Source organism: Ranitomeya variabilis, chromosome 6 (assembly GCF_051348905.1).
Source record: "Ranitomeya variabilis isolate aRanVar5 chromosome 6, aRanVar5.hap1, whole genome shotgun sequence".
Lineage (NCBI taxonomy): Eukaryota > Metazoa > Chordata > Amphibia > Anura > Dendrobatidae > Ranitomeya > Ranitomeya variabilis.
This window is the reverse complement of record NC_135237.1, coordinates 172,349,068-172,493,246: the sequence shown is the minus strand read 5'-3', so window position 1 is coordinate 172,493,246 and position 144,179 is coordinate 172,349,068. Positions and strand designations below refer to the sequence as shown.

General features: G+C 43.7%; 1 protein-coding gene across 1 annotated transcript; it reads left to right on the top strand.

Annotated features, from left to right (window-relative positions):
• Nucleotides 1-72,911: 72,911 nt before the first annotated feature.
• Nucleotides 72,912-141,569, top strand: TARP (TCR gamma alternate reading frame protein). The gene is made up of 5 exons (XM_077271660.1): nt 72,912-72,981; nt 119,464-119,796; nt 127,917-127,961; nt 131,805-132,119; nt 141,451-141,569. Exons 1-5 carry the CDS (start codon nt 72,912-72,914, stop codon nt 141,567-141,569), a joined length of 882 nt encoding a protein of 293 aa, XP_077127775.1.
• The last annotated feature ends 2,610 nt before the right edge of the window (nt 141,570-144,179 follow it).

The window sequence follows — 144,179 nt, the reverse complement described above, 5'->3', positions numbered from 1 at the left end:
CATCTAAGGCCCTGAACGCGCTCATTCTTAGGAAGGAAGGCTGCCGGAAAGAAGCTGAGGGTGAGTATATTCCTATTAGGTATATACTCACCCTCGGAAGCGCCCTGCTTCTTTCCGGCAGCCTTCCTTCTTAAGAATGAGCGCGTTCAGGGCCTTAGATGATGTCATGGCTTGTGATTGGTCGCGGCCGCCCATGTGACCGCTCACGCGACCAATCACAAGCCGTGACGTAATTCTCAGGTCCTAAATTCCTAGAATGAGGAATTTAGGACCTGAGAATTACGTCACGGCTTGTGATTGGTCGCGTGGCGGTCACATGAGCGGCACGCGACCAATCAGAAGCCGTGACGTCATGGAAGGCCGTAAACGCGCTCATTTTAAGCAAAGAAGGCTGCCGGTTACCAGCGGCGATGTCCAGGGGCCTCCGGAGAGGTGAGTATATCAATATTTTTTATTTTAATTCTTTATTTTACACTTAAATGTGGATTCCGATACCGATTTCCGATATCGCAAACATATCGGAACTCGGTATCGGAATTCCGATACCAGATTCAGAAGATCGCCGACCTCATGGCCGACCCCACACAGGGGTCGGGTTTCATGAAACCCGACTTTGCCAAAAGTCGGTGACTTCTGAAAATGGCCGACCCGTTTCGCTCAACCCTATACAAGAGTAAATTTAGCGAGATGTTTCCCCTCCTGGAAAGGGACGTGCACATGCTGGAGTATGAAAACACGCTTGCAAACAATCTTAAGAGTGGTTTTCCCCAAGACAAGCATGCAGTGTGCATCACAGTTCTAGACTTTCAACCATGGGAACTGCAAGGTGTCATTGCAAAAACATAAGCAGCAGAAGTAGTATGTCATAAGCAATTTCTGTGAGTCATTTCACACATTTTTTAGACCAGCCTGTGCACATGCAAAACAGAGTACAAGTCCGACACGTTATGAACGACTGGCGAGGATGGTGCAGGAGTATCTTGAGCTCAGTATAAATGCCGTTAGTGGGAATTTGGACCCTTTTACATTTTGGTCTGCAAAAATGGAAGAGTGGCCTCAGCTCGCCTGTCACACATTAGAGATTCTGTCATGCTCAGCTACCAGCATTTTCTCAGAACATATCTTCAGCGCTGCTGGTGGTTTTCTGATGGATAAGCACATCCGGCTGTCCCTTGAAAGTGTACATCGCCTAACTTTCATCAAGATGAACAAATCATGGATCTCTATCTGTGGGTTGACTGAGATGCCAAAGCAGCCCAAAAAAACAACCAAAAGTGTCTGCATTTTGAAAACTACACCCCTCAACAAAAATGTTGTTGTAGCTCAAAATTTCTAATTTCTACAAGGGTAACAGTAAAAAATGGACCTCAAAATTTGTTCTGTGATTTCAGCTGAGTATGCTGATACCCTGTATGTGGTTGGAACTTACCATATGGGCATAGGACATGGCTCAGAAGGGAAAAAGTTGTCGGGTATGTGCACACGTATTTTGGAGCTCTGCAGATTTTTCCGCAGCAGATTTGTGAAATCCACAGGTAAAAGGCACTGCGTTTTACCTGCGGATTTCCTGCGGAATAACTGCAGATTTATTGTGGAATTAGTGCGGATTCCACTGCAGTTTTACACCTGCGGAATCCTATTGAGGAGCAGGTGTAAACCACAGCAGAATCCGCACAAAGAATTGACATGCTGCGGAATATAAACCGCTGCATTTCCACACGTTTTTTCCGCAGCATGGGCACTGCGGATTGCGTTTCCCATAGGTTTACATTGTACTGTAAACGCATGGGAAACTGCTGCGGACCTGCAGCTGTGGAACAGCTGCGGATCCGCAGCAAAATCCGCAGCATGTGCACATAGCCTTAGAGTGCAGAATTTGGCTGCAATAGACTGCAGATGCCAACTATTGCAAACCTCCTAAATTAGACCCCATTTTGGAAACTGCAGGCCCTTAAGGAATTAATTTAAGGGTTAGATGAGCCTTTTAAACCCACAGATGCTTCACAGACTTTTATAACTTTTGGGCTAAGAAAGGAAATTATTACATTTTTTTCCATGAAAATTTGCTATTGCCTCAGATTTTTCATTTTCATAAGGAGAAAATAAATCAAACAATTTGTTGTGCAATTTCTTTTGAGTATGCCTATGTGCCTTATGTTGTCAGAAACTACTGTTTGGGCACATGGAGCGAGGGCACTTTTAACTAGCATAGATTGTGGATTCCATGTCATACAGTCATGGCCAAAAGTGTTAATACCCTTGAAATTGTTCCAGAAAGTGAAGTATTTATCACAGAAAATGACTGCAATCACACATGTGTTGTTACGTACATGTTTATTTACTTGTTGTGTTTTGGAACAACACAAAAAAGGGCAAATTGGACATACCGTATATACTCGAGTATAAGCCGAGATTTTCAGCCCATTTTTTGGGGCTGAAAGTCCCCCTCTTGGCTTATACTCGAGTCATTCCCAGGGGTCGGCAGGTGAGGGGGAGCGGGGGCTGTCTAATTACTATTCCTCCTGGTATCTATTTTGAACTGTGATTTCTGTTATGCTGTAATGTCTATTGTCTGTACAAGTCCCCTCTATAAGTTGTAAAGCGCTGCGGAATATGTTGGCGCTATATAAATAAAAAATTATTATTATTATTATAATTATACTCACTTGCTCCTGGCACGGTCCCTGCAGGTCCCTGCTTCCCCGGCACCGCAGCTTCTTCCTGTACTGAGCGGTCACATGGTACCGCTCATTACAGTAATGAATATGCGGCTCCACCTCCCATACGGGTGGAGCCACATATTCATTACTGTAATGAGCGGTAACGGTGACCACTCAGTACAGGAAGAAGCTGCGGCGCCGGGGAAGCAGGTGAGTATAACAGGGAGGGGAGTGCTGCGCTGCACGATATTCACCTGCTCCTCGTTCTGGCGCCGCTCCATCTTCAGCGTCTTCAGCAGTGACGCTCAGGTCAGAGGGCACGATGACGTGGTTAGTGCGTGCCCTCTGCCTGAACGTCAGTGCAGAAGATGCTGAAAACGGAGCGGCGCCGGGACGAAGTCAGGTGAATATTGAAAGTGTCGGGGGCCTGAGCGACGAGAGGTGATTTTATTTTTTTATCGCAGCAACAGCAAATGGGGCAAGTGTCTGTATGGAGCATCTTATGGTGCCATAACGTTTGTACAGCATTATATGGGGCAAGTGTCTGTATGGAGCATCTTATGGGGCCATAACGTTTGTACAGCACTATATGGTGCAAATATCTATATGGAGCATCTTATGGGGCCATAATCAAGATTTGTGTAGCATTATATGGGGCAAATGTGTCTATGGAGCATCTTATGGGGCCATTATTAACCTTTATGCAGGATTATATGGGGCATATTTTAATATGGAGCATCTTATGGGGCCATCATAAACTTTATGGAGCATTATATGGGGCTCCTGATTCAATATGGATATTCAAAAACACTTAACCTACTGATGTCTCAATTAATTTTACTTTTATTGGTATCTATTTTTACTTTTGACATTTACCGGTAGATGCTGCATTTCCCACCCTAGGCTTATACTTGAGTCATTAAGTTTTTCCATTTTTTTGTGGCAAAATTAGGGGGTCGGCTTATACTCAGGTCGGCTTATACTCGAGTATATACGGTAATTTCCATCAAAACCCTAAAAAAGGGTCTGACAAAATTGTTGGCATCTTTCCAAAATTGTGGATAAGCAACTTTCTTTCAAGCATGTGATGCTCTTTCAAACTCACCTGTGGCAAGTAACAGGTGCGGGTAATATGAAAATCACACCTGAAACCAGATGAAAAAAGGGAGAAGTTGAGTCAATCTTTGCACTGTGTGTCTCTGTCTGCCACACCAAGCATGGGGGACAGGAAAAAGAGAATCAAACTGTCTGAAGACCCGAGAATCAAACTTATTGAAAAACATCAGCAATATCAAGATTACAAGTGTCTGAGAACTTTCTCAACGTTACAAGTCCATCTCCAGAGATTTTGAGCTTCCTTTTTCTATGGTGTGCAATATAATCAAGAACATTACAACCCATGGCACTATAGTTAATCTCCCTGGACTTGGATGGCAGAAAAAAAATTATGAAACGTTGCATTGCAAGATATGGTGTATAAGCAGCTTCAATCAAGTTCCAGAGAAATTCAATCTGTCCTGCAGGTTTAGAGTGCATCAGTGTCAGAGTGAACTATCCATCAACATTTGAATGAAATTAAACTCTATGTCAGGAGGCACAGGAAGACCCGACTGCTGAAAGAAAATAATAAAAAAGCTAGCCTGCAGTTTGCCAAAATATACATGAATAAGTCAAAAGCCTTCTTGTTAATTGTCTTGTGGACAGATGAGACCAAGATAGAGCTTTTTGTTTAAGCACATCAGTCTATTGTTTACCAAAAATGGAATGAGGCCTATAAAGAAAAGAACACAGTATCTGCGGTCAAATATTGTGGAGGTCAAAAATGTTTTGCTGCCTCTGGCAGTGGGTGCTAAACTGTGTGAAAAGCAACATGAAAACTGAAGATTACCAATTACCAAGGATTTTGGGTTTAAAATTAGTGCCCAGTTACAGGAAGCTGGGTTTGCATCCTAGGTCATGGGTTTTCCAGCAGTAAAATGACCCTGAACATGTTTCAAGAAGCACCCAGAAATGAATGTAAACAAAGCACTGGAGATTTCTGGAGTGGCTAGCAATGGGTCCAAATCTAAAGGTACCATTACACTAAACAACTTACCAACGATCACGACCAGCGATACGACCTGGCCGTGATCGTTGGTAAGTCGTTGTGTGGTCGCTGGGGAGCTGTCACACAGACAGCTCTCTCCAGCGACCAACGATCAGGGGAGCGACTTCGGCATCGTTGAAACTGTCTTCAACTATGCCGAAGTCCCCCTGCAGCACCCGGGTAACCAGGGTAAACATCGGGTTACTAAGTGCAGGGCCGCACTTAGTAACCCGATATTTACCCTGGTTACCATTGTAAAAGTAAAAAAAAAAAACAGTACATACTCACATTCTGATGTCTGTCACGTCCCCCGGCGTCCACAGGGTTACGCGCTGCTGCTCAGAGCTTCCTGCACTGAATGTGTCAGCGCCGGCAGTAAAGCAGAGCACAGCGGTGACGTCACCGCTGTGCTCTGCTTTACGGCCGGCGCTGGCACAGTCAGTGCAGGAAGCTCTGAGCAGCAGCGCGTAACCCTGTGGACGCCGGGGGACGTGACAGACATCAGAATGTGAGTATGTACTGTTTTTTTTTTTACTTTTACAATGGTAACCAGGGTAAATATCGGGTTACTAAGTGCGGCCCTGCGCTTAGTAACCCGATATTTATCCTGGTTACAAGTGAACACATCGCTGGATCGGCGTCAGACACGCCGATCCAGCGATGACAGCGGGTGATCAGCGACAAAATAAAGTACTGGACTTCTAGCTCCGACCAGCGATATCACAGCGGGATCCAGATCGCTGCTGCGTGTCAAACACAACGAGATCGCTATCCAGGACGCTGCAATGTCACGGATCGTCATCGTTCTCGCTGCAAAGTCGCTTAGTGTGAAGGTACCTTAAATCCCATTGAACACCTGTGGGGAAATCCTAAAATTCTGCGCTTAAAATATGAGAGACCTGGAGCAGTTTGCAAAAGAGGAGTTGTCCAAAATTCCACTTGAGAAGTGTAAGAAGCTGGTTAATGGTTATAGGAAGTGAATGATTTCAGTTATTTATTCCAAAGGGTGTGTAAATAAATATTAACCACTTACCGACATCTGGCGTAATATTACGCCGATGTTGGACTCCCCCTGCTTGCTATGGGCTCCAGTGCTGAGCCTTCTTCTTTCTTGGCACATGAAAGCTGATATATACAGCTTACATGTGCCCGCAACAGCCGTGGATGAAGTCACGATCCACCCGTTATTGTTAACTAGTTAAATGCCGCTGTCAATTTCTAACAGCGGCATTTAACTCACGCTTCCAGCAAGTGTGCCGGAAATCTCGCCCTTCGGTGACCCCGTCACGTGATCACGGGTCACTGATGGGTTGGCATGACAACCAGAGATCTCCAGCAGACCTCTATGGATGTCACTGCCAGATTGCTATGAGTGCTGCCCGGTGGTCGGTGTTGATAGCAAGCGAGGAATTGTGCTACATATCAGCGATTTGGTCATCGCCTGTATGCAGCAGAGCCGATCAGGTTATGGCAGCTTCTAGTCTCCCATGGAGACTATTAAAGCGAGCCAAAAAGTTAAAAAAAAAAATGTTTTAAAAAATATTAAATTTTTTTTCAAAAATATAACAGTTCAAATCACCCCCTTTTGCCCCATTCAAAATAAAGCAAAAAAATCAAACATGCATATATTTGGTGTCACCGCATTCACAATCACCCGATCCATCAATATTAAAAAAAATGAACCTGATCGCTAAACGCCATAAGAAGAAAAAAGTCAAAGCACCAGAGTTAAGTTTTTTGGTCGCCACAACATTGCATTAAAGTGCAATAACATGTGATCAAAAGATTGTATCTGCACCAAAATCATATTATTAAAAATGTCAGCTCAGCACGCAAAAAATAAGCCCCCACCAAACCTGAGATCACAAAAAATGCAGATGCTGCGGGTATCAGAAAACGGTGCATTTTTTTAAACAAAATTTGGACCTTTTAATAACCACTTCAATAAAAAAGAACCTAGACATGTTTGGTGTCTATAAACTCGCAATGAACTGGAGAACCATAATGGCAGGCCAGTTTTAGCGTGTAGTGAACATGGTAAAAAAAAAAATAAGTATCTGTGGGATTGCCCTTTTTTTGCAATTTCACCACACTTGGATTTTTTTCCCATTTTCCAGTACACGATATGTTAAAACATATGATGTCATTCAAAAGCACAACTGGTTCTGCAAAAAATAAGCCCTCACTTGTTCACTTTGACCAAAAAATAAAAAGTTATGGCCCTGGAAAGAAGGGGAGCAAATAATTGAAATGCAATACCAAAATACCTCTGTCGTTAAGGGGTTAAATGCTACTTTATTTTGTTGTCCTGTGGCTAAGGCAACATGAAGCTCAAAACTGTGGATGGCTATTGAACCGTGTCTGTCAGCTGTGGCTAACAACTATTAACCCCTTTCTACCATTGGACGTACTATTCTGTCCATGTGGTATGGGTCCTACTTCCGATGGACGGTATAGTACATCCAGCGCGATCAGCCGTGCTCACGGGGGAAGCGCGGCCGATCACGGCTGGGTGTCAGCTGTCTATCGCAGCTGACATCCGGCACTATGTGCCAGGAGTGGTCAAGGACCGCTCCTGGCACACTAACCCCTGGAATGCTGCGATCAAAGATGATCGCAGCATTCTGGCGCCATAGGGAAGCATCGCGCAGGGAGGGGGCTCCCTGCACGCTTCCCTGAGACCCTCGGAGCAACGCGATGTGATCGTGTTGCTCCGAGGGTCTCCTACCTCCTTCTCCCTGCATGCCCCAGATCCAAAATGGCCGCTGGGCTGCTTCCAGGTCCTGCATGGAGGTGGCTTTCCAGCGCCTGCTAAGAGCAAGCGCTGGTAAGCCTGCAGCCCTGCCTGTCAGATCGCTGATCTGACACAGTGCTGTGAAAAGTGTCAGATCAGTGATCTGTCACTATAGTGTGATGCCCCCCCCTGGGGCAATGTTAAAAAGTAAAAAAAAAAAATATTTACATGTGTAAAAAAAATTTAAAATAACTCCTAAATATTAAAAATATATATATTGTTCCAATAAATACATTTCTTTATCTAAATAAAAAAACAATAAAAGTACACATATTTAGTATTGCCGCGTCCGTAATGAGCCGACCTATAAAACTGTCCCACTAGTTAACCCCTTCAGTGAACACGTCACAAAAAAAACAAAACGGGGCAAAAAACAACGCTTTATTATCATACCGCTGAACAAAAAGTGGAATAACACGCGATAAAAAAAAGGATATAAATATCCTTGGTACCACTGAAAACGACATCTTCTCCTGCAAAAAACGAGCCACCATACAGCGTCATCAGCGAAAAAATAAAAAAGTTATAGTCCTCAGAATAAAGCGATGCAAAAATAATTATTTTTTATATAAAATAGTTTTTATCGTATAAAAGCACCAAAACCTAATAAAGATATAAATGAGGTATCGCTGTAATCGTACTGACCCGAAGAATAAAACTGCTTTATCAATTTTACCAAACGCGGAACGGTATAATCACCCCCCCAAAAGAAATTCAGGAATAGCTGGTTTTTGGTCATTCTGCCTCACAAAAATCGGAATAAAAAGCGATCAAAAAAGTCACATGCCTGAAAATGGTTCCAATAAAAACGTCAACTCGTCCCGCAAAAAACAAGACCTCACATGACTCTGTGGACCAAAATATGGAAAAATTATAGCTCTCAAAATGTGGAGGCGCAAAAACTACTTTTTGCAATAAAAAGCGTCTTTTAGTGTGTGACAGCTGTCAATCATAAAAATCTGCTAAAAAACCCGCTATAAAAGTAAATCAAACCCCCCTTCATCACCCCCTTAGTTAGGGAAAAATAATACAATTTATTTATTATAAATAAAATGCATTTATTTCCATTTTCCCATTAGGGTTAGGGTTAGGGCTAGGGTTAGGGCAAGGGTTAGGGTTAGAGCTAAAGTTAGGGTTGGGGCTAGGGTTAGGGTTGAGGCAAGGGTTAGGGTTAGGGCAAGGGTTAGGGTTAGAGCTAAAGTTAGGGTTGGGGCTAGGGTTAGGGTTGGGGCAAGGGTTAGGGTTGGGGCTAGGGTTAGGGTTGGGGCTAGGGTTAGGGTTAGGATTGGGGCTAGTGTTAGGGTTGGGGCTAGGGTTAGGGCTCGGGTAAGTGTTAGGGCTACAATTAGGGTTGGGGCTAAAGTTAGGGTTGGGGCTAAAGTTAGGGTTAGGGTTGGGGCTAAAGTTAGGGTTAGGGTTGGGGCTAAAGTTAGGGTTAGGGTTTGGATTACATTTATGGTTGGGATTAGGGTTGGGATTAGGGTTAGGGGTGTGTCAGGGTTAGGGGTGTGGTTAGGGTTACCATTGGGATTAGGGTTAGGGGTGTGTTTGGATTAGGGTTTCAGTTAGAATTGGGGGTTTCCACTGTTTAGGCACATCAGGGGCTCTCCAAACGCGACATGGCGTCCGGTCTCAATTCCAGCCAATTCTGCGTTGAAAAAGTAAAACAGTGCTCCTTCCCTTCTGAGCTCTCCTGTGTGCCCAAACAGGGGTTTACCACAACATATGGGGTATCAGCGTACTCAGGACACATTGGACAACAACTTTTGGGGTCCAATTTCTCCTGTTACCCTTGGGAAAATACAAAACTGGGGGCTAAAATATAATTTTTGTGGAAAAAAAGGTTTTTTATTTTCACGGCTCTGCATTATTAATTGCAGTGAAACATTTGGGGGTTCAAAGTTCTCACAACACATCTAGATAAGTTCCTTGGGAGGTCTAGTTTCCAATATGGGGTCACTTATTGGGGGTTTCTACTGTTTAGGTATATCAGAGGCTCTGCAAATGCAACGTGACGCCTGCAGACCAATCCATCAAAGTCTGCATTCCAAACAGCGCTCCTTCCCTTCTGAGCCCTGCCATGCGCCCAAACGGTGGTTCCCCCCACATATGGGGTATCAGCATACTCAGGACAAATTGGACAACTTTTGGGGTCCAATTTCTCCTGTTACCCTGGGGAAAATAGAAAACTGGGGGCTAAAAAATAATTTTTGTGAAAAAAAACAGAATTTTTATTTTCATGGCTCTGCGTTATAAACTTCTGTGAAGCACTTGGTGGGTCAAAGTGCTTACCAAACATCTAGATAAGTTCCTTTGGGGGTCTACTTTCCAAAATGGTGTCACTTGTGGGGGGTTTCAATGTTTAGGCACATCAAGAGCTCTCCAAACGCTACATGGCATCCTATCTCAATTCCAGTCAATTTTGCATTGAAAAGTGAAATGGCATTCATTCCCTTCCGAGCTCTGCTGTGCACCCAAACAGTGGTTTACCCCCACATATGGGGTATCAGCATACTCAGAACAAATGGATAACAACTTTTGGGGTCCAATTTCACCTGTTACCCTTGGTAAAATAAAACAAATTGGAGCTGAAGTAAATTTTTTGTGAAAAAAAAGTAAATGTTCATTTTTATAAACATTCCAAAAATTCCTGTGAAACACCTGAAGGATTAATAAACTTCTTGAATGTGGTTTTGAGCACCTTGAGGTGTGCAGTTTTTAGAATGGTGTCACACTTGGGTATTTTCTATCATATAGACCCCTCTATGTGACTTCAAATGTGATGTGGTCCCTAAAAAATAATGGTGTTGTAAAATGAGAAATTACTGGTCAACTTTTAACCCTTATAACTCCCTAACAAAAAAAATGATAGTTCCAAAATTGTGCTGATGTAAAGTAGACATGTGGGAAATGTTTATTCAACACCTGTCTATAACAGTACCAGGGCACTTCACAATACTATACATAACTAATCCCACATCATTACATGTGAGAAGAAGAAGAGGTCCCATTCGAGTTAAAACCAATATTTATTATTATTTTTTAAAATAACATAATAAAAAAGCAAAATTAACCGTAGGGGACACCACAATACAAGGCTGTTACTCAATAATCAATACTAAATAGTAGCTAGACAACACGAAATAGATTCCCACGCTGATACAGCGGATTAATACAATAATAACATACATCAACAATTGGTAATACTACAGTATAAGCCAGTGGAATGACCCACCAATAAAACTCTCATAATGTATACACTGCCTATAAAAGGATTAAAATACACAGCACAGTGGCCTCATACAAGGCAGCAATATCAATGAGAATACCTGTGACCAGAACCACCCATCCGTAGTAAACCAGCGTGAATACCCATGTCATGCCAAGCAAAAGATGTATATTACCTTGCATTAATGGCATCCCCTCACCCCGACGCGCGTTTCGCCTCCTGCTTCTTCCGGGGGCGTGCCGAGGTGACTCCTCAGGAGAGGTGCTAGTAGAATCCATCGGCAGGGACGGCACATTGCGTGCGACTCCTCCCCCATAATGACACGCTTCCTGCCGACGCTCAATGGCATGAGGGCAGGATCACAACGCATGCGCACTTGCCTGATGGAGAGGCGGTGAGAGAATATAGCGAAGAAGAAACGGAAAAGAAATGGGGATAATGAGGGGACAAAGAAAAAGGAAAGGAAACAAAGAAAAACCACGGAACCATAATAGATAAGAACCAAAAACAAATTTGCCTTATGTGTCTATTAATTACAAGTGGCCAGTGATTGAAAGTATAACAATAAAGACGAAAGTGTATATATCTTGAGTGTTTGTTGGATTAGTGATCCGTGAATAAAGAAGTGCACAGAGGGTATGCACAATATCACCATTTTAATACGATTGTGAGAAAGCTCAAAATAAACATAGATGTTTAGCCATGAAGTATACCTTATTCAATAAACATATTGTGCCATAATAATATTACTACAAACTGAATAAAAAATGCATTAAAAATGCATAAAGAATGCTGCTATACATTTACCAAAGCTGATGAACAATAAGCATAAATGCCCATCATATGTACAAAACACCTTTTAGTTACCAATGCCCACTAAGAAGGCATAATAACACTACATATGTGTACAAGAAATAAATACAGAAGCAATACATAATTAAGTTCCTTATACCTCAGTGCTAATAAGTAGGGTTGAGCGAAACGGGTCGTTCATTTTCAAAAGTCGCCGACTTTTGGCAAAGTCGGGTTTCATGAAACCCGATCCGACCCCTGTGCGGGGTCGGCCATGCGGTACGCGACTTTCGCGCCAAAGTCGCGTTTCAATGACGCGAAAAGCGCCATTTCTCAGCCAATGAAGGTGAACGCAGAGTGTGGGCAGCGTGATGACATAGGTCCTGGTCCCCACCATCTTAGAGAAGGGCATTGCAGTGATTGGCTTGCTGTCTGCGGCGTCATAGGGGCTATAAAGGGGCGTTCCCACCGACCGCCATCTCACTGCTGCTGATCTGAGCTTAGGGAGAGGTTGCTGCCGCTTCGTCAGAAGCAGGGATAGCGTTAGGCAGGGTCCATTAACCACCAAACCGCTTGTGCTGTAGCGATTTCCACTGTCCAACACCACCTTCGGTGTGCAGGGACAGTGGAAGCTACATTTTTTTTTTTTCCTCAGCGCTGTAGCTCATTGGGCTGCCCTAGAAGGCTCCCTGATAGCTGCATTGCTGTGTGTACGCCACTGTGCAAACCAACTGCTTTTTTCAAAGCACAAATCCTCTTGTTCCTTCCTTTCTGCACAGCTATCTTTTTTGTTTGTCCACACTTTTTATTTAATTTGTGCATCAGTCCACTCCTTATTGCTGCCTGCCATACCTGGCTGAGATTACTGCAGGGAGATAGTAATTGTAGGACTGTCCCTGTTTTTTTTTTTTTGTGGGAGATTAAGATTGGCATTTCTGCTAGAGTGCCATCCCTGTGTGTGCCATCTCTCACTCAGTGGGCCATAGAAAGCCTATTAATTTTTTTGCTTGATTTGGGTTCTAAAATCTACCTGAAAAAAAATCACTACATCAATCAGTGGGAGAAAAATATTGGCCTCAGGGCTTGTGTGCCACTCCTGACTCCTGTGTGTGCCATCTCTCACTCAGTGGGCCATAGAAAGCCTTTTTTTTATTATTATTTGGTTTCTAAATTGTCCCTGAAAAAAATCTTTTTATCTTATTTGGTTTCTAAAGTCTCCCTGAAAAAAATAAATAAATTAAAACAGTGGGAGATTAATATTGCCCTTTCTGCTTGTGTGCCAGTCTTGACTCCTGGGTGTGCCCTCTCTCTCTCTCAAATTGTGGGCCATAGAAAGCCTATTAATTTTTTTGCTTGATTTGGGTTCTAAAATCTACCTGAAAAAAAATCACTACATCAATCAGTGGGAGAAAAATATTGGCCTCAGGGCTTGTGTGCCACTCCTGACTCCTGTGTGTGCCATCTCTCACTCAGTGGGCCATAGAAAGCTTTTTTTTAATTATTATTTGGTTTCTAAATTGTCCCTGAAAAAAATCTTTTTACCTTATTTGATTTCTAAAGTCTCCCTGAAAAAAAAAAAAATTCAAACAGTGGGAGATTAATATTGCCCTTTCTGCTTGTGTGCCAGTCTTCACTCCTGGGTGTGCCCTCTCTCTCTCTCAAATTGTGGGCCATAGAAAGCCTATTAATTTTTTTGCTTGATTTGGGTTCTAAAATCTACCTGAAAAAAAATCACTACATCAATCAGTGGGAGAAAAATATTGGCCTCAGGGCTTGTGTGCCACTCCTGACTCCTGTGTGTGCCATCTCTCACTCAGTGGGCCATAGAAAGCCTATTTATTTTTTTGCTTGATTTGGGTTCTAAAATCTACCTGAAAAAAAATCACTACATCAATCAGTGGGAGAAAAATATTGGCCTCAGGGCTTGTGTGCCACTCCTGACTCCTGTGTGTGCCATCTCTCACTCAGTGGGCCATAGAAAGCCTATTTATTTTTTTGCTTGATTTGGGTTCTAAAATCTACCTGAAAAAAAATCACTACATCAATCAGTGGGAGAAAAATATTGACCTCAGGGCTTGTGTGCCACTCCTGACTCCTGTGTGTGCCATCTCTCACTCAGTGGGCCATAGAAAGCCTTTTTTTTATTATTTGGTTTCTAAAGTCTCCCTGAAAAAGAAAAAAAAAAGAAAACAGTGAGAGATTAATATTGCCCTTTCTGCTTGTGTGCCAGTCTTGACTCCTGGGTGTGCCATCTCTCTCTCTCAAATTGTGGGCCATAGAAAGCCTATTTATTTTGTTGCTTGATTTGGGTTCTAAAATCTACCTGAAAAAAAATCACTACATCAATCAGTGGGAGAAAAATATTGGCCTCAGGGCTTGTGTGCCACTCCTGACTCCTGTGTGTGCCATCTCTCACTCAGTGGGCCATAGAAAGCCTATTTATTTTTTTGCTTGATTTGGGTTCTAAAATCTACCTGAAAAAAAATCACTACATCAATCAGTGGGAGAAAAATATTGGCCTCAGGGCTTGTGTGCCACTTCTGACTCCTGTGTGTGCCATCTCTCACTCAGTGGGCCATAGAAAGCCTATTTATTTTTTTGCTTGATTTGGGTTCTAAAATCTACCTGAAAAAAAATCACTACATCAATCAGTGGGAGAAAAATATTGGCCTCAGGGCTTGTGTGCCACTCCTGACTCCTGTGTGTGCCATCTCTCACTCAGTGGGCCATAGAAAGCCTATTTATTTTTTTGCTTGATTTGGGTTCTAAAATCTACCTGAAAAAAAATCACTACATCAATCAGTGGGAGAAAAATATTGGCCTCAGGGCTTGTGTGCCACTCCTGACTCCTGTGTGTGCCATCTCTCACTCAGTGGGCCATAGAAAGCCTATTTATTTTTTTGCTTGATTTGGGTTCTAAAATCTACCTGAAAAAAAATCACTACATCAATCAGTGGGAGAAAAATATTGGCCTCAGGGCTTGTGTGCCACTCCTGACTCCTGTGTGTGCCATCTCTCACTCAGTGGGCCATAGAAAGCCTATTTATTTTTTGGCTTGATTTGGGTTCTAAAATCTACCTGAAAAAAAATCACTACATCAATCAGTGGGAGAAAAATATTGACCTCAGGGCTTGTGTGCCACTCCTGACTCCTGTGTGTGCCATCTCTCACTCAGTGGGCCATAGAAAGCCTTTTTTTTATTATTTGGTTTCTAAAGTCTCCCTGAAAAAGAAAAAAAAAAGAAAACAGTGAGAGATTAATATTGCCCTTTCTGCTTGTGTGCCAGTCTTGACTCCTGGGTGTGCCATCTCTCTCTCTCAAATTGTGGGCCATAGAAAGCCTATTTATTTTGTTGCTTGATTTGGGTTCTAAAATCTACCTGAAAAAAAATCACTACATCAATCAGTGGGAGAAAAATATTGGCCTCAGGGCTTGTGTGCCACTCCTGACTCCTGTGTGTGCCATCTCTCATTCAGTGGGCCATAGAAAGCCTATTTATTTTTTTGCTTGATTTGGGTTCTAAAATCTACCTGAAAAAAAATCACTACATCAATCAGTGGGAGAAAAATATTGGCCTCAGGGCTTGTGTGCCACTCCTGACTCCTGTGTGTGCCATCTCTCACTCAGTGGGCCATAGAAAGCCTATTTATTTTTTTGCTTGATTTGGGTTCTAAAATCTACCTGAAAAAAAATCACTACATCAATCAGTGGGAGAAAAATATTGACCTCAGGGCTTGTGTGCCACTCCTGACTCCTGTGTGTGCCATCTCTCACTCAGTGGGCCATAGAAAGCCTTTTTTTTATTATTTGGTTTCTAAAGTCTCCCTGAAAAAGAAAAAAAAATAAAACAGTGAGAGATTAATATTGCCCTTTCTGCTTGTGTGCCAGTCTTGACTCCTGGGTGTGCCATCTCTCTCTCTCAAATTGTGGGCCATAGAAAGCCTATTTATTTTGTTGCTTGATTTGGGTTCTAAAATCTACCTGAAAAAAAATCACTACATCAATCAGTGGGAGAAAAATATTGGCCTCAGGGCTTGTGTGCCACTCCTGACTCCTGTGTGTGCCATCTCTCACTCAGTGGGCCATAGAAAGCCTATTTATTTTTTTGCTTGATTTGGGTTCTAAAATCTACCTGAAAAAAAATCACTACATCAATCAGTGGGAGAAAAATATTGGCCTCAGGGCTTGTGTGCCACTTCTGACTCCTGTGTGTGCCATCTCTCACTCAGTGGGCCATAGAAAGCCTATTTATTTTTTTGCTTGATTTGGGTTCTAAAATCTACCTAAAAAAAAATCACTACATCAATCAGTGGGAGAAAAATATTGGCCTCAGGGCTTGTGTGCCACTCCTGACTCCTGTGTGTGCCATCTCTCACTCAGTGGACCATAGAAAGCCTATTTATTTTTTTGCTTGATTTGGGTTCTAAAATCTACCTGAAAAAAAATCACTACATCAATCAGTGGGAGAAAAATATTGGCCTCAGGGCTTGTGTGCCACTCCTGACTCCTGTGTGTGCCATCTCTCACTCAGTGGGCCATAGAAAGCCTATTTATTTTTTTGCTTGATTTGGGTTCTAAAATCTACCTGAAAAAAAATCACTACATCAATCAGTGGGAGAAAAATATTGGCCTCAGGGCTTGTGTGCCACTCCTGACTCCTGTGTGTGCCATCTCTCACTCAGTGGGCCATAGAAAGCCTATTTATTTTTTTGCTTGATTTGGGTTCTAAAATCTACCTGAAAAAAAATCACTACATCAATCAGTGGGAGAAAAATATTGGCCTCAGGGCTTGTGTGCCACTCCTGACTCCTGTGTGTGCCATCTCTCACTCAGTGGGCCATAGAAAGCCTATTTATTTTTTTGCTTGATTTGGGTTCTAAAATCTACCTGAAAAAAATCACTACATCAATCAGTGGGAGAAAAATATTGGCCTCAGGGCTTGTGTGCCACTCCTGACTCCTGTGTGTGCCATCTCTCACTCAGTGGGCCATAGAAAGCCTTTTTAAATCATTTTATCTTATTCGGTTTCTAAAGTCTCCCTGAGAGAAAAAAAAAAAAAAAATAGGTGGGAGATTAATATTGACATTTGTGCTTGAGTGACAGTCCTGCGTGTGTGGCATCTCTGTGATTTGGTGCCACAGAAAACAGAGTGTGTAACATTGTGCCTGATTTTCCTTGTGGTCTCACCAACCTGTTAAGGGATATTGAAATCATACTGAAGTTATAGCTCACCGTGTAAGTTGTTTGACAGCAACAAATAAAGTTACTTTGGTTACGTTTTTAAAACAATGAGGAAGTCTGGTGCAAGAGGTCGTGGCCGTGGGCGTTCATTGTCAGCTGGTAATGATGGTAGTGGTAGTGGAGCATCAGGTGGTCGTGGGGATAAAAATATTCCACCTAAGTCTGGAGCTGTGGAGCCAGTTTCGTCGTCTGGCTACACAAGGCCTCGAACGCTCTCTTTTCTGGGAGTAGGAAAACCGCTTTTAAAGCCGGAGCAGCAACAGCAAGTTTTGGCTTACATTGCAGACTCAGCCTCTAGCTCTTTTGCCTCCTCTTCTGAAACTGGTAAATGTAAAAGCAGCGCGTCGCTTGTGGATGTTCACGGTCAGGGACAAGTCGCTTCCTTGTCGTCTTCAGCAAAAACTACAACAAGAGAGAAGGATGCAGCAGGCGACACAACGGGTTACTCCATGGAGCTCTTTACACATACTGTCCCTGGCTTAGAAAGTGAAACACTTAACAGGCCATGCCCATTACAAGTAGATTCTGACATGGAGTGCACTGATGCACAGCCACAGCCAGAGTACTATGCTGCTCCTTTGACTCAGACCACAACATTGCCCTCTCAGGGTACTGATCCACAATCAGACCCTGATGAGACTATGTTGCCCCGCCACGAACTTTATACCACCGACCGACACGGTGACACAGACGAAGTGGCACACGAGCTCGAAGAGGAGGTAATAGATGACCCAGTTGTTGACCCCAATTGGCAGCCATTGGGGGAACAGGGTGCAGGCGGCAGTAGTTCAGAAGCGGAGGTGGAGGAGGGGCCGCAGCAGTCATCAACATCGCAACAGGTTCCATCTGCCGGGCCCGTATCTGGCCCAAAATGCGTGTCAAAGCCAAAACCTGTTGGAGGACAGCGTGGCCATCCGGTTAAAGCTCAGTCTGCAATCCCTGAAAAGGGATCCGATGCTAGGAAGAGTGCAGTCTGGCATTTTTTTAAACAACATCCAATTGATCAGCGCAAAGTCATCTGCCAAAAATGTTCAACTAGCTTAAGCAGAGGTCAGAATCTGAAAAGTCTCAATACTAGTTGCATGCATAGACACTTAACCACCATGCATTTTCAAGCCTGGACTAACTACCAAAGGTCCCTTAAGGTTGTAGCACCCTCGGCCAATGAAGCTAGTCAGCAACGCAACATCCCTTCCGTCACTGTAAGGCCACCATTTTCCGCACCACCGGCAGTATCTGTGCAGGTTTCTTTGCCAGCCAAAAGCAGTCAGGGTCAGGGAATCACCAGTTTTGTAGGAGGAAATATTGCATCTAGGGCACTGGCGGAAACAATACCGTCTCCAACCGTCTCTCAGTCTGCCATGTCCACAGGCACACCCGAAAGTTCCACGATCTCCAGCTCTCCAGTCCAGCTCACACTACATGAGACTCTGGTTAGAAAAAGGAAGTACTTAGGGTACTGTCACACAGTGCAATTTTGATCGCTACGACGGTACGATTCGTGACGTTCTAGCGATATCGTTACGATATCGCAGTGTCTGACACGCAGCAGCGATCAGGGATCCTGCTGAGAATCGTACGTCGTAGCAGATCGTTTGGAACTTTCTTTCGTCGCTTGATCACCCGCTGACATCGCTGGATCGTTGTGTGTGACAGCGATCCAGCGATGTGTTCGCTTGTAACCAGGGTAAACATCGGGTAACTAAGCGCAGGGCCGCGCTTAGTAACCCGATGTTTACCCTGGTTACCAGCGTAAACATAAAAAAAACAAACAGTACATACTTACATTCCGGTGTCTGTCCTCCGGCGTCTCAGCTTCTCTGCACTGTGAGCGCCGGCCAGCCGGAAAGCGAGCACAGCGGTGACGTCTGACGTCACCGCTGTGCTTTCCGGCTATGGTGCTTACACAGTGGAGAGAAGCAGAACGCCGGGGGACAGACACCGGAATGTAAGTATGTACTGTTTGTTTTTTTTACGTTTACGCTGGTAACCAGGGTAAACATCGGGTTACTAAGCGCGGCCCTGCGCTTAGTAACCCGATGTTTACCCTGGTTACCCGGGGACTTCGGCATCGCTCCAGCGCCGTGATTGCAACGTGTGACCGCAGTCTACGATGCTGGAGCGATAATCATACGATCGCTGCGACGTCACGGATCGTGCTGTCGTAGCGATCAAAATTGCACTGTGTGACAGTACCCTTATCCTCGCATCCGTGTACACAGGGTTTTAACGCCCACATAGCTAGACTAATCTCGTTAGAGATGATGCCCTACCGGTTAGTTGAAAGCGAAGCTTTCAAAGCCCTGATGGAGTACGCTGAACCACGATACGAGCTACCCAGTCGACACTTTTTTTCCAGAAAAGCCATCCCAGCCCTGCACCAGCATGTTAAACAGCGCATCGTCCATGCACTCAGGCAATCTGTGAGTACAAAGGTGCACCTGACTACAGATGCATGGACCAGTAGGCATGGCCAGGGACGTTATGTATCCATCACGGCACACTGGGTGAATGTGGTGGATGCAGGGTCCACAGGGGACATCAATTTCGGGACAGTTGTGCCTAGCCCACGGTCTAGGAAACAGTTGGCTGTAGGCGTTCGCACCCCCTCCTCCTCCTCCTCGTCCTCCTGCAGAAGCTACAGCTCTTCCACAGACCGCAGTCAGCCAACCACTCCATCGGCAGATGACACTGTTGCACACCAGTTGTCCCAATTATGGGCCAGCTACTGGCAAGCGTCAGCAGGCTGTATTGGCTATGAAGTGTTTGGGCGACAACAGACACACCGCGGAAGTTCTGTCCAAGTTCTTGCAACAAGAAATGAAGTCGTGGCTGGGCACAGTAGATCTTGAGGCAGTCAAGGTAGTGAGTGATAACGGAAGGAATTTCATGGCTGCCATCTCCCTTTCCCAACTGAAACACATTCCTTGCCTGGCTCACACCTTAAACCTGGTGGTGCAGTGCTTATTGAAAACTTATCCTGGGTTCTCCGACCTGCTCCTCAAAGTGCGTGGACTTTGCTCACATATCCGACGTTCGCCTGTACACTCCAGCCGTATGCAGACCTATCAGCGGTCTTTGAACCTTCCCCAGCATCGCCTAATCATAGACGTTGCAACAAGGTGGAACTCAACACTGCACATGCTTCAGAGACTGTGCCAACAGAGGCGGGCTGTTATGTTTTTGTGGGAGGATACACATACACGGGCAGGCAGTAGGATGGCAGACTTGGAGTTGTCAGGTGTGCAGTGGTCGAAGATACAAGACATGTGTCAAGTCCTTCAGTGTTTTGAGGAATGCACACGGTTGGGTAGTGCAGACAACGCCATAATAAGCATGAGCATCCCCCTAATGTGTCTGCTGATGCAAAGTTTGACGCACATAAAGGATCAGGCGTCTGCACCAGAGGAAGAGGAAAGCCTTGATGACAGTCAGCCATTGTCTGGTCAGGGCAGTGTACAGGACGAGGTAGCAGGTGAAGAGGAGGTGGAGGACGAGGAGGATGATGGGGATGAGTATATTTTGAATGCGGAAGCTTTCCCGGGGGCACTGGAAATTGGTTGCGTGGCAAGGCCGGGTTCTGGTTTTTTGAGGGACACAAGTGACGTAGATTTGCCTGAAACTGCCCCTCAACCAATCACAACCGGAGATTTGACAACTGGAACTTTGGCCCACATGGCGGATTATGCCTTACGTATCCTAAAAAGGGACACACACATTATGAAAATGATGAACGATGATGATTACTGGTTGGCCTGCCTCCTTGATCCACGCTATAAAGGCAAATTGCAAAATATTATGCCACATGAGAACTTGGAACTAATATTAGCAACCAAACAATCAACTCTTGTTGACCGTTTGCTTCAGGCATTCCCAGCACACAGCGCACGTGATCGTTCTCACACGAGCTCCAGGGGGCAGCAGACTAGGAGTGTTAGGGGTGCACACATCAGAAGTGGCGTTGGACAGAGGGGTTTTCTGACCAGGTTGTGGAGTGATTTTGCTATGACCGCAGACAGGACAGGTACTGCTGCATCAATTGAAAGTGAAAGGAGACAACATTTGTCCAGTATGGTTACTAACTATTTTTCATCCCTTATCGATGTTCTCCCTCAACCGTCATTCCCATTTGATTACTGGGCATCAAAATTAGACACCTGGCCAGAATTGGCAGAATATGCATTGCAGGAGCTTGCTTGCCCAGCAGCAAGTGTCCTATCAGAAAGAGTATTCAGTGCTGCAGGTTCAATATTAACCGAAAAAAGGACTCGTCTGGCTACCCAAAATGTTGATGATCTAACATTCATTAAAATGAACCACAACTGGATTTCGAAATCTTTTGCCCCACCTTGCCCGGCCGACACCTAGCTTTCCTATGAAAAGCTCTTGCCTGTGGACTACTGTGAATTACTTTTCTAATGTCTAATTTGCTGCAGCTGATTGTCCAGCATACGACATGTTTACACCTCCCTAAATGGCCAAACTCCCCACACGGGGCCGTGGTATCGCGACTTGGCGCAAGCACCCGTGAGACTGCTGTTTGTCTGAAGAGGTGGGTGTGCTCGCTTTTGGTCGACGGCATTGCTACTGGGTCCCTCAAAGTACAATAAAGTGTCTCTGGCGGTGGTGGTGCGCACCCAACGTCAGATACACTGTTGTAACATGAGGGGCCCTGGGCCTGTACCGCCGGCCACAAGAGAGTTCACCCACCCCCAGGTCAAACATTGCTCTACCACTTCCACAGTTATCTCTCACACTTCCACCAATGTTTAGTCTATGCGCTGACATCCTTCCATACCTGCCACTGACAATACCATTGTGTTGACATGTATGATGGTACTTAACATAGTCAGGGGCAGTGTCCTCTATTTACCACAGTAAATACTTTGCGCTAAATTAGTAGGTCTGAAACAACGCAGAGGATCCCACCCCTGAACCTAATGATTGCACCCTTTAGTGTTTTTGTTTTGTTTTAATGCGAGACATTCACATTTATTTGTTGTTTTTGACTACTAACTGGCAGACACTCATTACAATCGGCCTCCGTTGACCAGACCAATGCTGCCCGTGTACCCCTGGAACCTATTTTACAGTGCCTACAGCCAGCCCATTTTATCATGTTAGGCCTTCGAAGCCTGTCTGCGGTCCCTCCTTCCACTAGGCCTCCACTGACCAGACCACTTCTGCCCGTGTACCCCTGGAACCTACTTTACAGTGCCTACAGCCAGCCCATTTTATTATGTTAGGCCTTCGAAGCCTGTCTGCGGTCCCTCCTTCCACTAGGCCTCCAATGACCAGACCACTGCTGCCCGTGTACCCCTGGAACCAATTATAAAGTGCCTACAGCCAGCCCATTTTATGTTAGGCCTTGGAAGCCTGTCTGCGGTCCCTCCTTCCACTAGGCCTCCACTGACCTGACCACTGCTGCCTGTGTACCCCTGGAACCAATTATAAAGTGCCTACAGCCAGCCCATTTTATTATGTTAGGCCTTCGAAGCCTGTCTGCGGTCCCTCCTTCCACAAGGCCTCCAATGACCAGACCACTGCTGCCCGTGTACCCCTGGAACCAATTATAAAGTGCCTACAGCCAGCCCATTTTATTATGTTAGGCCTTCGAAGCCTGTCTGCGGTCCCTCCTTCCACTAGGCCTCCAATGACCAGACCACTGCTGCCCGTGTACCCCTGGAACCTATTTTACAGTGCCTACAGCCAGCCCATTTTATTATGTTAGGCCTTCGAAGCCTGTCTGCGGTCCCTCCTTCCACTAGGCCTCCACTGACCAGACCACTGCTGCCCGTGTACCCCTGGAACCTATTTTACAGTGCCTACAGCCAGCCCATTTTATTATGTTAGGCCTTCGAAGCCTGTCTGCGGTCCCTCCTTCCACTAGGCCTCCAATGACCAGACCACTGCTGCCCGTGTCCCCCTGGAACCAATTATAAAGTGCCTACAGCCAGCCCATTTTATTATGTTAGGCCTTGGAAGCCTGTCTGCGGTCCCTCCTTCCACTAGGCCTCCACTGACCTGACCACTGCTGCCCGTGTACCCCTGGAACCAATTATAAAGTGCCTACAGCCAGCCCATTTTAATATGTTAGGCCTTCGAAGCCTGTCTGCGGTCCCTCCTTCCACTAGGCCTCCAATGACCAGACCACTGCTGCCAGTGTACCCCTGGAACCAATTATAAAGAGCCTACAGCCAGCCCATTTTATTATGTTAGGCCTTCGAAGCCTGTCTGCGGTCCCTCCTTCCACTAGGCCTCCACTGACCAGACCACTGCTGCCCGTGTACCCCTGGAACCTATTTTACAGTGCCTACAGCCAGCCCATTTTATTATGTTAGGCCTTCGAAGCCTGTCTGCGGTCCCTCCTTCCACTAGGCCTCCAATGACCAGACCACTGCTGCCCGTGTACCCCTGGAACCAATTATAAAGTGCCTACAGCCAGCCCATTTTATTATGTTAGGCCTTGGAAGCCTGTCTGCGGTCCCTCCTTCCACTAGGCCTCCACTGACCTGACCACTGCTGCCCTTGTACCCCTGGAACCAATTATAAAGTGCCTACAGCCAGCCCATTTTATTATGTTAGGCCTTCGAAGCCTGTCTGCGGTCCCTCCTTCCACTAGGCCTCCAATGACCAGACCATTGCTGCCCGTGTCCCCCTGGAACCAATTATAAAGTGCCTACAGCCAGCCCATTTTATTATGTTAGGCCTTGGAAGCCTGTCTGCGGTCCCTCCTTCCACTAGGACTCCACTGACCTGACCACTGCTGCCCGTGTACCCCTGGAACCAATTTTACAGTGCATAGAGCCTATTTTTTTATTTTATTTAATATTAATAAAGCCATGATGGACTACGCTGTACCACGCTATGAGCTACCCAGTTGACAATTCTTTTGCGAGAAAAGCCATCCCACCCCTCCACCAGCATGTTAAAGACCACATTGTCCTTTCATTCTGTCAATCTGTGAGTCCAAAGGTACACCTGACAACAGACACATGGAGGGGTAGGCATGGCCACGGAAGGTTACGTGTCCTTTGTGGCGCAATGGGTTAATGTATTGGATGCATGGTCGACACAGGGGACAGCCTGCTAAGTCTGTCTGCAGTCCCTAATTCAAGTTGTCCTCAAATGAATAAATCTGAGCTTCCACCTTCTGGCTCTCATTAAGTGCTGTTTTTTAAAAGATTGGTGGTTCCGGCCTACTAACGGTGTCTGCCCCTTCCTGGTGTTGTCCTCAACTGAATAAAGCTGAGCTTCTACCTTCTGGCTCTCATTAAGTGCTGTTTTTTAAAAGATTGGTGGTTCGGCCTACTAACGGTGTCTGCCCCTGCCTGGTGTTGTCCTCAACTGAATAAAGCTGAGCTTCTACCTTCTGGCTCTCATTAAGTGCTGTTTTTTAAAAAATTGGTGGTTCCGGCCTACTAACGGTGTCTGCCGCTCCCTGGTGTTGTCCTCAATTGAACAAAGCTGAGCTTTCACCTTCTGGCTCTCTTTAAGTGCTGTGTTTTTAAAAATAGGTGGTTATGGGGCTACTAACGGTGTCTGCCCCTTCCTGGTGTTTGTCCTCAACTGAATAAAGTTGAGCTTCTACCTTCTGGCTCTCATTAAGTGCTGTTTTTTAAAAGATTGGTGGTTCCGGCCTACTAACGGTGTCTGCCCCTGCCTGGTGTTGTCCTCAACTGAATAAAGCTGAGCTTCTACCTTCTGGCTCTCTTTAAGTGCTGTGTTTTTAAAAATAGGTGGTTATGGGCCTACTAACGGTGTCTGCCCCTGCCTGGTGTTGTCCTCAACTGAATAAAGCTGAGCTTCTACCTTCTGGCTCTGATTAATTTTTTTTTTTTTTTTTTTAATTGCTGGATGGGGCCTAATACCTCTGTTTGCTGCTCCCTGGTGTTTGTCCTCAACTGAATAAAGCTGAGCTTCTACCTTCTGGCTCTCATTAAGTGCTGTTTTTTAAAAGATTGGTGGTTCCGGCCTACTAACGATGTCTGCCCCTGCCTGGTGTTGTCCTCAACTGAATAAAGCTGAGCTTCTACCTTCTGGCTCTCATTAAGTGCTGTTTTTTAAAAGATTGGTGGTTCCGGCCTACTAACGGTGTCTGCCCCTGCCTGGTGTTGTCCTCAACTGAATAAAGCTGAGCTTCTACCTTCTGGCTCTCATTAAGTGCTGTTTTTTAAAAGATTGGTGGTTCCGGCCTACTAACGGTGTCTGCCCCTGCCTGGTGTTGTCCTCAACTGAATAAAGCTGAGCTTCTACCTTCTGGCTCTCATTAAGTGCTGTTTTTTTTAAAAAATTGGTGGTTCCGGCCTACTAACGGTGTCTGCCCCTCCCTGGTGTTGTCCTCAACTGAACAAAGCTGAGCTTCCACCTTCTGGCTCTCTTTAAGTGCTGTGTTTTTAAAAATAGGTGGTTATGGGCCTACTAACGGTGTCTGCCCCTGCCTGGTGTTGTCCTCAACTGAATAAAGCTGAGCTTCTACCTTCTGGCTCTCATTAAGTGCTGTTTTTTAAAAGATTGGTGGTTCCGGCCTACTAACGGTGTCTGCCCCTGCCTGGTGTTGTCCTCAACTGAATAAAGCTGAGCTTCTACCTTCTGGCTCTCATTAAGTGCTGTTTTTTAAAAGATTGGTGGTTCCGGCCTACTAACGGTGTCTGCCCCTGCCTGGTGTTGTCCTCAACTGAATAAAGCTGAGCTTCTACCTTCTGGCTCTCATTAAGTGCTGTTTTTTTAAAAAATTGGTGGTTCCGGCCTACTAACGGTGTCTGCCCCTCCCTGGTGTTGTCCTCAACTGATCAAAGCTGAGCTTCCACCTTCTGGCTCTCTTTAAGTGCTGTGTTTTTAAAAATAGGTGGTTATGGGCCTACTAACGGTGTCTGCCCCTGCCTGGTGTTGTCCTCAACTGAATAAAGCTGAGCTTCTACCTTCTGGCTCTGATTATTATTTATTTATTTTTTTTAATTGCTGGATGGGGCCTAATACGTCTGTTTGCTGCTCCCTGGTGTTTGTCCTCAACTGAATAAAGCTGAGCTTCTACCTTCTGGCTCTCATTAAGTGCTGTTTTTTAAAAGATTGGTGGTTCCGGCCTACTAACGGTGTCTGCCCCTGCCTGGTGTTGTCCTCAACTGAATAAAGCTGAGCTTCTACCTTCTGGCTCTCATTAAGTGCTGTTTTTTAAAAAATTGGTGGTTCCGGCCTACTAACGGTGTCTGCCCCTCCCTGGTGTTGTCCTCAACTGAACAAAGCTGAGCTTCCACCTTCTGGCTCTCTTTAAGTGCTGTGTTTTAAAAAATAGGTGGTTATGGGCCTACTAACGGTGTCTGCCCCTGCCTGGTGTTGTCCTCAACTGAATAAAGCTGAGCTTCTACCTTCTGGCTCTGATTATTATTTATTTATTTTTTTTAATTGCTGGATGGGGCCTAATACGTCTGTTTGCTGCTCCCTGGTGTTTGTCCTCAACTGAATAAAGCTGAGCTTCTACCTTCTGGCTCTCATTAAGTGCTGTTTTTTAAAAGATTGGTGGTTCCGGCCTACTAACGGTGTCTGCCCCTGCCTGGTGTTGTCCTCAACTGAATAAAGCTGAGCTTCTACCTTCTGGCTCTGATTATTATTTATTTATTTTTTTTAATTGCTGGATGGGGCCTAATACGTCTGTTTGCTGCTCCCTGGTGTTTGTCCTCAACTGAATAAAGCTGAGCTTCTACCTTCTGGCTCTCATTAAGTGCTGTTTTTTAAAAGATTGGTGGTTCCGGCCTACTAACGGTGTCTGCCCCTGCCTGGTGTTGTCCTCAACTGAATAAAGCTGAGCTTCTACCTTCTGGCTTTTGGCCTACAGTAGCAAATATTAAACTGCATTTGGCCTATTAGTGTGTTTGGGCACTTAAAACAGTGTCTGCTGCTCCTGGGTTTGCTACTCCACTCAACAAAGCAATGCCGCCTGTTTAGTCCTGTTACCAATTTTGAACTGCATTTAGCCTACTTTATTCTTTGGCCCTATATCTGTTTCCTCCTCATCCTGCCCATTCCCCAGCCACTGCTAGATGAGTCTGCTGGTACATTGACCTAGACCACTACATTCCCCTTGCACTCTACACAGCCAGAATATGACCCTGCTGAAAGTAAGGTTCCCCTTCCCGCATGTTATACCACCTTACACAGGGACAAAGAGGAAGGTGCAGATGAAAGGGCAGGTTCCTTCATCAGGTGGGGGGGGCATACTCGTTGGCGACGTCACTGGCACAGGGCCCCTCAGAGTACGCAAAAGTGTCGCTGCTGGTGGGAGGCGCCCCCGCCGTGCAAACACACCGCTGTACTTTGAGGGGCCCTATGCCAGTGCAAATGCCAACGAGGGAGCCTCCCTGCTTGCTTAGGATCACAGCACTTGCAAACTTGACATACTTACCTCTCACTGCTCCACCGCCGTGACGTAGTCCACGTTTCCTGGGCCCACTAAAAGCTTGAACCAGCCCTACCCTCCACAACTTTTGCAAAATGACCCCCAAGTTCCAATGCCCAACTATTATTATAAAGTTAATTAAGATTGACAAGCTTCAGAAACAAGAGTGGATGTTTTTGGCATTAAAATGGGCACTGTAGGTGTTTTCCTGGCCTCCACTCACTGCCGACTATGCTTCCCCATTGACTTGCATTGGGTTTCGTGTTTCGGTCGATCCCCGACTTTTAGCGATAATCGGCCGACTGCACTCGACTCGACTCTGGACAAAGTCGGGTTTCACAAACCCGACTCGACCTTAAAAAAATGAAAGTCGCTCAACCCTACTAATAAGGATATATTACAAAACCCTACCAATAACAGTAAATATATCTATCTATAGATTAAAATACAATACCTCCCGTATAACCCACAATAAGATAACCCACATAAACCCCTGAGAAAATACCCCTAACAAATACATAACTACTAAAAACTAATATTTCAAAATTCTTTTCTTTTTCTTCTTCTCTTGCTTATCTTCTCCCAAAAGGATATCCGGAACCACCCCACACTCCATAGGATAAGAAGATCAAAGAACTCATAGACAGGCCAATAGACAAGAACCTCTCATATACTAAAAAACACAGAAGACTAAACTGTTAGAAGATAAGAACAACAATGAATACATATGATAAAATAATACCCCTCAAACTCCTAAAAAAATGCCAATAACAAAAATGCAGAAAAACCCATGTTCTCATTCAAACCTGCAGGGCACAAGGTGTCTAAACAAAAGATCCAACGGCACTCCAATTGTGCCAAGGCTTTACTGACATCACCACCTCTGGGTCCCAGATTCAATTGATCAATGGCTTTAATCCTTAGACCCCGAGACTTGCATTTGTGGTATTTCTTGAAGTGACGTGGTAACGTTTTCAACAAAGTGTCATCCTTAATGGTTTCAGCTTTCTCAATATCCAACACATGTTCTCTTACCCTCAATTTTAACTCTCGGGTGGTAAGGCCGACATATATTTTCCCACAAGGGCATGTCGCGTGGTAAATAATTCCTTTGGAAGAACATGTGAGGTGCTTACGAATCTACTATATAATTGTCTAAGGGTCACTTCCGTCTGTCTGTCCTTCTGTCTTTCTGTCACGATATTCATTGGTCGCGGCCTCTGTCTGTAATGGAATCCATGTCGCTGATTGGTCTTGCAGCTGCCTGTCATGGCTGCCGCTACCAATCAGCGACTGCCACAGTCCGATTAGTCCCTCCCTACTCCCCCGCAGTCAGTGCCCACTCCATACTCCCCGCAGTCACCGCTCACACAGGGTTAATGCCAGCGGTAATGGACCGCGTTATGCCACGGGTAACTCACTCCGTTACCGCCGCTATTAACCCTGTGTGACTAAGTTTTTACTATTGATGCTGCCTATGCAGCGTCAATTGTAAAAACATCTAATGCTAAAAATAATAATAATTTTAAAAAAAATCATTATATACTCACTTTCCGCCGCCTTTCCCGCTCCTCGCGATGCTCCAGGCAGGTTCTGGTGGAAGGATGGTCTGCGAAAAGGACCTGCCATGACATCACGGTCATGTGACCGCGACGTCATCACAGGTCTTGCGCGCCTGTGCGAGAAGGACCTGCCGTGACGTCACAGTCATGTGACCGTGACACGGTCATGTGACCGCGACATCATCACAGGTCCTGCGCGCCTGTGCGAGAAGGAGGTGACAGAACTACAAGGGTACCCTCGGAAGGTGAGCACATGTTTATTTTTTATTTTTTAACCCGTGACATACGTGGCTGGGCAATATACTACATAGCTGGGCAATATACTACGTCACTGGGCAATATACTTCGTCACTGGGCAATATACTACGTAACTGGGCAATATACTACATGGCTCTGTGCTGTATACTGCGTCACTGGGCAATATACTATGTAACTGGGCAATATACTACGTCACTGGGCAATATACTTCGTCACTGGGCAATATACTACGTAACTGGGCAATATACTACATGGCTCTGTGCTGTATACTGCGTCACTGGGCAATATACTATGTAACTGGGCAATATACTACGTCACTGGGCAATATACTTCATCACTGGGCAATATACTACGTAACTGGGCAATATACTACGTGGCTCTGTGCTGTATACTACGTCACTGTGCAATATACTGCGTGGCTGGGCAATATACTACGTAACTGGGCAATATACTACGTAACTGGGCAATATACTGCGTCACTGGGAAATATACTACGTCACTGGGCAATATACTACGTAACTGGGCAATATACTACGTGGCTGGGGAATATACTATGTGGCTGGGCAATATACTACGTGAGCTGGGCAATATACTACGTGGGCTGGGCAATATACTACGTGGGCTGTGCAATATACTACGTGGACATGCATATTCTAGAATACCCGATACGTTAGAATCGGGCCACCATATAGTATCATATATTCGTGTACCATCCGCATTAGAAAATTTATTTGACTTATCCAAATTCAAACAGGCCTTACACAGCCCACAAGGAAAGAAACCCGGGGCTAACTTTCTATAACTGGATGGACGTTTCGGGTTGTAGTGACTATGCACCAATAAATCTTTGACATTGGCCGAACGCCTGGCTGTTGTGAATTTGGATTCTGGGCTCCCCCGGTGGCTACTGGTGGAATTGAACTGGTGTCTTCATCTTCTCTGTTCACCTGTTCCCATCAAGATGTGGGAGTCGCTATATAACCTTGCTGCTCTGTTAGTTGCTTGCCGGTCAACAATGTTATCAGAAGCCTCTCTGTGCTTGTTCCTGCTCCTAGACAACTACTAGATAAGTTGGACTCTTGTCCATGTTTGTTTTTGCATTTTTGTTCCAGTTCACAGCTGTAGTTTCGTTACTGTGTCTGGAAAGCTCTTGTGAACAGGAATTGCCACTCTGGTGTTATGAGTTAATGCCAGAGTTTTAAAGTAATTTCTGGATGGTGTTTTGATAGGGTTTTTAGCTGACCATGAAAGTGTCCTTTCTGTCTTCTGCTATGTAGTAAGTGGACCTCAAATTTGCTAAACCTATTTTCATACTACGTTTGTTATTTCATCTTGATTCACCGCCAATACATGTGGGGGGCCTCTGTCTCCTTTCGGGGTATTTCTCTAGAGGTGAGCTAGGACTAATATTTTCCTCTGCTAGCTTTATTTAGTCCTCCGGCTGGTGCTGGGCATCTAGAATCAACGTAGGCATGCTACCCGGCCACTGCTAGTTGTGCGTTAGGTTTAGTTCATGGTCAGCTCAGTTTCCATCTTCCAAGAGCTAGTTCCTATATATGCTGATGCTATGATCTCTTGCCATTGAGATCATGACAGTTTGACCGGCCCGCTAAAGGGTTAAAATCCTTGGCTGAGAAAGGAGAGAAATAAGTAGTCTGCTGAAATTTTTTTTTTTTTTTTTTTTCTCTCCTTTGAATGGCTCTGTGTTCACCTGTTTGCAATGGATCTTCAGAGTGTAACTGCAGGTTTGAATAATCTCGCCACGAAGGTACAAAATTTGCAAGATTTTGTTTGTCATGCACCTGTATCTGAGCCGAGAATTCCTTTGCCGGAATTTTTCTCGGGGAATAGATCTGGGTTTCAGAATTTTCGAAATAATTGCAAATTATTTTTGTCCCTGAAATTTCGCTCTGCCGGAGACCCTGCACAGCAGGTCAGGATTGTGATTTCCTTGCTCCGGGGCGACCCTCAAGACTGGGCTTTTTCATTGACACCAGGGGATCCTGCGTTGCTCAATGTGGATGCGTTTTTTCTGGCCTTGGGGTTGCTTTATGACGAACCTCATTTGGAGCTTCAGGCAGAAAAAACTTTGATGTCCCTATCTCAGGGGCAAGATGAAGCGGAAATTTACTGTCAAAGATTCCGTAAATGGTCTGTGCTTACTCAGTGGAATGAGTGCGCCCTGGCGGCGACTTTCAGAGAGGGTCTCTCTGATGCCATTAAGGATGTTATGGTGGGGTTCCCTGTGCCTGCGGGTCTGAATGAGTCCATGACAATGGCTATTCAGATCGATAGGCGTTTGCGGGAGCGCAAACCAGTGCACCATCTGGCGGTGTCCACTGAGAAGTCGCCAGAGAGTATGCAGTGTGATAGAATTCTGTCCCGAAGCGAGCGGCAGAATTTTAGACGGAAAAATGGGTTGTGTTTCTATTGTGGTGATTCTACTCATGTTATATCAGCATGCTCTAAGCGCACTAAAAAGCTTGATAAATCTGTTTCCATTTGCACCTTACCGTCTAAGTTTATTCTATCTGTGACCCTGATTTGCTCTTTGTCATCTATTACCACGGACGCCTATGTCGACTCTGGCGCCGCTTTGAGTCTTATGGATTGGTCCTTTGCCAAACGCTGTGGGTATGATTTAGAGCCTTTGGAGACTCTTATTCCTCTGAAAGGGATTGACTCCACCCCATTGGCTAATAATAAACCACAATACTGGACACAAGTAACTATGCGTATTAATCCGGATCACCAGGAGATTATTCGCTTTCTGGTGCTGTATAATTTACATGATGATTTGGTGCTAGGATTGCCTTGGCTGCAATCTCACAACCCAGTCCTCGACTGGAGAGCTATGTCTGTGTTGAGCTGGGGATGTAAGGGGGCTCATGGGGATGTACCTGTGGTTTCCATTTCATCATCTATTCCCTCTGAAATTCCTGAGTTCCTGTCTGACTATCGTGACGTCTTTGAAGAATCCAAGCTTGATTCGTTACCTCCGCACCGGGAGTGCGATTGTGCCATAGATTTAATCCCGGGTAGTAAATAACCAAAGGGTCGTTTATTTAATCTGTCTGTGCCTGAACATGCTGCTATGCGTGAATATATAAAGGAGTCCTTGGAAAAGGGACATATTCGTCCATCGTCATCTCCCTTAGGAGCCGGTTTTTTCTTCGTGTCAAAAAAAGACGGCTCTTTGAGACCATGTATTGATTATCGGCTTTTGAATAAAATCACTGTTAAATATCAATACCCATTGCCGTTGCTGACTGATTTGTTTGCTCGCATAAAGGGGGCCAAGTGGTTCTCTAAGATTGACCTTCGTGGGGCGTATAATTTGGTGCGAATCAGGCAGGGGGATGAGTGGAAAACCGCATTTAATACGCCCGAGGGCCACTTTGAGTATTTAGTGATGCCTTTTGGTCTTTCAAATGCTCCGTCAGTTTTCCAGTCCTTTATGCATGATATTTTTCGCGATTATTTGGATAAATTTATGATTGTGTATCTGGATGATATTCTGATTTTTTCGGATGACTGGGACTCTCATGTCCAGCAAGTCAGGAGGGTTTTTCAGGTTTTGCGGTCTAATTCTTTGTGTGTGAAGGGTTCTAAGTGTGTTTTTGGGGTACAGAGGATTTCCTTTTTGGGATATATTTTTTCCCCCTCTTCCATTGAAATGGATCCTGTCAAGGTTCAAGCTATTTGTGATTGGACGCAGCCCTCTTCTCTTAAGAGTCTTCAGAAATTTTTGGGCTTTGCTAACTTTTATCGTCGATTTATTGCTGGTTTTTCGGATATTGCTAAGCCATTGACCGATTTGACTAAGAAGGGTGCTGATGTTGCTGATTGGTCCCCTGATGCTGTGGAGGCCTTTCGGGAGCTTAAGCGCCGTTTTTCCTCTGCCCCTGTGTTGCGTCAGCCTGATGTTGCTCTACCTTTTCAGGTTGAGGTCGACGCTTCTGAGATCGGAGCTGGGGCAGTGTTGTCGCAGAAAAGTTCTGACTGCTCCGTGATGAGGCCTTGTGCCTTCTTTTCCCGTAAATTTTCGCCCGCTGAGCGGAATTATGATGTTGGGAATCGGGAGCTTTTGGCCATGAAGTGGGCTTTTGAGGAGTGGCGCCATTGGCTTGAGGGGGCCAGACATCAGGTGGTGGTATTGACTGACCACAAAAATTTGGTTTATCTTGAGACTGCCAGGCGCCTGAATCCTAGACAGGCGCGCTGGTCATTATTTTTCTCTCGGTTTAATTTTGTGGTGTCATACCTACCGGGTTCTAAGAATGTTAAGGCGGATGCCCTTTCTAGGAGTTTTGAGCCTGACTCGCCTGGTAACTCTGAGCCCACAGGTATCCTTAAGGATGGAGTGGTATTGTCAGCCGTTTCTCCAGACCTGCGGCGGGCCTTGCAGGAGTTTCAGGCGGATAGACCTGATCGTTGCCCACCTGATAAACTGTTTGTTCCTGATGATTGGACCAGTAGAGTCATCTCTGAGGTTCATTCTTCTGCGTTGGCAGGTCATCCTGGCATTTTTGGTACCAGGGATTTGGTGGCAAGGTCCTTCTGGTGGCCTTCCCTGTCACGAGATGTGCGAGGCTTTGTGCAGTCTTGTGACGTTTGTGCTCGGGCCAAGCCTTGTTGTTCTCGGGCTAGTGGATTGTTGTTGCCCTTGCCTATTCCTAAGAGGCCTTGGACGCACATCTCGATGGATTTTATTTCAGATCTGCCTGTTTCTCAGAAGATGTCTGTCATCTGGGTGGTGTGTGACCGTTTCTCTAAGATGGTCCATTTGGTTCCTCTGCCCAAGTTGCCTTCTTCTTCCGAGTTGGTTCCTCTGTTTTTTCAAAATGTTGTTCGTTTGCATGGTATTCCTGAGAATATCGTTTCTGACAGAGGGACCCAATTCGTGTCTAGATTTTGGCGGGCATTCTGTGCTAGGATGGGCATAGATTTATCTTTTTCGTCCGCTTTCCATCCTCAGACGAATGGCCAGACTGAGCGGATTAATCAGACCCTGGAGACATATCTGAGGTGTTTTGTGTCTGCTGACCAGGATGATTGGGTTGCTTTTTTGCCATTGGCGGAGTTCGCTCTCAATAATCGGGCCAGCTCTGCCACTTTGGTGTCCCCGTTTTTCTGTAATTCGGGGTTTCATCCTCGATTTTCCTCTGGTCATGTGGAATCTTCGGATTGTCCTGGAGTGGATGCTGTGGTGGAGAGATTGCATCAGATCTGGGGGCAGGTGGTGGACAATTTGAGGTTGTCCCAGGAGAAGACTCAGCTTTTTGCTAACCGCCGTCGTCGTGTTGGTCCTCGTCTTCATGTTGGGGACTTGGTGTGGTTGTCTTCTCGTTTTGTCCCTATGAGGGTCTCTTCTCCTAAGTTTAAGCCTCGGTTCATCGGCCCGTATAAGATATTGGAGATTCTTAACCCTGTTTCCTTCCGTTTGGACCTCCCTGCATCCTTTTCTATTCATAACGTTTTTCATCGGTCATTATTGCGCAGGTATGAGGTACCGGTTGTGCCTTCCGTTGAGCCTCCTGCTCCGGTGTTGGTTGAGGGTGAGTTGGAGTACGTTGTGGAGAAAATCTTAGACTCTCGTGTTTCCAGACGGAGACTCCAGTATCTGGTCAAGTGGAAGGGATACGGCCAGGAGGATAATTCTTGGGTGAATGCATCTGATGTTCATGCCTCTGATCTGGTTCGTGCCTTTCATAGGGCCCATCCTGATCGCCCTGGTGGTTCGGGTGAGGGTTCGGTGCCCCCTCCTTGAGGGGGGGGTACTGTTGTGAATTTGGATTCTGGGCTCCCCCGGTGGCTACTGGTGGAATTGAACTGGTGTCTTCATCTTCTCTGTTCACCTGTTCCCATCAAGATGTGGGAGTCGCTATATAACCTTGCTGCTCTGTTAGTTGCTTGCCGGTCAACAATGTTATCAGAAGCCTCTCTGTGCTTGTTCCTGCTCCTAGACAACTACTAGATAAGTTGGACTCTTGTCCATGTTTGTTTTTGCATTTTTGTTCCAGTTCACAGCTGTAGTTTCGTTACTGTGTCTGGAAAGCTCTTGTGAACAGGAATTGCCACTCTGGTGTTATGAGTTAATGCCAGAGTTTTAAAGTAATTTCTGGATGGTGTTTTGATAGGGTTTTTAGCTGACCATGAAAGTGTCCTTTCTGTCTTCTGCTATGTAGTAAGTGGACCTCAAATTTGCTAAACCTATTTTCATACTACGTTTGTTATTTCATCTTGATTCACCGCCAATACATGTGGGGGGCCTCTGTCTCCTTTCGGGGTATTTCTCTAGAGGTGAGCTAGGACTAATATTTTCCTCTGCTAGCTTTATTTAGTCCTCCGGCTGGTGCTGGGCATCTAGAATCAACGTAGGCATGCTACCCGGCCACTGCTAGTTGTGCGTTAGGTTTAGTTCATGGTCAGCTCAGTTTCCATCTTCCAAGAGCTAGTTCCTATATATGCTGATGCTATGATCTCTTGCCATTGAGATCATGACACCTGGCCACACATTGAGGAGACAAAGGTAGTATTTGTCTCAGGGTAGGGTCTGTTAAAAGAACATTCCAGTGTCTCTTGATCAAATCTTTCAAATTATTCAATTGTCCATTAAAGGTGGAAATAAAACGGACCTGCTTGTTATCTTCCTTGTCTCTGACCTTGTTACGATACAAGAGTTCATTTCTTGTTGTAGCCGCAGCCCTTCTATAACCCCTCCTAATCATTCTACGACTGTAACCCCTGTCTTCAAATCTTCTAGTCAGTTCCTCACACTGTCTCTTGAACAAAGTGACATCAGAACATATTCGTTTGACGCATATGAACTGACCTATTGGGATGCCTCGAATCGTGCTGGCCGGGTGAGAAGATTCCGCATGCAGATACGAATTAATGGCTGTTGGCTTTCTAAACACGTCCGTGTGTACGGATCCTTCACTTGCAGTATCTACCCAGATGTCGAGAAACTCAAGACTCCTACTGGATTTAAAGGTGAGTCTCACATTAATCTCATGGTCATTAAGCTTCCTCATTAATGTTTCCAAACCTTCTTCCGTGCCTTCCCAAACAAACATCACATCGCCTATATACCTCATCCAACTTTGGACCTGTCCCATTTCTACAATGCTGTCCCCTAGAAAAATATCTCTCTCCCAGGCCCCCAAAAATAAATTGTCATATGAGGGGGCACAAGAAGCCCCCATAGCCGTACCTTGTAGTTGGAGGTAGATGTTGTAATCAAAAATGAAGACATTATGCTTCAAAACGAATTCCAGTAGTGTCAAAATGAGATCTGCCAACCGACTCTCCACATTACTTGAACGAAGGAACCATGCCGTGGCTGCCAAACCATCATTATGTCGGATAGACGTGTAGAGAGATTCGGTGTCAGCTGTGACCAATATTTGATTTTCCTCTAATTGTAACTGATCTATCCGTTGCAGGGCTTGAGTAGTATCCCTGATGAAGGAAGGAAGAGTGGAAACAATGCATACCCTCTGTGCATTTCTTTATTCATGGATCACTAATCCAGCAAACACTCAAGATATATACACTTTCGTCTTTATTGTTATACTTTCAATCACTGGCCACTTGTAATTAATAGACACATAAGGCATATTTGTTTTTGTTTGTTATCTATTATGGTTCCGTGGTTTTTCTTTGTTTCCTTTTCTTTTTCTTTGTCCCCTCATTATCCCCATTTCTTTTCCGTTTCTTCTTCGCTATATTCTCTCACCGCCTCTCCGTCAGGCAAGTGCGCATGCGTTGTGATCCTGCCCTCGGTCGCTTTCAGTGACACTCACACACTGACACGCATAGCTAATGCTTGCGTGTCATTGAGCATCGGCAGGAAGCGCGTCATTATGGGAGCCGCACGCGATGCGCCGTCTCTGCCGATGGATTCTACTAGCACCTCTCCTATAAAAGCACGGCTGCCCCTCACCTCGGCGCGCCCCCGGAAGAAGCAGGAGGCGAAACGTGCGTCAGGGTGAGGGGACGCCATTAATGCAAGGTAATATACATCTTTTGCTTGGCATGACATGGGTATTCACGCTGGTTTACTACGGATGGGTGGTTCTGGTCACAGGTATTCTCATTGATATTGCTGCCTTGTATGAGGCCTCTGTGCTGTGTATTTTAATCCTTTTATAGGCAGTGTATACATTATGAGAGTTTTATTGGTGGGCCATTCCACTGGCTTATACTGTAGTATTATCAATTGTTGGTATATGTTATTATTGTATTAATCCGCTGTATCGGCGTGGGTATCTATTTGTGTTGTCTAGCTACTATTTAGTATTGATTATTGAGTAACAGCCTTGTATTGTGGTGTCCCCTATGGTTAATTTTGGTTTTTTATTATGTTATTTAAAAAAGTATTAATAAACATTGGTTTTAACTCGAATGGGACCTCTTCTTCTTCTCACATGTAATGATGTGGGATTAGTTATGTATGTGGGAAATGTTACTTATTAAGTATTTTGTGTGATATATCTCCGTGATTTAAGGGCATAAAAATTCAAAGTTGGAAAATTGCTAAATTTTCAAAATTTTTGCCAAATTTCCATTTTTTTCACAAATAAATGCAGGTAATATCAAATAAATTTTACCACTATCATGAAGTACAATATGTCACAAGAAAACAGTGTCAGAATCATTAGGATCTGTTGAAGCGTTCCAGAGTTATAACCTCATAAAAGGACAGTGGTCAGAATTGTAAAAATTGGCCCGGTCATTAACGTGCAAACCACTCTTGGGGGCAAAGGGGTTAAAGAATTGTTCCTATAAAAGGTTTAACTAAAATCAACAAAAATATTATATGGACAACTCCAATAACCAATGGTCTTAGGTGTCTACTTTATCAACTACAGCGGTTGGATACTGTATGGGGATTTGTGGGAGCCATCATACTGTATGGGGGATGCTGGGGGAAAATCAAACAGTGGGATGGGAACTATATTGTCATCAAACTTTGTGGGAGCTGTGGGAGCATTGTGCTATGTATGTCCTCACAGCTACTGATTGACAACATAAAAAAACAAAAACTACTTACAGTACATAACTCCAGTTTCCCAAAGTGCTACTCCGCTCTGTACAATGTTTTGACTGAGGCTTCACACAGCAGGTGCATTCTAGTGACATCATTGCGACTGCTACTCTGAGACAAAGATGCACAGGATAAGAATGCAGATGCTGTTGAAATACAGATATGAAGAGTAGAGATGAGTAAATTTGATCTGGTCAAGGCTTATTTAGTAAGTGATAGTGCTTACCAAATGAGCTGCAGAGGGAACCCGGCTTCCTGGATCGCTCCGGCTGATCAGCTGTCCGGCTCCGCAGCTGCATGTGTCGAGGCTGTTTCACTGTCACAACATATACAGTACACGGAGAGCCCAACAAACAGGCTCTTGTCAAGAAAGCAATGACGATCAATACAGCGCCCTCCCAGTTCACAGACTCTAAAACTGACCTGGGCCTTCTACTATTAGCGATACGCCACTGATTTTTTGTCTTTGTAAAATATGTCTTTACGTTAGTAGGGCTATGCTTCATTTTCCTACAGAGTAGGTGGCCACATGGTATTATGGTTTGGTGCTATGGCTCCTTCATTCTTAGGACTAGTTAATGGTCAATCTGAAAATGATGATACATGGCAGATATTTGGCGTCACTTTCTATAATGGGGAAACTACTTTGTTACATGCTAACATCTATAGATCATTTATGGCTGAAAAAGAATTAAAGTAATACAAGTGTGAAATTATAAAAGCTGGACTAAGTACTTCCACTTCGTTTATACTAATCTAAACCTCTGGTCATGCATTATATGCTGGATTGTGCATGGAAAGAAGACTCCAGATTGTCTTGTTTAGTCTGAAATTCAGCAGAACCAGCAATGTTCAAACTGTTGAATAGTTAGCTCATCTCATCTGTACTCATCATAAACATTTCAGTATCTGAACAGCTGCGTCACTTCAAATGAAGGCTGCCAATTATACAGTACAATAAACCACATTTAACGGTAGAATATTTAATGACTTGTACAAGTCTGCATTACATGTTTTTGTAAGGGAAAATTACAGAGTGATTATTATTTTAAGGTATTTGGATCTGGGACCAAGCTAGTTGTTATTGATGACACTGATTCAAGCAAAAGTAAGTAAATATATTTGCATTTATCTCATTTAAAAAGTTTCACATGTGATATTTTCTTTGAGAATATTTTTTCAAATACCTAACAGATGTTAAAGTTTTCATGTTATTATAATCCTACATGTCACTAGATACAGATGAAATCAGAAAAGCATAAATACAACAATATAAAAAAAATCAGGATTTAGTACTTATCTAATTGATCATTTATTTTTTGCTATGTTTGTGTATAATATGTAACCAGCACATGTATTTCTGAATTTTAATCTTCAGATATGTACATTATTGCTTCAAAGTGTATGTGACCATGTACTTCACACTTTGGTAATTAACTGCTTTTTGAGCATAAACATTCTTTCTCTACATGCTTTTTTTCATCTTCTTGATCCAGTTGGATGAAACATGATAAATGGGCTGCACTGCTGGAGTAAACCGATTCTTCAACAAGCATGATAAGGGTCTTTTTTATTCACAACGAGTTTCAATGCTGTATCGGTGAAAAAACAAATGTCCCAATGTTTCTACATCATCTGAAGTTTTGTCGTTTTTTGAACAGATTTTTTAGCCAAACACAGGACTGGATACAAGAAGGAATAACAAGAATAAATGAAAGACTAGTATATTTCAATCCATTCTTACTGTATGTTTAGCTAAATCTAAATGCATCTCAAACTGTTTAACTAATGCAAAAAATGAAATTTTTTCTATCAATGCTATGAATACAAAACAGTTTATATAACCTATAAGGATACGGCATTCTTTGTTCTTCTAAATAATGTTGCACAGCAATATTTACAGAATGCTGTGGACTGATTTACATTCTTATGAAGAGTACATATGTGTTTAATAGGGGAATGACTTTCAAATGTTCCTGGAGCGTTCCTCTTTATGATCCTTTATGAGCAAAATCTATATAAACACATGTAGACATGCCAGATATTCTACTGCTCATTTTCTGCAAATCTACAGGTACAATCCTCAGCATTTTTGTTGATTGTAGATGTTTCCTTGAATGAATTCTATTCTTTAATATATAGTCAATAGTCCACTCCATTCCTGCAGGTTAAATTGACACTAGTATATAGAAAAATAAACAAAGCAGAAATAAATAGTGACAGACACCTCAGTTTAGTCAAGATCCATTTTTGCAAAACTTAAAAAAGCACAAATCTTTCAACATTGGCATTCTTTTTTGCAAGTTTTTCACTAAAAGACAAGCTGATCCATAGATGGATCCACCTCATCTTCATAGCGTCACTTTCCATGCATTCACGTAAAATGTACTTGCAGAATACAATAATCAAGAAAATGATGAGGAATCCAGCTCAACGAGATAATGAAAAAAAACCTTTTCTTTATTCACCTGGAAAACGTGTTCAGTGGAGGATAAAAACATCAGCAATTACAGAGATTAAAATGTATTATCAACGCGTTTCTGGAGACCAAGCACCCTTAGTCATGCTTGGTCACCAGAAACGCGTTGATATTGCATTTTATTCTCTGTAATTGCTAATGTTTTCATCCTCCACTGAACACATTTTCCAAGTGAATAAAGAAAAGGTTTTTTTCACTATCTCGTTGAGCTGGATTCCTCATCATTTTCTTGATTCTTCCACGCCCTGACACAGCGGTTCCGTGCTCCGATTCTCCAAGGATGTCGACCATGGTGAGCTGGACTTTGTTTGATTTAGAATCCAATAATCCAATGCAGTGTGAGCCTAGTCTTACCTCACAAATTTAGAAATATATTATTGATAAAGAAGTATGTCCTAGATAAACCAAAAAATCTTTAATCAAATATTTTAAAATGCCCAATGTGTAATAATGACGTTATCTTACACTATGATTCGCGATGTAAAATAACTAAAACATTTTTCTAAAATTACATTTTGTTTATTTCAATTTTTTTACTTACTAGGAAAATGTATTGATTGATGCTTTATCTTATACTTTATGAAAAAGTCACATTGTGCAGTGTTATAACGCTGTATATATCATAGCTTCGATTTTTTTTATTTTGCACTGTAATTTTATTATTAGGCTTATGTTTATTTTTTTATTTCACTAAAGTTTTAGCTTTAATTGTTTTTTTAGGCCTGAAAGCAACAGCACCAACTGTGACTATATTAGCATCATCCAAAAGAGATTTGAAGACAAAAAACTCAGCAATTTTACTGTGCAATTTACAGAATTTCTTCCCTGATGCAATTAAGGTGTGGTGGACTGTAGCTGGAAACGATCAGGTGCTGAACTCGGAGCAGGGGGAAATCATAACTGATCCATCCAGCCAAATGTCCTCATTGTACAGCTGGATTACAATAGAACCATCTGACATTGGCAAAATATATCAATGCAGGTATAAACACGAGAAAATTGGAAATGTGCCGCCAGTAGTAGAGTATAATACAGGTAAATGTTTTCTCTCACAAACTTTTCTTTCCAATAATAATACAACTTTTCATTTACACAACAGACTGCTAAAAGTAATTTCGAAAGAACTTTTAAAAAATCTTTTTGCATTATTGGGGAATTTTATATTTTCCTCTATTGGTGTCAAAAAGTAAAAAAAAGGGTATTTGCACAAAAATGCTGTGACGTTTTGACCTTTTTAAATAAGCCATCATTAGCATGCTAAGCAGGACTTTTCACGAGTTGGCCTATGTATTATGTATGTTTCTTCCTAACATCTGGTATTGATTTTTGTTTAAAGGGATATTTCCATAATAGAAAGTTATCCCGTTTTCCAACTTTATGAATGTTAGGAATCCAACTGTTGAAATCCCCAGTGATGACAAGAAATGGGTTCTGCAGAGTTCTTTCTAAATTAAATGGAGATGTGCATGCTTAAACCATGGTCTATAAATGGTTTATGGGACAGGGCTCAGCTATTTTCATAAGTCAAACAGAAAATGAATGGAAAAAAGGTCAAGCATGTTCTATTTTAGTTTTTAAGTAGCGCCCAATTCTTAGGATTGCAGTGGGATCTCAGTGATCAGTTATACAGTAGGAGATAACTTTGAATTTTGACAATACCTCCTTAATACAGTATATGTTTATAGTAGTAATAATTTTGAATTTTGGCAATATCTCCTTAATATATTTTTATAGTAGTAATAACACTTTGTAATAGTGAGATTTAACCCCCCCCCCCTTCCTGTATAGACGTATCGCAAAATTCTGTAATTGTAGTTGTCCAGGGGAAGTAAGTTGCTTACTGAACTGTATCAAATGTACAGGTTTGTACCATAAACTGTTCAGTACAATTGCTACATAACCTGTATGAATAACTTACTTTACAAGAGACCACGTTTTTGATTTTTGCTGGTGCTCAGCTCAATACACTGTGATCTCCACTAATTATAATAAAGGGGTTTCTTTACAAAAAAAAATGTGGCATATAATTTCCAGTGATCCCCGAATGACATAGGCTGTCAGGGCATGATTGGAGTTGTTGTTTTGCCAAAGCTGGAGAGCTGCAACTTGCTGATCCTTGTCCTATAGTCTGTGCCCCAATTGTAGGCTATAAATTATCTTCTCTATGATGTGCTGAAAAATATTCAAGCCAACTTCAAATTTCACATTCATTTCACTGTCACAAGAAGCAATTCCTTTACTTTATAAGAGCATCTATGAATCACTACTCAACTTATTTTATTCTGTACATTTGCTATTATCTAGTTTTTTAATATTATATCTGATGTTTTACAGAACAATTAAAAGACAACATTCTTAAAACCACAGATATCAATAATTGTGCATATATTTCAGGTAACTATTTTTATGCAACTACAATTTTCTACATGTGTCATTTAAAATGTTATGGCATTAAGAGGGTGTCAAATCTTGAGCATTTATGGTATATTAATAGTGTATGTCATAAGTGTCCAATAGATGCAGATACCACCACTTGATGTACTATAAGTGTATTAGATAGGACATACTGTTTGAAACTGGAATAAATGTAATTACAATTTTTTTTTTTTTAAATCCATATCCATTTAATTTTTCTACCAAAATAAGTCTTTGCCATAAGTCCTACTTGGGCTTAACATATATGTCAATAGCGTGAATCCTTGCTCAGCACCTCCTTAAAGAGCCAGCTCAGAGAGCCAACAAGAACTGGTGCTTCCTGCTTTGGCAGCTCTCAACCATTCTTATATTACATGAACATCCACTCACTTAAATGGGTGGCGCTTTTTTCTAGAATATTAAATAAAATAAGTATCGTAGAATATGGAAAAAATAAATGTTATAATTAGCATATCTTGAGAACTTAATAAAAATACCTAGGATGGGTATATCATTTTATTGTTGTAAAAACTCTAATCTGAAAATAAAAGCAATTTTTTTAAACAAATAGCATGCAAACTTTTTGTCACACCACGTTTGCCTGATACACCAAGGGTGTGTATGTAAATATAATATTTTTGTAATTAATATCCACTTATCAAAATTGAAATTGCAACACCAAGAAGGCAAAGTCATGAAATTATAGAAATCAAAAGATCGATAGACATGTTGATGGCATCTGAATGATGAGAGAAAGGTAAAATAAATGTACAAAACAATGTTCAGAATTTATTCAGTTTGAAGTATGAACGCCATAAAGCAAAAATACACACACTTACATGGCTTGGCATGTTATCAATGATGTTATTATGACTGTCTGTGGAATATTCTGCCATGATGAATGCACTTGGGAACAAAAAACAACAAGGTTTGCTGCTGGCTCCCTTTGTAATTGCTTGCCAGATGATCTTGATGCTTACAGTAGCACAAGCAAGATGCGGCCAGGTGTTGTGTTGAAAAAAGCTCCTGAGGAACTTTGCAAAAATAGCAGTACCACTGGTTCCACCACCAAAACAATGTAATGCCAAGGTGGAGTAAAGAATAAGGGTGCCTGTCATCCATATATTATGCCACCCCATGCCATAAGGCCTCTTTCACACGTCCATGTCTCTGGTACGTGTGGTGACAGTTTTCACACGTACCAGAGACACTGACACACGTAGACCCATTCAAATGAATTGGTCTGTGCACATGTCAGTGTGTTTCCATGGACCATGTGTCCGTGTGCCCCACACGTAGACATGTTCGTTTTTAACATTAAGCATGGGCCGCAAAACGTCCTGCACACATGCACACAGAGAACGCACATAGATGTCATCTATGTGATGCGCATTGCCTCTGGGGAGAAGTGCTACAGTAAGTTCTGTTCCCCGGCGCCGGGTGCTGAAGACGGTTCTTATCATTCTCCCCTGCTCTGCCGGCAATAGGTGCGAGCAGAGGAGAATGATGAGAGTTATATTCATGTCAGAACAGCGACAGCAGGTGTTTTTTTTTGGGACTATTACACCCATCAACCTACAGCTGCTGCCGCTAATAACAGTGACAGCAGGTGCGGATGATGGGGTATTCCTCTCCCGTCGCCTCCACTATAACTAAGTAAATGAATGAAAAACCCGGCAAGGGTTCCCCTGTATTTTCTATAACCAGCCAGGCAAAACTCACAGCTGGGGGATGCAACCCTCAGCTGTCAGCTTCAGCAAGGTTGGTTATCAAGAATAGAGGGGTCCCAACACTGCTTTTTTTAAATTATTTAAATTATTTTAAAAAAATTGTGTGGGGTCCCCCTCATTTTTGACAACCAGCCTTGCTAAAGCTGACAGCTGGGGGCTGGTATTCTCAGGCTGGTAAGAGGCCATTGATATAGGCCCCCCAGCCTAAAAATAGCAGCCCACAGGTGCCCAGAAAAGGCGCATCTATTAGATGTGCCAATTCTGGTACTTTGCCCAGCTCTTCCCACTTGCCCTGTAGTGGTGACAAGTGGGGTCCATATTTGTGGGGTTGTCACCTTTGTATTGTCAAGTGACATCAAGCCCATGGCTTAGTAATGGAGAGGCGTCTATAAGACACCTATCCATTACTAATCCTATAGTTTTATGGTAAGTAAAGACACAGCCAGAATAAAGTATTTTATTAGAAATAAAACAAGACATACTTTTCCATTTTTATTTAAAAATAACAAACACAGTTATACTCACCTAACACCTAATTCCACTCAAGCCCCCGTTCTCCTGTAATAAAACAAAAAGAAAAGAAAAAACAATATCCCTCACCTATCCATCGTTCTGTCCCACGCCATAATCTATGTCTGGGAGATAATTAATTTTCAACCTGGACGGTGCCAAGATGTGGCCATCCAGGCTGAGAATCACTGGTGAATGAGCTGCTGCAATTGCAGCATCATTGACCCGTGGTGACATAATCGAAGTTACCACCAGTCAGTCGGGCTGCGTTCCCAGCCGGGCTGAACTGCAGTGAACTCAGGACCATGGGAAAATCCCAGTGATGGGGTCACTACAGTTCAAGCTCAGTGTCTTCACAGCAGATCACAGAATTTCTCACGGTGATCTGCTGTGGCACCGTCCAGGTTGAAAACTATTTCTCCCCCAGACATGGATTACAGCATGGGGTAAAATGACAGATAGGTGAGGGAAATTGTTTTTTTTTATTTTTGTTTTATTACAAGAGAACGAGTACTTCAGTGGAATTAGGCAGAAGGTGAGTATAACTGTGTTTGTTTTTTTAAAATAAAAAAGGAAAAGAGTTTTTTGTTTTTTTTCTAATAAAAGACTTTATTATGGCTGTGTCTTTATTTACCATTTAAATATAGGATTCGTAATGGATAGGTGTCTTATAGATGCCTCTCCATTACTAAGCCATGGGCTTGATGTCACCTGACAATACAAAGGTGACATCAACCTCACAAAGATGAACCCCACTTGCTACTGCTACAGGGCTAGTGGGAAGAGCCGGGCAAAGTGCAAGAATTATTGCATCTAATAGATGCGCCTTTTCTGGGCAGCTGCAGGCTATTTTTAGGCTGGGGGGCCTATATCAATGGCCCCTTACCAGCCTGAGAATATCAACCCCCAGATGTCAGCTTTACGAAGGCTGGTTGTCAAAAATGGGGGGGAACCCATGCCGTTTTTTTAATTTATTGATTTAAATCATTTAAAAAAAACAGTGTGGGGACCCCTCTATTCTTGATAACCAGCCTTGCTGAAGCTGACCAGCTGTGAGTTTTGCATGGCTGGTTATAGAAAATACAGGGAAACCCACGCCAAGTTTTTCATTCATTTATTTAGTTATAGCGCGGGCGGCGGGTGAGGAATACCTCCATCATCCGCTCTTGCTGTCACTGTTATTAGCGGCAGCAGATGTAGGTTGATGTGAGTAATAGTTTCAAAAGCCCACACCTGCTGGCATTGTTCTGACTTGAACATAACTCTCATCATTATTCTCTGCTCATTCCAATTGCCGGCAGAGCAGAGGAGAATGATGAGAGCCGTCTTCAGCACCTGGCGCCAGGGAACAGCGCTTACTGTAGCGCTTCTTCCTTGCCGACCATCCGTGTGGTAATGATGCGGCACATGGCAGCACACGGTTGCCACACGTGTGCCGCAAGTATTTTACACAAAGATGCATGGACACGGATATCTCTGGTACTGGTTTTTCCGGTACCGTAAATAAACGGTCGTGTGAAACTGGCCTAATTCCAATAGTAGGATCAGTGTTCAGTTCCCTCCTTAAGGCCTCTTTATGGTATTGCCCACAGGATCAGCATACCAATTTCTGGCTATCATTGCATGCAAGACAAAAGCAGTAGTCATTGCTGAATAGGATAGGCCTACAATCTTGCTCTTCATCATGATAGCCTTTGATAGCGGTGGCGTGAGGTCTATGGAACACCTGGAGCTGGAAGTCTGGCTTTTAGTCAAATGTAATATTCATACGCAGGTTGAATCCTTAGGTTTAGCCAATTTGAATTGCAGAATAGAGTTGTTCAATCATGTAACCAGTAGTACAGCCTTTTCTCCAAGGTGTACCAAGAGCCAATTTATAACGTAACGCCAAGCCATATGTTTCTTATGCTACTGTGAGCAGCCTGCGTGGCCTAAACATTCTACCATGGCCTTCGGCATCTCTGGACTTGTTTTCCATAGAGCAAACCTGGGACATCATTGATTGGCAATTCAGTGGATCGGGATGGCAGTGGATCTTGATGTGTGGCAGTTTTTCTTTTCATCTGAACATACAGCTATAATCGGCTGTGCTTTCCTAGATAACAATGACCCCAATATTAGTACTAGAGATGCACTGTCATTACCAGAAACCCCCCTAAAAGCAGAAAACATCAAACAAAGAGCGGAGAAAAAGACCACTAGAATAATCAAATTAAAAAATAATAATTGTTTATTTCTCATAAACCATGATTAAAAAACACATACTGTAGTTGAAAAGTGATGTGGAACAAGAAAATATCTAATCATTATATACAAAAACCTGGAACCAATACATGAAAAACATATATATATATATATGATAATTATATAATTGATGAATAATTAATGCCTCTTAACCTATTGTATTGCACAAACCCTCAGTACCAAATTGTAAAAATACCTATCGTGAATAACATATAATATAGTGAACTTCCGAGTGGACGAATAGATAAACTGAAATCAATAAGTCACAAACAATAATTAATCAGCCATCATGTGCCTTTAACAGCGGCGTGTGGAGCGGAGTTCTGACAGCAGCAATTAACAAGTGCCAGCAGGGAGGGTCAGTCCATGGACCCATCGGCATGCTTGTAATGTGATCATAGGGCACTGATGCTTTCTCTTGACAGCCTGGGGTCTGATCATGCCCAATGACCCTCACACCTGTCATTGCAATTTTCCTGTGAAACCGAGCCTGTATCTGACCCCCTGATTTAAAGAACAGAAAAAAATGTAGGCTGTAGTAAAAACCCAGGTAATAGCTGGATGGTAGGGTTGAGCAAAACGGATCGGACATATTCAAAAATCGCTGACTTTCGGCAAAGTCGGGGTTTCGTGAAACCCAACCCGATCCCACTGTGGGATCGGCCATGCGGTCGGCGATCTTCGCGCCAAAGTCGCGTTTCATATGATGCTTTCACCACCATTTTTCAGCCAATGAAGGAGGACGCAGAATGTGGGCAGCGTGATGACATAGGTCTCGATCCCCACCATCTTAGAGAAGGGCATGACAGTGATTGGCTAGCTTTCTGCGGTGTCACAGGGGCTATAAAGGGGTGTGCACGCCGACCGCCATCTTACTTCTGCCGATCTCAGCATAGGGAGAGGTTGCTGCAGCTTCGCCAGAAGCAGGGATATAGTTAGGGAGGGAAGATTAACCCCCAAACCGCTTGTGCTGTAGCGATTTCACTGTCCAACACCACCTTGTTTTGCAGGGACAGTGGAGGCTATATCTTTGTGCATCAGCTCTGTAGCTTATTAGGCTGCCTTATAAGGCTCCCTGATAGCTGCATTGCTGTTTGCACTGCTGCTGTGCAAACCAACTGCTTTTTTAAAAGCAAAAATCCTGTTGCTCCTTTCTGCAGTTATCTTGTTTATTTGTCCACACTTTTGTGTGCAGCAGTCCTTTTTGTTGCTGCCATACTTGTACTGAGATCATTGTAGGGAGATAGAAATAGTACTACAGTCCTTGGATTTTTTTAGATATCTTCCAGCCACTTGCTGCCACTTACATTGTGTTGTTTTATACACTGGGCCTGAGTTGTGGTGCTGTCTCCCCCCCAAAAAAGGGAGATTCAAATTCTCACAAAGTGGATATACGTCAGTTCTGTTAGTTTGTCATATATCAGCCAGCCACGTTCTGCCACTTACATTGTGTTGTAAAATACAGTGGGCTTGAGTTTGGGTTCAGTCTCCCCGCAACAAAAGTGAGATTGAAATTCTCACAAAGTGGATATACCTCAGTCCTCTTAGTTTGTGGTGTATCAGCCAGCCACTTGCTGCCACTCACATTGCGTTGTAAAATACACTGGGCCTGAGTTTGGGTTCTGTGTCCCAAAAAAAAAAGTGAGATTGAAATTCTCACAAAGTGGATATACCTCAGTCCTCTTAGTTTGTGGCGTATCAGCCAGCCACTTGCTGCCACTCACATTGTGATGTAAAATACACTGGACCTGAGTTTGAGTTCTGTGTCCCAAAAAAAAAATTGAAATTGAAATTCTCACAAAGTGGATATACGTCAGTTCTGTTAGTTTGTCGTATATCAGCCAGCCACTGATCCAGTATCCCCCCCCAAAAAAGGAAGATTTAAATTCTCAACAAGTTTAGATACACCTTCTACCTTGTTTTACAGTACCATATAACAGTTGTTATTTTGGTTACATTTTCCCAAAAATGAGGAAGTCTGGTGGAAGAGGCCGTGGGCGGTCGTTGCCAGCTGGTAATCATGGTGGTGGTGGTGGTGGTGGAGCATCTGGTGGTAGTGGGAAAAGCAAAATAGCAGCTAAGGCTCGAGTTGTTGAGCCAGCATCATCTTCTGGCTACACAAGGCCTCAAAGGCTCCCTTATCTGGGAGTAGGAAAACCACTGTTAAAGCCGGAGCAGCAGGAACAAATTTTGGCTTTCCTTGCGGGCTCAGCCTCTAGCTCTTTCGCCTCCTCTGCAAAAAGTTCCAAATTTAAAAGCAGCGAGTCGTCAGTGGATGCTCCCGGTCAGGAACAATTCGCTTCCTTGTGTCCTTCACCCAAACCAAAAGTGAAGGATGCGTCAGGCGACACTACAGGTTACTCCATGGAGCTCTTTACACATACCATGCCTGGGTTAGAAAGGGAAATTGTTAACAGCCTATTACAAGATGAATCGGACATGGAGTGCACTGATGCACAGCCACAGCTAGATTATTGCTGTTCCATTGACTCAGATAACTACATTGCACTCGCAGTGTACTGAGGCAGAATCTGACCCTGATGAGACTATGGTGCCCCATCCCGAACGCTATAGAACCTTACACGGTGACACAGAGAAAGGTGCACATGACATTGAAGAGGAGGTGATAGATGACCCAGTTGTTGACCCAGATTGGCAGGCATTGGGGGAAGAGGATGCCGCTGACAGTAGCTCAGAAGCGGAGGAGGATGATCCGCAGCAGCCATCTACATCGCACATCTTTTTAACCAAGATCTGAATGATCAGTGCAAATTTATCTGTAGGAAATGCTGAAAGACCTTAAGCAGAGGGAAGAATCCCCAAAATTTAAATACAACGTGCATGCGTTGACATTTAACCAGCATGCACTTGCAAGCCTGGACTAACTACCGTACCGTTGGTGCACCTGCTCAGAATGAAGGTAGTCAGCAACGCTACATTGCTTCCCTCACTGTACGCCCACCGGTTAGGACACCACCAGCAGCAAATGTGGAGGTATCGTCGCAAGGCCAAAGCAGTCAGGGAATCACAAGGTTTTAGGTAGGAAACATTGTATGTAGGTCAACCTCAAGAATACCATCACCAACCCTCTCTCAATCTGCCATGTCCACCACCACCACCACCACCGCTTGTTCCACCATATGCAGCTCTCCAGTCCAGCTCACCCTACAAGAGACTCTCGTTAGGAAAAGAAAGTACTCATCCTCTCATCCATGTACACAGGGTTTGAACGCCCACATTGCAAGACTAATCTCGTTAGAGATGATGCCATACCGGTTGTTTGAAAGCGAAGCTTTCAAAGATCTGATGGCCTATGCAGTACCACGCTATGACCTACCCAGTCGGCACTTCTTTGCGAGAAAAGCCATCCCAGTCCTCAACCAGCATGTCAAAGACCGCATTGTCCATGCACTGAGGCAATCAGTAAGTAGAAAGGTGCACCTCACAACAGATGCATGGACCAGAAGGCATGGCCAAGGACGTTACGTGTCCATCACGGCACACTGGGTTAATGTGGTGGATCCAGGGTCCCCAGGGGACAGCCATAGTGGGACAGTTCTGCCTAGCCACTGGTCTAGGAAACAGTTGGCTGTAGGCGTTCGCCACCCCTCCTCTTCCTCCTCCTCCAGAAGTGAAAGCTCGTCCACTGAGCGCAGTCGCACGACCACTCCATCCGCAGCTGCCAGTGTTGCACACGAGGTGTCCCATTATGGAACAGCTAGTGGTAAGCGTCAGCAGGCTGTGTTGGAAATGAAGTGTTTGGGCGTCAACAGACACACCGCGGAAGTACTGGCCGAGTACTTGCAGCAAGAAACTCAGTCATGGCTGGGCAGTGTACATCTTGAGGCAGGCAAGGTAGTCAGTAATAACGGAAGGAATTTTATGGCTGCCATAGCCCTTTCAGAACTGAAACACATACCTTGCCTGGCTCACACCTTGAACCTGGTGGTGCAGTGCTTCCTGAAAAATTATCCGGGGTTACCAGCCCTGCTCCTGAAGGTGCGAAGACTTTGCTGGCACATCCACCAGTCGCCCCTACACTCCAGCCATATGCTGAACCATCAGCGATCGTTGAAGCTTCCCCAGCACCACCTAATAATCGACGTTGCAACAAGGTGGAACTCCACACTGCACATGCTTCAGAGGCTGTGCGAACAGAGGCGTGCTGTAATGTATTTGTGGGAGGATACACATACACGGGCAGGCAGTTGGATGGCAGACATGGAGTTGTCAGGTGTGCAGTGGTCGAAGCTACAAGACCTCTGTCAAGTCCTTCAGTGTTTTGAGGACACGGCTGGTAAGTGCAGACGACGCCATCATAAGCATGAGTATCCCACTAATGCGTCTGCTGATGCAAAGTTTGACGCACATTAAGGAGCAGGCGTCTGCAGCCAAGGAGGAGGGAAGCCTTGATGACAGTCAGCCATTGTCTGCTTAGGGAACTCTCCTGGACGAGGTGGGGGATGAAGAGGAGGAGAAGGAGGAGGATGATGGGGATGAATATTTTTGGGAGGAGGATGCTTCTCAGGGGGCAATAGAAACTGGTGGCGTTGCAAGGTCAGGTACAGGGTTTTTGCGGGAGACAAGTGATGTTGATTTGCAAGAAAGTGCTCCTCAACCCAGCACAAGCAGTGAATTGACACCTAAAACATTGGCCCACATGGCTGAGTATGCCTTGCGTATCCTAAAAAGGGACCCCTGCATTATCAAAATGATGACCGATGACGATTACTGGTTGGCCTGCCTCCTGGATCCACGATATAAAGGAAAATTACAAAATATCATGCCACATGGGAACCTTGAGCAAATATTGGCTACCAAACAAGCAACTCTTGTAGACCGTTTGGTTCAGGCATTCCCAGCACACAGCGGCGGTGATGGTTCTCACACGAGCTATAGGGAGCAACATTGCAGAGGTGTTAGAGGTGCACAAATCAGAAGTGGCGTTGGACAGAGGGGTTTTATGACCAGGTTGTGGAGTTATTTCGCAATGACCGCAGACACGACAGGTACTGCTGCATCCATTCAAAGTGACAGGAGACTGCATTTGTCCAGTATGGTTACGAACTATTTTTCCTCCCTTATCGATGTTCTCCCTCACAGGCCATTCCCCTTTGATTACTGGGCATCTAAAATAGACACCTGGCCTGAATTGGCAGAATATGCATTACAGGAGCTCGCTTGCCCTGCTGCTAGTGTGCTATCAGAAAGAGTCTTCAGTGCTGCTGGTTCAATACTGACCAAAAAAAAGGACTCATCTGGCTACCCAAACCTTCATTAAAATGAACCAATCATGGATTTCAAATTATTTTGCCCCGCCTTCCCCTGCTGACACGTAGCTTGCTTACAAAATTTCTTGCTTTTGGCCTCCTCTTACTGACTGCTCCAATTCCTCCATTTGCAGCTGCTGAATGTCCACCATAGGCCATTTTTTTACCTCCCTAAATGGGCTGACTCCTCCCACATGGCCGTGGTCACCACCTGGCGCAAGCATCCGTGCGAGTGCCGTTTGCCTGGACAGGTGGGTTTGCCCACTTTTGGGCGACGGCACTGGCACAGGGTCCCTCATAGTACAATGAAGTATCTCTGACGGTGGTGGTGCACAACCAACGTCAGACAAACCGTCGTAATATGAGAGGCCCTGTGCCAGTACCGCAGCCCACGAGAGAGTGTTCTCCCTCAGCTCAGCTCGAACAGTGCTCTACCACTTTCAATACTTACCTCTCCCTGCTCCACCACAGTGTAGTCTGTGCTGATAAATCCTTCAATGGCACTGCCAATACAAATTTGTTGAAATGATAGATGATAGTAAAAATATACAGGGGCCCTGGCCTCTATTTAGACCAGTTAATACTTTGCGCCAACTACCACTGTCTGCTACTCAGCAGAGGAGCCCACCCCTGTACCTAGCTATGCTACCTGTTTATTTATGAACATTTTTTTGGCAGACATTTACCTCACTTTATTATTTTGGCCTACTAACTGTGTCAGCCACTCCTTACAGTTGTCCTCCACTGAACAAAGCTATGCCGCCTGTGTACTCCTGTTACCAGTTTTGAAGTGCATTTAGCCTACGTTTTTATTTTAGGCCTACTAAGTCTGTTTGCGCCACTCCTTACACTTGACCTCCACTGAACAAACCAATGCCGCCAGTTTACTCCTGTTGCCAGTTTTGAAGTGCATTTAGCCTACTTTTTTATTTTAGGCCTACTAAGTCTGTCTGCGCCACTCCGTACACTTGACCTCCACTGAACAAACCAATGCCGCCAGTTTACTCCTGTTACCAGTTTTGAAGTGCATTTAGCCTACTTATTTGGTCCTACTAATGGTGTCTGCCGCTGCTTGTTGTTCTCCTCCACTGAACAAAGCTGAGCCTCAATTTTCAACCTGTTTTGAATATTAAACTGCATTTGGCCTACTTGTTTTTTTGGGCCTACTAACGGTGTCTGCCGCTCCTTGCTTTTCTCCTCCACTGAACAAAGCTGAGCCTCAATTTTCATCCTGTGTCGAATATTAAACTGCATTTGGCCTACTTGTTTGGTTGGGCCTACTAACGATGTCTGCTGCTCCTTGCTTTTCTCCTCCACTGAACAAAGCTGAGCCTCAATGTTCATCCTGTGTCGAATATTAAACTGCATTTGGCCTACTTGTTTGGTTGGGCCTACTAAAGGTGTCTGCCACTCCTTGCTTTTCTCCTCCACTGAACAAAGCTGAGCCTCAATTTTCATCCTGTTTCGAATATTAAACTGCATTTGGCCTACTTGTTTGGTTGGGCCTACTAACGGTGTCTGCCGCTCCTTGCTTTTCTCCTCCACTGAACAAAGCTGAGCTGCAATTTTCATCCTGTTTCAAATATTAAACTGCATTTGGCCTACTTGTTTGGTTGGGCCTACTAACGGTGTCTGCCGCTGCTTGTTGTTCTCTACTGAACAAAGCAGTGCCGCCTGTTTACTCCTGTTACCAATTTTGAACTGCATTTGGCCCACTTTATTACTTGGGCCTCTATCTCTGTTTTTCCTCCTCATCCTGCCCATTGCCCTGCCACTGCTAGATGAGTCTGCTGGTACATTGACCCAGACCACAACATTCCCTTTGCACTCTACACAGCCAGAATCTGACTCTGCTGAAAGTCTGGTTCCCCTTCCCGCATACTATACCACCTTACACGGGGACAAAGAGGAAGGTGCAGATGAAAGTGCAGGTTCCTTCATCAGGTGGGGGGGCATACTCGTTGGCGACGTCACTGGCACAGGGCCTCTCATAGTACGCAAAGATGTCTCTGCCGGTGGGAGGCGCCACCGCCATCAAACACACCGCTGTATTTTGAGGGGCGCTGTGCCAGTGCCAATGCGATTGAGTGGGCCCCCCTTGCTTGCTCAGGATCACAGCACTTGCAAAGTTGAAATACTTACCTCTCCCTGCTCCACCGCCGTGACGTAGTCCGCGTTTCCGGGGCCCACGTAAAACTTGAACCAGCCCTACCCCCCACAACTTTAGCCAAATGACCCCCAATTTTCAATGCCTAACTATTATTATAAGGTAAATTAAGATTGACAAGCTTAAGTAACAAGAATTGATGTTTTTGGCATTAAAATGGGCACCGTAGGTGTTTTCCTGTCCTCCACTCACTGCCGACTTTGATTCCCCATTGTCTTGCATTGGGTTTTGGGTTTCGGTCGGCCCCGACTTTTTGCAATAATCGGCCGCGAAACCCGACTCGATCCTAAAAAAGTTAAAGTCGCTCAACTCTACTGGATGGTAGTCAGAAAAATATACAGCACATAAATGAATATATGAAGTGTATAATGTGGAACACAGCTCTGAGCAAAATAAGATATACAGTATGTGCAGAAAGACATCACCATATAAAACATTTTATATTAACACGCTCATCTTTTATTTTTAATTTTGCAGGTGATGCAGAAAATAAAACTATAATCATTCGGACAGCACAGCTCATCTATGCTCTACTACTCTTAAAAGGCTTCATGTATTGTCCACTCCTGCTTTTCTTTAACTGCAAAGCCCAAGAATGAAGGGCTTCTTACAAATTGAATACAGAGAGCACAAGAAAAAAAGCTTGTTGGTTAAAATGGACCAATTACTGGATTTTTAATGATTTTTTAAACTCAGTACCTCCTCCAATTGGTGCTGTTCCACTCCACTATGCCCCTCCGTTCCAAAGTTATGTTCTCCAGTAATAATGGTGCAAAATTTCCCTTTAACGCCTTCACCCCAGGCGATTTCCTGTTTTTTGCTCCCCTTCTTCCCAGAGCCATAACGTTTTTATTTTTCCATCAATATGGCAGTATGAGGACTTATTTTTTGCAGGACAATCCATTGTTGCACCATTATCACATGACAGGGATGCCAATGGGTGTGTCTTGTGACGCACTTCCTGTTAGTGTGAGTTAAATATCACCATCAGAGATTGACAGCGGCATTTAACATGTTAACAGTCACATTTGGATTGCTGTTAGATGCACATGACAGCTGATCAGATCAGCTCTCTTGTGCAAGGAAAGATGTGGAGGGCCAGAGCCCGCATAGAAGTCAAGGGCACGACTGATGAGATATCTATACGTCATAGGTCATGAAGGGCTTAACCAACTGGGAGTATACCACAGAACTTCTCCCTGAGTGTGGCTGTGCTTTGATTGGCCAGCAGCAGAACAAACAGGAGAACTGTGGAGTACTCTCAGTTGGCTAAAAGGGAAATTTGCACCATTATTTTCAGTTAGCATAACTTTGGATCTAGAATCAATGGATCAGCACCAATTGCATGAGGTAATCATTTTAAATATAAAAATTCTGTGAAAGTTTCCTTTAAAAAAATATTTAAAAAAATATTTGCTTCTGAGTTATGCCTGTTATAAGCATTCCAAATATACTGTTAAGAAAAAATATTATTCAATAAAATCAGTATATCTGTCAAACACAGCATCATAGGTTGCATTAAATGTCAGTAGGAACTCCTTCACATGTCCATGTTTCCAGTACGTGTGGTATTTATTTTTTCACAGATACCACGTGTACCCCTTATAATCTATGGTGATACACATTCACATTTTCATGTTTTTACATAGACTGTGTGTCCATACAAAACACATGGAGACATGTCCAGGGGTCCGTGTAAAACACTTAGAGAACACAAATGGCATCAGTGTGCTGTCCATGTTTAACATTGCGAAGTATAAGAGAAGCTTTGTAATTTTTTTCTTCATCCATACCAGAACAACACTGATGACACCAGTACCAATTTTAAACATGCGTGTTTTATATGGACGTGTGGAGGAGTCCTAAAAGGAATACTATCAGAGGATTAACCCCTTTCTGACATCTGACATACTATCCCGTCGAGGTGGGGTGGGCCCGTATGACCACCGACGGGATAGTACGTCATATGCGATCGGCCGCGCTCACGGGGGGAGCGCGGCCGGGTGTCAGCTGCCTATCGCAGCTGAAATCCGGCTCTATGTGCCAGGAGCGGTCACGGACCGCCCCCGGCACATTAACCCCCGGCACACCGCCATCAAACATGATCGCGGTGTACCGGCGGTACAGGGAAGCATCGCGCAGGGAGGGGGCTCCCTGCGGGCTTCCCTGAGACGATCGGTACAAAGGAATGTACTCACCTTGTACCGAGCATCTTCTCCCTGCAGTCCCCGGATCCAAAATGGCCGCGGGGCTGCATCCGGGTCCTGCAGGGAGGACTTCCGGGTCAGGAGCAGGCTGCAGCTGCAGCTCTGTAAGCCTGCAGCGATGAGTGAGATCGCCGATCTCACAGTGTGCTATGCAAACTGTGAGATCGGCGATCTGTGATGTCCCCCCCTGGGACAAAGTAAAAAAGTAAAAAAAAAAATTTCCACGTGTAAAAAAAAAAAAAAGAAAAAAAAAAAATATTATTCCCATAAATACATTTCTTTATCTAAAAAAAAAAGAAAAACAATAAAAGTACACATATTTAGTATCGCCGTGTCCGTAACGACCCAACCTATAAAACTGTCCCACTAGTTAACCCCTTCAGTGAACACCGTAAGAAAAAAAAAAACGAGCCAAAAAACAAAGCTTTATTATCATACCGCCAAACAAAAAGTGGAATAACACGCGATCAAAAAGACAGATATAAACAAACATGGTACCGCTGAAAACACCATCTTGTCCCACAAAAAACAAGCCGCCACACAGCATCATAAGCAAAAAATTAAAAAAGTTATAGTCCTCAGAATAAAGCGATGCCAAAATAATTATTTTTTCTATAAAATAGCTTTTATCGTATAAAAGCGTCAAAACATTAAAAAATATATAAATGAGGTATCGCTGTAATCGTACTGACCCGAAGAATAAAACCGCTTCATCAATTTTACCAAACGTGGAACGGTATAAACGCCTCCCCCAAAAGAAATTCATGAATAGCTGGTTTTTAGTCATTCTGCCTCACAAAAATCGGAATAAAAAGCGATCAAAAACTGTCACGTGTCCGAAAATGTTACCAATAAAAATGTCAACTCGTCCCGCAAAAAACAAGACCTCACATGACTCTGTGGACCAAAATATGGAAAAATTATAGGTCTCAAAATGTGGAGACGCAAAAACTTTTTTGCTATAAAAAGCGTCTTTTAGTGTGTGACAGCTGCCAATCATAAAAATCCGATATATAAAAAAAGCTATAAAAGTAAATCAAACCCCCCTTCATCACCGCCTTAGTTAGGGAAGAATAATAAATTTAAAAAAATTTATTTATTTCCATTTTCCCATTAGGGCTAGGGTTAGGGTTAGGGTTAGGGTTGGGGCTAGGGTTGGAGGTAAAGTTAGGGTTAGGGCTAGGGTTAGGGTTAGGGCTAGGGTTAGGACTAGGGTTAGGGCTAGTGTTAGGGTTGGGGCTAGGGTTGGAGGTAAAGTTAGGGTTAGGGTTGGGGCTAAAGATAGGGTTAGGGTTGGGGCTAAAGTTAGGGTTAGGGTTTGGATTACATTAACGGTTGGGATTAGGGTTGGGATTAGAATTATGGGTGTGTCAGGGTTAGGGGTGTGGTTAGGGTTACCATTGGGATTAGGGTTAGGGGTGTGTTTGGATTAGGGTTTCAGGTAGAATTGGGGAGTTTCCACTGTTCAGGCACATCAGGGGCTCTCCAAATGTGACATGGCATCCGATCTCAATTCCAGCCAATTCTGCGTTGAAAAAGTAAAACAGTGCTCCTTCCCTTCCGAGCTCTCCCGTGCGCCCAAACAGGGGTTTAACCCAACATATGGGGTATCAGCGTACTCGGGACAAATTGGACAACAACTTTTGTGGTCCAAGTTCTCTTGTTATCCTTGGGAAAATAAAAATTTGGGGGCTAAAAATCATTTTTGTGGGAAAATTTTTTTTTTATTTTCACGGCTCTGCGTTGTAAACTGTAGTGAAACACTTGGGGGTTCAAAGTTCTCACAACACATCTAGATAAGTTCCTTGGGAGGTCTAGTTTCCAATATGGGGTCACTTGTGGGGGGTTTGTACTGTTTGGGTACATCAGGGGCTCTGCAAATGCAACGTGACGTCTGCAGACCAATCCATTTAAGTCTGCATTCCAAATGGCGCTCCTTCCCTTCCCCCCACATATGGGGTATCAGCGTGCTCAGGACAAATTGGACAACAACTTTTAGGGTCCAATTTATTCTGTTACCCTTGTAAAAATACAAAGCTGGGGGCTAAGAAAACATTTTTGTGAAAAAAAAATAATTTTTATTTTCACGGCTCTGCGTTATAAACTGTAGTGAAACACTTGGGGGTTCAAAGCTCTCAAAACACATCTAGATAAGTTCCTTAGGGGGTCTACTTTCCAAAATGGTGTCACTTGTGGGGGTTTTTAATGTTTAGGCACATCAGGGGCTCTCCAAATGCAACATGGCGTCCCATCTCAATTCCAGTCAATTTTGCATTGAAAAGTCAAATGGCGCTCCTTTCCTTCCGAGCTCTGCCATGCGCCCAAACAGTGGTTTACCCCCACATGTGGGGTATCAGCGCACTCAGGACAAATTGCACAACAACTTTTGGGGTCTAATTTCTTCTGTTACGCTTGGTAAAATAAAACAAATTGGAGCTGAAATAAATTTTGTGTGAAAAAAAGTTAAATATTCATTTTTATTTAAACATTCCAAAAATTCCTGTGAAACACCTGAAGGGTTAATAAACTTCTTGAATGTGGTTTTAAGCACCTTGAGGGGTGCAGTTTTTAGAATGGTGTCACACTTGGGTATTTTCTATCATATAGACCCCTCAAAATGACTTCAAATGAGATGTTGTCCCTTAAAAAAAATGGTGTTGTAAAAATGAGAAATTTCTGGTCAACTTTTAACCCTTATAACTCCCTAACAAAAAAAAATGTTGGTTCCAAAATTGTGCTGATGTAAAGTAGACATGTGGGAAATGTTACTTATTAAGTATTTTGCGTGACATATCTCTGTGATTTAAGGGCATAAAAATAAAAAGTTGTAAAATTGCGAAATTTTAAAAATTTTCGCCAAATATCCGTTTTTTTAACAAATAAATGCAAGTTATATCGAATAAATTTTACCACTATCATGAAGTACAATATGTCACGAGAAAACAGTGTCAGAATCGCCAAGATCCATTGAAGCGTTCCAGAGTTATAACCTCATAAAGGGACAGTGGTCAGAATTGTAAAAATTGGCCTGGTCATGAACGTGCAAACCACCCTTGGGGGTGAAGGGGTTAAATGCTTGAATACAGTGGCATGAAAAAGTTTGGGCACCACTGGTCAAAATTACTGTTATTGTGAACAGATAAGCAAGTTGAAGATTAAATGATCTCTAAAGGGGCTAAAGTTAAAGATGATACATCTCCTTTGCATTTAGGCAAAAAATATATATATTCATCTTTTACATTTTAAAAATTACAAAAAGGAAATGAGCCAGTACAAAAGTTTGGGCACCCTTGGAGATTTGTGTGCTCATATAACTTTGACCAAGGTTTCAGATCTTAATTAGCCTGTTAAGGTTATGGCTTGTTCCCTATCATCGTTAGGAAAGGCCAGGTGATGCAAATGTACCTGCTTTATTAAAACCTCCCCTAACCATGTGCTATAAACAGCAGCCATGGGTTCATCTAAGCAGCTGCCTAGCATTCTAAAAATGAAAATGATGAAGGCCCACAAAGAAAGGAGAAGGCTATTAGAAGATAACAAAGAATTTTAAAGTTGCTCTTTCCTCAGTTCGAAATGTAATTAAGAAATGGTAATTAACAGGAAGAGAGGACGACAAGATAAGGTCTGGAAGACCAAGCAAAATTTCAGTGACAGCTGCTTGTAGGATTGCTAGAGAGGCAAATCAGAACCCCTCTTGACTGCAGAAGACCTTCAGAAAGATTTAGCAGACTCTGAAGTTGTGATACATTATTCTGCTGCTCCAAGATACCTGCACAAATATGGCCTTCATGCAGGGCTGGACTGGCCATCTGGCAATTCTGGCAAATGCCAGAAGGGCCTGTCTGGTTGTGGGCTGCCTTGTCTGCTATGTTGTTAACAGAATCGGTGTTCTCAAGACACCCATATTGTTAAAAGTTGTGATGGAGCACAAAGTCGCTGACTCCGTCACTTATCCCAGCAGGCCATCGGTATCATTAGAAATATTGGTCTTGTAGTAAATCTTGCTTTCTTCGATCCTGGGTAATATTAGTAATATATCAACATCTGGTGCTCGGAGGCGGGGACGGCATAGGCCTGTGTGATTTTATATTCCAGGGCTGAATTTCATTCCCAGTACGTACCTGCCTTCATGGAAGAATCATAGAAAGAAAACCTCTCATGCAAACTCACCATAAAATTCAGGATCAGAAGTATGCAAAAGAACATCTAAAAAAGCCTGATACATTGTGTAAACAAGTCCTGTGGACTTATGAGGTTAAAATAGAACTCTTTGGCCACAATAATCAAAGGGCACAGAATTTCAGGAAAAGAACATCTCACAAATAGTGTTGAGCGATACCGTCCGATACTTGAAAGTATCGGTATCGGAAAGTATCGGCCGATACCGGCAAAGTATCGGATCCAATCCGATACCGATACCCGATACCAATACAAGTCAATGGGACTCAAGTATCGGACGGTATTCCTGATGGTTCCCAGGGTCTGAAGGAGAGGAAACTCTCCTTCAGGCCCTGGGATCCATATAAATGTGTAAAATAAAGAATTAAAATAAAAAATATTGCTATACTCACCTCTCCGACGCAGCCTGGACCTCAGCGAGGGAACCGGCAGCGTTGTTTGTTTAAAATTCGCGCGTTTACTTGGTTACGTGAAGTCCCGGCTTGTGATTGGTCACGGCGGCCATGTTGCCGGGACGCGGACCAATCACAGCAAGCCGTGACGAAATTTCGTCACGGCTTGCTGTGATTGGTCCACGTCCCGGCAACATGGCCGCCGTGACCAATCACAAGCCGTGACGTCACGGGAGGCTGGACACGCGCGCATTTTAAAATGCGCGCTTTTCCTTCCTCCCGGCTTGTGATTGGTTGCGCCGCGGTCAACCAATCACAAGCCGTGATGTCACGGGAGGCTGGACACGCGCACATTTTAAAATGCGCGCGTGTCCAGCCTCCAGTGACGTCCCGGCTTGTGATTGGTCACGGCGGCCATGTTGCCGGGACGCGGACCAATCACAGCAAGCCGTGACGTAATTTCGTCACGGCTTGCTGTGATTGGTCCGCGTCCCGGCAACATGGCCGCCGTGACCAATCACAAGCCGGGACTTCACGTAACCAAGTAAACGCGCGAATTTTAAACAAACAACGCTGCCGGTTCCCTCGCTGAGGTCCAGGCTGCGTCGGAGAGGTGAGTATAGCAATATTTTTTATTTTAATTCTCTCTTTTACACATTATTACATTAATGTTGTTGCGATACCCGATACCCGATACCACAAAAGTATCGGATCTCGGTATCGGAATTCCGATACAGCAAATATCGGCCGATACCCGATACTTGCAGTATCGGAATGCTCAACACTACTCACAAACCATTAAGAATAGGGTTTAGATCAATCATGCTTTCGGATTGTGTTACAGCCAATGGCACAGGGAACATTTCATGGATCTGTATGAAATTTCATCAAATTCTAGATGCAAACATAGCACCATCTGTAAAAAAAAAAAAGCTGAAATTGAAAAGAGGATGGCTTCTGCGAATGGATAATGATCCTAAACACATGCCTAAATCCACTATAGACTACCTCAAAAGGTGTAATCTGAAAGTTCTACAATGGCCCTCATAGTCCCCTCATATGAACGTCATTGAAAGCTGTGGCTAGACCTCAAAATAGCAGTGCATGCATGCATGCAAGATGACACAGGAATCTCATAGAATTGGAATTTTTTTTTTTCCAGAAGAATGAATGAAAATCTCTCAAACAAGAACTGAAAAACTCTTACCTGGCTATAAAATTTTTTTACAAGCTGTGATACTTTCAAAAGGGGGTGCTATTAGGTACTATCCATGCAGGGTGCCCAAACTTTTGCATCAGCCCATTTTTCTTTTTGTAATTTTTAAAGTGTAAAAGATGAATATATATATATATATATATATATATATATATATATATATATATATATATATATATATATATATATATATATATATACGGTATATGTTTATCTTTTACCTAAAATACAAGTAAATGTAATGACCAGACCAAACGTTCCCTGCTATCCACCCCCACACGGTGTCCACAGCCAAAGGAATTATGACACACACCGGTCTCGGGGATAAAAGTTGCTTTTACTTCAGCAGGAACAGGAATGATAACTTGAAACAAATAAGGAACAGTTTCTCATGGGTAGTCCAAGGCAATTACAGTTCACACTTAGCTGCTGAGATGTGATTGGGGTCTGGAGCTTTAAGAGCATTGGACAGTGTCTTTTGGTAGTTTACAGAAGGAGGTAGATGCAGCAATTAGAGGTTACAGACCTGTACTTGGGGTTAACTCCACAGTGTGTCATGGCACACAGGGCTGTATTTGCCACTAGGCACTTGAGGGCACATGCCTAGGGTACCAGGATGCGGGGGGCGGCACCTGAGCAAGTTTTCTTTTTTTCTTTAAGTCCTGGGCCATGCATATAAGATGGGAGGGGAGGAGCCATGCATACAAGATGGGACAGGGGAGCCATGCATACGAGGGAGGGAGCTGAGCTATGCATACAAGATTGGACAGGGGAGCCATGCATACAAGGATGGGAGGGGGGAGCCGAGCCATGCATACAAGATGGGAGGGGGGAGCCATGCATACAAGATGGGACAGGGGAGCCATGCATACAAGATGGGACAGGGGAGCCATGCATAAAAGGATGGGATGGGGGAGCCGAGCCATGCATACAAGATGGCAGGGGGGAGCCATGCATGCAAGATGGGACAGGGGAGCCATGTATACAAAGTGGGACTGGGGAAGCCATGCATATAACAGGGGGAGCCACACAGAGCAGGACAGGACAGGGGGAACCACACATACCAGGATAGGAATGAGGGGACAATACATACCCAGCTTATACTCGAGTCAATAAGCTTACCCAGTTTTCCATGGCAAAATTAGATGCCTCAGCTTATACTCGGGTTGGCTTGTACTCGAGTATGTGGTATGTAATATATACACATGTATGTGTGTGTGGCTATATATATATAGCATTGATGCCATAAAAAGAGGGGCCCAGACATATTTCTTGCACAGGGGCCCCAAGCTGTCAGTGTCCACCAATGCCCAGGGATCAATTGTACTCACATCTAACAGAAGTCAGTACAATTGAGGCTCTTACTGCCGGGTCAGAGCGTCGTGAGCAGCGTGATCAGATCATGTGATCACACTGCTGTTGTCGCTCACTTGCGCTACAGAGGCGAACATCAGTGGTAAGTGGTCCAGTGGAGCTGAAGACACCAAAGATTAAGTGCGCAGGGGGACAATTTAAATGGGGATAGAGGGATTTATTATGTGTGGGGACAATTTGAGTGAGGATACGGGGATTTATTATGTGTGGGGAGAATATGAGTGGGGATGGGGGGATTTATTATGTGTTTGGAGAATTGGAGTGGGGATGAATGGATTTATTGTGTGTGGGGAGAATTTGAGTGGGGATGGGGGATTTATTATGTGTGGGGAGAATTTGAGTGGGGATGGGGGGATTTATTATGTGTGGGGAGAATTGGTGTGGGGATGGGGGTGTTTAATGTGTGGGGTGAGATTTGGTGTGGAGAGGGGGGGTTTTATTGTGTGTGGGGAGATTTGTAGTGGGGATGGGGGGATTTAATGTGTGGGGGAGATTTGAGGACACAAAATGAAGAGTAAAGGGGTGATGGGGGCATATATGAGGAAACAATACAGGGGAATGGGGGTCATGTATAAGGAAACAGTAAAGAGGAATGGGGGGCATGTACGAGGAAACAGTATGGGGGAATGAGGGCATGTATGAGGAAACAGTACTGGGGAATGGGGGGCATGTACGATGAAACAGTATGGGGGGATGAGGGCATGTGTGAGGAAACAGTAATGGGGAATGAGGGGCATGTATGAGGAAACAGTATTGGGGAATGGGGGGCATGTATGAGGAAACAGTACTGGGGAATGAGGGGCATGTATGAGGAAACAGTATGGGGGAATGAGGGCATGTATGAGGAAACAGTACTGGGGAATGGGGGCATGTATGAGGAAACAGTATGGGGGAATGGGGGGCATATATGAGGAAACAGTATGGGGGATGAGTGCAGACAGCATGGGGAGCGAACGGGGGAATGTATGTGGACACAGTATGAGTAGCGATGTGAAAAATGTATGTGGACAGAGTACGGGGAGTGAAGGTGATGGGATGTGTGCAGACATAGTATGGGGAGTCAGGTGAGCAGGCAGTATAGAAAGTGAGGATGTAAATATATGAGGAGACAGTATGGTGACCAGGGGGATGTGAGAGGAGACAGTATGAGGAGGGAGGGGAATAGTGTGAGGAGACAGTATGGGGGGAGAAAAGTGAGTGGGCACAAAATAGAAACTGAGTAGTGGGGGCGTAGCATGGAGGGACAGTTTAAGGGCATAGCCAGGAGGGGACAGTATACCAAGGAGGGGGAGTGTGATGAGAGTAAATACTGGGCCCTATAAGGGGGACACAGTATGAGAGGACAGTGTTAAGAGGGTGCCGGTATGAAAAGGAGAGGTCAGTGTAAAGAGCATGTAGTATAATAGGGACAGTGTGGGGGTCATATTTTGTGCACTCAACATAGTGAGGGGCAATTTTTTATTCAAGAGCATTATAATGACATTTCTATCTTTAAGGGCATCATGTGGAGATTTTCTGCAAAAGAGCGGAGAAGATGGAAGTCTGCAGAGATGAGCTGTGGATCAGAAAACCCATCATGGGGTCAGGACAAGATGAAGAAAAGAAGGAGAATAACTCCAGAGACGACATCATCTATAAGGTACCAGGATGTAAATGTTATTTGTGATACTAACTAATTCTCATGTTTTTGTTTATGTTAGGAGCATTAAAGGGAATGTCCAGGTTTGTAATGAGTCTGCAATCATTATTTGTGACTACAGACTTCTGAATTCTCACAGTGCGCACTGCACGCTGTCAGGATTCTCTCGTGCTGGCGATTTACATTCATGCAGTCATACACTGACTAGACATGTGTGGCCTCACTCAATGAAAATGAACTGAGCGAGACAGTGTAATGGTTATAGGGGATAACTCAGGAGACCCTTTGCGTGGAACAAGACAACTACAGGACACAGTTTTATAAGTGGTAAAGTCTTGTAGGGATTTCACTCACTCAGGTGTGATGGCTGACACTTCAGGAGGCACGTTCCTTTAAAAGTTCAAAGGTATATTACATCATAAACCACGTGGCAAAATAACAGCAAACAAATAGCCTTTAGTTCAGGAAAAGCAAAAACAAAGTGTCCAGTCTTTCAGGCTCAGACCTGGAACTTTAACACACTGGAGGCTAGCAGCTCCACACATATCTCTAGTGTTAAGCATTAGCCTGTCTTATATAGAGCTAACCACACCCAGTAACCCATCACATGATTAGCCATGTGGTCTGACATCACCACAGGTCCTGACAGACATATAGGTAGCTATGGTTACATCACAGCGGCAAGCCATCTATGCGACACATATCTCCCGTCGATTAGACACCCTTTAGCCACGCTACATACCTCCCCCCTCTGCCTAAAGCCGTGGGGCTTGGCACTTTCCCCCACTAGACAAGGGATTCTTGACAGGGCATCAGCATTACCGTGCAGCTTTCCGGCCCTATGTTCCACATGGAAACAGAAGTCCTGCAGGGCTAAGAACCAAGGGTGACCCTAGCATTTCTACCCTTCGTTTCCCTCATCCACCTAAGTGGGGCATGGTCGGATATCAATCTAAATTTACGTCCCAGCAGATAGTACCGTAATGTGTCCACCGCCCATTTTATGGCCAATCACTCCTTCTCAACGACTGAGTAGTTCTTTTCAGATGAGGACAACTTCCTACTCAGATAGAGGACAGGATGCTCCTCCCCATGTAGCTCTTGGGAAAGGACTGCTCCCACCCCGACATCTGAGGCATCTGTCTGAAGAATAAACTCTTTTTTGAAGTTTGGGGCCATCAGAACGGGTTGCTTACACAAAGCCTCTTTCATTCCTTGGAAGGCTGACTCTGTTTCTTCGGACCACTTAACCATTACTGATTTTGTCCCTTTTAGCAGGTCAGTCAGAGGCGCAGCCATCGTGGCGAAGTTTGGGATGAACCTCCTGTAATATCCCACGATTCCCAGGAAGGCTTTAACTTGCTTCTTGGAAACTGGTTTTGGCCATGTTTGAATTGCCTCCACTTTACTGATTTGGGGTTTTATTTCTCCACGACCCACTATGTATCCAAGGTACTTAGCTTCTTCTTTACCCAAGGCACACTTCTTCGGGTTTATTGTAAATCCGGCCTCTCTTATAGCATCAAACACCTCTTGGACCTTTTCCAGATGACTCTCCCAGTCCGGGCTAAAGATGACGATATCATCCAGGTACGCAGCAGCGTATGCCTTATGGGGTGCAAGGATTCTATCCATAGCCCTCTGGAAGGTCGCCGGAGCTCCCTGTAGGCCAAACGGCATCCGGACATACTGGAAACATCCATCTGGTGTTGAAAACTCCGTCTTCTCCTTGGCTTCCTGTGCAACGGGGATCTGCCAATACCCCTTCGTCAAATCCAAGGTGGTTATGTACCTGGCAGTTCCAAGCCTTTCGATGAGCTCATCAACGCGGGGCATGGGATAAGCGTCAAACTTGGAGACCTCATTCAACTTCTGATAGTCATTGCAAAACCTCCACTCTCCATCAGGTTTTGAGACCAGGACAATTGGGCTCGACCAACCGCTCTAGGATTCCTCAATGACTCCAAGCTTCAACATACGCTCCACTTCCTTGGAGATAACTTCTCGACGAGCCTCAGGAATACGATAGGGCTTCACGTTCACCCGCACATGTGGCTCTGTTAGGACCTTGTGCGCTATGACCTTCGTGTGTCCTGGCAACTCTGAAAACAGGTCCCTGTTTTTCTGGAGTAACTCCCGGCACTGTTGTTTCTGGGTCTTCAATAGCGTCTCCGCTATAGTAACCACTCCAACCTCACCTTCTGGGTTGCTTAACAACGATGGAGTTACTGTCGGCTCTCTATCTTGCCACGGCTTGATGAGGTTGACATGGTAGACTTGGAATGGTTTCCGTCTTCCTGGTTGGTGAATTTTATAATTTACTTCACCAAGTTTCTCGACAACCTCATATGGCCCTTGCCAATTGGCCAAGAACTTGCTTTCCACCTTCGGAACTAAGACAAGAACTCGGTCTCCCGGATTGAACTGCCTCACTCTTGCAGACCGGTTGTAGATTCTGGCCTGAGCTTCTTGTGCCTGGACGAGGTGTTCTTTCACGATAGGCATCACCTTTGCAATCTTCTGCTGCATCAGGGCCACATGCTCAATGACGCTTCTGTGGGGCGTGGCTTCGGCTTCCCAGGTTTCCTTGGCTACATCCAGGAGTCCTCGCGGATGTCGGCCATATAGAAGCTCAAACGGTGAGAACCCTGTGGAGGCCTGTGGAACTTCAAGAATGGAAAACATCAGATAGGGTAAGAGACAATCCCAGTCTCTACCGTCTTTCTCTATAGCTTTTCTCAGCATGCTCTTCAGTGTCTTGTTAAATCTCTCAACAAGACCATCTGACTGGGGATGGTACACCGAGGTCCTCAACTGGGAGATTTTCAGGGCTTTGCATAACTCCCTCATGACCTTGCTCATGAAAGGTGTCCCCTGGTCAGTCAGGATCTCCTTTGGCAGACCTGTCCGGGAAAAGAAATGGACCAACTCGCGGGCTATACTCTTCGAGGAAGAATTTCTCAAGGGAATTTCCTCAGGATAGCGTGTGGCATAGTCCAGGATGACTAATATATACTGATGGCCCCGGGCTGATTTAACTAAGGGACCAACCAAGTCCATGGCAATTCTCTCGAACGGTACCTCAATAATGGGCAGTGGCACAAGGGGGTTCCGGAAATGAGGAGTGGGAGCAGTTAGCTGACATGTAGGGCAGGACCTGCAATAGTTCACTATTTCTCGGTGACACTCAGGCCAATAGAATCTCTGCACAACCCGTTCCTGCGTTTTTTCCACCCAAGATGTGTGAATGGGCCATGTCCAACACCTTCCGTCTATATGGACCCGGCACTACCAACTGCTCTACCAACTCCTCCCTTATTTTCGTGACCCGGTACAACAACTCCCCACTCATCAGAAAATGGGGAAACCTTGTGTCTGCCCCCGGCTCCTGTACCACCCCGTCAATAACTGTGACATTATTAAAGGCTTCCCTCAGAGTGGGGTCCCTATGTTGGGCAGTCCCAAAATTTTCACCGGTTACCTCTAACTCCATAGTGTCAGATGCAGGGGACACTTCCTCCTCATCCCCAACCAGCACACAAAAAGGAAACCCGTCTGTCTCTGGGTGTGGTGACACCCTTCCAGGGTTCACTGGTTCCCTACTCTTGCTAGGGAGCTCAGAACCTTTTCCCCACAAATCCCAAAACAAACAGAAATCCCGGCCAATAATTATAGGGTGCAACAAGTCCTGCACAACGCCGACTATGTGAGACTCAGTGCCACATGCCGTTTCAATGTCCACCCTGGCCACAGGGTAGTCCTTTGCATCACCATGGATGCACCGCACTCCGACCTTCTTTCCCGGGAGCAGGTGGAGAGGAAAAGTGGCCCTCACCAGGGTCACTAGGCTCCCCGAGTCTAACAGTGCCATTACTGCTCGACCGTTCACCTTTACGGGACACGCTTGAGGTCCCTCGTTGGGCGGAGAGTTCACACTGCAGGCTGGATACGCATAGTATGAACAACGGCGTCCCATGCTGCAGTCCATCTGCTCAGTGGTCTGGGAACAACGGGCAGCTATATGTCCTGGCCCGTGGCACCTCCAACAAATAATATCACCCGTAGGGACCTTGGGCACCACCTCCCCCGCCCTTTGTGACCTTGGACGCACCACCCCTTTTTGGGACTCCGCTCCCTTCTGGGACCCCCAGTACGGCATGGGTTGTCTCCCGGAGGAGCCTTCCAACCCTTGGTATCTCTCGACCAGTCCGATCAGTTCGTCGGCATTCTGGGGATCACCCTGGGCAACCCAAGTCTGTATGGACCTCGGGAGGGAATGCACAAACCGATCCATCATCACTTGTTCTACCATCTGTGCAGGCGTAGAGGACTCTGGCTGCAGCCATTTCTGGACCAGGTGCAACAGGTCAAACATTTGGGAGCGAGGCGGTTTGTCCCGGTGATAAGCCCAGGAGTGAACTCGCTGTGCCCTAACAGTCAGTGTCACCCCCAAACGTGCTAGAACCTCGGCTTTCAATTTGTGATACTCTTTGGCATCCTGCAAGGTCAAATCATAGTACGCCTTCTGGGGTTCTCCCGTCAGGTATGGCGCCAGTACCTCTGCCCACTGCTCTGGTGGGAGTTTTTCCCTCTCAGCAACCCTCTCAAACACCGTCAGGAAGGCCTCAACATCATCCCGGGGGGTCATTTTCTGCAATGTGCGTCTTACCGTCTTCCGGACGTGGGTGTCATCAGCCAAACCTGGGGTTGGGGCACTCATCTTGCCCTGGAGGTAGGTTGCCAGAAGCTGCATCTGCTGCCGTTGCTCCTGCTGGTTCTGTTGCATCTGCTGCCGTTGCTCCTGCTGGCTCTGTTGTATCTGCTGCTGGCTCTGTTTTATCTGCTGCATCAACAGCCTGTTGGTCTCTTGCTGCCGTTGCTCCTGCTGTGACTGCAACTTGACCAAGTGTTTCAGCAGTTCCTCCATTTTCCGCGGCAATGCTGGCTGGCTTACAACAGATTTGACCCAGGACATACAATAACAGACTTTTCATCTCCGCTGGGAACGCTGCCCGCACGTCTACCACCAATTGTAGGGATTTCACTCACTCAGGTGCAATGGCTGACACTTCAGGAGGCATGTTCCTTTAAAAGTTCATAGGTTTATTACATCATAAACCACGTGGCAAAATAACAGCAAACAAATAGCCTTTAGTTCAGAAAAAGGAAAAACAAAGTGTCCAGTCTTTCAGGCTCAGACCTGGAACTTTAACACACTGGAGGCTAGCAGCTCCACACATATCTCTAGTGTTAAGCATTAGCCTGTCTTATATAGAGCTAACCACACCCAGTAACCCATCACATGATTAGCCATGTGGTCTGACATCACCACAGGTCCTGACAGACATATAGGTAGCTATGGTTACATCACAGCGGCAAGCCATCTATGCGACACATATCTCCCGTCGATTAGACACCCTTTAGCCACACTACAGTCTATATTATCACACAGTGATTCAAACAGGTGCAGAGCAAAGCTCAAGTCCACAACACTTGGTGTAAATATAAAATGCAGCTTAACCGTCTATAGGAACTTTAGAGGAAAAACGCAATCAAGCAGAAAGTCTATAGTCTATGAAGCACAATTATTCCTGAGGATACTTGACACGAATAAGTCCTTGGTAGTCCAAACACAGATAGATATGCTTATAAGGCAGTTCAAATAATATCTTAGCACAACCAGGGAGGCCTGGGTAAAAGTCTCAGGTTTAAGCAGAGCAGCAACAGCTTACATGTCCACCAAATGCAGATGGATACAAACACAAGCAGCCAGATGGAGGATTACTGGAAACCGATGTATGCAGCAGAAACTCAGAGCTGAGTAGCAGGATCTCCACACAGGTTCACAGGAGCAGGTGCAGGTGCAAAACCAGGGAGTAGTCAGGAGTTGGATGCAAGGCAGAATACTCTAGCACAGACTAACGGCTGGGGTGGAGTTATATAGCAGGAAGACACAGTGCACATGAGACCAAAGATGCCATCTTGGAAAAGGGCAGTAATGCACAAAAGGTAATCAAAATGTTCAGAGTCCTGACATTACTCCCTCCTTAGAAGCGGCCTCAGGACGATCCTGGACCTGGTTTCTCAGGGAGTCTTTGATGAAAACGAGAGATCTTCTGTTGGGCATTGATGTTTTCCACAGGTTCCCAAGAGTCTTCCTCAGGGGGATATCCCTGCCATCTTATAAGTAGTGTTGAGCGATACCGTCCGATACTTGAAAGTATTGGTATCGGATAGTATCGGCCGATACCCGAAAAGTATCGGATATCGCCGATACCGATACCCGATACCAATACAAGTCAATGGGACACCAAGTATCGGAAGGTATCCAGATGGTTCCCAGGGTCTGAAGGAGAGGAAACTCTCCTTCAGGCCCTGGGATCCATATTAATGTGTAAAATAAAGAATTAAAATAAAAAATATTTATATACTCACCTCTCCGGAGGCCCCTGGACATCACCGCTGGTAACCGGCAGCCTTCTTTGCTTAAAATGAGCGCATTTAGGGCCTTCCATGACGTCACGGCTTCTGATTGGTCGCGTGCCGCTCATGTGACCGCCACGCGACCAATCACAAGCCGCGACGTCATTCTCAGGTCCCCCCGTCCCCTTCATTCATCATAGAGCACCACTATCCTAGACAAAGTAATAACAAATGCATTAGTGGAAACGCAATGATTTATTGAACTGTGATTGAATTTTGCCAACTTTGGTTAAAAATGCTCAGGAAACCAAACATGAATCCGAATGTGATACATTTGTGCTGAATTTGAGATTGGTGAACGTTTTCCAAACAAGTTGCTCATCTCTACTTATTAGTGGAGTGTGTCCCACCAGACATATTACTCCAGTCAGGGATTGAAGTAACATTTCTGGCAAGAAGAAAGCCACCACTTTTAATGAATTCTGTTCAAATTGAATCTATCTATATAATCGTCTAAAGGTCAATTCCGTCTGTTTGTCTGTCTGTAACAGAATTCCCGCATCACTGATTGACCGCAACATCATCTGGGTAATTTCGCAATGCATCACTGGGCATGGAATCTTCCGGCCACATCGCGAGGAACGGGAGAGCCTCGGAGGACGCCGGAAGGTGAGTATATAACTATTTTTTATTTTTATTTTTTTTTTAACAGGGATATGGTGCCCACACTGCTATATAATACGTGGGCTGTGCTATATACTACGTGGTTGTGCTATATACTACGTGACTGTGCTATATACTACGTGGCTGCTATATACTACATGGCTGTGCTATATATTACGTGGCTATGCTATATACTACGTTGCTGCTATATACTATGTGGCTGTGCTATATACTATGTGGCTGTGTTATATACTACATGGCTGTGCTATATATTACCTGGCTGTGCAATATACTACATGGCTGCTATGTACTACGTGGCTGTGCTATATACTACTTGGCTGCTATATACTATATGGCTGTGCTATATATTACGTGGCTGTGCAATGTACTATGTGGCTGCTAAATACTATGTGGCTGTGCTATATACTACGTGGCTGCTATATATTACGTGGCTGTAATATATATACTACGTGGCTGTGTTATATACTACGTGGGCTGTGCTATATACTGTGTGGCCTGTGCTATATACTACGTGGTTGCTATATTCTATGTGGCTGTGCTACATACTATGTAGCTGTGCTATATACCACGTGGATGTGCTATATACTACATGGCTGTGCTATATACTAAGTGGCTGTGTTATATACTACATGGCTGTGCTATATATTACGTGAATGTGCAATATACTACGTGGCTGCTATATATTATGTGGCTGTGTTATATACTACGTGGCTGCTATATAATACGTGGCTGTGTTATATACTACATGGCTGTGCTATATATTACATGGCTGTGCAATATACTATGTGGCTGCTATATACTACATGACTGTGCTATATATTACGTGGCTGTGCAATGTACTATGTGGCTGCTATATACTATGTGGCTGTGCTATATACTTTGTGGCTGCTATATATTATGTGGCTGTAATATGTATAGGCTGTGTTATACACTACATGGGCTGTGCTATATACTACGTGGGCTGTGCTATATACTGTGTGGCCTGTGCTATATACTACTTGGCTGCTATATCCTATGTGGCTGTGCTACATACTATGTAGCTGTGCTATATTCCACGTGGCTGTGCTATATACTATATGGCTGTGCTATATACTACGTGGCTTCTATATTCTATGTGGCTGTGCTACATACTATGTAGCTGTGCTATATACCACATGGCTGTGTTATATACTACATGGCTGAGCTATATATTACGTGAATGTGCAATAAACTACGTGGCTGCTATATATTACGTGGCTATGTTATATACTATGTGGCTGTGCAATATACTACGCAGCTGCTATATACTACGTGGCTGTGCTATATACTACGTGGCTGCTATATACTACGTGGCTGTGCTATATACTACGTGGATATATACTACGTGCTATATACTACGTGGCTGTCTGTCTTGGCTGTGCTATATACTACGTGGCTGTCTGTGCTATATACTCCTTGGCTGTGCTATATACCACATGGCTGTGCTATATACTACGTGGCTGCTATGTACTACGTGGCTGTGCTATATACTACGTGGCTGTCTGTGCTATATACTCCTTGACTGTGCTATATACCACATGGCTGTGCTATATACTACGTGGCTGCTATGTACTACGTGGCTGTTCTATATACTACGTGGCTGCTATATACTATGTGGCAGTGCTATATGCTACGTGGCTATATACTATGTGCTATATACTACGTGGCTGTCTGTCTTATATACTACGTGGCTATGATATATACTATGTGGCTGTGCTATATACTAAATGGCTGCTATATACTACGTGGCTGTGACCAATCAGCGACAGGCGCAGTCCGTCTGCAGGATTTGAACCACGCTTCACTAATTGGTCACGCCCGGCCGGCCGCAACCAATCAGCAATATTGGCGCAGGAATTAAACAGAATTAGCGCGGGATTTGAACCATGCTTCGCTGATCTGCCAGCCGGACGTGACCAATCAGCAATACTGGCAAGGAATTTAACCCCCACTCACAGCGCGACGTACATACATACATACATACATACATATTCTAGAATACCTGATGCGTTAGAATCGGGCCACCATCTAGTATATTATAAACACAATGCAATGCTGAAAAAAATTTTTGTATCATATCATGTATATATGTCTTTTTAATTCAGCATTATTTTATATAAACAGATGTAGTTTTTCCATTGAAATACACATTGCAGTAGGATAACATGGGACGTGCTAAAAAGAATGAAGAAAAGGAATAAAGAAAAAGAATGAACATAATAACTTATAGGTCCAAAGATGGATAGGTATTATAGATTTCTTATGCATCTTGGATATGAAATGAACATGAATTATATGCAGACAATTAGGAAATGAACACATATCCTGCATAACAGGTGTAAATTATATTTCCTGAGCTTTAAAGGTGGGGAATGAACATGAAATATATGTAGATAATAGAGGAATGAACACATATCCAATATAAACAGGTGTATATTATATTATCTGTGCTTTATAGGTGGGGAATGAACATGGAATATGTGTTCATTCCTCTATTCTCTACATATATTTCATGTTCATTAAACACCTGCTAAGTTCAGGGAATATAATATACACCTGTTTATATGGGATATGTGTTCATTCCCCTATTAGCTACAGTACATGTATTTCATCTTCATTTCCCACCTATAAAGCTCAGGAAATATAATATACACCTATTTATATGGGATATGTGACTGTTTATTCCTCTGTTATCCACTTTTATTTCATGTTCATTCCCCTCCTATCAAGCTCAGGGAATATAATATACACCTAATTATATTGGATATGTGTTCATTCTCCTATTCTCTACATATATTCTATGTTCATTCTGCACTTATAAAGCACAGGGAATATAATATACACCTGTATATATGGGATTCATTCCTGTATTATCTTCATATACAGTAGGTATGGAAAGTATTTATACCCTTTTTAAATTGTTCACTATTTGCTTCATTGCAGCCATTTGGTAAATTCAAAAAAGTTATTTTATTTGTTATTAATGTACACTCTGCACCCCATCTTGAATGAAAAAAAAGTAGAAATGTAGAATTTTTTGCAAATTTATTAAAAAAGAAAAACTGAAATATCACATGGTCATAAGTATTCAGACCCTTTGCTTAGACACAGATATTTAAGTCACATGCTGTCCATTTGCTTGTGATCCTCCTTGAGATGGTTCTACTCCTTCACTGGATTCCAGCTGTGTTTAAACTGATAGCACTTGATTTGGAAAGGCACACACCTGTCTATATAAGACCTCACAGCTCACAGTGCATGTCAGACCAAATGGGAATCATGAAGTCAAAGGAACTGGCCAAGGAGCTCAGAGACAGGATTGTGGCAAGGCACAGATCTGGCCAAGGTTACAAAAGTTACAGAAGAATTCCTGCAGTACTCGAGGTTCCTAAGAGCACAGTGGCCTCCATAATCCTTGAATGGAAGAAGTTTGGGACCAGCAGAAGTCTTCCTAGGCCTGGCTGTCCAGCCCAACTGAGCAATCGTGGGAGAAGAGCCTTGGTGAGAGAGGTAAAGACGAACCCCAAGATCACTGTGGATGAGCTCCAAAGATGCAGTAGGGAGATGTGAGAAAATTCCACAAAGTCAACTATCACTGCAGCCCTCCACCAGTTGGGCCTTTATGGCAGAGTGGCCCAACAGAAGCCTCTCCTCAGTGCAAGACATATGAAAGCCCGCATAGAGTTTGCTAAAAAAACACATGAAAGACTCCCAGAATATGAGAAATAAGATTCTCTGGTCTGATGAGATGAAGATAGGACTTTTTGGTGATAATTCTAAGCGGTATGTGTGGAGAAAACCAAGCACTGCTCATCAACTGCCCAATACAATTCCAACAGTGAAACGTGGTGGCAGCATTACGCTATGGGGGTGTTTTTCAGCTGCAGGGACAGGACAACTGGTTGCAATTGAAGGAAACATGAATGCGGTCAAGTACAGAGATATCCTGGATGAAAACCTCTTCCAGAGTGCTCTGGACCTCTGACTTGGCCAAAGGTTTACCTTCCAACTAGACAATGACCCTAAGCACATAGCTAAAATAACAAAGGAGTGGCTTCAGAACATCTCTGTGACCATTCTTCACTGGCCCAGCCAGAGCCCAGACCTAAACCCAATTGAGCATCTCTGGAGAGACCTGAAAATGGCTGTCCACCAACGTTCACCATCCAACCTGATGGAACTGCAGAGGATCTGCAAGGAAGAATGGCAGAGGATCCCCAAATCCAGGTGTGAAAAACTTGTTGCATGATTCCCAAGAAGACTCATGGCTGTACTAGCGCAAAAGGTGATTCTACTCAATACTGAGCAAAGGGTCTGAATTCTTATGACCATGTGATATTTCAGTTTTCCTTTTTTAATAAATTTGCAAAAATTTCTACATTGCTGCTTTTTCAGTCAAGATGGGGTGCAGAGTGTACACTAATGAGAAACAAATGAACTTTTTTGAATTTACCAAATGGCTGCAATGAAACAAAGTTTCAACAAAAATTTCAAGGGGTCTGAATACTTCCCATACCCACTGTATGTCATGTTCATTCCCCACCTATCGAGCACAGGGAATATAGTATACACCTGTTTGTGTGGGATATGTGTTCATTCTCCTATTATCTACATATATTTCATGTTCATTCCACACCTATAAAGCTCATGGAATATAGTATACACCTATTTATATGGGCTATTTGTTCATTCCGCTATTATCTACATATATTTCATGTTCATTCCCAACCTATTAAGCACAGGGAATATAATATACAACTATTTATATGGGATATGTGTTCATTCCCCTTTTATCTACATATATATTATGTTCATTCCCCACCTATCAAGCACAGGAAATATAATATGCACCTGTTTATATGGGATATGTGTTCATTCCCCTATTATCTACTTAGGGGAACCAGACTTTCAGCAGGGTCAGATACTGGCTGTGTAGAGTGCAAGGGGAATGTTGTGGTCTGGGTCAATGTACCAGCAGACTCATCTAGCAGTGGCTGGGCAATGGGCAGGATGGGGAGGAAACACAGATACAGGCCCAAATAATAAAGTAGGCTAAATGCAGTTCAAAATTGGAAACAGAACTAAACAGGCGGCATTGCTTTGTTCAGTGGGGGAAAACTGTAATGAGTGGCAGAAACATTTAGTAGGCCCAAGTAATAAAGTGGGCCAAATGCAGTTCAAAATTGGTAACAGGAGTAAACAGGCAGCACTGCTTTGTTCAGTGGAGGAGAACAACAAGCAGCGGCAGACACCGTTAGTAGGCCCAACCAAACAAGTAGGCCAAATGCAGTTTAAAATTCAAAACAGGATGAAAATTGAGGCTCAGCTTTGTTCAGTGGAGGAGAAAAGCAAGGAGCGGCAGACACCATTAGTAGGCCCAACCAAACAAGTAGGCCAAATGCAGTTTAATATTTCCTATGGGCCGAAAGCCTGAAGATTGAAGCTCAGCTTTGTTCAGTGGAGGAGAACAGCAAGGAGCGGCAGACACCGTTAGTCGGCCCAACCAAACAAGTAGGCCAAATACAGTTTAATATTTCCTATAGGCCGAAAGCCTGAAGATTGAAGTTCATCTTTGTTCAGTGGAGGAGAACAGCAAGGAGTGGCAGACACCGTTAGTAGGCCCAACCAAACAAGTAGGCCAAATGCAGTTTAATATTTCCTATAGGCCGAAAGCCTGAAGATTGAAGCTCAGCTTTGTTCAGTGGAGGAGAACAGCAAGGAGCGGCAGACACCGTTATTCGGCCCTACCAAACAAGTAGGCCAAATGCAGTTTAATATTTCCTATAGGCCGAAAGCCTGAAGATTGAAGCTCAGCTTTGTTCAGTGGAGGAGAACAGCAAGGAGCGGCAGACACCGTTAGTCAGCCCAACCAAACAAGTAGGCCAAATGCAGTTTAATATTTCCTATAGGCCGAAAGCCTGAAGATTGAAGCTCAGCTTTGTTCAGTGGAGGAGAACAGCAAGGAGCGGCAGACACCGTTAGTCGGCCCAACCAAACAAGTAGGCCAAATGCAGTTTAATATTTCCTATAGGCCGAAAGCCTGAAGATTGAAGCTCAGCTTTGTTCAGTGGAGGAGAACAGCAAGGAGCGGCAGACACCGTTAGTCGGCCCAACCAAACAAGTAGGCCAAATGCAGTTTAATATTTCCTATAGGCCAATAGCCTGAAGATTGAAGCTCAGCTTTGTTCAGGGGAGGAGAACAGCAAGGAGCGGCAGACACCGTTAGTCGGCCCAACCAAACAAGTAGGCCAAATGCAGTTTAATATTTCCTATAGGCCAATAGCCTGAAGATTGAAGCTCAGCTTTGTTCAGGGGAGGAGAACAGCAAGGAGCGGCAGACACCGTTAGTCGGCTCAACCAAACAAGTAGGCCAAATGCAGTTTAATTTTTCCTATAGGCCGAAAGCCTGAAGATTGAAGCTCAGCTATATTCAGTGGAGGAGACAAGCAAGGAGCGGCAGACACCGTTAGTCGGCCCAACCAAACAAGTAGGCCAAATGCAGTTTAATATTTCCTATGGGCCGAAAGCCTGAAGATTGAAGCTCAGCTTTGTTCAGTGGAGGAGAACAGCAAGAAGCGGCAGACACCCTTAGTCGGCCCAACCAAACAAGTAGGCCAAATGCAGTTTAATATTTCCTATGGGCCGAAAGCCTGAAGATTGAAGCTCAGCTTTGTTCAGTGGAGGAGAACAGCAAGGAGCGGCAGACACCGTTAGTCGGCCCAACCAAACAAGTAGGCCAAATGCAGTTTAATATTTCCTATAGGCCGAAAGCCTGAAGATTGAAGCTCAGCTTTGTTCAGTGGAGGAGAACAGCAAGGAGTGGCAGACACCGTTAGTAGGCCCAACCAAACAAGTAGGCCAAATGCAGTTTAATATTTCCTTTAGGCCGAAAGCCTGAAGATTGAAGCTCAGCTTTGTTCAGTGGAGGAGACAAGCAAGGAGCGGCAGACACCGTTATTCGGCCCAACCAAACAAGTAGGCCAAATGCAGTTTAATATTTCCTATAGGCCGAAAGCCTGAAGATTGAAGCTCAGCTTTGTTCAGTGGAGGAGAACAGCAAGGAGTGGCAGACACCGTTAGTCGGCCCAACCAAACAAGTAGGCCAAATGCAGTTTAATATTTCCTATGGGCCGAAAGCCTGAAGATTGAAGCTCAGCTTTGTTCAGTGGAGGAGAACTGCAAGGAGCGGCAGACACTGTTAGTCGGCCCAACCAAACAAGTAGGCCAAATGCAGTTTAATATTTCCTATGGGCCGAAAGCCTGAAGATTGAAGCTCAGCTTTGTTCAGTGGAGGAGAACTGCAAGGAGCGGCAGACACCGTTAGTCGGCCCAACCAAACAAGTAGGCCAAATGCAGTTTAATATTTCCTATAGGCCGAAAGCCTGAAGATTGAAGCTCAGCTTTGTTCAGTGGAGGAGAACAGCAAGGAGCGGGAGACACCGTTAGTCGGCCCAACCAAACAAGTAGGCCAAATGCAGTTTAAGATTTCCTATAGGCCGAAAGCCTGAAGATTGAAGCTCAGCTTTGTTCAGTGGAGGAGAACAGCAAGGAGCGGCAGACACCGTTAGTCGGCCCAACCAAACAAGTAGGCCAAATGCAGTTTAATATCTCCTATAGGCCGAAAGCCTGAAGATTGAAGCTCAGCTTTGTTCAGTGGAGGAGAACAGCAAGGAGCGGCAGACACCGTTAGTAGGCCCAACTGTTGTGAACTCTGTTTTCGGGCTCCCTCTTGTGGTCACTGGTGGTATGGTGTGACTTTTGCTTTGGGCTCCCCCTGGTGGCTTTGTTTGTTATCCTGCTGGTCTCTGGCTATCAGCTGGTTCGTTATCCTCTGGGAGGTTCCTATTTAGCTCTGTTATACTTCCACTTGTTGCCGGCTGTCGATGTAATCAGTGTTACTCAGATTCCTTCTGACTACCTTGCTCACAGTCCATCCAGGACAAGCTAAGTTTTGTTTGCTCATTTTTTGATCAGCAGTGTTTATCATGTTGTCTTGTCCAGCTTGCTAAAATGTGATTCCCTCGCTTGCTGGATGCTCTAGTGGACTGAGTTTCTCCCCACACACCATTAGTTGGTGCGTGGGTTCTTGAAATCTCAGGATGGATATTTTGTAAGGGTTTTTTATTGATCGCATAGACCCCTGCTCTATTTTCTGCTTTCTAGTACTAGTGGGCCTCTTTTGCTGAATCTGATTTCATCCCTACGTATGTGCCTTCTTCTTACTTCACCGTTAATATTTGTTGGGGGCTTCTATATCTTTGGGGATTATTTCTCTGGAGGCAAGCGAGGTCTCTCTTTCTCTTTAGGGGTAGCTAGTTCCTCAGGCTGGCTCGAGACATCTAGGAAATTTTTAGGCACGTTCACCGGCTACCTCTAGTTGTGTTGCATAGGTTCAGATTTGCGATCAGTCTAGTTACCATCTCCCTAGAGCTTGTCCTTAGTTTATTCACTTGCTGGTCTATTCGTGATCCTCAGCCACTAAGGATCATAACAGTACAGCCGGCCCGTAAAGTGTTAATTGCATGGCAGAAGCAGGAGAAAAGAAGCCTTGAGAAATTTTTTTTTTTTTTTTTTGTTGCCGTGTGTCTAGCTGCTGTGGCTAGCTTCTCTCCTCCTCTTAATCTTGGTGTGGCTCTGAGTTCAGCTGCTGACATGGATGTCCAGAGCTTGGCTTCCAGTCTGGATCATCTTGCTGCTAGGGTTCAAAGTATTCAGGATTTTGTTGTTCACAGTCCTATGTCAGAGCCTAGAATACCTATTCCAGAGTTGTTTTCTGGAGATAGATCTAGGTTCCTGAATTTTAAGAACAATTGTAAATTGTTTCTTTCTTTGAAACCTCGTTCCTCTGGTGATTCCGTTCAGCAAGTTAAGATTATTATTTCTTTCTTGCGCGGCGACCCTCAAGATTGGACCTTCGCATTGGCGCCAGGGGATCCTGCATTGCTTAGTGTAGATGCGTTTTTTCTAGCCCTTGGATTGCTCTATGAGGAACCTAATCTTGAGAACCAGGCTGAAAAAACGCTATTGGCCCTCTCGCAGGGGCAAGATGAAGCAGAGGTGTACTGCCAGAAATTTTGGAAATGATCGGTGCTTACTCAGTGGAATGAGTGTGCCCTGGCTGCAAATTTCAGAGAAGGTCTTTCTGAAGCCATTAAGAATGTCATGGTGGGGTTCCCTACACCTGCGGGTCTGAATGAGTCAATGACTCTGGCCATTCAGATTGATCGGCGTTTGCGGGAGCGCAAACCTGTGCACCATTTGGTGGTGTCTTCTGAACAGACACCTGAATCTATGCAATGTGACAGAATTCTGACCAGAAGTGAACGGCAAAATTATAGACGGCAAAATGGGTTGTGCTTTTACTGTGGTGACTCAGCTCATGTTATCTCAGCATGCTCTAAGCGCAAAAAAAAGGTTGATAAATCTGTCACCATTGGTACTTTACAGCCTAAGTTCATTTTGTCTGTTACCCTGATTTGTTCCCTGTCATCTTACCCGGTTAAGGCTTTTGTAGATTCAGGTGCCGCCCTGAGTCTGATGGATTGGTCATTTGCCAGGCGCTGTGGTTTTGATTTGGAGCCTTTAAAATTCCCTATTCCACTAAGGGGAATTGATTCTACACCATTGGCTATGAATAGACCTCAGTACTGGACACAAGTGACCATGTGCATGACTCCTGTTCATCAGGAGGTGATTCGCTTTCTTGTACTGCATAATTTGCATGATGTTGTCGTGTTGGGTCTACCATGGTTGCAGACTCATAATCCAGTCCTGGATTGGAAAGCTATGTCGGTGTCAAGTTGGGGTTGTCAGGGAATTCATGGTGACGCTCCTGTGGTGTCAATTGCTTCGTCCACTCCTTCTGAAGTCCGTACGTTTTTGTCAGACTACCAGGATGTATTTGAGGAGCCCAAACTCAATTCTGTTAAGGTTACCCCAATGACCATGGGAAAAAAAAATACAAAACGGACTAGCTCTCGGGTGATGGAAACTAAGGTCGACCGTGACCTGAACCTGACCCAACACTTACAGTAGCCGGGGGATGTACCTACGATGCCCTAGACACCACACGCCAGCCGGAGATCTAACTACCCCTATAAGAGGAATATACAGGCCTGCCTTACCTCCAGTGAGGAACCCCAAAAGATGATAGTAGGCCCCCACAGATATTGACGGTGAGTTCAGAGGAAATGACATACGTAGGATGAACAGCAGATTTAGCACAGTGAGGTCCGCTTACTAGATAGCAGAAGGACAGGAAAGAGTTACTTCACGGTCGACCTAAAAATCACTATTCAAAAACACCATCCAGAAATTACTTTAAACTCCAGTGACAACTCATGCCACTGGAGTGGTAATTTTCTGTCCACAAGAGCTTCCAGCACTGAAGAGTCACATTGCAGATAGCTGGACAAAAATAGCAAAACAAGAAACAAAATTCAACTTAGCTGAACTGGAACTTGAGGCAGGTGAATGCAACAGAATGCTACTAGCACATTGTTGGCCGGCATAAGACTAACAGCCAAGCAGCCTTAAATAGGAAACTCCCCTAGAGGGTGGCGACAGGTAATCAGAGATGAAGGAAGGCACATAAGAGGCACTACCATAACAGACCACTGGGGGAGCCCACAAACCGAATTCACAACAGTACCCCCCCCTTAAGGAGGGGGCACCGAACCCTCACCAGAACCACCAGGGCGACCTGGATGAGCACTATGAAATGCACGAACCAAATCGGGAGCATGAACATCGGGTGCTGTCACCCAAGAATTATCCTCCTGGCCATAACCTTTCCACTTAACCAGATACTGAAGTTTCCGTCTGGAAACACGGGAGTCCAAGATCTTTTCCACCACATACTCCAATTCACCCTCAACCAACACAGGAGCAGGTGGATCAGCAGAAGGAACAACCGGTACCTCATACCTCCGCAATAATGACCGATGGAAAACATTATGGATATTAAAAGATGCTGGGAGGTCCAAACGAAAGGACACAGGATTAAGAACCTCCAGAATCCTATAAGGGCCGATAAACCGAGGCTTAAACTTAGGAGACGAGACCTTCATAGGAACAAATCGAGAAGACAGCCACACCAGGTCCCCAACACAAAGACGAGGACCAATACGCCGATGACGATTAGTGAACTGTTGAGTCTTCTCCTGGGACAACTTCAGATTGTCCACAACCTGTCCCCAAATCCGATGCATCCTATCAACCACAGCATCCACTCCAGGACAATCCGAAGACTCCAATTGACCGGACGAAAACCGAGGGTGAAACCCTGAATTACAAAAAAATGGAGAAACCAAAGTGGCCGAACTAGCCCGATTGTTAAGGGCAAACTCTGCCAATGGCAAAAAGTCAAGCCAATCATCCTGATCAGCGGACACAAAACACCTCAAGTAAGTCTCCAAGGTCTGATTAGTACGCTCAGTCTGGCCATTAGTCTGAGGATGGAATGCAGACGAAAAAGACAAATCGATACCCATCCTGGCACAGAACGTCCGCCAAAATCTAGACACAAACTGAGTACCCCTGTCAGACACTATATTCTCAGGAATACCATGCAAACGCACCACATTCTGAAAAAATAGAGGAACCAACTCAGAGGAGGAGGGCAATTTGGGTAAAGGTACCAAATGAACCATCTTGGAAAAACGGTCACAAATCACCCAGATGACAGACATCCTACGAGAAACCGGAAGGTCAGAAATAAAGTCCATAGAGATGTGCGTCCAAGGCCTCTTAGGAATAGGCAAGGGCAACAACAACCCACTGGCCCTAGAACAGCAGGGCTTGGCCCGAGCACAAACATCACAAGACTGCACAAACATGCGCACATCTCGAGACAAAGAAGGCCACCAGAAGGACCTAGACACCAAATCCCTGGTGCCAAAAATTCCAGGATGACCTGTCAACGCGGAAGAATGAACCTCCGAGATAACTCTACTGGTCCAATCATCAGGGACAAACAGTCTACCAGGCGGACAGCGATCAGGCCTATCCACCTGAAACTCCTGCAAAGAACGCCGCAGGTCTGGGGAGACAGCTGACAATATCACCCCATCCTTCAGGATGCCGGTAGGTTCGGAATCACCAGGCGAGTCAGGCTCAAAACTCCTAGAGAGGGCATCCGCCTTCACATTCTTGGACCCAGGCAGATATGACACCACAAAGTTAAATCGGGAGAAAAACAACGACCAGCGCGCCTGTCTAGGATTCAGACGCCTGGCCGACTCAAGATAAATTAGATTCTTGTGGTCAGTGAGGACCACCACCTGGTGTCTAGCACCCTCAAGCCAATGACGCCACTCCTCAAACGCCCACTTCATGGCCAGAAGTTCCCGATTTCCCACATCATAATTTCGCTCAGCGGGCGAAAACTTTCGGGAGAAAAACGCACATGGTCTCATTACTGAGCAGTCAGGATCTTTCTGCGACAAAACTGCACCTGCTCCGATCTCCGAAGCATCCACCTCAACCTGGAACGGAAGTAACACATCAGGTTGGCGCAACACAGGAGCGGAAGAAAAGCGGCGCTTAAGCTCTTGAAAGGCCTCCACAGCCGCAGAGGACCAATTAGCAACATCAGCACCCTTTTTGGTCAAATCAGTCAAAGGTTTAGCAATGGCAGAAAAACCCGCTATAAATCGGCGATAGAAATTAGCAAAACCCAAGAACTTTTGCAGACTCTTCAAAGAAGTAGGTTGCATCCAATCACAAATAGCCTGGACCTTGACAGGGTCCATCTCCATAGATGAAGGGGAAAAAATATATCCCAAAAAGGAAATTCTCTGAACTCCAAAACTACACTTTGAGCCCTTTACAAAAAGAGAATTAGCTCGCAAAACCTGAAAAACTCTCCTGACCTGTTGAACGTGAGATTCCCAGTCCTCCGAAAAAACAAGAATATCATCCAAATACACAATCATAAACTTATCCAGATATTCACGGAAAATATCGTGCATAAAGGACTGAAAAACGGAAGGGGCATTTGCGAGACCGAAAGGCATTACCAAATACTCAAAATGGCCTTCAGGCGTATTAAATGCGGTCTTCCACTCATCCCCCTGCTTAATCCGCACCAAATTATACGCACCACGTAGATCGATCTTAGTGAACCACTTAGCCCCCTTTATACGAGCAAACAGATCAGTCAGTAAAGGTAACGGGTACTGGTATTTAACTGTAATCTTATTCAGAAGTCGATAGTCGATACAAGGTCTCAATGAACCATCCTTTTTACCTACAAAGAAAAATCCTGCCCCTAGTGGAGACAACGAGGGGCGAATATGACCCTTTTCCAAAGATTCTCTGATATACTCCCGCATAGCAGTATGTTCAGGTACAGACAAATTAAACAAGCGACCCTTAGGAAACTTACTACCGGGGATCAATTCAATAGCGCAGTCACACTCTCTGTGAGGAGGGAGAGAATCAACTTTAGGCTCTTGAAAGACATCATAAAAATCTGACAGAAATGCTGGGATCTCAGAGGGAGTAGATGAAGAAATAGGAACCAAAGGTGCATCCCCATGAATGCCCCGACATCCCCAGCTCAACACAGACATAGATTTCCAGTCCAAGACGGGATTATGAATCTGTAACCATGGTAATCCAAGCACTAAGACATCATGTAGGTTATATAATACAAGGAAACGAATAATCTCCTGATGGTCTGGGGTAAGACGCATAGTCACTTGTGTCCAATATTGTGGTTTATTGCTAGCCAAAGGTGTAGAATCAATACCCTTCAGGGGAATAGAAACTTCCAACGGCTCCAAATCAAACCCACAACGCTTGGCAAAGGACCAATCCATGAGACTCAGAGCGGCGCCAGAATCCACATAAGCATTCACAGTAACAGATGATAAGGTACAAATCAATGTCACGGACAAAAGAAATTTTGACTGCAAGGTACCTGTAGAAAAAGATTTATCAACCTTTTTATCAACCTTATTTATACGTTTAGAGCATGCTGATATAACATGAGCTGGATCTCCACAGTAGAAGCACAATCCATTTTTGCGCCTGTAATTTTGACGTTCGCCTCTAGACAAAACACGATCGCATTGCATATGCTCTAATGCCTTTTCAGAGGTCACCGCCAAATGGTGCACAGGTCTTTGCTCAGAAGACACCGCCATATGGTGCACAGGTTTTTGCTCAGAAGATACCGCCATATGGTGCACAGATTTGCGCTCCCGCAAACGCCGATCAATCTGGATAGCCAATTTCATGGCATCATTCAGACCTGTAGGCACAGGGAACCCCACCATGACATCCTTCACGGCATCAGAGAGACCTTCTCTGAAATTAGCTGCTAAAGCGCACTCATTCCATCTAGTAAGCACCGACCATTTACGGAATTTCTGGCAGTATATCTCAGCTTCATCTTGCCCTTGGGAAAGAGCTATCAAGGCTTTCTCAGCCAAAATCTCCAAATTAGGCTCTTCATAAAGCAACCCCAAAGCCTGAAAAAACGCATCTACATTTAACAACGCAGGATCCCCTGGCGATAATGCAAATGCCCAACTTTGTGGGTCACCCCGCAATAGAGAGATAACAATTTTAACTTGTTGAGTATGATCACCAGCAGAGTGAGATCTCAGAGACAAAAACAATTTGCAATTTTCTCTGAAAGTCAAAAACCGGGATCTGTCTCCGGTAAAGTATTCAGGCAGAGGAATCTTAGGTTCAGACATTGGAGCACGTATAACAAAATCTTGTAGGTTCTGTACTTTTGTCGCAAGGTTATTCAAACCTGCAACTAAACTCTGTGGATCCATGTTTCAAATGGGTGTAACCCAAGCATTCAGAGGTTAAGAGGAGAGGAGAAAAAAAAAAGCTGAAGACTGCAGTTTAAGCAAGGAATACAAATGATCAAACTAAGGTGCACTTTCAAACACAGAAAAAAAAAAAACCTTTTCTTCTCCTTCCTGCTTTAGTGCATATTTTAACACATAGATTTTTTATAGGCCGGCCAAACTGTTAAGGTTACCCCAATGACCATGGGAAAAAAAAATACAAAACGGACTAGCTCTCGGGTGATGGAAACTAAGGTCGACCGTGACCTGAACCTGACCCAACACTTACAGTAGCCGGGGGATGTACCTACGATGCCCTAGACACCACACGCCAGCCGGAGATCTAACTACCCCTATAAGAGGAATATACAGGCCTGCCTTACCTCCAGTGAGGAACCCCAAAAGATGATAGTAGGCCCCCACAGATATTGACGGTGAGTTCAGAGGAAATGACATACGTAGGATGAACAGCAGATTTAGCACAGTGAGGTCCGCTTACTAGATAGCAGAAGGACAGGAAAGAGTTACTTCACGGTCGACCTAAAAATCACTATTCAAAAACACCATCCAGAAATTACTTTAAACTCCAGTGACAACTCATGCCACTGGAGTGGTAATTTTCTGTCCACAAGAGCTTCCAGCACTGAAGAGTCACATTGCAGATAGCTGGACAAAAATAGCAAAACAAGAAACAAAATTCAACTTAGCTGAACTGGAACTTGAGGCAGGTGAATGCAACAGAATGCTACTAGCACATTGTTGGCCGGCATAAGACTAACAGCCAAGCAGCCTTAAATAGGAAACTCCCCTAGAGGGTGGCGACAGGTATAATCAGAGATGAAGGAAGGCACATAAGAGGCACTACCATAACAGACCACTGGGGGAGCCCACAAACCGAATTCACAACACAATTCTCTACCTCCTCATAGGGACTGTGATTGTGCTATAAATTTGATTCCTGGTAGTAAGTTTCCTAAGGGACGACTTTTCAATTTATCTGTGCCGGAGCATGCTGCCACGCGGAGTTATATAAAGGAGTCTTTAGAGAAGGGACATATTCGCCCGTCCTCATCCCCTCTTGGTGCAGGATTCTTTTTTGTGGCTAAAAAGGATGGTTCCCTGAGACCCTGAATTGATTATCGCCTTTTGAATAAAATCACGGTCAAATTTCAGTATCCTTTGCCATTGTTAACTGATTTGTTTGCTCGCATTAGGGGGTCTAGTTGGTTCACCAAGATAGATCTTCATGGTGCATATAACCTTGTGCGTATAAAACAGGGTGATGAATGGAAAACTGCATTTAATACGCCTGAAGGCCATTTTGAGTACTTGGTGATGCCTTTTGGACTTTCTAATGCTCCTTCAGTCTTTCAGTCCTTTATGCATGACATCTTCCGTGAATATCTGGATAAGTTTATGATTGTGTATCTGGATGATATTCTGGTTTTTTCGGATGATTGGGAGTCTCATGTTAAGCAGGTCAGGATGGTCTTTCAGGTCCTGCGTGACAATGCTTTATTTGTGAAGGGCTCAAAATGTCTTTTTGGAGTCCAGAAGATTTCTTTTTTGGGTTTCATTTTTTCTCCTTCTACTATTGAGATGGACCCAGTCAAGGATCAGGCTATTCATGACTGGACGCAGCCTACATCTGTTAAGAGTCTTCAGAAGTTCTTGGGTTTTGCTAATTTTTACCGTCGCTTCATAGCTAATTTTTCTGGCGTTGTTAAGCCTTTGACGGATTTGACCAAGAAGGGTTCTGATGTGACTAATTGGTCTTCTGCGGCTGTGGAGGCTTTTCGGGAGCTGAATCGTCGGTTTTCTTCGGCTCCGGTCTTATGTCAGCCAGATGTCTTACTTCCCTTCCAGGTGGAGGTTGATGCTTCCGAGATTGGAGCGGGTACTGTTTTGTCGCAGAGAAGCCCCGATGGCTCTGTGATGAAGCCATGTGCTTTCTTTTCAAGAAAGTTTTCGCCTGCTGAGCGGAATTATGATGTAGGTAATCGGGAGCTGTTGGCTATGAAGTGGGCATTTGAGGAGTGGCGACATTGGCTCGAGGGAGCTAAACATCGTGTGGTGGTCTTGACTGATCACAAGAATTTGATTTATCTCGAGTCGGCCAAGCGGCTGAATCCCAGACAGGCTCGTTGGTCGTTGTTTTTCTCTCGTTTTGATTTCACGGTCTCGTACCTGCCGGGTTCGAAGAATGTGAAGGCTGATGCTCTTTCTAGGAGTTTTGTGCCTGACTCTCCTGGAGATTCAGAGCCGGCTGGTATCCTTAGAGAAGGGGTGATTTTGTCTGCCATCTCCCCAGATTTGCGACGTGTGCTGCAAGAGTTTCAGGCGGATAGACCTGACCGCTGTCCACCGGAGAGACTGTTTGTCCCGGATAGATGGACCAACAGAGTCATCTCCGAGGTTCATTCTTCGGTGTTGTCGGGCCATCCTGGAATATTTGGTACCAAAGACTTGGTGGCCAGGTCTTTTTGGTGGCCTTCCTTGTCGCGGGATGTGCGTTCCTTTGTGCAGTCTTGTGGAATTTGTGCTCGGGAGAAGCCTTGCTGTTCTCGTGCCAGTGGTTTGCTGTTACCTTTGCCTGTCCCGAAGAGGCCTTGGACGCACATTTCCATGGATTTTATTTCAGATCTCCCTGTCTCTCAGAGAATGTCTGTCATCTGGGTGGTGTGTGATCGTTTTTCTAAGATGGTCCATTTGGTGCCCTTGCCTAAGTTGCCTTCCTCCTCCGAGTTGGTTCCACTGTTTTTTCAAAATGTGGTTCGTTTGCACGGGATTCCTGAGAACATTGTTTCTGACAGAGGATCCCAGTTTGTGTCTAGATTTTGGCGGACCTTTTGTGCTAAGTTGGGCATTGAATTGTCTTTTTCGTCGGCCTTCCATCCTCAGACGAATGGCCAAACCGAGCGAACTAATCAGACCTTGGAGACTTATTTAAGATGTTTTGTTTCTGCTGACCAGGACGACTGGGTTACTTTTTTGCCATTGGCCGAGTTTGCCCTTAATAATCGGGCTAGTTCTGCTACTTTGGTTTCTCCTTTTTTTTGTAATTTGGGGTTTCATCCTCGTTTTTCCTCGGGTCAGGTGGAGTCTTCTGACTGTCCTGGAGTGGATGTTGTGGTGGATAGGTTGCATCAGATTTGGAATCATGTGGTGGACAATTTGAAGTTGTCACAAGAGAAGGCTCAGCTCTTTGCCAACCGCCGTCGCTGTGTGGGTCCCCGACTTCGCGTTGGGGACTTGGTGTGGTTGTCTTCTCGCTTCGTTCCTATGAAGGTCTCCTCTCCTAAGTTCAAGCCTTGGTTTATCGGTCCTTATAAGATTCTGGAAGTCCTTGGCCCTGTGTCATTCCGTCTGGACCTCCCGGCATCATTTGCTATTCATAATGTGTTCCATCGCTCGTTGTTGCGGAGGTATGTGGTACCTGTGGTTCCTCCGGTTGAGCCTCCTGCCCCGGTGCTGGTTGAGGGAGAATTGGAATACGTGGTGGAGAAGATCTTGGATTCTCGTGTTTCTAGACGGAGGCTCCAGTATTTGGTCAAGTGGAAGGGCTATGGTCAGGAGGATAATTCTTGGGTTGTCGCCTCTGATGTTCATGCGGCCGATTTGGTCTGTGCCTTCCATGTGGCTCATCCTGATCGCCCTGGGGGTTTTCATGAGGGTTCGGTGACCCCTCCTTAAGGGGGGGGTACTGTTGTGAACTCTGTTTTCGGGCTCCCTCTTGTGGTCACTGGTGGTATGGTGTGACTTTTGCTTTGGGCTCCCCCTGGTGGCTTTGTTTGTTATCCTGCTGGTCTCTGGCTATCAGCTGGTTCGTTATCCTCTGGGAGGTTCCTATTTAGCTCTGTTTTACTTCCAGTTGTTGCCGGCTGTCGATGTAATCAGTGTTACTCAGATTCCTTCTGACTACCTTGCTCCCAGTCCATCCAGGACAAGCTAAGTTTTGTTTGCTCATTTTTTGATCAGCAGTGTTTATCATGTTGTCTTGTCCAGCTTGCTAAAATGTGATTCCCTCGCTTGCTGGATGCTCTAGTGGACTGAGTTTCTCCCCACACACCATTAGTTGGTGCGTGGGTTCTTGAAATCTCAGGATGGATATTTTGTAAGGGTTTTTTATTGATCGCATAGACCCCTGCTCTATTTTCTGCTTTCTAGTACTAGTGGGCCTCTTTTGCTGAATCTGATTTCATCCCTACGTATGTGCCTTCTTCTTACTTCACCGTTAATATTTGTTGGGGGCTTCTATATCTTTGGGGATTATTTCTCTGGAGGCAAGCGAGGTCTCTCTTTCTCTTTAGGGGTAGCTAGTTCCTCAGGCTGGCTCGAGACGTCTAGGAAATTTTTAGGCATGTTCACCGGCTACCTCTAGTTGTGTTGCATAGGTTCAGATTTGCGATCAGTCTAGTTACCATCTCCCTAGAGCTTGTCCTTAGTTTATTCAATTGCTGGTCTATTCGTGATTCTCAGCCACTAAGGATCATAACACCCAACCAAACAAGTAGGCCAAATGCAGTTTAATATTTCCTATAGGCCGAAAGCCTGAAGATTGAAGCTCAGCTATATTCAGTGGAGGAGACAAGCAAGGAGCGGCAGACACCGTTAGTCGGCCCAACCAAACAAGTAGGCCAAATGCAGTTTAATATTTCCTATGGGCCGAAAGCCTGAAGATTGAAGCTCAGCTTTGTTCAGTGGAGGAGAACAGCAAGGAGCGGCAGACACCGTTAGTCGGCCCAACCAAACAAGTAGGCCAAATGCAGTTTAATATTTCCTATAAGCCGAAAGCCTGAAGATTGAAGTTCAGCTTTGTTCAGTGGAGGAGAACAGCAAGGAGTGGCAGACACCGTTAGTAGGCCCAACCAAACAAGTAGGCCAAATGCAGTTTAATATTTCCTATAGGCCGAAAGCCTGAAGATTGAAGCTCAGCTTTGTTCAGTGGAGGAGAACAGCAAGGAGCGGCAGACACCGTTAGTCGGCCCAACCAAACAAGTAGGCCAAATGCAGTTTAATATTTCCTATAGGCCGAAAGCCTGAAGATTGAAGCTCAGCTTTGTTCAGTGGAGGAGAACAGCAAGGAGCGGCAGACACCGTTAGTCGGCCCAACCAAACAAGTAGGCCAAATGCAGTTTAATATTTCCTATAGGCCGAAAGCCTGAAGATTGAAGCTCAGCTTTGTTCAGTGGAGGAGAACAGCAAGGAGCGGCAGACACTGTTAGTCGGCCCAACCAAACAAGTAGGCCAAATGCAGTTTAATATCTCCTATAGGCCGAAAGCCTGAAGATTGAAGCTCAGCTATATTCAGTGGAGGAGAACAGCAAGGAGCGGCAGACACCGTTAGTAGGCCCAACCAAACAAGTAGGCCAAATGCAGTTTAATATTTCCTATAGGCCGAAAGCCTGAAGATTGAAGCTCAGCTTTGTTCAGTGGAGGAGAACAGCAAGGAGCAGCAGACACTGTTAGTCGGCCCAACCAAACAAGTAGGCCAAATGCAGTTTAATATCTCCTATAGGCCGAAAGCCTGAAGATTGAAGCTCAGCTTTGTTCAGTGGAGGAGAACAGCAAGAAGCGGCAGACACCATTAGTCGGCCCAACCAAACAAGTAGGCCAAATGCAGTTTAATATTTCCTATAGGCCGAAAGCCTGAAGATTGAAGCTCAGCTTTGTTCAGTGGAGGAGAACAGCAAGGAGCGGCAGACACCGTTAGTAGGCCCAACCAAACAAGTAGGCCAAATGCAGTTTAATATTTCCTATAGGCCAAAAGCCTGAAGATTGAAGCTCAGCTATATTCAGTGGAGGAGACAAGCAAGGAGCAGCAGACACCATTAGTCGGCCCAACCAAACAAGTAGGCCAAATGCAGTTTAATATTTCCTATGGGCCGAAAGCCTGAAGATTGAAGCTCAGCTTTTTTTCAGTGTAGGAGAACAGCAAGGAACGGTAGACACTGTTAGTCGGCCCAACCAAACAAGTAGGCCAAATGCAGTTTAATATTTCCTATAGGCCGAAAGCCTGAAGATTGACGCTCAGCTTTGTTCAGTGTTGGAGGACAGCAAGGAGCGGCAGACACCGTTAGTCGGCCCAACCAAACAAGTAGGCCAAATGCAGTTTAATATTTCCTATAGGCCGAAAGCCTGAAGATTGAAGCTCAGCTTTGTTCAGGGGAGGAGAACAGCAAGGAGCGGCAGACACCGTTAGTCGGCCCAACCAAACAAGTAGGCCAAATGCAGTTTAATATTTCCTATAGGCCGAAAGCCTGAAGATTGAAGCTCAGCTTTGTTCAGTGGAGGAGAACAGCAAGGAGCGGCAGACACTGTTAGTCGGCCCAACCAAACAAGTAGGCCAAATGCAGTTTAATATTTCCTATAGGCCGAAAGCCTGAAGATTGAAGCTCAGCTTTGTTCAGGGGAGGAGAACAGCAAGGAGCGGCAGACACCGTTAGTCGGCCCAACCAAACAAGTAGGCCAAATGCAGTTTAATATTTCCTATAGGCCGAAAGCCTGAAGATTGAAGCTCAGCTTTGTTCAGTGGAGGAGAACAGAAAGGAGCGGCAGACACTGTTAGTCGGCCCAACCAAACAAGTAGGCCAAATGCAGTTTAATATCTCCTATAGGCCGAAAGCCTGAAGATTGAAGCTCAGCTATATTCAGTGGAGGAGAACAGCAAGGAGCGGCAGACACCGTTAGTAGGCCCAACCAAACAAGTAGGCCAAATGCAGTTTAATATTTCCTATAGGCCGAAAGCCTGAAGATTGAAGCTCAGCTTTGTTCAGTGGAGGAGAACAGCAAGGAGCAGCAGACACTGTTAGTCGGCCCAACCAAACAAGTAGGCCAAATGCAGTTTAATATCTCCTATAGGCCGAAAGCCTGAAGATTGAAGCTCAGCTTTGTTCAGTGGAGGAGAACAGCAAGAAGCGGCAGACACCATTAGTCGGCCCAACCAAACAAGTAGGCCAAATGCAGTTTAATATTTCCTATAGGCCGAAAGCCTGAAGATTGAAGCTCAGCTTTGTTCAGTGGAGGAGAACAGCAAGGAGCGGCAGACACCGTTAGTAGGCCCAACCAAACAAGTAGGCCAAATGCAGTTTAATATTTCCTATAGGCCAAAAGCCTGAAGATTGAAGCTCAGCTATATTCAGTGGAGGAGACAAGCAAGGAGCAGCAGACACCATTAGTCGGCCCAACCAAACAAGTAGGCCAAATGCAGTTTAATATTTCCTATGGGCCGAAAGCCTGAAGATTGAAGCTCAGCTTTTTTTCAGTGTAGGAGAACAGCAAGGAACGGTAGACACTGTTAGTCGGCCCAACCAAACAAGTAGGCCAAATGCAGTTTAATATTTCCTATAGGCCGAAAGCCTGAAGATTGACGCTCAGCTTTGTTCAGTGTTGGAGGACAGCAAGGAGCGGCAGACACCGTTAGTCGGCCCAACCAAACAAGTAGGCCAAATGCAGTTTAATATTTCCTATAGGCCGAAAGCCTGAAGATTGAAGCTCAGCTTTGTTCAGGGGAGGAGAACAGCAAGGAGCGGCAGACACCGTTAGTCGGCCCAACCAAACAAGTAGGCCAAATGCAGTTTAATATTTCCTATAGGCCGAAAGCCTGAAGATTGAAGCTCAGCTTTGTTCAGTGGAGGAGAACAGCAAGGAGCGGCAGACACCGTTAGTAGGGCCCAACCAAACAAGTAGGCCAAATGCAGTTTCATATTTTCTGCAGGCTGAAAGCCTGAAAATTGAAGCTCAGCTTTGTTCATTGGAGGAGAAAAGCAAGGAGCGGCAGACACCGTTAGTAGGCCCAACCAAGCAAGTTGGCCAAATGCAGTTTCATATTTTCTGCAGTCCGAAAGCCTGAAAATTGAAGCTCAGCTTTGTTCAGTGGAGGAGAAAAGCAAGGAGCATCAGACACCGTTAGTAGGCCAAACCAAATAAGTAGGGCAAATGCAGTTTAAAATAGGTTACAGGGGTACACAGGCGGCATAGGTTTGTTCAGTGGAGGTCAACTGTAAGGAGTGGCGCAGACACACTTAGTAGGCCTAAAATAAAAAAGTTGCCTCAAAGCAGTTTAAAATTGGTTACAGGGTTACACAGGCGGCATAGCGTTGTTCAGCGGAGGTTATCTGTAAGAAGTGGCGCAGACAGACTTAGTAGGCCTAAAATAAAAAAGCTGCCTCAATGCAGTTTAAAATTGGTTACAGGGGTACACAGGCGGCATAGCGTTGTTCAGCGGAGGACGATTGTGAGGAGTAGCTGACACATTTAGTAGGCCCAAAAAAGTAATAGGCTAAATGCAGTTCAAAATTAGTAACAGCAGTAAACTGGCGGCATAGCTTTGTTCAGTGGAGGACAACTGTAAGGAGTGTCTGACACAGTAGGCCAAAATAATAAAGTGAGGTAAATGTCTGCCAAAACAATTTTCAAAAATAAACAGGTGGAATAGCTACGTACAGGGGTGGGCTCCTCTGCTGAGTAGCAGACAGTAGTAGTTGGCGCAAAGTATTAAATGGTCTAAATGGAGGCCAGGGTCCCTGTATTTTTTAACTATCATCTATCATTTCAGCAAATTTGTATTGGCAGTGCCATTGAAGGATTTATCAGCACAGACTACACTGTGGTGGAGCAGGGAGAGGTAAGTATTGCAAGTGGTAGAGCACTGTACGACCTTGGGGGAACACTCTCTCGTGGGCGGCGGTACTGGCACAGGGATCCCCATATTACGACGGTGTGTCTGACGTTGATTGTGCACCACCACCATCAGAGACACTTCATTGTACTATGAGGGACCCTGTGCCACTGCCATTGCCCAAGAGTGGGCACACCCACCTGTCCAGGCAAACGGCACTCGCTCGGGTGCTTGCGCTAGGTGGTGACCACGGCCCTGTGGGGGGAGTCAGCCCATTTAGGGAGGTAAAAAAATGGCCTATGGTGGACATTCAGCAGCTGCAAATGGAGGAATTGGAGCAGTCAGTAAGAGGAGGCCAAAAGCAAGACATTTTTCAGGCAAGCTACGTGTCAGCAGGGGAAGGTGGGGCAAAATAATTAGAAATCCATGATTGGTTCATTTTAATGAAAGCTCACAGATGCACAAAGAGGACTTAAAAATCCTCCAGAAAATTGACAAAAAAATCACAGAGAAAAAAGCAGAGATGGTTACCTGCTGGAGCCTCCAAACAAATGCGCCAGCAGGGCGCATCGGACCTGATTAATGATGGCAAAAACACAGGTGCAAAAAATACCGATGAAACAACCACTTTCAATCCAGTATTGGTTGTTTGGCATTAGTGCACAAAAAGATAAGCGATAATAGTCTGTATCATTGTTCACACAAGCAATGCAGAGCATCTGGTCTACAGCCTATTACTAACGCACATACAGGCGGGCTGCCCAGTGCTACAAAATGCATGCTGTGTGAATAGAGGCCTACAGTTTACAGAGCCATCTTGGTCCGACTGCGCCCTGCAATATAAAGTGCAAAAAAAACACATATCAATGTATGTAAGGTATTAGTTTATATTGGGGCCTCAATACGTAAGCCGGCAACCCACGTCAAGGGTCCTTACATTTTTGCCGGTCCTAACGCTAAACATTGAGTAAAAGCTCACAGACGCATTAAGAGGACTTAAAAATCCTCCAGAAAATTGACAAAAAAATCACAGAGAAAAAAGCAGAGATGGTTACCTGCTGAAGCCTCCAAACAAATGCACCAGCAGGGCGTATCGGACCCGATCAATGATGGCAAAAACACAGGTGCAAAAAATACCTATGAAACAACCACTTTCAATCCAGTATTGGTTGTTTGGCATTAGTGCACAAAAAGATAAGCGATAATAGTCTGTATGTGGCATTGTTCACACAAGCAATGCAGAGCATCTGGTCTACAGCCTATTACTAACGCACATACAGGCGGGCTGCCCAGTGCTACAAAATGCATGTTGTGTGAATAGAGGCCTACAGTTTACAGAGCCATCTTGGCCCGACTGCGCCCTGCAAGATAAAGTGCAAAAAAACCACATATCAATGTATGTAAGGTATTAGTTTGCCGGCTTACGTATTGAGGCCCCAATATAAACTAATACCCTACATACATTGATATGTGGTTTTTTGCACTTTATCTTGCAGGGCGCAGTCGGACCAAGATGGCTTGAACAATGCCACATACAGACTATTATCGCGTATCTTTTTGTGCACTAATGCCAAACAACCAATACTGGATTGAAAGTGGTTGTTTCATCAGTATTTTTTGCACCTGTGTTTCTGCCATCATTAATCGGGTCCGATGCGCCCTGCTGGTTCATTTGTTTGGAGGCTTCAGCAGGTAACCATCTCTGCTTTTTTCTCTGTGATTTTTTTGTTCATTTTAATGAAGGTTAGATCATCAACATTTTGGGTAGCCAGACGAGTCCTTTTTTCGGTCAGTATTGAACCAGCAGCACTGAAGACTCTTTCTGATAGCACACTAGCAGCTGGGCAAGCGAGCTCCTGTAATGCATATTCTGCCAATTCAGGCCAGGTGTCTATTTTAGATGCCCAGTAATCAAAGGGGAATGACGTGTGAGGGAGAACATCGATAAGGGAGGAAAAATAGTTCGTAACCATACTGGACAAATGTTGTCTCCTGTCACTTTGAATTGATGCAGCAGTACCTGTCGTGTCTGTGGTCATTGCAAAATCACTCCACAACCTGGTCATAAAACCCCTCTGCCAATGCCTCTTCTGATTTGTGCACCTCTAACACCTCTGCCATGTTGCCCCCTGCAGCTTGCGTGAGAACCATCACCGCCGCTGTGTGCTGGGAATGCCTGAACCAAACGGTCTACAAGAGTTGCTTGTTTGGTAGCCAATATTTGCTCAAGGTTCTCATGTGGCATGATATTTTGCAATTTCCCTTTATAGCGTGGATCCAGGAGGTAGGCCAACCAGTAATCGTCATCGGTCATCATTTTGATAATGCAGGGGTCCCTTTTTAGGTCGCAAGGCATAATCAGCCATATGGGCCAATGTTCCAGGTGTCAATTCACTGCTTGTGCTGGGTTGAGGAGCACTGTCTGGCAAATCAACATCACTTGTCTCCCGCAAAAACCCTGTACCTGACCTTGCAACGCCACCAGTTTCTATTGCCCCCTGAGAAGCTTCCTCCTACCATAAATATTCATCCCCATCATCCTCCTCCTCCTCCTCCTCTTCATCCGCCACCTCATCCAGGAGAGTTCCCTGAGCAGACAATGGTTGACTTTCATCAAGGCTTCCCTCCTCCTCGGCTGCAGACGTCTGCTCCTTAACGTGCGTTAAACTTTGCATCAGCAGATGCATTAGTGGGATGCTCATGCTTATGATGGCGTCGTCTGCACTTACCAGCCGTGTGCATTCCTCAAAACACTGAAGGACTTGACTGAGGTCTTGTAGCTTCGACCACTGCACACCTGACATCTCCATGTCTGCCATCCAACTGCCTGCCCGTGTATGTGTATCCTCCCACAAATACATTACAGCACGCCTCTGTTCGCACAGCCTCTGAAGCATGTGCAGTGTAGAGTTCCACCTTGTTGCAACATCGATTATTAGGCGGTGCTGGGGAAGCTTCAACGATCGCTGATGGTTCTGCATATGGCTGGAGTGTACGGGCTACCGGCGGATGTGCGAGCAAAGACTTCGCACCTTCAGGAGCAGGGCTGGTAACCCCGGATAACTTTTCAGGAAGCACTGCACCACCAGGTTCAAGGTGTGAGCCAGGCAAGGTATGTGTTTCAGTTCTGAAAGGGCTATGGCAGCCATAAAATTCCTTCCGTTATCACTGACTACCTTGCCTGCCTCAAGATGTACACTGCCCAGCCATGACTGAATTTCTTGCTGCAAGAACTCGGCCAGAACTTCCGTGGTGTGTCTGTTGTCGCCCAAACACTTCATTTCCAACACAGCCTGCTGACGCTTACCACTAGCTGTTCCATAATGGGACACCTCGTGTGCAACACTGGCAGCTGCGGATGGAGTGGTCGTGCGACTGCGCTCTGTGGATGAGCTTTCACTTCTACTGGAGGAGGAGGAGGAGGGGTGGCGAACACCTACAGCCAACTGTTTCCTAGACCATGGGCTAGGCAGAACTGTCCCACTATGGCTGTCCCCTGTGGACCCTGCATCCACCACATTAACCCAGTGTGCTGTGATGGACACGTAACGTCCCTGGCCATGCCTACTGGTCCATGCATCTGTTGTGAGGTGGACCTTTCTACTGACTGATTGTCTGAGTGTATGGACAATGCGGTCTTTGACATGCTGGTGGAGGGCTGGGATGGCTTTTCTCGCAAAGAAGTGTCGACTGGGTAGGTCATAGCGTGGTACTGCGTAGGCCATCAGGGCTTTGAAAGCTTCGCTTTCAACCAACCGGTAGGGCATCATCTCTAATGAGATTAGTCTAGCAATGTGGGCGTTCAAACCCTGTGTACGCGGATGTGAGGATGAGTACTTCCTTTTCCTAATGAAAGTCTCTTGTAGCGTGAGCTGGACTGGAGAGCTGCATATGGTGGAACTATCGAGGGTGGTGGTGGACATGGCAGATTGAGAGAGGGTTGGTGATGGTATTCTTGATGTTGGCCTACATACAGTTTTTCCTACCAAGAACCTGGTGATTCCCTGACTGCTTTGGCCTTGCGACGATACCTCCGCATTTGCTGCAGGTGGTGTCCTAAACAGTGGGCTTACAGTCAGGGAAGCAATGTAGCGTTGCTGAGTACCTTCATTCTGAGCGGGTGCAACAACGTAACGGGACGTTTGGTAGTTAGTCCAGGCTTGCAAGTGCATGCTGGTTAAATGTCTATGCATGCACATTGTATTTAAATTTTTGACATTCTGCCCTCTGCTAAAGGTCTTTGAGCATTTTCTTACAGATAACTTTGCACTGATCATTCGGATCTTGGTTAAAAAATTGCCACACTGCACTCTTCCTACTATTGAATACCTTTTCAGGCACACTGTGCTACTTTCACCGGATGGCCACGCTGTCCTAAAACTGTTTTTGTTTTTGACACACGTTTTTGGCCTTATACGGCCCTTCAGATGAAAGCTGTTGCGATGTTGATGCCTGCTGCGGCTCATCCTCCTCCGCATCTGAGCTACTGCCAGCATCACCCTGTTCCCCCAATGGCTGCCAATCTGGGTCAACAACTGGGTCATCTATCACCTCCTCTTCAATGTCGGGGCACCATAGTCTCATCAGGGTCAGGTTCTGGCTCAGTATACTGTGAGGGCAATGTTGTGATCTGAGTCAATGGAACAGCATAATAATCTAGCTGTGGCTGTGCATCTGTGCACTCCATGTCGGATTCATCTTGTAAAGGGCTGTGAACTATTTCCTTTGCTAACCCTGGCACGGTATGTGTAAAAAGCTCCATGGAGTAAACTGTAGTGTTGCCTGCCGCATCCTTCACTTTTGCTTTGGGTGAAGGACACAAGGAAGCGACTTGTTCCTGACCATGAGCATCCACTGACGACTCGCTGCTTTTAAATTTGGAACTTTCGGAAGAGGAGGCGAAAGAGCTAGAGGCTGAGTCAGCAAGGAAAGCCAAAACTTTTTCCTGCTGCTCCGGCTTTAAAAGCGGTTTTCCTACTCCCAGAAAAGGGAGCCTTCGAGGCCTTGTGTAGCCAGACGATGACGCTGGCTCAACAACTCGAGCCTTAGGTGCTATTTTGCTTTTCCCACTACCACCAGATGCTCCGCTACCACCACCACCATCATTAACAGCTGGCAATGACCGCCCACGGCCTCTTCCACCAGACTTCCTCATTCTTGGGAAAATGTAACCAACCTAACAACCGTTATATGGTACTGTAAAACAAGGTACAAGGTGTATGTAAACTTGTTGAGAATTTAAACCTCCCTTTTTATGTGTGGGAGACTGCTGCAAAAATCAGGCCCACTGTATTACACTACACAGTGTGCGTGGCAGAAAGGGGCTGGCAGATATACGACAAACAGAACTGACGCAGATGCACTTAGCGGCAATTTAAATCTCCCTTTTTATGTGTGGGAGACTACTGCAAAAATCAGGCCCACTGTATTACACTACACAGTGTACGTGGCAGAAAGATGCTGGCAGATATACAACAAACAGAACTGACGCAGATGCACTTAGCAGCAATTTAAATATCCCTTTTTATGTGTGGGAGACTACTGCAAAAAACAGGCCCACTGTATTACACTGCACAGTGTACGTGGCAGAAAGGGGCTGGCAGATATACGACAAACAGAACTGACGCAGACGCACTTAGCGGCAATTTAAATCTCCCTTTTTATGTCTGGGAGACTACTGCAAAAATCAGGCCCACTGTATTACACTACACAGTGTACGTGGCAGAAAGAGGCTGCTGGCAGATATACGACAAACAGAACTGACGCAGATGCACTTAGCGGCAATTTAAATCTCCCTTTTTATGTGTGGGAGACTACTGCAAAAAACAGGCCCACTGTATTACACTGCACAGTGTACATGGCAGAAAGGGGCTGGCAGATATACGACAAACAGAACTGATGCAGATGCACTTAGCGGCAATTTAAATCTCCCTTTTTATGTGTGGGAGACTACTGCAAAAATCAGGCCCACTGTATTACACTACACAGTGTACGTGGCAGAAAGGGGCTGGCAGATATACGACAAACAGAACTGACGCAGATGCACTTAGCGGCAATTTAAATCTCCCTTTTTATGTGTGGGAGACTACTGCAAAAATCAGGCCCACTGTATTACACTACACAGTGTACGTGGCAGAAAGGGGCTGGCAGATATATGACAAACAGAACTGACGCAGATGCTCTTAGCGGCAATTTAAATCTCCCTTTTTATGTGTGGGAGACTACTGCAAAAATCAGGCCCACTGTATTACACTGCACAGTGTACGTGGCAGAAAGGGGCTGGCAGATATACAACAAACAGAACTGACGCAGAAGCACTTAGTGGCAATTTAAATCTCCCTTTTTATGTGTGGGAGACTACTGCAAAAAACAGGCCCACTGTATTACACTGCACAGTGTACGTGGCAGAAAGGGGCTGGCAGATATATGACAAACGGAACTGACGCAGATGCACTTAGCGGCAATTTAAATCTCCCTTTTTATGTGTGGGAGACTACTGCAAAAATCAGGCCCACTGTATTACACTACACAGTGTACGTGGCAGAAAGGGGCTGGCAGATATACGACAAACAGAACTGACGCAGATGCACTTAGCTGCAATTTAAATCTCCCTTTTTATGTGTGGGAGACTACTGCAAAAATCATGTCCACTGTATTACACTACACAGTGTACGTGGCAGAAAGGGGCTGGCAGATATACAACAAACGGAACTGACGCAGATGCACTTAGCGGCAATTTAAATCTCCCTTTTTTATGTGTGGGAGACTACTGCAAAAAACAGGCCCACTGTATTACACTACACAGTGTACGTGGCAGAAAGGGGCTGGCAGATATACGACAAACAGAACTGACGCAGATGCACTTAGCGGCAATTTAAATCTCCCTTTTTATGTGTGGGAGACTACTGCAAAAATCAGGCCCACTGTATTACACTACACAGTGTACGTGGCAGAAAGGGGCTGGCAGATATACAACAAACAGAACTGACGCAGATGCACTTAGCGGCAATTTAAATCTCCCTTTTTTTGTGTGGGAGACTACTGCAAAAAACAGGCCCACTGTATTACACTGCACAGTGTACGTGGCAGAAAGGGGCTGGCAGATATATGACAAACGGAACTGACGCAGATGCACTTAGCGGCAATTTAAATCTCCCTTTTTATGTGTGGGAGACTACTGCAAAAATCAGGCCCACTGTATTACACTGCACAGTGTACGTGGCAGAAAGGGGCTGGCAGATATATGACAAACGGAACTGACGCAGATGCACTTAGCGGCAATTTAAATCTCCCTTTTTATGTGTGGGAGACTACTGCAAAAATCAGGCCCACTGTATTACACTACACAGTGTACGTGGCAGAAAGGGGCTGGCAGATATACGACAAACAGAACTGACTCAGATGCACTTAGCGGCAATTTAAATCTCCCTTTTTTATGTGTGGGAGACTACTGCAAAAAACTGGCCCACTGTATTACACTACACAGTGTACGTGGCAGAAAGGGGCTGGCAGATATACGACAAACAGAACTGACGCAGATGCACTTAGCGGCAATTTAAATCTCCCTTTTTATGTGTGGGAGACTACTGCAAAAATCAGGCCCACTGTATTACACTACACAGTGTACGTGGCAGAAAGGGGCTGGCAGATATACAACAAACAGAACTGACGCAGATGCACTTAGCGGCAATTTAAATCTCCCTTTTTTTGTGTGGGAGACTACTGCAAAAAACAGGCCCACTGTATTACACTGCACAGTGTACGTGGCAGAAAGGGGCTGGCAGATATATGACAAACGGAACTGACGCAGATGCACTTAGCGGCAATTTAAATCTCCCTTTTTATGTGTGGGAGACTACTGCAAAAATCAGGCCCACTGTATTACACTGCACAGTGTACGTGGCAGAAAGGGGCTGGCAGATATATGACAAACGGAACTGACGCAGATGCACTTAGCGGCAATTTAAATCTCCCTTTTTATGTGTGGGAGACTACTGCAAAAATCAGGCCCACTGTATTACACTACACAGTGTACGGGCAGAAAGGGGCTGGCAGATATACGACAAACAGAACTGACTCAGATGCACTTAGCGGCAATTTAAATCTCCCTTTTTATGTGTGGGAGACTACTGCAAAAATCAGGTCCACTGTATTACACTACACAGTGTACGTGGCAGAAAGGGGCTGGCAGATATACAACAAACGGAACTGACGCAGATGCACTTAGCGGCAATTTAAATCTCCCTTTTTTATGTGTGGGAGACTACTGCAAAAAACAGGCCCACTGTATTACACTACACAGTGTACGTGGCAGGAAGGGGCTGGCAGATATACGACAAACAGAACTGACGCAGATGCACTTAGCGGCAATTTAAATCTCCTTTTTTATGTGTGGGAGACTACTGCAAAAAACAGGCCCACTGTATTACACTACACAGTGTACGTGGCAGAAAGGGGCTGGCAGATATATGACAAACAGAACTGACGCAGATGCACTTAGCGGCAATTTAAATCTCCCTTTTTATGTGTGGGAGACTACTGCAAAAATCAGGCCCACTGTATTACACTACACAGTGTATGTGGCAGAAAGGGGCTGGCAGATATACGACAAACAGAACTGACGCAGATGCACTTAGCGGCAATTTAAATCTCCCTTTTTATGTGTGGGAGACTACTGCAAAAATCAGGCCCACTGTATTACACTACACAGTGTACGTGGCAGAAAGGGGCTGGCAGATATATGACAAACGGAACTGACGCAGATGCTCTTAGCGGCAATTTAAATCTCCCTTTTTATGTGTGGGAGACTACTGCAAAAATCAGGCCCACTGTATTACACTACACAGTGTACGTGGCAGAAAGGGGCTGGCAGATATACGACAAACGGAACTGACACCGATGCACTTAGCGGCAATTTAAATCTCCCTTTTTTATGTGTGGGAGACTACTGCAAAAAACAGGCCCACTGTATTACACTACCCAGTTTACGTGGCAGAAAAGGGCTGGCAGATATACGACAAACAGAACTGACGCAGATGCACTTAGCGGCAATTTAAATCTCCCTTTTTATGTGTGGGAGACTACTGCAAAAAACAGGCCCACTGTATTACACTACACAATGTACGTGGCAGAAAGTGGCTGGAAGATATATAAAAAAAAGGACTGTACTACAATAACAATCTCCCTACAATGATCTCAGGAAAAGTCTGGCAGCCAGCAGTAAAAAGGACTGCTGCACACAAGTGTGGACAAATAAACAATAGAACTGTGCAGAAAGGAGCAACAGGACTTTTGCTTTTAAAAAAGCAGTTGGTTTGCACACCGGCGTACAAACAGCAATGCAGCTATCAGGGAGCCTTATAAGCTACAGAGCTGATGCACAGAAATCTAGCCTCCACTGTCCCTGCAAAGAAAAGGTGGTGTTGGACAGTGGAAATCGCTACAGCACAAGCGGATTGGGGGTTAGTCTTTCCTCCCTAACAATATCTCTGCTTCTGACGAAGCTGCAGCAACCTCTCCCTATGCTCAGATCGGCAGAAGTAAGATGGCGGTCGGCATGCACGCCCCTTTATAGCCCCTGTGATGCCGCAGAAAGCAAGCCAATCACTGTCATGCCCTTCTCTAAGATGGTGGGGACCGAGACCTATGTCATCACGCTGCCCACACTCTGCGTCCTCCTTCATTGGCTGAGAAATGGAGCTGAAAGCGTCATACGAAACGCGACTTTGGCGTGAAGATCGCCGACAGCATGGCCGATCCCACACTGGGATCGGGTCGGGTTTCACGAAACCCAACTTTGCCGAAAGTCAGCGATTTTTGAAATTGTCCCATCCGTTTCGCTCAACCCTAGTTACCAGTAATTTCCCTGAGTCTGCTTTTGGTGTGTCTCATAAAGGTGATGTAAAAAAATCCTAAAAAATTTCTATTGATTAAAAAAGTGTATTTTTATCTAGAGGTTGTGCGACTCCTGCAATCCATGCAGAGAAAATCAAACATTGCAATTTTGCACAGGAAATAATTTTCATTACTCCACTGTCGGTGTGTCAGCAAAGCAATATAAAAAAAATCATAATTTTCTATTGGTTTAAAAAAATAGCGTATCTTTATCTAGCAGTTGTGTGACTGGCGCAATCCGCTGGCAAGCAAACATGACAATTTACCAGTTGTTAGGCGTTGAGTTCCTGCCGCTGAACAGGGGGAATCTCAAGCCATGTCTGCTGCGGTCTCCCATTCTTCTCCAGCCACAGTGGAACCTGCTCAGCGGAGACGCCAGTCCCAGCAATTGGCCATGACAGATACCGTATGCATGGTTACTGCTACACTTCTAGGTTCAGCCATTATAACTAGTGCTGTTCGGTGGCGAGCAGGCGCTCCTGGGACTAAGTCCTGCTTTTCCCCTCCTGAGCATGCCCAGGGGAAGACCTCTCATTGGAGGTCGGGGGTCACACGCTCAGGTCCTGTAGCAGCTCCTATTGGTCCACTAGGAAGGCCCTGAACTGCTACAGCTATAAAAGTTTTGCATGGCCGCACGGCCATGTGCTAGTATCATTTGTGTTCGGCAGTTGCCAGTGAATACTCTGTCACACTGTATATAGTGGTGTGAGTCTGTTTAGCCTTGGGGCTGTAAATTCAGGCAGGCAGCTAGCGTCAGTGGGGGCAATTAGCCTTGGCTTAGCATCTAGTTCCTTCATGTGTGCGGTTAGCACAGAAGAGATCCAGATCAAGCACAACTTTTAGTTAGGATTTTAGTCCCTGTGTACAGCGCGACTCTGTGAGGCAGCAGAGCTCGCTTTAATTTCACACGGGCTGAAGTTTAAACCACGTGTGAGCTCAGTGTCCATCTGCTATTACTTGCAGCAGGTATCTCTGCACGGTGGACCCCGGGCTGCGAATGCACCTCGCATCTATCACCCTATTACTTGGTGTGCTCCGCTAGCCTTAACCCCAGTGGCAATAATTTTCCTTACACCCTGTTGCAGTGTGTCAGCAAGGCAATATATAAAATCATAATTTTACATTGGTTTAAAAGATAGCATATCTTTATCTAACAGTTGTGCAATGGCGCAATCCAGGCATAGATAATCAAACGTGACAATTTAGCATTTAGCAGGGGCAATAATTTTCATTGCTCCGCTGTTTTAGTGTGTCAGAAAGGCAATCAATGGTAAGTACAAGTTTCACCTTAGCACAATATGCAAAACATTCCAAAAATTACCCAAGAATTGGCCCAATATTTATGGACGTAACTGTTTATCACCCATGGTAATTCTGCTTCATGTCACCTGGCTTATCCATGGTTTTTTTCCCCTCTTTTTTTTTTTTTTTCTCTATACTATGTTGTGCATAAATATGTGATTCTTCAGAATTTGTTTTAGTCTTTGCCTGATGAAGAGACGTATGTAGTCTCGAAAGCTTGCAATTTGTTACCATCTTTTCAGTTAGCCATTAAAAGGTATCAAGGTATTCTAAATAATGTTTCTTAGCATTTTTGGTTTTGTTTGGTAGATCTTTTTAGAAATCCATAAATCCGGTGCAATAGTCTGACAACATAATTCCCAGATACCATATGTGAGTCAGAAAGGCATGCAGTCATCTTCTCCATGCTGTTCCCATTTAGTTTGAGCTCTTTCCTATCCATTTCAACTTTTTTCTCAAGCCCCCAGACCTGTTTGTTCGATCCAGCAGAAAAATATTCAGCTTTCCCATTGACGCATTGGATTCCTTATTCAGTACTAATACACGTATATTAGAAATTATTTGTGACGATTTTCCCGAATCCGAATATTTCACTATTCGATCATCTTTATCACTTTAGCCCTTTTAGAGATTATTTAAACTTCAGCTTGCTTAACTGTTCACAGTGACAGTAATTGACACCTAATTGTTTATACTGTAACATATGAACTATGTACTTTGTATATACATTTCTGGAAATAAGGTTTATTAGCAAAATTGAAGAATTATTTGCTAATAATCATAAAATAATGAAGCAAGAACAATTTTAATAGGCTACAGTCACACTATCAGTATTTGGTCAGTATTTTACATCAGTATTTGTAAGCCAAAACTAGGAGTGGGGCAAAAATACAGAAGTGGTGCATATGTTTCTATTATACGTCTACTCTGATTGTTCCTCTCCTGGTTTTGGCTTACAAATACTGATATAAAATACTGGCCAAATACTGCTAGTGTGACCATAGCCTAACTCGTATAAGCGATTTCTCCAAATGAAACATTTGCATTCGCTCTCTTGACAATCCAAAAATATTACTGATCCAGAGGCCATTATCCTTGAGCTAAGATTTAATGGGCTAAGACCATGAAGAAACAATGCTGGTGTCTGTCATCATGTTTGCAGCAGGTCATAGCAGTCAAGGGGTTCTCTACTAAGAGCTAAAGACGCTCATCATGAAGGGGTTGAATAATTCTGAGATTGCAGTATTCGTTGTAAGTGGTTTTTTGTGACAAATTTAGAGAAACCTCTAGTGAGTAATTTAATTTCTTATTTTATTTGTTTCATTTCAAAATTACACTTTATAACTTCATTGAGAACAAATCCTAAACAGAAGCAACCCTTTGGCTCACTTGGAATTTTTTCATTGTTTTCCAGTACACTATGTGGCAGAATGAATAGAGTTATTCAAAACTGCAACTCGTCCCACAATAAACAAGCCCTCATATGGCTGTGTGGAGAGAAAAAACAAAAAAGTTATGGTTCATGGAAGAGGGGGAGGAAAAATGAAAACAAAAAATTGGCAAATAGCCTGGTCATGAAGAATTTAAGTATTATACAACACTGAAGATAATTAGAATAGAAAATCCACTAATACGTATAATTTCTGTTTTTAAAAGAGATTTACTTTTATACAACATATTTTTAGCTAATATATAGTTAAAAAGTTTTTGAAAATTTTGAGTGTAATACAGAAAAAAAAATCACACAAAACACATGTTGCAGCTGAGAAGATAAGAATGAAGGAGGAAGTTGTACAATCAAATACTGTTAAAATATACTCGTAAACGTTTACAGAAATGCGAGAACTCGCACCTTGCTCCATCATTAAGCATAACTAATTGACCACAATCTGAAGGTGCCACAAACAGCATTTTCTCATAGTACTTAGAAACCAAGCAACTGTACTGTACTGTCACCACAGAGCTGAGACAGGAAGCATATGGAGGATAGAGATCAGGTCTCAGATGGTTTCCACGTAATAATCTTTTTTTTTATCTTACTTTTGGTAACTGCAGAATTTGCAAGTTAAGTAGCATTTGAACAATTGTCCCCCTTTGAACTTTATCAGTCTTACTGCTTCAATTAATCACTGATTTGCATCTAAGCTTTTTAACAAGAACAACATTTTTATGGAGTTTTCAAGTTATCCCAGTTTTGTGTGTGTTTTCTCCACGCAACGTGGTTTCATCCATTGATGATCACTTTTTTACTGTTACTTTTTTTAGCTGTGAAATTTGTTAGGGAGTTGGTTTGTGTCATCCTCGCAGCCATTCCTTTATTAGGGAAAGAACACGAGTACTTGGGGGAAATAGCCAGCCTAAGGCATTGGGTTCTTCCAGGGCAGGTCTCCTAATCACGGCTCTCACTGTCCGGAGCTGTGTGCAAAAACTGATTGCAAAGCAACAGTTCTGCTCCCCTCTTGCTTACCTTTGCCCAGCACAGACTGATTGGCAGTTCCCTCCCTAATTGTGTATATGGAGAGATCTACCAATAACATTGAGCTGATTTACAACTTGTTGCCCACAATGCAAATTAGTAACAAACCCCTCTGCCCACCATGTACTATTTATTGTACTGGCATCTTCTTAGGTAGTGTAATAGGGAGATCTCAGGTACCATGGACAGGAAGATTGCTGCCAGCTTGTCACTAAATTGGGCTGCTTGTTGTTCTGGCAGTATAATATTACTAACATATTCAATGCCAGATTTTTGCTACCCATTTGAGCGCAGCATGATATAGGTGCAGAGACCCTGATTCAAGTGATATGTCACTTATTGAGCTGCTTGCTGTGGTTTTGATAAAATCCCTGTTTTATTTGCTTCATATCTAGTAGTTCTTTGAATCCTGAGCTCACCACTGATTTTCAGCTTTGTCATTTATGAAAAAATTTCACAATGATTATCTTTTCTGAAATAATAAAATAATAATTCTCTACACACTTTAGTATGGATTATTACAATATTGATAACATCTCAAATAAATTTCTTCCAATGCTACATCAGGACCAGATATTAGCGTAAATTGTATCGGATTGGGTCAAATGTGTAGCTATAAATCCACAACGTTCAATAATTTAATTTCCCCTAGTCAATATTTTGATAAAAGTATGTCCTCTAACACATGGCTCACGACAAGAGGATCACATTTATCTGCCACGTCACATATTTGATTAATAACTGTATCAACTGTGAAACAACGCACAATGTTTACATAACTATGTGTGAATACTACTATATGCAGTAGTATAAGTATAAGTCCCTTATAAAGAAGAATTGCAGAAAATACTGTATATATCATTCTATCCCTAGTAGTAAGCAGCTTATATACTCTATTTCAGGTCTTTCAAAATATTTTTTAGAAGCATGTAATGGAAATGTATCTTATATAAAAAAAAACAACAACTGCTATTAAACAAGTTAAAAAGCCACGCGGGGGAGATTAGTAAAAAACTATTTTTCACTCATTAAGCATACAAAATTCTTATATTGAATAGGCACACACCTAGGGGGTTGAATTACAGAACGGATTTGTTGTAGCTACATTAAAGATCTAATTTACTAAATGTCAACACTTTACTCTCACAGATATGTGATCACACTGTATAGTATTCAAACTGTTAAACAGGTAAATCATAATCATCTTCCACGTTCATTAAGCTCTCGAGTTGCCCCCCAAAAAATCAAAGGCATAATGCTGCCTCCATCATGCTTTACTGTAGGTATAATGTCCTTTTGGTGATGCACAGTTACGGCTTTGCGTCAAACATACCTTTTAGAATTAGGGCCATTAAGTTAAACCTTGGTCTCATCACACCACAGCACATTATACCACGTGATTTTGGAAGACTTGATGTAGGTTTTGGCAAATCATTGCTGGGCTTAGTTTTTTTTTTTTATAAGTAAAGGCTTCTATCTGCCACTCTACCCTACAGGCCAGACATATGAAAAATACAGGTTGTTGTTATATTCAGTACACAAACAGTATTTGACAGAAATTCCTGCAGCTCCTTTAATGTTGCTGCGTACTATAAATTGTATTGAGTTGCTGTGTCTTGCTGAATACATTGTACATATCTAACTGTCACTGAAGGTGATAACAGATGATACCTGTCTCCTGAAGGCCAGATTTTTATAAACTATCTGTTTATGAAGGCCAATGCTGATGCCCCCGTAGTTGGTACTGTGAGAGCTATTATGAAACCAAAAGGAATCATTTTAACAGATTGAACTGCGGTAAGGCTTCCTTTTAACCCATCCCAACATGGCCAATTTCCATTTTTGCATTATTTTTTTCTTCCACTTCTTCCAAATGCCATACATTTTTTATTTTTCTTTCCACATAGATGTATGACGGCTTGTTTTTTAATGGGATGCTTTGTACTTTTGAATGATACCACATAGTGCACTGGAAAACAGAAAAATAAATTCCAAGTGCTATGAAATTGCGAAAAAAATGCAATTCTGAGATTGTTTTTTTAGATTTATTTTTACTGCATCCATTGTGTGGTTAAAATTGGCCTGGCAATGCAATTATCTTCATCAGTACAATTATGGCAATACCAAAAGTTTAGGTTTTTTATTAATTTAATTGTGAAAAGAATCAGACATTTGCAAAAATATATATTTTTCATTGTGTCACTCATAGCGTTTTCATTTTTTGGTCGACAGGTATGTGAAGGTTTATTTTTTTCAGGACAAGACTTTTTTTTATACTATTTTGGGAGAGATTTAACATTTAGATCACTTCATAAAGAGGCATTAAACAAGTTAACAGTAATCATTGGAGCTCCACTCCAGCAGCGGCTGTTACAGGAAGGCTCTGGCTGTGTGTCACGGCCATTATCTGTCAGGTATAGGTTAGGGTCCTCCTGTAAGCCCGCTCCAAATGCAAGCTACCTTCTTGTGCCATACATGTGTGACAGATGTCAGTGAGGGGTTAAAGCATATTTCTTTCAGCAAAATAATAGTACGCTTTTCTTTTTTTTAATAGAAACAAGATTTGCTTTCAGTGGGTGAATTAAAACTTTTTACACATACAAAGATAACATCAGACTAACAATAGTAACAGTTTGATACATAGTGACGCTAGTCGGCCAACATCATTGCTCCAGCAATGAATGACAGCTTAAAATCCTTCAGTGATACTTTGATGAAAGAGAGACACACAAGCATAACTAGTAAAGGTATCCACTAGGGGGAGATAAGTGCTAACAAAAAGGGTTAGCTACTACATAATGGAAGCCCTCCCCTTGCAAAATACAAGGGGGGTCTCATGAGAGCACAGACCCCTATGGATTAATATAAAATTAATTTATGTTATATGGATTCATGATGTTACAAGGTTTTTTTCTGAAGGGGTTAATTTAGTTCCTGAGTACGCTGTCCTGTGCACGAGCAGGTTCAAACCGGTTTTTTGTCAGATGGCTTGCCGCCTTTTTTCTTTGTTTCTGATTGGCAGAGACAAAAAATGTGGGAAAAAAAATTGTTTATAAATAGCAGCTGTTTCTAACGGTCAGAGTCATTCCTGTCAGGAAGAAAGAAGATCCCGCCCTCCCTCCCTATTTATTTTATGTCGTGTCGTTTAATTTGTGGGAAAATTGCCCGGTTTTCCAGGTGGATTGGATGTCTTGGTCATATTTCAATTCAGTTGATGGTTTTAATTATTTATTATTATATGAATGATTAATTTATTAAATGTAACCCAAAATAAAACACCACGGCCATTATATTCCATAACTAAGTTGTTGTGTGTTTATTTTATTTAAGTGGGTCTTGTGTTATCATGAACATTACAACTAACAAAAAGGTCAAATGAAATCCAAGCTTGTCTCTGGCTTTACCAGAACACTTCCCAAGTCCAGAGGGGCAATAGTGGCACCGTACTTGCTTCACTGCGGATGGCTGCAGAGCAGGATCGGCATCATTAATACCCATTTAGAAGCGTATACCCAGGCAGGCAGAACATTGCATTTATGCGTGAAAGTTACAGAACCCTTTTGGTGAAGACGTCTGTCTAGTGGATGTTATCACACACCCCTGGTTCTTAAATACAAGACGAGAAGCAAGACTAGTCTTGCAGTTCTAAATAGGGAATCCTCACACAGGCTTTGCACTAGCTACTCCATCTATAAGGTCACAGGGCAGTCATGGATTTGACCTTTTAATCCCTGTAAATGGATGTACACTTAGACTGAGACCCTGGGTTAGGTCCTTGGAGTAGCCAATGACCAATGGAGTTGGTTGGCAGGAATGGTCAGGCCACTGGCTCAGAATCAGGAGGGAAGATAAAGAATAAAACTGTGAATTTAAAGAATCATCAATAAACAAGCGAAGTCAAAATAAGAATCAAACAGGTTAAGCAAGTGCAGAACTAACTTGATCAGTTTAACCAGCGCTAGAATAAATTACACTTGGCAGTGGAAGACTGAGCCTCAGGAGATTAAATAGAGAGTAGCCCCACCAAAGGGTCACAGCAGGGAGAAATTCTAACTAGCCAGGGATTAATCCTGAAGCTTCTAGTTTGGGGGTACCACAAGACCAGGTATAAAACAAAATTAATATGTAATTTACCTGTGTCAGCCAGTGACAAAGGCAGAGACAGAGGGGAAAGGAACTGGCATAAAAGTTACAGTAAACACCATCTTACATGGGACCTCTGGACCGTTAGGACACTGCTTGTTAGGTAAAGATGGATGGAATATCATAATAAGTTTGTTGTTACTGATATTATTAGAAATAACCCAATATCTTACCTCGTGTGCATAGCATTTCCAGCGTAGAAGGTATCGCAAGGTCCCTTTACTATATGGAAATCAAGGATCTTTTTTAGCTTCATAATCAAGGAAGCCTATAACCAGCGAAGAGGGTGAGGATGATACAAATGGGGTGCATAGCCGAACATTACTTCCTGAGCAAGGATTTATGGAACACATTGGGTATACAGACAGCAGTGCCATATTACAAATTAGGCATAGTAGGCACTGTCCTATGGACCCCCGTGTTTTTTTTGGGGAAACACCCAACAGATTAAAATTATATTGATATGATACTGGAAGAAATTTACATTCAGCATGCTAGCCCGGCTGGCTGACTTTGGAGGTCGCCTGGAGAAACGGAGCTACAATATGGACATCGCAGCAAGTGGCAGTGAAATTATGTTTTGGCTGTTTCAGGTTTATTCGCGAATTCACGAGCAGTAAAAAAGGGGCAGTTATACAATCAGTCATGGCAACAGTGTCATTGGCCAGAATGGGGAACAAGACTTGAGGAGAATCACACAGTTGCATAACTGATAGCACAGATTCCACTGAAATGGGAGGTTCCAAGGATCAGCCAGGGTGGGTCGTAGTACTACTTTTGGCATGGCGCATGGAGGCACATGTCATCTCTTAATGAATTCAATGCCATCTTCTCTAGGAAGATTGGTGTAATTGCAAACGTGTGCTAGTCTAGTCATGATCATGATCGATCACCCATTGTGTTTAATTGATATCTTCTTTAAAAAATAAAACTTGTTACCCGGAGTAAAGTTGCCAGTTTTTGCTCTTATTTTATTCCTGCTGCTCGCTTGAGTGAAACTTTTTTTTCTTTTTTAAATCAGCCATGTGGTTCAAGAGAACTGGACGCTTTTTATTAACCCTGCTGTTGTCTTCGGTCAAAAACGACCGATTTTGAACTTTAATATTTTTTAAAATATTCAAGATGCGGTTCTGAAACTTGTGGTTGATTGACTTATCCTCATTTGAGGGGTTCTTACTATGCGTATTGTTATATATATTTTTTTATGTTTACTTTTTGCTCCACAATTTTTTATACACTTGTACTCTTCGGTCAAAAATGACCGATTGCCTTTTATAGTGATCTCCAGCCATTTTATGAGTAAAATAAAGGAGCTATAATCTCATTTTGGACTATATATTACATCTACTACTATTTATCAATTTATTTAGGTCCTTTTGGTCCATGCAGACTTACACATACATACATTTTCTCATTACAATACAATAGTTATAGTTTACAGTTGGATGAATAATTATTTTTGTATGTGCAAATATGCAATAGGCATAAATATTCCAATAAAGCCATGTTAAATGTTTTGACACAAAAAAAATAAAAACTAAGTTTTTCTTTCCATTTTTCATTTGTTTATAAACAACCAGGTTCACATACAATATAATACTGCAAAAATTATTCAAATAACTTACATTAGCTAAAAATCAAGACTTTATTAGGTCCGGTCAAAAATGACCAGAAGATAACAAGTGTATAGTGGTAACCAGGAGAATAGCAGGGTTAATATCCTAATTTTTACAGTGTTTAGCAGTGTGTCATTGCTCACAGGAAACTAAGTGGCAGAATAGTTGCCAGAATAGTTGTTTTATTTTCAAAATGTGCCCCCAAATAAAGTCAAACTATAAATACAATTAGGTCTCCCAAAAATTTAAAAAAGTTATAGCTCCAGGAACATGAAAATAAAAAAAGAATCCTCAAATCAAACTACCGGTACTGCCTCCTGTTAGATTATTGAAACTATTAAGTCCATTGCCTCTTGTAAGGCTGTGTAAATATCAAACTGTGTACAGTTGTTAAAACAACATCTGTGCACAACTGCATGCTTCCCCCATAACTAGAGGTAATTAAATTAATTTGATATGGATCTTATTTAAGTCGAATTTTATGTAATTCACAGGCAAACATTCAGTTTGCACAAATCACCAAAAAAGTTTGCCACCTTTTTACAAGAGGGATTCCATAACCTATAAAAAAAAACTAGGCAGAGAATATGGCAGACTTTTTAATGTGATTTTAGGTTAGTGAGAATACATCCATGCTCACAGCCCTAAAACATTGAACAAATACTCCATACAGTATACTTTTATCAACTGCAAATGCTGAAGAAGAGTAGTAGTTTGGAAATAATGCAGAAATTTATTTGATGGGGAAAACATATGGGACGTGCCAGTAGCAGTTCCATACTAAGAGAGATTTATCAAGTACATGATTTTTTGTTATATTATTCCGATTTTTTATTCATTTTTAAAGGGCCACTGTCACCACCTCCAGCCGTTATAAACTAAAAGAGCCACCTTGTGCAGCAGTAATGCTGCAGTCTAACAAGGTGGCTCTTTTAGTTTTTGATTCCGTTATTCCCTCAATAAAGCGTTTTAAAATTTGCCCTAACTACCTGTCTGCAGACCTGGAGGCGGTCCGAAGCCTCCTCTGTGAATCTCCCAATGGCCGTCACTCTTCTCTTCTGGGGATGTGGTCGCCGCCCCCTGAGCGCTGTTTCTTTTTAAATCCGGCGCCAGCGCTGTGCGTGCCTGCCTGCGACAGGCGCAGTCTTCATTGTCCGTCATAGGTCAGATGCAGGGTGCCTGACTGCGCCTGTGCCGGCAGTGCGGCCACCCTGTTGCTGAATCCCCGCCCCGCACTGTGTTATTCATTATGCACAGTGCGGGGCTGGGGTTCCTGGGCATGCGCACTGCGCTGTTCAGACGCTAACCCAGCTCAGACACTCCCCCAGCTCCCCCGCCTTCCAGCGTTGTTATTTGCGGCTGCTTCATTCCAAACGCTGGCAAGGAAACCTGTATATTATGGCAACGCTGGAAGGCGGGGGACCGGGGGAGCGTCTGAACAGCGCAGTGCACATGCCCAGGAACCCCAGCCCCGCACTGTGCATAATGAATAACACAGTGTGGGGCGGGGATTCAGCAACAGGGTGGCCGCATTGCCGGCACAGGCGCAGTTAGGCACCCTGCATCTGACCTATGACGGACAATGAAGACTGCGCCTGTCACAGGCAGGCACGCACAGCGCAGGCGCCGGATTTAAGAAGAAACAGCGCGAAGGGGGCGGCGACCACATCCCCAGAAGAGAAGAGTGACAGCCGTTGGGAGATTCACAGAGGAGGCTTCGGTCCGCCTCCAGGTCTGCAGACAGGTAGTTAGGGCAAATTTTAAAATGCTTTATTGAGGGAATAACGGAATCAAAAACTAAAAGAGCCACCTTGTTAGACTGCAGCCATTACTGCTGCACAAGGTGGCTCTTTTAGTTTATAACGGCTGGAGGGGGTGACAGTGGCCCTTTAATGCATTGGAAAGCAGACGCAAACCACCACAATATTCTTTACATAAAGAAAAATTAAAATCAGTGTCAGACAAAGTGCTTGCTTCTCACAAGTGACTGTACTGAATTTTTTGCATTCCTTATGGAATTTTTTTGTGAGGTGGGAGGGGGTACACTAGGTGTGCGTGTCAAACTATTTTTTTGCGTTGCACATCTGGTTTGCTAATCAAGTTTTGTATTTGTAAATGCAATTAGTCCAGCGTCCTGTTGCAGGTACTGGCTTTTTGATTATGTACTTGTTTAACATATCATATTATGTCATTTTTGGGAAGGGGGTTGAATTTTGTTGAATAAATGGAAAAACAATATTTAAAAAAAATGGGGTCATTTTACTGTGACTATCTGTTTTTGCGCACCTGCTTTACTAGTTCAATTTGACAATCATACATGCAACACCTGTAGTGTGGGTTGCTGCCACATTTTGCTTTCTGTACATGTACCTGTCTACCTTGCATTTCTTATTATGTCAGAAAATGACAAAACATGAGTATTGAGTACTAAGGAAACATACATTTTAAATATATTGATATGCACAATATTATCAAAGGAGATAAAATTGATTGATATTACTGTAACTATTTAAGGGGGACTGTCAGTAATCTCCATGTTGTGATCAAATTTTAAGGAATTACGGTACTTAGGAGAACGAAAATTCGCAATGTGATGACATAACCTAGATGACGTAACTTATAGATAGATGACATAATAGATGACATAAATTATACCATTACATTTGCTGATGCATAATACTCATGCTGTGAAGCTGACAGTTGCAAATAAGTGTTAAAGATATATAAAGATGTAATTCATCCGACAGTGTATACCAATATCTTTAATGCCTGATTACAGATATAATTGTTATTCCCAATATTTGTTGTCAGCAGCACACTTTTCTCAGTCTCCTTTCTTCCTTGTTGTTGGAGATTGGCACTCCTTTTGGAGTGACAGTTCTGGTTCAGTCGCATGGGCTGTCTGCTGACCTAAATGGGCTCCTGTGACTGACAGATACTTGTTCTAAAGTCTGCATGTAATTTTATATAGGATGGATTACAGTCAAGCCAATTTGTGAAATAGCTAATTATTCTGATGATCTCTTGGAGATTTTAGCCTGATAATGACGTTTGTTTTGCTACTGTTCATAAGGTCTAATTCTTATACATATCAGTCTTTTCTCCAATAACTGATATGATAAAGATTAATATTCAGCATGATTCCTGTTTGATATAATGAAGTCTCATTGTCTCACTTCTAATCTTTCAACAATGCACTACTGTATTTGAATAATGGGCTGATTACATCGAAAGACAGGATGTGGGTTTACTTGATATAAAGCTCAAGGCCAAGTCTATTTGTTATTCCTAAAAGAATGTATCTGTACATGCTGATCACGGGACTGTTTTTACCAAGTAGGTCAAGTTAGAAGTGTCTTCTTTGGTATTCTTATATCATTCTGATGCCTAATGGTATTGCTTATTGCTAGTAGTATGCTATTGTAATAACCCTTATTATATTAAAGAGATATAATGCATTTTACTGATAACAATCATAATCTTTATTACAAGAGCACCACGTTCAAGAAGCCAAACAATTGAAACAAAATGATGTAAAATTAGGCCAGGTTTGCAGTGTTTTATCATGATAATTTTCTACTTTTTCAGACACGAGGGCACTTACCTTCAAACAGGAGCCAAACTCCCTAACAAAGACTGGAGATGGAAAGTGGACAATCACGATGACCTGTGAAGTCAGTGCAGCATACTATGTTCATTGGTACGTGCAGAAGCAGAGTAAAGCATTGAAAAGAATTCTCTACATCCGGAATAATGCAATGACTTATGAAACTGGGATTAACTGGAATAAGTTTACAGCTACACAGGAGTCAGACAAATATACACTGGTCATTAAAGAAATAAAAGCTGAGGATGAAGGCACATACTATTGTGCAGGCTGGGACCATTATGCTCACAATGTTATACATGTGCGAAACTTCTGTACAAATAAGGTACATCATTCTGCCAGACCTGCAGATAAACCACATATCTAGCTGTTTACCACATTAAATAACCACTTTATACACAGTGATTATAGCTAAGATCATGAAATTTGAATTCTCGGCTACCAAGCCATAATAAATTTGCATGTGGAGCACCCCCAGTAGGGCTATGGGGTACTCGGTACTGGGCCCTTCGGTTCTCGATGGGGATGTCAGGGTGGCTGACCCGGTCTGTGGCCCTAGGGACGTCCATTGTAAATGGGGGGAAAGGTCTTTAAAGGAAAATGTTTGTGACGCCACCTGTGGTATTCGGTCAGGGTGACCGACGCTGCTGTGAGGGGTCCGCTGGGGTGATGTTATGGCAGCTAGATGGTGTACCTTCCCACAGGCGAAGTGTATCCCCAGGGCTTCCCAGAGTGTAGATGGTGGATGGTGTGAGGCGCAGTGAAGAACGAGGACACAAGGTTGCAGTCTCTTTACCTTTACTGGAGGCTCCAGCGTCCACAGTCCAGAGCACCAGATCACAGGGTAGGCAGGGTCCGGCCTGTCTGAAGGCAAATCCAGAGTCCCCTTATCCAGGTGGAAATCAGTAGCCTTCCTCTAGCACCTGGGTGTTGTAGTACCTCCCTGCCGTGCGTCTCGGTAAGGTCCTCACAACTGATGTTGGTGTTCTAGATGTTATTTCTCTTTCTCTGTCCCCCTGATGGTAAGGATAGGACAAACCCGTATGACTAATGGCCTGAGGCTTTTTACAGGGACTCTATCACGCCCCGGCCCCCACAAGTTGCCACCGTGCCTCCTGGGTAAAGGTCGGGCAACTAGTATGGAACTAGCTGTCCTGCCGGTCTCTGGAGCCAGGCTTAGAGACGATGACTCCCTCGGTGCTCCGGCTACTGGATCCTGCGCCTCAGAAAGGAGGCAGCCTTTTACAGGGCAGAACTCCTTCTGGTTTCCTCTCCTTCTGCTATGACTTTGTAAGGAGGTTGCTTTCCCTGCTCCTTGCCTGGAACCACTTAGCCAGACAGCTGGGTTGTTGGGGGGAAGACTTTCTGCCCTGGACAGAGGGGACAGGTTGACTGCTGGGAAAAGAGAGGGGAGTGGTCAGAAAAGTGCGGGAGAGAGAGCGCGCCAGAGAGGGGACAGCGTGCCAGAGAGAAAGCAGGCTGCAGCGCCGCGCTCCCCATGACAGAGTGCTCCCCGTGAGGGCACTGAGGCTGAGATACCCACCAGAGTGACGGCTGGATGTGAGGGTGTAGATTTGGAAGCCTCCAGAATCAGAGACAGTGACTGTGCAGCCCTGGTGACCGCAGTGACAAGCAAAGAATCCCTGGTGACCGCAGTGACAAGCAAAGAATCCCTGAGTGTGATAAGTAACTACCCAGAGTGTGTGTGACAGCGTTAATACAGGGAGACTGTCAGCCTGGTGCATAGAGGCTCTTGCAGAAGCGACGAGACTGTGCTATTTCCTGGTTTCACTTTCACTTTGCGAAGAACAGATTGCAGAGAGACTTAACCCCGGACCTTCCAGGAGACACAGAAGAGACTTCAGTATCCCAAGCCCTGCTGGTGACTGTATCCACATTGGGAAAAGGACCCTCCAGTCAGGACCTCCCTGGGCTGATAAGTTACAAGAACACTCGTTAACCCTTTGATTCCGCTTAACTGTTTACTGTTTTACTTGACTATTAACCCCGTTTACTCCCTGCGAGGAGAATTTTACCCCTGTTAATAAATCCCCTTCAACAGTTGGTCTGTCTGTTCCGTGGTGACATACGCAACCCTGCACTCTATTACACTTGGCGTAGTCGGCAGGATGTCACATGGTAGCACGGAAGGGGCAGACCAAGCAGTTGAGGGAGGCCCCAGGTCTAGCATCTCCCTGGGAGCCATGTTAGCTAACCTACCAAAATTTTCAGGGAGTAATGTCATGTTGTGGGGTTGGACGGAGCGCATCCGAGGGATGATGCGGATACATCCTATGACACCGGCACTGCAGGCGGAAATAGCTGTGATGGCCCTAGAGGGGGATGCACGGGACTCTGTTATGCTAAGACCCCCCCAGGCGAGAGATGCCCTGGACAAAGTATTACGTATACTTGAGGAGACGCATGGGGACCCCACTGACGTAGGGGAGCTGCGCATGCGACTGTTCCGCCGGGTACAAAGAGAGGGGGAGACCGTGACGCAATATATGAAAGCACTGCAGGAGCTTCATACTGCCATTATACGGAAGGACGGCATAGGTGTGGGGTCAATTGACGTTGTACTGCGAGACCAACTGGTGACAGGCTTGCGAGATGTATTGATGAAACAGGCCCTGCGAGAGCGCATGCGTGTAAAGCTAGATATGACTTTCTCTGAGGTCGGGAGTGAGGCACGCACACGCGAGCAAGAGCAAGGGGTGGTAGTGCCAGTGGGAAAGGTATGGAGCAGGGAGGTAACAGCCCCTCAATGGGTAGAAGACTTGAAGAAGGAGCTTAAGCGAGTCCGTGAGGAGGTGGCTGAATATAAGAAGATCCCTGCTGCAGAAACCGCCCTCCAAAGTAAGACTAGTGCCGTTCGGCGAAGAAGACTGCCTAGATGCTACAACTGCGGAGCATCCAGTCAAAATGAAGAGGAGGCAATGTGGACCCGGGATTCCCAGCTGAAGATAAGAAGAATCTGGGAGGAGATTGAGAGTCTGGGGAAAGCCCTTACTGCTGTTTTGGGGACCAGCAGCATATCCCGAGGTAACGTGCGGAAGCCGCCAGAAAGAGATATAGGAGAGGTGCGCCACATAAAGAAGGCTTCGGTGGCGGCCCCAGAGTGTAACTCCGTATCCTGGGATGAAGAGCAACCGCAGATGAGAGATGTCCCCTGCCGAGGTCGACGATCCAAACTGAAGCGCCCTCCAGACAGACGCAGACGTGAGTGCTGAACGTGCAGAAAGGTGGGACACATGTCCAGAAATTGCCCTACCCGAGAAGAGCAGTGGCAGAGATCCGCTCACCCCTCTGAGGGTCCTGCTAACTGGAGGGAATGTCGCCCCTGGAGGGAATTGTACGGCAGGAAGAGAAGAGTTCCACCTAGGACAAGACAGTACCACAATGTCGGACGCCAAGGAGAGGTGGAGAAGGTGTCAAGCATCTCTGGTGAGACTCAGACCGGCAGGAAGAAAGTGACGTTCTCTCAAGAATACCACCAAAGTGCTTTACTACCCTGTCCAGCACGAGTTCCTGAAGAAGGAGAGAAAGTGCCAAGTGTTCCTGCGACACTCGTTTTCAATGTCCGAGCCGATGAGGAGGAGGAACCACTGATGTCGTCCCCTGAGGTGAAGAATGTGCTGGCTGTCAGCTCACCAGTTCCTGATCGGACAAGGGAAATGGAGCAGCTGTGTGAGACAGGGCGTGTGGCTGAGAATACCTGGGAAGTGATGCCCGCAGAGCCCGGCGCAGATGACAAAGAGTCCGGCCTGCATGGTCTTAATTCATCTGACTCAAGGTTTGACAAGAATGCTCCTGTCAAAGAGAGGGGGAGCTATGAAGAAGAATTGCGTGTACTAAGCCCCCAAACTGAGGAGCCTGAACAAGAAGTCCCTAAAGTTTCCGATAACGACAAGGAGGAGGATGAATCATCTACGCAGACATCTGCTAGCGGCAAAGCTAAGAAGAAGAAGAAAAAGAAGAAGACAGCAGTTGCTGATGATGCAGAGAAAGCATATCTCAACCTGACTGATGAGCAGCTCCTAAACCATTTAGTCTTGGAGTATCTACAAGAAGAAAGGCAGAAGGAGATGCGAGAATCGCAGGTATCTGACTCCCCTCCGAAGAACAAAGAGAAGCACGAAGAGTCCTCGCCCGTGGAATGGCGAGCTTTAAGAGAGGGGGAATGTAAGGAGGTTGCTTTCCCTGCTCCTTGCCTGGAACCACTTAGCCAGACAGCTGGGTTGTTGGGGGGAAGACTTTCTGCCCTGGACAGAGGGGACAGGTTGACTGCTGGGAAAAGAGAGGGGAGTGGTCAGAAAAGTGCGGGAGAGAGAGCGCGCCAGAGAGGGGACAGCGTGCCAGAGAGAAAGCAGGCTGCAGCGCCGTGCTCCCCATGACAGAGTGCTCCCCGTGAGGGCACTGAGGCTGAGATACCCACCAGAGTGACGGCTGGATGTGAGGGTGTAGATTTGGAAGCCTCCAGAATCAGACAGTGACTGTGCAGCCCTGGTGACCGCAGTGACAAGCAAAGAATCCCTGGTGACCGCAGTGACAAGCAAAGAATCCCTGAGTGTGATAAGTAACTACCCAGAGTGTGTGTGACAGCGTTAATACAGGGAGACTGTCAGCCTGGTGCATAGAGGCTCTTGCAGAAGCGAAGAGACTGTGCTATTTCCTGGTTTCACTTTCACTTTGCGAAGAACAGATTGCAGAGAGACTTAACCCCGGACCTTCCAGGAGACACAGAAGAGACTTCAGGATCCCAAGCCCTGCTGGTGACTGTATCCACATTGGGAAAAGGACCCTCCAGTCAGGACCTCCCTGGGCTGATAAGTTACAAGAACACTCGTTAACCCTTTGATTCCGCTTAACTGTTTACTGTTTTACTTGACTATTAACCCCATTTACTCCCTGCGAGGAGAATTTTACCCCTGTTAATAAATCCCCTTCAACAGTTGGTCTGTCTGTTCCGTGGTGACATACGCAACCCTGCACTCTATTACAACTTCATTTCTCACCCTCCGCAATACAATTCTCTTCTAATGTGTCTTTCTTAGGATGCAGCTCCGTGGCCTTCTGTCTAGGCCTCTGACAGGATCCCACTCCTGTCAGGGACCCACTACCTGAGCGGAGCCAAGATAGCAGCTCACTGGGTGAAGCCCAGCTCGCTTCTGCCTAACTTCCTATCCAACCCACCAGTTTTACCTAATTGTGAAGAGTGCCCTACTAAATAGGAGCATAGCTCCCCCTGGTGGACTGGAGTGTGAAGTGTGTTGTGTGGTTTGTGATACCTGGGTAGAAGATCTCCTTTATTGCCTTCAGACATAACATCACTCCCCCTGGTGGAAGAACGACATTACTGCAACGACCAGGACTCTGGGGCGCTGCAATCCCCCGTGTAATACAGTACTCCAGGACTGGGAAAAGAAAACAACAATACATTAGCAAAAGACATGCAAATTTTTGAAATGCTATAAAACAAATTAATTTAACTATGCTTCCCTTTATGGGAGGTGAGAACACTTGAATGTTGCAAACAAGAACATATTTACATTTCCTTACTTACCTTTGATCATTTGCATAAGGCTGCTACAACATTCAAAGAAAAAGTCCATGGTATTGAATCACAACTAAGCTGCATTATTCAAAGAAAATAACATTACATCTTCAGAATGGGAGGAATAGGGCAATACATGGTATTAAGAAATATGATATGTGAACTTTTGATCAGGGTCATATGGATGTTTTGGGTTGTCATTATGATTTAAACAGAGAAAACGCAGTAGTTTGACAATAAATGGCTTCACCCAACCACTAACCATGAGTGGAAAAAATGTTTTGGTGTTATCATTCATATTCTCTGAAATTAGGCCAAGAAAGCCAAAATTCTGCCGGGGTATGTAAACTTTTGAGCACAACTGTATTAGAAAAAACTTTTTAACAGTGAGGGTGATCAGAGTGGAACAGGTTGCCACGAGAGGTGGTGAGTTCTCCTTCAATGGAAGTTTTTAAACAGAGGCTGAAAAGGCATCAGTTTGAGATGATTTAGTAAATCTTATGCTGCACTGAGCAGGGGATTGGACACAATGACCCTTGAGGTCCCTTCAAACTCTAACATTCCATGATTCTATGATACAACTGAAGAATTTTCAACCATCATAACCCGCATACAAGAGAACCTTGACAACTTTATCAGTAAACCGAGAACAGCAAGAGACAGAAGTTGGTTTGTGACACTGAGGACTATCTACAAAATCGAGTCTATAAATGGCAGGGTTCCTATTAGTGATGAGCGAGTACTAAAATGCTCAGGTGCTCGGTACTTGATTCGAGCAAATCATACTGCTCGAGTGCTCAACCAAAGTAACGAGTATAATGGAAGATATTGGGAAACTCGAGCATTTTTCCAGCGAACTACCCTTGAGGTCTGGAGGAGTCTAAAAATTGATGAAATCAATAGAAACAGCACTGAAATGGCATGGGACAGCATAGGGAAGAAGCCTGGAAGCATCTCTGAATCCTAGGTCACTACTGGGAACAATATTGTCAGATTATTATGCCACTTTTACGGACTGACAATAAAACGTACAAAACCGAAGATAAAATGGATTTTACTGGAAAAAATGTTAAGAAACATTCCTTATTTTTTAATATCTTTTTTTAATGGGGGAGAAGGGAGGTAATTTCAACTTTTATCTTCATTTTTTTTTTAGATTTTTTAAAACTTTTTTTTACTTTTCACTGTTCTTGTTAATCCACTTAGGAAACTTGAAGATGCAAACCTGCAATTACATGTGCTAAATACAGTAATGCCACAGCATCACTGCATGTCGTAGAAATCTTGATTTCTTTTGAAGCCTGGCTACAGGCAGGGTTTCAAAGGAGCTCTGTCATGACAACCCATCGGCAATCCGCGATCATGGCACAGGTGCATTGAATGACATGCACATATGTCGGCGCATGATAAATCCCGCTGACAAAGATTGACAACAAACAGTATTTAACAGGTTAACAAATGCTAGTAAAACACAGCCATCACTTGCTGGGTATGGGGTGGGCTCGCTGCGCTATACATGTATGGTGGATGTTATTGTAGGAAGATGGCCCAAAATAGTGGTCCCTCTTGCGTGGCTGGGACGGAACTGTCAGGACTGTCACCATTGTTGCCGGGGAAGCACTTTCTGACCAGATTAGACCTTTGCACCTGACTGTTGGGGGCGGGAGGGATATATAAGAGACTGCGCACCCGGGAATTGGGATTTTGATGGGTACCCAGCGTGCGCTACAGGAGAAGGTTAACTCCCTCTCCACTGACCGACACCATTTGACAGGCCCGCATTGCAGCTTTCCATCCCCCTTCTTACAGACTGTGCATCTCCTGAGACCAACTCCCTGTTATTCTCCAACCCTAACAGCACTAACCGGTCGGTACATCTGACATCTGCTGACTCTCTTAGTAATGCTGATCCGGCGCTGCACGTGGTTCGCAGCGGTGAGACTGGGGCCTCCAGTCTGGGACTTTGTACATTTTTAGCCATGCAGCAGACCTTTCCCCATTCAGCACCTCATTCCAGGATCACAAGACCACGTAAACGAAAACCAGTATACTTCATCGCCAAACAGAGACAGTGCTACACTTTTCTCCAGGACTGGCTCAGACACTTCTCGCGCCACCTACGGCGACATTGTGGGATTTTCCAGCCACCATCGTCCAGGAACCAGAGATTCATAAGTTAACTCATTATTGCATCCGTTGTAGTTATTTTATTGCCATATACTGTACACATTGTGGGCCTGTATATTTACACCCCGTTACTTCCTGCGTGGAGTATTTACTGTTGAGATAACTATATATATATATATATATATATATATATATATATATATATATAAAACCCGTTAACTCTTGCTCTGCCTCCTGCTCGTCCCTGCATCCCGCATTCCTGCTAGATCCCTACATTATGAAGGGTTTAAGCAGTACTCAACCTATAGACAATTTTTTACTAAATATCACCATACAGTACTCAATTAATATTGTGATAGTATCCAAACAGAATCATACCTTGACCAATTAGTTATAATAACATAATGTAGTACACAGAGAATACCTCTATAGAGTTAATATATAATGGTTTGCAAATTTTACAGACAAAAAAATAGAAAAATAATACTTGCATACAATGATCAGAAAATATGTTCAAATGCTGTATTGATACATGCAAGTGTCAACATATGAACCACTTTGGACAAAATTAAATCCAATTAATATGACTGATTTTCACATTTTGTTATGAATACTGTACATATTGTAAACTTAACTATGTCATCTGAGCAGCTGCATCCTCTTACTAGAGATGCGTGACAGTTGACATTCATGCGTCTGGAGACTGATTCTAATCTACTCTAAGGATTCTTGTATGGGAAAACTGCACAGTGTATATTCCAGTGTTTGGCCCTGGAACCAAAGTCATTGTATCAAGTAAGTACAGATTTCAGTTAAATGGTAAGTGTCAAAAAACTTCACGCCCATCTTTGCACATAATACACTCACGGTTTTGCAAGGCGGCCTCGTCACCATAAATATAAATATCTAGATACATTTAATAAGGAAATTCTACTTTTTATTTTATGTCCCCATTATACTGTATATAATGATGCATTGTTATGAAAAGAAGAAACTACAGTAATAAATTATATAATAATCATTTTTAAAAGCAGGCAAAGCATCAGCAGCTCATGGCTTTCCATGTTAACAGCAGGTACTTAAATGGTTAATTATCTTTTTTAATTTAAAAAAAATAATTATAATTATTTAAAACATAAACATAAAAACTATAATTTTATATTTTTATTTTCAGGTTTTAAATGTTTAAAATTATTTTATTTTTTGGATGGAACAATTTATTTTTTCAGTACAACTTTTTATATTACACTATATTTATTTTTTAATTAGTCCCACTAAGGAACATGAAGCTGCCAAGCCATGATCACTTAGAAAATGCCCTGTAATGCCTGGTAATTCAAAGCATTATTGTCTGCAAAGCATTATAGCAAGCATGATCTCCAGGCACATTTTAAATTATTCACAGCACATATATTAATCCTTTTTACACTGCTATATTCCTCTTACTGCGTTATTTATTATGTGCCTATATACGCTCCTGAGAAGATATATATACAGTATATATATATATATATATATATATATATATATATATATGTGTGACTGGGATATAGCATCACACTTAGCAAGTCAGTTTGTGGCACCTTCCCCCCTTTTTTCCTTCTCACCAGCACTGGGATTGTATCTCCTTGAGTGCAACACTTTAAATAGACACTTTTTCAATATCCACTTTATTATAACCCTTATTATAACCAATAAATATGCAATTATATAACTTAATACAAGGGATTGTGAAATGTAACTGTATATACCCCTCCCTCTGCTCCTGTGTTTTTGTTGCACTGATTTTTTTTTTTTTGCTACACCGTTATAAATGTCCACAAAACGAAGACCTGGGGGGCTTATTAAGCTCATGACTGAATTGGTGATCCATCATAGAGGCGTCAATGAAAGAAAGAGGAATCCCATCATCCAGAATCAAATAAATCTCATTACAGTAGAGTTGAATGCCGACTGTACAATCTCAACGGCTTATATGATGTAGGGGATAGAGATCGATCAATTTCATTTATATTAATTTATATGTACTTTTATTTTCTTCTGAAGGACATAACAGACAAATTATGAGATGCTTAGTTACATCAGTTGAAAAAAGACATAGGTCCATAAAGGTCAACTTTTTTCAATTAATGACATATTTTTTATTGCTTGATTATTTGTAACCAATAATAGTATTTGTTACGAGAAAAGCTGACATGGTATTTGCCATTACTGCATATTGCAGAACAGCATTCCAGAGTTTAACTGCTCTAACTGTAAAGAACCCTTTAGAATGTCACCTGGTTCTTTGTAAGGTCCTTGGAATGTGCCAGTTCTTTGCATTGACCGTACATATAAACGAGATCTCATCCGAGGTTCATTTTTTCTACCCTGAACAGGTCTAACTTTTCTGACCTTATTATACGAGAGACTTTTCATCCCGTTTATTAACCACATAGTACAAAATAATGTAACTGTACATCAGCGCTTGGGTTCATATATGTTGAGGGGAGCACCCTCCATACACATGTTACAGCCAGCACATATCTGTAACATGAACAATCATCCCCCCATGGTACTCGCGTGAAGCCCAGCCACAGGTGAAGCTTCCCAGGAATCCACCATTTACATAATACACTGCAATATTGTGGTATAGCTGTATACTGTATAATATAAATAATCAGTCGATTACAGATTAAAAAGTAAAAATTCAAAAATAAACAAATACAAAATCTATTAGATGTGATTTAGTCTCCTTTTCCCTCACTCTGCATGATCAAACAAAAAATAATTAAATAAGCATATTTAGAGTCACTGCATCTATAAAAGTCCAATCTATCAAAATCTAAAATTAATTAGCCCAGTTGGTACTGTATTTTTCAGATTATGAAATACAGTTTTTTCCCCAAAATTTCAGGGGAAAATGGGGGTACAACTTATAATCCGAATTGTAGCTGTGGTGGAGCTTATTGGCTGCTGTGGAGCGGGGTCCCAGGGTCGCTGCTGCCGGAAGCTTCTGGTGGTAGCAGAGGCAGGAGTTAGATGATGGCTACGGGCCCCAGGCTGAGGTGTTCAATGCTGCAGGGGTTCTGCTGACATTTTGTGAAAGCTCAGAGCCACGCCTTTTCCAAAATTTGTTATGCTGTGGACTTCAGGGAAATGGTGGCTGGAAATGGTGTATGCACAAATTGAGATCTCGACACTGAGATCTCATCTCCCAAGATTTCAATAGCGCATGTGCTGCTTCCGGTGGCCATTTTCCAGGAGTCCACTGCATTATAAAGTATTGAAAGTGCCGGGCTCCAGCCTGTCACAAAATGTCAGTGGTAACTGCTGTAGAGAGGAAAATATTGAAACATCAGAATTGTGGTTGTTCAGTCACTACACCTCCCTAAAAAAATCAATAAAATGTGCCCAAAACATTGTAGATGCCCCAAAATAGTACCAGCAAAATTGGCAGCTCATTATGAAAAAAAACAAGCCCTAACATAGGTCAATGAACATTAAAATAAAACGTTACCAGTCTTAGAATACGGTGACAGAAACCAACAGTTTTCTCACACATAAATAAAAATATGTGTTCAAATATTGCCATAATTGTACTGACCTGTAGAATTAGATTGTCAGGTAATTTTTACCAAACAATGAAAAATGTAAAAGCAAAGCCCAATAAACAATGGCAGAATGGCATTTTTCACCATTTCATCCGCTTGGATTTTTTTCCTGAATATTTTATCGTAAAATGAATGGAGTCATTTAAAACTATAGATTGTCCCACAAAATAATAACCTTTCAAACGGATATGTTGGTTAAAAAATAAAAATGTTATGACTCTTGGAGGAATGGGAGGCAAAAACGAAAGACTGAAAATAAAAAATCATCCTGCGGTATGGTGGCTTGGCAACCTGTTTGTTATATTCATGGAGAGTGCTAGTCTTCCTTACGCCACAAATCTTATTCCAGTCACTGACTAGAGTAAGATTTATGACAAGGCTCATACGGACGCACAAGCCATTTGTCTGATGCTCCTGAATCATTAAGAAGCATGCTCTTTAATGATTCAAGAGTGTCTGACTGCAACGCATCCCTACATCAAGGCTGACATGAACAACGCCAGATTTGATAAATCGGAGCCTATATTTCAGTTAATATTAGGATAGTTAAAATACCCCCCAAAATGGAGCCACTATTATTTGCTGCCTTTTCCATTTGTTGCAGCATTTCATCCTGTACCTGTTCACTATGCTAGTAGTCTTATAACAAACTCCAATTAGTAGCTCACCATTACTGCCATCCCCATGTATTTTACCAATAATGACTCTATACTGCCACAGCTTCCCCATTCAGCAAGGTCTTAAAGTGGATCTTTCTCTGGATTTTCTAACTAAAACTGAGCAGCTCCTCAAATTCCTGCTGATCTACTGTTTCTGGAACAGTTTATCTTTTTTTCTGTCCCCCTATGTTTTAAAGTTATGCCACCCGGTTAAAAAGATACAAATTTTCCCTTCAACCAACTGGGCGTCTACCACAGAAGTAGTAGCCTCCAGATGTGTCATTATGTCATGGGGCTCATCCAGGTTTTTATTTCACTCACCACATCATAAACATTTTTGTAACTTTGCTTATGACCATTTTGTTCTTTTAATAAATATTTTCTAGATCAACATGTGAAACAACCAGAAGTGTCCATCTTGGCTTCATCCATGAACAATTCTTGTAAGAAAGGATCTGTAACTTTACTGTGCAACCTGCAAAATTTCTTTCCTGCTGTAATTAAAGTAGTCTGGAAAATATCAGGGAGCAATGAGGAGCTGGAATCCGAGAATACGGAGACTATGCACAATGCATCCAATAACATGTACTCATTGTACAGCTGGATTACTGTCGGAAAACCAGACGTAGGCAAAATGTATAAATGCATGTACAAACATGAGTCAACTGGAAACACATGGAACGAAAAAGTGTATAATACAGGTAACTGTCCTTACTATGTACATTCAAGCAGTCTAAATACACATATGCTTTGCAATATAACAAAAATGATAATGTATAAGATTACGGTGTCAAAAAAAATAACTCACTTTTAATTTCTAAAGTTTATACTTAAAGGGAGAACCTGACTGATAAATTTTGCATGATCCATGGATAGAATGTACAGTGGAGAAAATAAGTATTTGATACACTGCCTATTTTACAAGTTTACCCACCTACAAAGAATGGAGGGGTCTGTAATTTTTTATTGCTGATAAACTTCAACTGTGAGAGACAGAATCTAAAAATAAATAAACAGAAAATGACATTGTATGATTTTTAAATAGATTGCATGTTAATGCATGAAATGAGCATTTGATCACCTACCAACCAGCAAGAATTCTGACTCTCACAGACCTGTTTTTTTTAGTTTAATTGTTTTCTGTATAAAAGTCACCTGTCCACACAATCAATCACACTCCAACCTCTCCACCATGGTCATGACCAACAAGCTGTCTAAGGACACCAGGGACAAAATTGTTGACCTGCACAAAGCTGGGATGGGCTACAGGATAATAGGCAAGTAGCGTGGTGAGAAGGCAACAAGTGTTGGCACAATTATTAGAAAAGGGAAGAAATACAAGATGACTGTCAATCTTCCTCGGTTTGGAGCTCCATGCAAAATCTCACCTCATGGGGTAAGGCTGATTCTGAGAAAGGTCAGGAATGAGCCCAGAATTACATGGGAGGACCTGGTCAATGACCTGAAGACAGATGGACCACCATCTCAAACATTACCATTATTTAAAAAAAAAGCCATCATGGATTAAAATTCTGCAGTGCATGCAATGTCTCCCTTCTCATGCCAGCACGTGTCCAAACCCATTTGAAGTTCACCAATGACCATCTGGATGATCCAGAAAAGGCATGGGAGAAGGTTATGTGGTCATGTGGTTCCTCTGCCCTGCTTGGAGGAAGAAGAAGTATGAGTACAACCCCATGAACACCCAGGGCCGGCGTTAGGTGCAGGCAGAGAGGCCCCCAGCCAGGGGCACTGAAGGTTGAGGGGGGCCCCTGCAGAGTATGCAGCCACTATTGGGCCACTCGCTCAAGATTGCGGGTGGGAGTGAAAGGGGTCATGCAGCATCTCTCCCTCCTGTAATCATACCACTATCCAGAGCCTGGGAGAGAGCGGCATACTGAGTGCAGAAGTTCAAAAAGGGGGCATGTCATGCAAGGAGAGAAGCTAGCCAATGAACTCTTTCCCCACCAAAGTGATGAGAGCCCTCACTGGCTGCTGCCGCCTCTGTCCTCCTGGATGGCGCACCCCAATGGTGAGTACTCACCTGTAGTCAGGGGCCCTGGCCGCACAGCACACAGGACAAAAGTGGAAAAAGAGTAGGACTTACAGTGTGTCTTCTGCTCCCCTCACTGTTCTGTTCCCAGCAGCATCTCAGAGTAGAGGTCGGGGGAGAAGACTCACTGCACAAAACAGCACGGCAGCAAGCGGTGATATTAGTCCTCTGCTCTGTGTCCCCATCTCTCACATTGGGGTCTGCAGCCCTCTCCAGCTGATCTCTGCACTATGTGGCCGACCACCTCTAGGGCGTATCTGAACACCTGATATCACAGATTAGTATGTGTGTATGTATGTGCTTGTATATGTTTGTGTGTATGTATGTGTGCATCTGTGTATATACAGTATGTGTGTGTATCTATGTGTATGTTTCTCTCTGTGGGGGTATCTGTGTATGTATGTAAAGTATATGTGTGTGTATGTATGGTATATTTGCATGTCTTTGTGTGTATGCATGTACAGCACATGTATATGTCTATGTATATATGTACAGTATATGCGTGTATCTGTGTATGTGCAATATATTTGTATGTATATAAGGTATACAGATCTGGCAAAACATTAAGAGACCACCACATCAAAACCCTGTCATGGGCAGCCCAATCTCCAGACCCGAACCCCATTGAAAAACTCAGGAATGTAATCAAGAGGATGATGGATAGTCACAAGCCATCAAACAAAGAAGAACTGCTTAAATTTTTGCCCAGAAGCAGTGTGAAAGACTGGTGAAAAGCATGCCAAGATGCATGAAAGCTGTGATTAAAAATCATGGTTATTCCACAAAATGATTATTTCTGAACTCTTCCTGAGTTAAAACATTAGTGTTGTTGTTTCTAAATGATTATGAACTTGTTTTCTTTGTATTTTTTTGTTATTTTGATCATTTCTCATTTTCAGAAAATAAATACGAAATTTATTGCTTGGAAATTCGAAGACATGTTGTCAGAAGTTTATAAAATAAAAGAACAATTTACATTTTACTCAAAAATATATTCCTGCATTGTCAGCTGGTTAGATTATATAGTTAAAACTTAACCTTTAATATCACTAGTAAAAGTGAAAAGCAGAACGGCACTAGAGCTGTACAAATTCCAATAGACCGGACTGAAGGTGGACAGCTGGTAATCAGGCGTCACGAATGCATTGAGGGTTATTTGGTGCTCTGCATGAAACTGTGAAGCGAATATTTTTTTGCCGCATATTCTTTTCTTCATGTACTTGGATAACCTTTAATATACTCATTAAAAATTCCCTTTCAAAGTGCACATAGTGAAAAAAGTGCTGGTGCAAGATATAGTGCAAATAAAAATTATTTGTACACACCATATATACCAAAATATGAGAGCAATTTCTATGAATCTTTAAGTATGGTTTTTCTGTTCCCTTGCCATATGGTCCTTCTTATGTATGCTGTCTCCCAACGCGTTTCATCGTCTTTAGAATCATCAGGGGAGTTATGACATCAATTCTATAAAGTGCGAGCATTGCACCTCATTTAAGTGATATAAGTCCAAGTAATGTAAAATACAGGTCACCCACCAGAAAGATAGGGACTGTGTACTGTATTTGAATACTTACGAAGTATAAGATATAGAAAACCCATACTTAAAGATTCATAGAAATTGCTCTCATATTTTGGTATATATGGTGTGTACAAATAATTTTTATTTGCACTATATCTTGCACCAGCACTTTTTTTCACTATGTATATACACTTTGAAAGGGAATTTTTAATGAGTATATTAAAGGTTATCCAAGTACATGAAGAAAAGAATATGCGGCAAAAGAATATTCGCTTCACAGTTTCATGCAGAGCACCAAATAACCCTCAATGAGTATATTCAAGGTTATGTTTTAACTATATAATCTAACCAGATGACAATACAGAATTTTAGGTTGGGTCCAAAAATTGCCCCTGCTGATCAAAAATATACCTATAAAGAGAAAAATCAGACAAACTGAACATCTTGCAGTGGTCTCTTAATTTTTGCCAGAGCTGTATATGTATGTTTATGTGCATGTATGTACAGTATATGTGTATGTTAATGTGTGTATGGTATGTGTATACTATGTGTATATAACTATATGTGTGTATGTATGGTATAGGTACAGTATGTGTGATATATGTATGTATGGTATGCGTGTGTATGTATAAATGGCATATGTGTGTATGTATGGTATATGTACAGTATGTGTATCTGTGTGTGTGTATGTACGGTATGTGTGTGTATGTATATACAGTATGTGTATCTGTATGTACAGTATATGTGTGTGTATGTATGTACGGTATATGTATGTGTGTATGTACGTTATGTATATGTATGACGGTATATGTTTGTGTATCTGTGTGTATGTATGGTATATGTGTGTTTGCATGTATGGTATATGTATGTGTATCTGTGTGTATGTACAATGTATGTATGTACGGTATGTGTGTGTAAGTATGTGCAGTATATGTATGTATGTACGGTATATGTATGTGCATCTGTGTGTGTATGTATGTGTGTACGGTATATGAATGTACGCTGTATGTGTGTATGTATGTACGGTATATGTATGTAGGGTGCATGTGTGATCAGTGGGGATTTGTCCACTGGGCCCCCCAGAGATTCTGAGAACAGGGGTCTGCAGTCTCGACCTAGATGGAGCAGAATTGTGCCTAATCGGGCCTCTGCTCTTTCCATTATCTATAGAGCTGCTGAGCGCTGTGCTCAGCTCTTTTAATAACTTCCATAGACAATGAATAAGCCGGACTCTGCCGATTCAAGCAGCAATCACGTAACCATGAAGATGCGCTTTGCACACTTGCTGTCATGTGCCAACTAGAGAGTCAGGAACGTCTGCATGCTTCTATTTACTGACAGCCGACACTACTTGTCACATGACTGCACGTCTGACTGCTCTCGAACCAGCAGAACTAAATGCTAACAGATATTTATATATATATATATATATATATATATATATATATATATATATATATACACATATATATAGGGGAAACAGCACAGCAGACTTCCAGAAAAAAAAAGAAGTGATGTTTATTGCCCAAATGGCATGGCGACATTTCGGATAAAATCCTTTCTCAAGCCCACACCAATACTGACCCACTGCCAAACCGGTCATGCTGAAGGATGTTGCAGGCAGCAGATAACTCTCCATGGCTTCTCCAGACTCTGTTACATCTGTCACATGTGCTCAGTGTGAACCTGCTTTCATCTGTGAAGAGCACAGGGCGCCAGTGGCGAATTTGCCAATCCTGATGTTCTGTAGCAAATGCCAAGCATCCTGCACGGTGTTGGGCTGTGAGCACAACCCCCATCTGTGGACGTCGGGCACTCGGACCATCCTCATGGAGTCACAGACACATTTTGCAGGGCTCTGGCAGTGCTCCTCCTGTTCCTCCTTGCACAAAGGCTGAGGTAGCGGTCCTGCTGCTGGGTTGTTGCCCTCCTGCGACCCCCTTCATGTCTCCTGGTGTACTGACCTGTCTCCTGGTAGCACCTCCAGCCTCTGGACACTACTTTGAGACTCAGTAAACCATCTTGTCACAGCGCGCATTGATGTGCCATCCTAGATGAACTGCACTTCCTGAGCCACTTGTGTGGGTTGCAGAGTCCGTCTCATGCTACCACGAGTGTGATAGTACAATCTATATTCAAAAGTGCCCAAAACATCAGCCAGAAAGCATTGGCACTGAGATGTGGTCTGTGGTCCCCACCTGCAGAACCACTCCTTTATTGAGTGTGTCTTGATAATTGCCAATAATTTCCATCTGTTGTCTATTCCATTTGCACAACAGCATGTGAAATTGTTTGTCAAACAGTGTTGCTTCCTACTTGGAGTTATATTCTGTTGTTTAAGTGTTCCCTTTATTTTTTGAGCATTGTATAAACAGGGTGGGCCATTTATGTGGATACATCTAAATAAATTGGGAATGGTTGGTGATATCAACTTCCTGTTTGTGGCACATTAGTATATGGGAGGGGGGAAACTTTTCAAGTTGGGTGGTGACCATGACGGCCATTTTGAAGTCGGCCATTTTGGATCCAACTTTATTTTTTCAATTAACTTGGTTAAGAACTACAAGAAATATCTGACTTCTGTAATTGCAAAGGTTTCTGTACCAAATATTAAGTTCTGTTTTTCTATTGTATCAAATACTTATTTCAGGCAATAAAGTGCAAATTAATTATGCAAAAATTATACAATGTGATTTTCTGGATTCTTTTAAGTTTCTGTCTCTCACAGTTGAAGTGTACCTACGATAAAAATTACAGACTTCTCCATTCTTTGCAGGTGGGAAAACTTGCAAATCGGCAGTGTGTCAAATACTTATTTTCCCTTCTACTGTATATCAGACATCAGCTGAATGTTTTCAACCATGGATGTTTAAAAAACAAACTTTAAAAACCACGCGGGGACTAATCTTTTAATGTCAAATATATTCTATGCAGCAAGTGCTACAAATTATCACCAGGTAGCAAACATCCTAGATGATGATATTAGAAGTATAAGGGCTCACTCACACGAGCGTATGAATCAGACAAGTGCTATCTGATTAAAAATTGGAATGCACTTGGCCCTATCTTATTCTATGGGGCAGTGCAGATCTGCCCAATGTTATTCTAGGGGGAAGTGCTGTTTTTACTTTGGAAAAAAATGTAGTTTGTGTCATGAAGACTCATAACTTTATTTTTTTGGGATCTGTTTTTTATTATTCCATTTCTCTATTCACATTTTAGCACTGGTTCCATAGTACTTGACCCTTCGATTGTTACAAACTGTGATAGTTTGATATTGTAGCAAAGGCTCCCAGCTGCAATGGAACATGTGAGGGGAAGGCCTATAGACGAGTACTTTCTCTCCCCTCCAACATACACACACCTAGATAAGACCACCTAAATGTTCCTACCAGTGGCTGCCCTGATCGCTGCTGTTATAGTAAGGTGATGGCTGTATAACACAGCTGGCACTAATAGCGTAAGCAGTGGGCTCAACCCAAGACCCATTCTATATACTCACACCTGATATCTGCCATACATATACATTGGATATCAGGAAGGGGTTGGAATGCAAAAATTAAAGCTGCATTGTGACTGGTTGCCGTGTCCAACAGGACTAATTTATTGCTGAAACAATTCTCATAAATTAGGTCCAGTATTCTTGTTGACATCCAAAGGTAGAAAACTCGAATACACCTACTACTAAAAACCTACCTTATATTTTTAACAGCAGAGATCTTTCTACCAGTGTATCCAGATCCAGCCCTAAGTCTATGCCAAAAGGTTTGTGACTGTTGTTTAAAGTGCTTGAAAATAAGGCAGACATTTGTCGCCATATTTTTGGAATTTCTATTTTGTGACATTTTGAACAGGCGTTTCTGACATTCTGTGGAATATGCAAATTGTCTCTTCAGTGAGGACAAGGACTTGAACTCCAGTGCCACCTATTGGAGTAGCAGTAGGATGAAAGTCAAACCAGAATTCCAATTTGCAGACACGGTGTTTCGGGGTATTGCGCCTCATTAGTGAAACACTGTATCTTCAAATTGGGATTCTGGTTTGGTTTTTATCTTTAGTCATATTGCAAGGCTTGTTAAAGGGTCGATAGTGACTTGTAGGATCGCTACTTCCAATAGGTGGCACTAGAGTTTAAGTCCTCTTCCTCTCTGAAGAGACAATTTGCATGTTTAATTTCCCAGAGGAGCATGCAATGTTTTTAAGTCTCCACATACTGGCATGCCAGACCAGGCTTGTCACTCTCCACAAGAAGAAACGTTACCCCTTAGATGATATTCAAAATTCTTTGTAGAAAAATGCCAGAAAATATCCATAACTTGATCATGAGGTGTTTTGCTAAAACACCAATGACCCCAAGAACAGTACAGCTACAAAGACCAAAATGTAATATGTAAACTATACTTGAATATATAGAACATAATCATTAAAAATATTATCTAAACAGGATGGATAAAGCATTCCTGCACAATGGAGCACTCTAATAGTAAGTAAACCCAATTTAATTGATTTAATACATTTTAGTCATCAGTGTTATAATAATTTTGCAATTCTAGTCCTTGCATAAGGGTACATTCACAAACTCATTTTTTTGCCCCCCACTAGCCCCCTTTTGTCTGTTTTTAAATGTAAAAATCTGTATTTAAAAAAGTATGCTTTTAAAATGGATTTTTTTCTGTTTTTGTTTTTTCCGCTATGTTTTACAATTCATTAATTATGTGATTTTGAGATTTTTAAGGGAAAAAAAGCAGCAGAACACACCGTAAGTCACAATAACACATTATTTTTTTATTAACCAATTAGAAAAATAAAATTGAAGGTCTATGTGAGATAAATGCAACCAATTAGTAGAAAAAATGCTATTCCTTAAGCATGACATGCTTGTAAAGAATTGCAACAAGAAAAAGAAAATGTCAGCCATATCAGAATGGTGAAAGTCAGACACCTGGTACACCCACTGATCAGCTGTTACCAAAGCCTGCTGTTGTCGGATATCAGCAATTGCAATACAGCTCTACGAACGGTGCATTGGCTACAGCAGGGTACTGCTCGTCCACCTTATTTGAATGAATAGGAGCGGCTGTGCAGTAACCGATTGAGGCCACTACTGAGTTGACGGAGGTGTACTGTTCAAGTCCACAGATACTAACATCCGGTAGTCACAGGCCTGGAGAACAGCTGATTGTTGCTGGTGCTGGGTATCGAACCTCGAGCAATCTGATACTGATGACCTATCCTAAGGATAGGTTATCAATATTAAAGTAGTGAGGCAACCCTTTAAAGGGAACATGACTGATGCAGAACTTGTCATTCTGCATCCAAAATTTGAAACAATTGTGAAGTTGTTGAATTTGTCCAAGCTATCAATTCAAGATTTTAGATAAATACTGTAGGCAAACAGAGCACACCAGACCTCATAGGGATACGTTTATAAAAAGATATATTACAGCCAGGTAATTAGGTGCTCACCTAAGCAACTCCTGTGAAAGCTCAATAATGGTTGCTGCTGCACCGTGGCTGATGGATGAACTCCACCAGGAAGCTTGAAGGTAAAGACAATTTGCAGGGTTGGGCTCCTCTAACCCAAATTAAGATCCTTTAACCAATAATATAAAATGAAAATTAATAACTGATTTTTATATTATTGGATCAAGGATCTCCATTTCTGTTAGCGCAGCCAAAACCCGTGAATTGTCTTTTCCCTCATTCAAGATTTTACGCATACCAAGAAAACTACTTAGTACTATTGTAGACAATAAGTTTCTAATAGATGCCTGACAGCGAAGCCAGCCATACACATTTTATTGCTGACAGGCAAATGATGCTTTGGCTAATCATTTGGCAGACAGACATTGCAGCTGAATCTCCCATATACGGGAGTGCTTGCTAGGCCAAGCACTCCTGTGTTCTCTATGAGAAAGGCCCCGAGTAACATGTCATTTTGGCTTATATTAAGGAGAGCAATGTGATTGGCAGTCCAAAATCAGACATGCGCGATCAACATCTCTCCTGACCATCAGTTGGCCGGTGTCCCCATACACATTAGATCGTCAGTCGAACCTTTCAATACCAACAGGTTCAGCCAACACTAATCTAATAAGCATGAGGGCCCTAACATCTTGGACAACACTGACGTGTACCCAATCATTGATGTCCATACTATTAGATCATGCAAGAAGTAAACATATCATCACTAGCATGGAGAAAAATGATTTGTTCAATATCTGTGCATACATATTTTTTATAAATACTTATCAAAAAGATGTTATTATGAACACTGACATACTAGAAATATAAAGCATAAAATGCATGTAAACTTTTTACTGAATAATGAATTTAACTGAAAAAGACACTCAAGACAAAATTTTGTATCTATCTATCTATTTTAATCATTTTGCTCATACTGTACCTGCTTTTGAAATATTAATAGAATTTGCTTGTGTTTCATATCTTGCAGGAGGAGATGTTAACCCCATGGTCATTCGAGCAGCACAACTTATCTACACCCTGCTGTTTATTAAAGGCTTGCTGTATTGTCCAATCCTGCTTTGTGTTAAGTTGAAAACCAACAACTGAATATTTCTTTTCTCTAACCTAAAAAGGCTTATTTCAGCTTTGTAATAATGCAATATTCAGATAATAAAGGTTGTTTCAGTGAATGTATGCCTTTAGATGAGCTAAAAATGTAAACTTACATAATTATTAAGAAACTAGTATTAATAAAGGTCCCCTTCTCTGTCCATGCACAGGCCATGATAGACAACTAGGACCGGCTATTGAAGTAAGCCAATAAGTCCCCTTGCACTTTGTTCAGGGCACCTTTTCTCATTACAAGTATGTTAGTGAGCTGTAGTGTAATTAATGTTTTAAACATACGTTCACATTTTTTTCACGTGGACAACTCTCTTAAAGGGGTTGTCCACTACTTTGTGCCTTTCATATGTCCTAACTCTTCCTAAAAAAATCACTTTTCTAGTGTATGTTGATTATTTTGTTATTTTGTCTGCTTCTGTGAGTTATGTGACTGATTATAGTCACTTTTGAACTGAATTGTTATTACTGAACTGGGCACCGGAATCGGACAAAATAAGAATTTCACATCTCTGATGGAGGCGGAGCTGCCTTTCTATGATTGACAGTATGTCCAGAATCCAATTGAATAAGAAGAGCACATCACTGATGGAGGTGAAGCTGCCTCAATGATTGTCGGTGTGTCTGGAATAAGATAAAATGACAAGACGATGTCAATGATCAGGGAGGAGTTAGCTTTCAATTACTGACAGCAGTCTGAGCATGCATGAACAGATTAGTGACTTTACCATCCTCTGCATGGATCCTGATGCTGCTTTGACGAACAGGCCCCTTCAGGTGACAAGCACTGCTGTAACGTACTGGTTGTCATTAGAAAGCACATCACAGTGCTTGTCAGCCAAAGTGCTTCAAAGCATTGGCAGGATCCATGAAGATGACAGTGACGTATCTGATCTGAGCAATCATGCTGAGACTCCAGTCAGTTAGGCCGGTTTCACATTTGCGGTTGTGTCCGCAGTGTTTCTTCCGCAATTATCCGCATGCGTTGTGTTTTTCCTATATTTAACATTAGGGATGCATGAGTCTGCGATCGATTGCGTTTTGCCGCATTTGACGACGCATGCGTCGTTTTGTCGTCTGCGGTTTGGCGCGGTAAACGCAACATGTAGTAATTTTAGAGGCATCAATTTGCCACCTAGAAACGTATGTGGTTGTTAGCGCAAGGAATGCGGCAAAAAAACGCACTACTATCTATGGGAACGCATGCGTACACATGTCTTTGCGTACGCATGCGTTTCATGCGCTTGCGTACTTTGGACTGCGCATGCCCATTAAAGACACACCCTCCTGGAAATATCAAATGCATGCACATAAAAAGCGCAAACGCATGTAAAAACGCATGCAAACTCTGCGTTTTTTTTACCATCATGCGTAAGCTGATGCGGATAAAAAACGCTGCGTTATCAGATGTTTGCATGCGCTTTTGCATGCGTGTGCAGTTGCGGATGATACGCTGCGGATTCTAACGCAAATGTGAAAGTAGCCTTAGTGAAAGCAGCTTCGCCTCCATCAGTGATGTGCTCTTATCATTCTTTCTGATTAAAGTACACAGATCTGAAGTAACAGAACAGGAGTAAGAGGCAGCTGGGCAACAAAGGGTCACGTGACCCATGTTGAGATGTGCTCACAAAATCAGCAAAGGTAAGAAAAGTATATTAGAAAAGTAACTGTTAGGAAGAGTTATCAAATTGTGTCAAATAGTGGTGTAATCTTAAGTGTAATGTTTCTCCTTGTGGAGAGTGACATGCCTGGCATGGCAGCATGAGGAGTCATATAAGTCATGCAATGCTCCTCTGGGAAATTAAATATGAAAATTGCATGGTTAACATTTTCACTTAAAGGGACTCTGTCACCTGAATTTGGAGGGAACAATTTTCAGCCATAGGGGCGGGGTTTTCGGGTGTTTGATTCACCCTTTCCTTACCTGCTGGCTGCAATATTGGATTGAAGTTCATTCTCTGTCCTCCATAGTACACGCCTGCGTAAGGCAAGATTGCCTTGTGCAGGCATGTACTACGGAGGACAGAGAATGAACTTCAATCCAATATTGCAGCCAGCATGCAGCCAGCATGCAGCCAGCGGGTAAGGAAAGGGTGAATCAAACACCCGAAAACCCCGCCCCTATGGCTGAAAATTGTTCCCTCCAAATTCAGGTGACAGAGTCCCTTTAATCATTGTAGATTGTAAGGTCTTACAGGCAGGATCGTCATTATCTTTGCTTTAATTATTGTGTTATCTTTAACGATGTTACTTGTGACTTGTATATGAACTGTTGAATTGTAAAGCGTTGTATAAATAAAGATTATTACTATTATTATTATGAATCATCATAAGTGAGAGAGGAAAGAGGGCTTGAACACTAGTACACCTTTTGCAAGCAGCAATCCTAAAAGTCATTATCGACCCTTTAACGAGCCTTGCCACATGACTTAGGGTCAAACCAGAATGCAAATTTGCAGGCGTGGTGTTTTGGGGAACTGCCCAGAATGCTATTACTGATGTGTGGCACTAGAGTTCAAGTATTCTCTGAAGAGGCAATTTGCATAGTAGTGGATAACACATTCAAACATTTATTACCATCATCACAAAAATATT

What these genes read in the sequence shown, in the direction of transcription:
- TARP (XM_077271660.1), top strand. Translation starts at nt 72,912, where the DNA reads ATGCATCACTGGGCATGGAATCTTCCGGCCACATCGCGAGGAACGGGA. An exon ending in TATACATGTGCGAAACTTCT is followed by an intron (nt 119,797 to 127,916) that starts GTACAAATAAGG and finishes AAAACTGCACAG; the next exon opens with TGTATATTCCAGTGTTTGGC. An exon ending in AACCAAAGTCATTGTATCAA is followed by an intron (nt 127,962 to 131,804) that starts GTAAGTACAGAT and finishes AATATTTTCTAG; the next exon opens with ATCAACATGTGAAACAACCA.